This window comes from Ceratotherium simum, chromosome 27, assembly GCF_057802395.1.
Source record: "Ceratotherium simum simum isolate JZ-2026a chromosome 27, ASM5780239v1, whole genome shotgun sequence".
NCBI classification, from domain to species: Eukaryota; Metazoa; Chordata; class Mammalia; order Perissodactyla; family Rhinocerotidae; genus Ceratotherium; species Ceratotherium simum.
In genome coordinates, this window is record NC_141926.1 from 4,166,127 (window position 1) to 4,288,307 (window position 122,181).

The 122,181-nt window shown below is 48.9% G+C and overlaps 2 protein-coding genes across 7 annotated transcripts; one reads left to right on the forward strand and one right to left on the reverse strand.

Annotated features, from left to right (window-relative positions):
• Window positions 1-5,118: 5,118 nt before the first annotated feature.
• Window positions 5,119-71,431, reverse strand: SLC37A1 (solute carrier family 37 member 1). 6 transcript variants are annotated; one of them, XM_087418047.1, is made up of 20 exons: window positions 71,291-71,431; window positions 66,742-66,974; window positions 59,113-59,194; window positions 49,804-49,936; window positions 49,020-49,098; window positions 45,511-45,646; window positions 43,877-43,953; window positions 42,801-42,967; window positions 36,950-36,987; window positions 31,822-31,902; window positions 27,406-27,537; window positions 24,961-25,051; window positions 23,137-23,199; window positions 22,512-22,597; window positions 21,347-21,395; window positions 20,002-20,075; window positions 17,124-17,202; window positions 10,852-10,949; window positions 6,594-6,658; window positions 5,119-6,132 (listed from the first exon to the last, which is right to left on the reverse strand). In XM_087418047.1, the coding sequence occupies exons 2-20, from the start codon at window positions 66,795-66,797 to the stop codon at window positions 6,117-6,119; spliced, it is 1,602 nt and encodes a 533-aa protein (XP_087274173.1). In that variant the 5' UTR covers window positions 66,798-66,974; window positions 71,291-71,431; the 3' UTR covers window positions 5,119-6,116. The 6 variants fall into 6 exon arrangements, with proteins under 6 accessions (XP_087274173.1, XP_087274175.1, XP_087274176.1 ...); XM_087418049.1 differs by lacking the exon at window positions 22,512-22,597; XM_087418048.1 differs by lacking the exons at window positions 5,119-6,132; window positions 6,594-6,658 and adding an exon at window positions 10,630-10,757.
• Window positions 71,432-93,234: 21,803 nt separating this feature from the next.
• Window positions 93,235-106,064, forward strand: RSPH1 (radial spoke head component 1). Its single transcript, XM_087417813.1, has 8 exons — window positions 93,235-93,326; window positions 93,446-93,551; window positions 98,535-98,625; window positions 99,118-99,253; window positions 101,009-101,077; window positions 103,703-103,862; window positions 104,791-104,946; window positions 105,891-106,064. Exons 1-8 carry the CDS (start codon window positions 93,249-93,251, stop codon window positions 105,938-105,940), a joined length of 846 nt encoding a protein of 281 aa, XP_087273939.1. The 5' UTR covers window positions 93,235-93,248; the 3' UTR covers window positions 105,941-106,064.
• Window positions 106,065-122,181: the final 16,117 nt, after the last annotated feature.

The following is a 122,181-nucleotide window of genomic DNA, read 5'->3' on the forward strand; positions in this document are numbered from 1 at the left end:
AGTCAGGGGTGACTCCTCCCATTTGTGAGGTGGGGGGGCACACCTCCCTGGAGAGCCCTGTCCTTCCCACCTGTGCACCAGGTAGCCCTGACGGAGGCTTTGCCGCCAACAGCAAGTGGATGTGGAAGTGGACGTGGGCACGTGGGCACGAGGAAGAAGAAAGCCACAGGGAAGGCTGGTGCACACAGGAAAGAGAAGCCACGCTGACCTCATTGGTGGCCTGCTCAGAACTCAGGTGTGCCTCCTGGGACAGTGACCCCTCAGAGAGGTCTCCAGATGCGCCCTGGGGTCAGCAGGCCCGAGACCACTGTCTCCCAGGAGGCTTCCAGAGGAGTCAGGAAACAATAAGACGCCATATTTTCATTTAAGACATGCGAATCATAGGAATGAGTTCTTTCATAATGTTTGTTTAACAAATCAATGAATGAGCACGTAAATATAAGAAGTCCTATTTTTAAGACATTTAACTCCAGAATTTTAGTGCTAAAAGGTGCCCTGGAGCCAATCTATTTCAAAGCCCTCATTTTAAATAGGAAAGGTTTGGGGGCAGGGGGCTGGGCACCATTACTTAATGCGCATGGGGTGTCCTTCTGGGGTGACGAAAAAGTTTGAACCCAGAGAGAGGTGGCAGTTGGACCACATTGTGGATGCACCAAATGCCACTGAGGTGAACGCTTTAAAGTGGTTAATTGTATGTGCTGTGAATTTCACCTCAATTAAAACAACAATAAAGCGCCTGAGAGCAGGAGCAGTGGAAGCCCTCCCAGAGCCACACAGCTCCTTCTGAGGGACTCAAGGACATTCTGGGGTGAGGCGGCCACATCCAAAGACCCTGAAGCTCTTTGGGCCGTGGGCGCGGTGATTCCATAAAAGCACATCCGATTTCTCTGCTCCTCCACTCAACGCACATCTGCCCACCAGGCATGTAAGGCATGAATTCTAACCAATAACACAATATCCCATCCAGGCCTCACGTTAGAGCTTCAGAAAGGGACAGGGCTGTCTGGGTTACTAACAAGTCAAAGAAGACGGTGACAGAAACTCTGGGTTTGTTACTCCAAGTCAGTTTTCATTAGTAGCCCAAAGAGTCATGACGTCCCACTCAGCGACCCTGTCCTGGCAAACAGGCGATCCCTTTCGAAAACCCCCTGGTGCCTAGGCCGAGGGCGTGACCATTGCAGAGTGTGTCCTGGAGGAGGCTGGGGGCCAATTCCGAAGATCAGGAAATTCTCCATTGGCCCGTGCTCCATTCCCTTCCTACCCTGGAAGGGGTGGTGTCGCCCAGCCCAACCTCATCTCAGGGGAAGACTGTGCCGGCCGCCTGCCCTCACCCTCTGCCCACCTTCTCAGCTGCAGGACGTGGCCCCGCTCTGCCCACGGCAGCTCGCCTACAAGTGGGTCAGCGAGGGTGGAACTGTGACAAAAATTCATGCAGTACCGAGTGGGCTCGCAGCAAGTTCTGAAGGTGACGCTCTTGGCCTGTCGTGGGATCACTCCAGTTGGGCTGTGACTCACCAGTTTCAGAGCCAGGCTTCATGCCTGTCATGCATGCCAGCTCCTCTATTTTGTTTGGGGCATGATGGAATCTGGCTCCGTGGTCTGGAATGCGCTCCCCACTGAAGGTTTCCACCGCTCTCAGAACCTCCGCCCATGAGCACTTGGTAACGTGGTTCTGCCTCACTTAACACCCCCCTGCAGTGGCCGGGAAGGAACAGGCCCAGGGATGGGGACAGGGCCAGCAGCCCTTAACCCACAGAAGCATAGGAGAACCTACGTGCCTTCAGGTGACAACGACACCAAGCTGACTGGTTAACTTAAGGATAACTTAAAGGAACTGAGTCAGAAGCCAGGCCGACCCAGCTCGTGGAAGGCTTTGAAAGATGAGCTCAGAAACCTGCTTTCGTTCTTTAGTGGGCATGACGTTTTGGAACACACAGGAAAAGGAAGCTCATGTGGTGGCACTTAACCTAAACTGGCTGCATAACATCGAGGGGGCACCACCAGGGGAAGAGAGACCAAGTGAACCCCCCTCCTTCCCAACTCTGGCCCCGGGGGATGGTTAGGACCAGTCCCTCTCTGACCTGGTCTTCAGTTCCCGTTCTGTGTCAGGTGGAGCATCATTTTGCTGTGACAGCAAGACTGGCTTCGTGGACACGTGACCCCTGCAGTCACACAGGGACCCCGTGCTTAGGGTTTAACGCCCTGGAGCTGCTGTGCTCAAATTCTGAATAATGTCGTCTCTGCATCTGTGGTTTGTAGGTGAAGTTGGGTGGGACAGTCAAGCAGGTGCTGGGGGCTGGAGCCTCGGGTCCCCCGTGATCCGGCCTCCTATGGTGCGACAAAGGAAAACATTTTATATTTTAGTACCTTGAACAGCACGTTTTTCTGCTTTTTGAACAAGGGGCCCACGTCTACATTTGGCCCTGGGCCCCAGTTGGAGGAAGAGAAGCCTGCCAGCTCGGCCAGCCTGCAGGGGGAGCTGCCTGCACTTCCTGGCCTGGCAGGCCCGGGGGCGCCCTGGGAGTCAGGCTGCAAGGCTCCTTGAGGACACTCCAAGTAACACACCACAGGAGCATTTCACAGCAGCCCCGGCTACCGAGGGCCAGCCTCCAAGCCATCGGGCCCGCAGCAACCCTCCAACCCCACCATCAGCCGGCAGGGCGCGGCCAGGCCACACCGCTCCCCCCATGCGCCTCTCTCTCCTACTCCAAGTGTGGTCCGAGGGTGTCTGTGAACTGGTACGGTTAACCCTAAGATAAGCAGAGACTGGAGTAAGCATTTGCAAACCTCTAAAACAATTTGGCAGGGTGGTTTTACGTCTGTTGACTCTATCAATAAAAAATTAGGACGTGTATTTTTTTCTTGGTTCATTTTTTCTAGAAATTTATTTTTATTGGATTTTACAAGCTGGCGATTGGAGGGGTGGTTCTGGTTTTTGACTTGGAGGGTGCTTTTTATTACGGAGAGCTTCCAGGGACGACCTTTCTCCCCTCTGTGACTGGCGGGCCCCAGATCCCCTTGCTCTTTCACTGCCCCTGTCACAAGCTGGCATTTCAATCGTCCCGGGCATTTTCCGCAGATTTAAATAGGAAAATCTTAGGGACATTTAAATTCATGAAAGGCAAAGCCACATTTCCATATGAATGCCAGCACGCGTGCACCATAACCGGCTATTTGCAGAAGGAAGTCATCTCAGCTACTGCTCAGGATGAAATGAAGACGTATTTTTATATTGAAATCATGTAGTTTTTTCCTTAAAAGTCATGATGAAATCTCCCATTCATGGATTGAGAATGTGTTTCAGCTCAACTGCTTTAAAAAATAGCTATGTGTACTCCTCACTTTCAAAAGTGGTCAACTCTATTTCAGAAGGCGTTATTCGGGTGCCCTCCACGGGCCCAGGAGTGAGCCACTTGTCCTCTGGGGGCTGTGGAGGACTGTCTTTACTACTTTACTCCTTGAGTTGGGGAAAAACAGCCATCACCTCAAGACTGCCTGTTGCTGAACCACAGTAGACAGTGGCGCTTCGGGGAAGGCTCGAACATGAGGTGGGTCTATCCACAACCTTACCTGAGCATGTGACTAGTGCTGGCCTTGGAGAGAGCCGCTCTGCGGAGGCAGGGAGCGGTGGGTTCAGAAGATTTCATTAAAAAGAATTCTCTGGGGGGCGGCCCGGTGGCGCAGTGGTTAAGTTCACGTGCTCTGCTTCGGCGGTCTGGGGTTCGCAGGTTCGGATCCCGGGTGCGGACCAATACACCGCTTATCAAGCCATGCTGTGGCAGCGTCCCATATAAAGTGGAGGAAGATGGGCACGGATGTTAGCCCAGGGCCAATCTTCCTCAAAAAAAAAAACAACAAAGAATTCTCTGTGCATTCTCGAGTGGCACGTTTATATCACTCTCATCCTTCCCTTCGTTTATTCAAGTTAATATTGAAACTGAACACCTAGAAGGCCAGAGGCTGTGTGGTGAGCAAAGGGCTGCAGCCTGCAGGGGCACAGACAAGTACGGGCCACCGTGATCCCTGGGGACCAGGCGGGACGGGGAGGGGCTTACAGCCAGGGGCAGGGAGGGGAGAGGAAAAGAGCAGCCCTCAGCACGCGGCTAAAGGTGGAAGAGGAAACACAGCTGGGAGAGCAGCAGAGGGAAAGAGAAACACGCAAGCTGAGCGAGCTGTGTGTGTGAGCAACGGTACGTAATCCACTTAGCGTTGACAGAAATTTTATTTTTAGAAGGGAACTTTTTAAATGTGTAAGTAACTTTGGTTATTAAAACAACCAAACCTGGGGGCCGGCCGGGTGGCGTAGTGGTTAAGTTTGTGCGCTCCGCTTCAGCAGCCCAGGGTTCGCCAGTTTGGATCCTGCGCACGGACCTACTCACTGCTCATCAAGCCATGCTGAGGCGGCGTCCCACAGAGATGAGCCACAACTCTACAACTATGATACACAACTATGTGCTGGGGCTTTGGGGAGAAAAAACACAAAGAGGAAGATTGGCAACAGATGTTAGCGCAGGGCCACTCTTCCTCAAAAAAAAAAGCAAGCCTACTTGTGAGCACAACTGCCGTCAGAAGACCCTCATCTTGTCTGCCTTCTTGGGAGAGCGAGCCGGAGCCCTCTGTGGGAAGGGCGTGAACTGCGGCCTTGCCCTGACCCCTGCCCTTTGGGCCGAGAAGGGGAAGCATCTGCGTGATCTTCCCGTGCACAGGCACTCGGCACTCCCTCTCTGAGAGAAACGGGCGTCATGCAGACTAGAAGGTGCCTCTTTCTAAGACGGAAGTAGGAGAGCCTGCGCTCCACTGTGCAACTTCCACGTGCAGCCCTGCTCCTCCAGTGTGAGCCATTTCATACTCAAGGACAAATCCTGGGATATTCCTTAAATTGCAGGATCTGCAAAATATCCAGGCCGTGTTTGCTGGGGCCTGGCCTCGGCCTTCTGTGCGCGCCAGGGGCCTGCTCCCAAGCAGGGTGGTCCCTGCTCTGCTGGGCGCCGTCTCAGATTCCAGCTGCAGGACCGCTGAGTCCAACCCTGAGAAAACCGAGAACACGCAGCTCCATTTGGAAATTTTCTTTTTTAACATAATGGAAACGTGCAGAAATAATCAACATTCTGCTTGAGTTTTTTTTAAAAAAACATTTTATTTCAAAGGGCAGATAAGTATCTCGCTAGGTAACAGAGAAAACAAGGGGCCAGAGAACAATCGGAGTCGGTCTAATAAATAACCAAATGCCTTTTACGTTTCTCAAACTTCTATAACATAGCACACATTTTAAATAAATAAATCCACTCTGGTGCTGGGTAGCTGAGACAGTTCTGGTGTCTGGCGTGTTGTGGAGGGAAACAAGTCGCTGGACTGGAGACCCGTCCCCTCCCAGGCTTGGCCGCATCCTCCCAGCAACCATACCGGGGACCAGCAGCGTGGTGGCCCTTGGGACTCAGATGACAGGACTCTCCGGGGTGTCCTGGGACTGGCATTCTGACCCCAGCAGGCTCAGACGGCCTCAGCACTGTTCACTCCTCGACCGTCAGTTCTCAGGCCGGTCCAGGAGAGGACGCATTGGGAAGGTCTTTTGGGGGATGTGATGGTCTAATTCTGTTTGGGTTGGATCCAGCTGCCAGTCTCCTCCGTCCTTTCAGAGGCCGGGCTCTTTGCCAGCTGCCTTCCACGCCCGCAGTGTCCTGATTATCATCCACGCGGCACCTCCAGGTGTCACCAGGCTCCTGCTGGCGCGGAGCCTGCGTCACCCCGCCCTAACATTCCATCTGAAATACCTGAGAGACTGCGGCCCCCGAGTCCCCACACCAGTCCCGGCGTGTCACACGTGATGGCGGCACAGCTGCTGAGCGCCCTGCGAGGGGCCCGCTCATCGGCCGTCTGTTCCGGCTCAGCCTATTGCAGACAGCACTGCTCAAGAACGTCCTCACTGCCGTCCTGAGCGCACGGCTCGTCTAAAGTAGTACCAGGAATTCTCAAGGTGGCTTTTGTGTCTTTTCCAGGTGCGTGTGCAAAAGGCAAGGGTACAGGATTCTTTTCAACACAGGATCCTTTATTGGAACTTTTCCTTGAAGGACAGTGTGTGAAGGATGGGCCAGCCTCCCTCCATGGGACTCGAGTGCTCAGTGTTCCTTAAACCTGAAAGAGGGTCAAACAGCAGCTGGTTACACAGCCAGCGGTCACAGGAGAGATGCTGAATTCACGCCAAGTGTACAGACCCCATGGAGCGCCGGTCCCTCCCCTTCTGCCAGGGTCTTCCCAAAGCGAACTGGATGGTGGACAAGTCTCACCGTCTTACCACATCCCCACAGCCTTGAGGGGACAGAGGAGAGGAGAGGAAGAGAGGAGGTGGGGCAGGAGGCCAGGCTGAGCCCTCATATTTTTCACTGAGATTTTGAGGATTGGCACGATCACATCCACCCCGAGGTGTTTATTGGGAAAGGAAAATGAGCGCAAACGAGACGGGCAATGACAGGGACAGGGATGACTTTTCTTTTCTTTCTTAAGAAAAGCCAGGTGTGGAAGGCAGATGAGCCAGGGTGACATTCTAAAGCTGCGCTTTTATCACATGGGGAGAAGGGTCCCGATGGGGGACTTACGGAACTTGGTCCCCCGTCGCGGACCCCGGGCAGCTCAGCTCCTTGTGTATAAGGCGGATCAGGAACTGCATGTGAAACAAAGACGAGACCCCCGTTACTGCTGGCCGAGACCCTGAGCAGACGGCGGGCGTGCCTGCTGTCACTGCAAAGACGCCAGTGCCAGCCCGCGCCCACGGGAACCCATCCTGCCTGCGGCTCTCCCCCAGCACACACGGGGTCTGCTCCAGAGAGACGGTGCTCCTCAGAACAGAAGGACTGCAGGCCTGACACAGCCGCGGGCAGCCTCCCGCACAGCCAGCCTGAAGGCCTTCCCACGCAGGGCTGCTGCTTACTAAGTCCTGTGAACCACCACTGACGTGCTCCCGGAAATAAGGCTCAGGACACATTTCAGCCAGAATGACTTCCGGGTTCAAGTAAGCTTTAAAATGAAATGAACCCAATCCTAACATGTCCAAATTGGAAAAAGACAGAAAATAAAGACAAGGTGACCCACAATGATGGTGACCCTGGGGAGGACTCTGAGAGCCAGGTGAGCACTCCTCGGCACTGGGAGGCTGAGGGAGCTGTCGCTGGAACAGCCATGTTTCATCCAGAAGCCTCTTGGCGAGCGCCTGGGCCCCCCGACCCAGGACCCCGAGTGCTGCTCACTGGCCCCCTCCTCGAGCGGCTGTCCCTGGGAACCATGGACAGCTCTGCCTTTGTCGGGGGTGGCTCTTTTCCTTCAGGTCCCTTGTCACGCTAGGAGGCTCGGAGTCAATTTACGAATCCACACTTATGACTACGCTTACCCCAAATTTATCTGGTTTTCTTTGTGTTTGAGGCTGTGGATCAGTCTTTCCCCGAGCGTGACATCAGCCCTCAGAAGAGCTCCCCCAAGGGTGTGCAGTGCCCTGGGGCTTAGACACGGGGTCCGGAGGGAAGCCCTGCTTCTAGAGGCCCCCACTTCTCAGAAGGCAGCAGGTGCTCTTGGGCCCAGGGGGACCCCTGGGCCAAGGGGCTCAAGGCAGTGGGGGTGCTGGAGGAGAGTTTTGAGGGGCTCCTTAAAAACCCATGAAGCTACACAGGACTAAGCCTTGGGAGAGAACTCCGGAAGGCAGAAACGTTTATTTTCTTAGACGCTTATGGTTCAAGCGGGAGCTTACACGTCCCTCGTATGATGTGAGTTCAGGCTGAAGAGGACAGGCGTTTCTCCTACAGATACAACGCAACCCAGCTGCCCTGCCTGACGCAGGAGCAGTGTTCATACGGCTGCAGTGGTGAACGTAGCGGGTGGGAACACGTCAGGGGCTTGGCAGCAGCAGTAACAGTTTTGTTACTAAACTGATCACCGTGAATCTGAACCTCTACCTCCAGCTACCAGCATCTGCCTGCTGAGTCTGAGCTGCTGTCTTATCAACATAAAATCTTCCAAGTCCAGAATGTGAAAATTGTTAGTAGGAGGAAGTCTATGATTATAAAAAGCAGATCCTTAAGAGAAAGGAAAAAGAGGAGGAAAATGACAAGTGTTATATGTGGGCATGGAATAAACTGTAAACAGTAGTAACAATTCTGAAGGACAAAGGCCAACTTCTAAAACATGACAGAAGTTCTGGTTTGTGCAGGCAATACCCAATGGGGAGGGCAGCTGCCAGCTCCAGGTGCCTGCCTGGTGGCTGGAGCCTGATGGGACACGAGTTGGGGAGGGTAAGGCCTATAGGTGTGAGAGCACGGCCACCAGGCTTGGATCACATGCCACGGAGAGTCCAGGTCCCCCAGATCCACTCCCTGCAGGGTGACCTGCTGAGATCACTGGGGTTCCCAGCCTCAGACTTTGAAGGAGGGAAACTGGTCTATTGACCAGCAAAGAGAAGAAGACAGGTCTGGTTTTTAAGTCTGAAAAGACTCATCCTTAGTGGAACTGCCCTCCTGCCTTCTCCCACTACGAGATAACCCCCCGCCTCTCCTGACACCTTCTGGCTTTAGGTCTCTTTCATCTATCCTAGCTAGTCCAGCTTCCTTTCAGTTCTTATTTGCCTGTCATGTATTTTTCTATTCTTTCCCTTTTGTTCTGACATTTCTTTCTGTCTGAGGTGTGTTTCTTGAAAATAATTGGAGTCTGGATTTTTAGATCCAACCTGCAAGCTGCTGTTAATGGGGAGACAGTCCTTTGATAACGATGTTTGGATCGGTTCCTCCACGAGCTTGGTGTTTACCGTCCTCTCCACGCTGCAGTGGCTGCTTTTTGACCCCTCGGGTTCTCAGCTGTTTTCTCCTTAAACATTGCTTCTATCCCAGTCCTTCTGGTTTCTTCCTCTTGAATTCCTAGTAGACCGTGTCCGACCATCTCATTTGGTCTTCCATTCTATATTTAATCTCTCTTTAGTATTGTCCATCTCTTCCTCTTTTTGTGCTGCATTCTGGATAATTTCCTTATATGTCTATTCCACCAGCTCTGTCTTGTTCTTTTCTCCCAAATTCTGTTCCTTCTCTGACATTGTTAGTAATGTTAAATATACTTGTTTTTACAGTGTCTCTGATGACCCTTTCATCTGCAGTTTTGGAGGGTCTGATTCTGCTGTTTGTTGTGTCTGTCACCTCCATTCACAGTGGACTGTTTCCTCATCCTGGACCGTGAGCTCATCTTCAGTGGGGTGTGAGCTGTAGGAATCCCATGCAGCTGGGCTGAGGTTTGTCCCTCTCAAATGGTTTTGGCCTTGCTTCTGCCTAACAGATATATCACCGTTCCAGGACAATTTTACTCAATTTTCCTACATATTATATAATATTTACATAATATAAGCTCGAAAATTAAAGCTCATTGTAGGCAGGTCCATGGCTAAAAGTTCTCAGGGAAGATTCCCTCCAGCCTGGTGACAGGCTGAGATGACACGGATGCATGCTGTCTTCTGTACAGCGTGCAAACGTTCACCCTCTCACCGCGAGCACAGCCCTCCTCGGGGCCTGGCTGTACAAGGAAGTCTCCAGTTCCCACTCCCCACCGTGCGCCAGCCCAGTGCCTCGTCTCCTGTTCCTGGTGGGCATAAGCCCCAGCCCTCGAGTCCTGAGCCGGACAGCTCGCCCGGGCCGCTCCAGCATCAGCTGGCGGACTCGTCTGTGCTGCCACCACATTCTTGCGTCCTGGGGACAGCACTCCTTTCTTAGGAGTTCAGCTATGCATTTAAAAGGAAGTTTAATATATATTAGCTGGTATTTCTGAAATAGAAGAGTTTTCAGTCTTTAAACAGCCATAATGACGGAAGTTTCATTACTACTTAGTGGAAATGATCCGAGGACTTAACTAAAACCCTTAGGCATTTAAAAAAACAAATGATCTGAGGAACAGCCTTTTAAAACCTAATAGGTTCCTAAATTGAGAGTTGGTATTTGACTCTGTACGAAATAGGAGGAGCTGTTTTAGGGCTTCCTGGAATTAAAATACAAAACTTTCACTTAATTGATGGAGTTGATATTTCCAAAATCCTCCATTCACTTTACTGGGATCAGAATTTTTCTGGTGAAGCGAGAGGAGACACATGGCCTCAGGTCTGGGGACTTAGTGCACAAGCTGACTCGTAAGGTGACACCGTAGCTACTCTCGCAGGTGTGTGCTGCCTGCCTATGATTTCACAACTGGTCTTCTCTATCCTAAAGAAAACCTCAAATCTTCTCAGCGCAGGAGGGGCCTGGACTCAGGTGCCCAGAGAACAGGGGGCAGAAGCCAGGAGCACCCAGGGCCTGCATTGGCAGCCTCTGCTCCCTCTCTCTCCTCCACCCCTGTGGGTGCAGGGAGTCAAGCTGCTGCCCCCATGTGACTGACAGCAGGAGGAACGCTGGGACAATAATGGCCACCGTCTAGGAGGCCAGTCACTGTGCATCATCTTTAATTCCCACAATAACCCTGTCACTGGGTGCCATTATTCTGCCCATGTGAAAATACGGCAGCTGCAGGACACAGAGGCTAGGCAGCCTGCCCCAGGTGCACATGCGCCTGACAGGTGACAGGCCCAGGATCTGGAGCCAGGGAGCCCTGGCTCTTCGCCCCTCGCCCATCCTGCCTGAAACTACAGAGCAGCAGACCGACCTGCTTCTGCGTCTGGCATCCGTTTAAACCAGAAAGAGAAAGGGCTTGGGCCACGAACATGGAGGGAAGCTGGGATACGTCGCAGGCCTGAACTTCCCTGAGCGCTGCAGGAGTCCACGGGAGAAAGTGTCAGCAGTGTTTGCCTGGCATCCAGAGACGCTCACGAGAGGCTGCTTGATTAGAAGTGACACAACTCACCAGTAAGGCACAGGCGTCCGCAAACATCAACATGTAGAACACGTTGTTCCATCCCGACGGGGAGATGAGCCCCGCCAGCAGGGGGCCCAGGGCTGCTCCTGAAATGACACAAAATGGGTGGGCACAGCGCTGAGAGAGGCCTCCGGAGCGGGGGCGCTGACCACCACCGCCCCACAGACACACAGAGTTATCTCCCTCACGGGTACAGCAACACAGCTCACGCTCACCTACCAGGCTGAGGGGGGGGGGGCAAAAAGCTTAACAACACTCAGCACTGGGGAGCCGTGACTGACACAGCCTTCCTCTGGAAGCAAATCCACAAATACGTATGGACATTAAAATGTTCACTCTTCTGATCCAAAAATCCCATTTAAAAATTTATTATCAATAAATCTGAATCTAATGCACAATATTAGATATTCTTATGCTAAAAATATTATTTGGTAAAATATGAATAAGGTTTGTCGAAACTAATACCGTATCAATGTCAATTTCCTGATTCTGATAATTGTGCTGTGGTTGTATCAGGGAGTCTTTGTTTTTAGGGAATACATACTAAATACAAAGTTATTGGTAAAGGGGCAGCATGTCTGCAATTTACTTTTAATTAGTTTGGGAAAAATACGCATATGTGTATTTACAAGTCTATATGTTATGTGTGTATATGTGTGTTATAAATCTGTGTGAGAAAGAGGAATGGTGAAGCAGATGTAGTAAATGTGAATTCTTCGTACTATTTTTGCAACTTTTCTTAGTCTGAAATTGTCAAAATAATAAAAAAAAAACCTATAAAAACAAAGGAAAGCAAATATTCCTTGAAATATCCAAAGGATTTGTCTGTCTGTCTAGGAGTGTTCACTGCCGCAGTCTGGTCTTTATTTCCCTAGAGCAGACTGGAATAGTTACAACGCACGTGTAGGAGGCTGCTGTTTTGGCATGGGAAGAAGATGAATAATTTACCCCAGGTTATGACTGAGATCTAATCTCTGAGAGGTAGGATTACCAGGTCTTCCCTACATTATACGTCCTGATATTGTTTCAAGCATTTACAAAGAGCACCTACTACTTCTATAATCCGAGGGTGACTGTATGGGTTTTTGTCACAGAAGAACTTCCAGGTAAACAACGCAGACTGCTCATGGGTGCTTATCTCTACCCCTCCCAACACCACAAAACGGACCATAAGTGAATTTTGAAAATTATAAACCCACAGGAAGAAGGACAGATGAGAGAGGGCAGCGTTTCTGGAGGATGGCATTTAAAGGGCATCACGACTGACAACCTCCAGCTCTCCCAGCCCTAGAGAGACTCCAGGGACTCCGTGCTCAGGCGAGGCCCGGCAAAGCGCACGAGGAGGGCGGAAGGGAGGCAGGAGAAGTAAACGGGGGGTTGGTTGAGAACCTTATAAATCACTCGGAGATGTGTCCCTCCCCATCCTCTGGTCCCAGGTCGCTACTCCAGCACCTTAACCTCTGGAGAACTTGAACCAGAGGTTCTGGGCTCGAGGATACCAAGCCCAGCGTAGGGCAGGGAAGAGGCACTGACCCAGCACAGGAGAATGTGGGGAAGGCCACCAGCGTCCACCAAGCAGCGCCTGCCCTCCCACACAACAACGAGAATGCTGGCAGCTAGGTCCACACCCGCCGTGGGACTGGGGGGTCTCCTCCTCCAGGTTCCAGTTGGATCCCAAGACTGTGAAGACCAGCAGTTGGCTCACCCTCCCAGGCAGAAAGGGCTTCCAATAAGTGCTTAGTGGCTCATTCTTAAATATGAACACATAAGGGGACGGCCAAGATTCACCTGTGTCTGAGGAAAGCCTCGATGTGAAAGCAAACCTGCTGGGAGGAGGGAAATCTACAGGAAACAAACAAACTGAGGAGAAGAAAATTCCCAGGAAATTATAATACCCTAGGAGAACTAACAGAAAATTAAAGTTGAACCTCATGAAACTCCCACTTTTCTATCTGAAAGCCAATTAGATATTGGCAATTTCACATGATTCAATCTAACACACACTGCATCCAATAAGAACAGGATGCCCCGAAAGGGCAGAGAAACACCAATGAATATAAACGTTATGACAGCTAAAACACAAAGTTCAATAGAAAGGTTGGAAAGTGAAGTCAAGAACATCTCTGAGAAAGTAGAAGAAAAGAACAAAGACACAGGCAGGAAGGGAAAAAAGAAAGAAAAGAAAATGGAAGGATTAATCCAGAGAGCTCAACATCCGACTAAGAAGTTTCCCAGGAAGAAAAAACAGAGACAATAGCAGGGGGATCTTATCAAAGAAAGCTAGAGCCCAGTTTCCCCGAGATGAAGGGCATGTGTTTCCAGACTGCGTAGCCACCAGGTGCCCAGGGCCCAGGGGAGAAGAAGTGGGGCCGGGGAAAGCAGAGGTCCGACGGGAAGGCCTGGCTGAGGACGACATGGACTTCTCCACGGTGACAGGGAGGCTGCAAGACAACGGAATTCTGAAGAAAAGGACTTTCAACCTAGACTTCTATATCCAGACTGTCCACCAAGTGAGAGAGCAGAATCCTGACACCACAGACTTCCTGGTTCTCCAATCCACCTCCCGTGAACTGCTACTCAGGAAGCTACTAGAAGACATCTTCCACCAAAGAGGAGTAAACACGAGATCTAGAAACAGGGCCTAACGTGGGCAGGAGATGAAAGAGACCTGTAGGATGGTGGGGAAAGCAGCTCTGGGACGAGAGCTGAGCAGCAGGCGGAGAGTGAAGCGAGGGAGGAAGGTGGCCGTGGACGCCCACACAGGCTGATGGTGTGGGAGGCTGCGGAGGGGGAGCAACTGTGACAGAAACTTAAACAAAAGGGAAAAATGAGGCGTTCGTTGGTTTGGGGAAAAACAAAAATGTGCACATTAAGGATGCATAATTAAAGTTTATTTCTCGGCTTGAGAGTGAACACTATTACCACAGCCAGGGTACTTGATGGGGATGAGGGAAATGGAGAACGGGGTGGAAAGAGCCGGGTCCCCATCTTCCTTACTAGGAGGACAGCAGATAGTGTCAAAAACTGATGATTCAAGAAACATGTGGGAGAGACCAGAAGGAACGGTTGATAGTGACTGCGTCTAGAAAGAGGGGCTGAGGGGGCACAGGGCAGGGGACTGTCATTTTGCATTATAATAAGCTTGTAAGACTATCTGGCTTCTAAAGTTACAGTATATTTTACTTTGACAAAATAAAAACTAATGAAAAAATTCAGGGCTCAATTTAATCGCTCTGCATAAAACACATAAAAACAACAAGGCTTTCATCCCACTGGGATGTCCTTCTAAGTGCTGTGGATGCAGCAACGGATACCCTTGCGCCTGGAACCACACGGCTCTTGTGAACTACAAGAAGGCGCTGGCTTACAATTAGTCAAGCTTGTCTCCATCGAAACCAATATTTACAACATTTAACAAGCATCTGAACAACCTTCTCTCTGCCTTCTGTCCCACAGAGGCCTTTGTCTACGAGGGGTAAACTCCCCTGTGAGGGGATTTTCTGCTGATCAGAGTGCATTTCCTCTAGAGCCTGTCTTTGCTTCTGTCTGGCTGGGCAGCACTTATGGAGAGACATAATGATGGAGATGCCGGGTGGACAAGCGTGCGTGCCGTTTCCATGGTGACCATCTCCTCGGGTCCTCGTACCCTGGAGCTGGCAAATCCAAGGCCCCATCAGACCTGAGTGCAGGTGCTGCAGGCACCAGGTGGGTGCCACGGCTCCACCACAGTCAGTACGGCACGCAGACTAGTGAAGAGGTCACAGATGGTCCGAGTCGCCCCCTGCCGCCCCTCCTCGGGGTCAAAGGCGTCTAGAGCTGTGCTGTGGTTCCTCCCTCGTGGCTCAGAGCCTGCCCCCTTTACAGATGCAGATGACCACTAGCCATGGACTTCTGTTTCCCTCTTGTTTTGAAAAGAATATCATAAAAAATGTGTTTTTTCACCTAATTCGTAATTCCCCTCTTTATAAACTCCCATTTTCTGCTTTAACACAGTAATCAGGGATGCCAGCAGAGCTGCAAATTAGCTTTAAGAAAAGGGCTCCACAGTGGGAGCTGGACTGACTCCTAGACAAAGGTCTCTGTGAGACAGAAGGCAGAGAGGAGGCTGTTCAGGCACACAGTTCATTAGACCCGAGCTCAGCCCAGGAGTCTCTCGACTTCCAGCTGAGCGCGTCTTTCAGGCTGTGGAAGTTTCTCGTGTGCTAAGTAAGCCAGGAGAGCAGCAGGCATGCCCCACGCAGGGAGAGCCGTGCTGCCCCGCAGACGCCTGTCACGGGCACAGCACCTGCCTGCCTCTCCCAGACGTGTCCGCAAGCCCCAGGAGGTGCCCGGCAGGGAATGGTCTCACTTTAAAGTCAGCAGGGTGACCACTAGCACTGTCCAGCAGATTCAAAGTCACCCCTGGAACCAGCGAAATGAAGGAACTAATGTCGAGGATGGAAACGGGGCTGCTGTGACTTTGGGGACCATGAGAAGCTTGGGCCCAGCCTTCCGAAGCACAGCGACCTTGCCCGGTGCTGCTCGGAACAAGCAGGACCTACCCATGAAGCAAGCTGTGGAGCCCCCGGAAGGGGCAGCAAGGGCACGGACCCGGGGTTCCCGCGACCCAGAGGCGGGTGGCCCTGTCCTGATGGACTGCACAGGCTGAGGGCAGCCCAGGGCCTCTCTGACCAGCCCCTCCCTGTGAACTCAACAGCCTGATCAGGAGACTGCAGGGCCCGTGTCCAATCCCCCGTGTCTCGGCGCAGCCAGCCATTCCCACCACTTGTTACTGGTGCCTCCTGTGCTCCAGGTCCTGTCTAGGTGCCGAGAATCCAGCAGAGAACAAAACAGGCTCCTGTCCTCGCGAAGCTTCCACGCAGGCAGAGGTTGAGAAGACAACACAAAGCAGACAGGTGGGAAGTGCTGTGGAGGAGAGCAGCCCAGGGCAGAGGGGCCCTGAGTGTGGAGGCTCCACGCCTCCCTGACAGGGTGGGCTGAGAAGGGCTCGCTCAGAGGGTGACATCTGAGCAAGACTCTAAGGGCATGAGGGCATGTGGCATCAGGTCCCCTGTGGGGGGCGCCTCTCAGGTACAGGGCACAGCCTGTGCAAAGGCCCTGCACGGGGACCAGGCTTGGTCTTCTGAGGAGCAGCAGGGAGGTGGTGTGGCTATGAGAGTGAGGAGGGCAGAGTGGCAGGAAGGACTTCGGATTCTGCAGGAAGACGGCAGAGGGTGTCCAGAAACGGACCATGGATGTCTCCCCGCAGCTGGCACAAAGGGCCACGGGAACAGCCACGAGGAAAGCCCCAGCTTCCCAGAGTGGTGGAGAGGGCAGCCCCACATGCCAGGCTCTGGCAAAACTTGTTTTCACTGAGGCGCCTTTGTCTGGCAAGCACTTGGTTTCTCTGCTGTGAGAGTGTCCCAGGCCCCTGGGTGCCCCTCTCCACCTGTCTGCCCTCTCTCACTGTCCCTCTGGGTAGGGAGCCTGGGGCAGCAGGTGACACACCAGATTGCAGCCCAACATTCTTCTGATGAGCCATGGGAGGCACACGAGCCAACCCCCCGAGCTTCAGTCTCCCACATCCAGAGAGGAACAAGCGATGACCGCAGGAGCTGGTGCAGGGCAGGGTCCCACAAGGTAGGAGCGGTCACAGTGCACACGCTCCTTGCACGAAGGCTCGAGAAAGGCCAAGGATGTTGCCATCAGCCTTCTGACTCACTGATAAGAACAGGCTTGGTGGTTTACCAGTTCCCACCTGCCCATCTCTGAGGTGATGAGTGGCTTATTTGCCACCAGTCTTTACTCCAGATTATGCTACTGAATTCTCTCTAAGAATCTGAATGAGGCTGGTGACACTCAGAATCCCGTGTGCTTTGGGACTCATTAGTTTTCCTGTCATTTATATGTAAATAAGATTCTGTCCTTCTGAAATAACAACGATAAATACTCAGTGGACAGCAGGCCAGGGGCTGCAGTTTGCCAGCCGTTGGCTTAGACGAAAACCGGGGTACACACTCTTTCACACGGAGGAAAACTTGTCCCAACCAGCCACATGCCCCCTTGGTCTCTGGAGCCATCTGAGCAGAGCACAGACAGCACCCACATGCCCATTTCCCCTGGGTTTGCACACGCTTGCGAGCTGCTCATATTTTAAGAAGGCCAGTTGATCCTCGCAGTACCAAAGCAGTTGGAATCCTTGGCATCTGTGAATTAGGATGTGCCAATGTGGTTTCCCTATGACCACGATTAACCTCTTAGAGCTAAAAACATCCACGTACCCACAGAGCCGGTACCGTCGATGATGGCAGTCACGGTGGCGAGGGCGTGGGAGTTTCCTTTCAAGCTTTTGTGAGTCCCCTGGAAGAGAGGGAGAAACAAATGTGAAACACGTCCCAGCAGCATGACAGTGAGAAGTAAATCTACGCCTTCCACACAACAATTTACTCAAGTGACTTTGCAGAGCAATTCAAAACGTAGGGTATTTTCCATTAGAAAATGTAAACTCTACTCCATTCCAAACTTACCATGGAAAGGTATGCAAAGTTTCAAGGGTTTTTAATAGTCAAAAATCATCATAAATACTTGTCCAAGCATATTTTAGTTTAAAGAACTATTATAATTCTCTTCAAATAAATAAATATTTATTCGGCATGATCATCCTCTTCACTCAGGCACCACATAAGCCAACAGGGAAGATAAGAAGATGAATGACACTTGCCCCGGCCCTCAGCCGTGCCAGCATTAACGCCCACATTTCTGCGAGGGGCTCTCTGTGACACGTCAGACAGCTCTGCAGCATCTAAAAATCCATGTGATTAATGGAAAATGCCAGGGAGGATGGGGAGGAGGGCAGGACCCAAGAAACCAACGTAGGAGGTGCAAGTCCTAAATGACAAACCAACAGGAGCTCTGGTTTTCAAAAAGCCAGATGTGAGGTTGGGGAAAAAAATGCAAACTAAGCACGATAAAAAGAAAAAACAAATCAGGAAAAAGAGTGCCTGGAAACCTAAAACCATAAAAATAAACTAAAGCTTGTAAAAATAAACGCGTACGTACACAGGTATACAATATAAAATTAAGCATACACACAAAATCATAATCACCCCTAATCCACGTTTTCTGGGGTCTGAAAAAGAAGTGCAAGTCCCTCCTCTGCCCTCTAATCCTATGGAGGCAGACCGCTGTTACTGATCTAGTGTGGGCCTTTCCAGAATTTTCTCTGCCCCAACAGGAGGATGGACACGCTTCATAAATGCAGTCTGAGCACTCTCTCGACACAAAGGTGGGCTGTGCTGTAGGTCGGCAACCTGGCAGAGACAAGACGAGAACAGCCCACCTCGCCAGCCTCTCTACTCCGCTGCTCTCTGCCGACCGGCCTGTGGGGACAGGGCCCCTGGTTCTCTTGGGAGGGAAAAGAGCAGAGATGCTGAGGACAGTGCACGAGAGGGCCGCTGGCTGTGCTAACGGGGATGAGTGTCGGGCAACGCGCCGTCCCCAGCCCTAAGCGAAGGGGGCGAAGGGGGCAGAGGGGCAGGGGCAGGGGCAGGGACTGCGGGCGGGCTTGCTGTGGTTTCTAAACAGGAGAATGAGCTGGGGGCTGGTGAGTGTGATTCTGGAAGAACTTCAGAGAGATCAGAAGAGAGGAGGAGACCACTGGAGCCAAAGGAAAGTTCCAGGGACTCAGGAGTCGGGGAAGTGCTGGCCGAGAAGCCCTGCTATCCTGCCCACCAGTCTATAAACCACTTTTGGGGAACTGCTTTGGCTTCAGATAGGCTTTTAATGTTAGACTAGTCTTAGAGTCACAGAAAATTTGCAAAGATAGTATACGGAGTTGCTGTAGGCCCCGCATCCACTTTCCCCTGTGTTAACATCTTACACTGTTATGCTTTTTTGTCATAATTAATGACCCACATTGATGCATTACTATTAACTAAAGTCTATACTGTATTCAGATTTCCTTGGCTTTTATCTAATGTCTAATTTAATCTTTCTGCTCCAGGATCCCATCCAGAAAGCCACATGACAGTTAGTCGTTGTGTCTCCTTAGGCTCCTCCTGGCTGTGACAGTTCCTCAGACTTCCTGGTTTCTGGTGATCTTGACAGTTTTGAGGAGTCAAATGTCCTTCAACTGGGAACTGTCTGATGTTTTTCTCATGACTAGATAGGGTGTGGACCACATCACACCCAGGGTGCGTGCTGTCCACGTGACCCGTCACTGTGGGTGTGGACGCGACCCCGGTCTCTCCACTCGGCATCACTCTGTCCCTCCCCACACTGTCCTCTGTGGGAGGAGGACGCTGTGCACAGCCCACACCCAAGGAGAGGGGAGTTGTGCTCCCTCCCTGAGGATGGAGTATCTATATAGATTCTTCTATCTGGGAGATCTCTCTTCTCTCCCATTTAATTACGGAAACTACTTTTCAAAGGGCATTTCGTATTTTAGTGCAGTGCTTCCTTCAGATGTCCGCCTGTGACCTCCGTGTGAAATGTCCATCTTTCACGTCAGGTAGAGGAGACGGCCCTGCCTCCTCTGGGTCTCTGTGGTCAGGAGTCGAATGTCACCTTGTCAGAAGCTCCTCCTCCAGGAAGGATTTGGGGGCCCAAGGCCCTGGGTGGTTCCTGCCACGTGGCACTGGCATTTACCATCCTGTGCACTATTTCTTTACCATGCCAGCTGCCTCTGAGGAAAATGTCCTCCCAGGGCCAGGACCCCATCTGGCTTGTCTCTGCAGTCCCCAAGACCAGCAGAGGGCCGGGCACAGAGCGGCACCCAGAGTGGGCCGGACGAAGGGGAGGAGCTGACCTCACCCTGCTGAGGCACCGAGGGCAGGCTCTGGGGTGCACGGCCACCAGCCCCAGGGCCTGAGCAAGGGCAGCTCAGAGGAGCGAGCCAGACTGCTGGCTTCAGACCTGGGCCTCAGATGAGTCCCTTCGTCTCCTCTCAGCCCCCTCGTTTATAGAACAGGGGCTGCCATCTCCCTTTATTTGCTTCAGAAGACTCTTACCGTAGACACTGGTCATCCACAGAAAAGGTGCTTATGTAAACACTCGATTTTACTAATAGAGACCATTGTTGTTGTGAATGGAGGACGTGACCACCAAGGCCAGCATTCGGCCCCCACCCACGGCTCTGCGCTGAGATGTGCGGCCACTCACCAGGTCGGCAGAGACGGCGGTCGTGATCAGCGCGTATGGCCCGCTGACCAGGGCCCCGCTGAGGAGCAGCATGGCTGTGGAAACAGAAACCAGAAGAGGGTTTAGTGAGCAGAACAGGGCCCCCAGGAGGGCTTCCACGGTCTCAGAGACCCTATAGATGGACACCTGGTGTCATGCATGGGTCCTGGCCTGAGCGGGATGCAGGTCGGTGCTGGGACGCCGTCCCCACATCCTGGGGGTGGTAACTGCCAGGGTAAATGTCATAAACGTCTTCTTTTAAACTCGCCCCAGGATGTGTCTTCTAAGTTCACTCACACTTTCCCAGAGTCAGGCTGTGTTCAGAGGACCTGCTACTCTGTTTCCTCAACCCTCAATGGGCAGCAGCGACACAGCGAGAGGGAGCAAGAACCCTGAGGCACCAAGTACGCACGTGACCCGGGTGAGCGAGTGCTTCCTGTTGTGGTGTCAACTGGATGCTAACACCAGCCACAGTCTTCTCTGCAGTCGAGAGGACTTGCTCTCTGAGCCCACAGCTGCTGACGGCAGCCCTCGAGGGAAACCCGGAGACCCAGTGCAGGCGAGCTTCCCGCAGGCAGGACCACTGTGCCTACTTTGGAAACGCACAGGCACTTTCCTACACCATCCTCTAGGCTCACTTTCCCAAACCATCCTCGGGTTCACACTCCTCTGTGCAGAAGCGTCTGGACTGAGGGTCACAGGAAACGCCATGATCCTCTCATATCAGCACCCTGCCTTCTGGATAACTTTTAATGGGATCACACCAACCTACATCCCTTCCAATCCCCACTGCTGGCTTGTTAGGTCAGAAAAAATATTTATGAAGTGTCAGAGCCATAATTTGATAGCGCTGCTTGCAGGAAGTTAAAAATAGTCCCCCAATGTTATGCAACTGCTCCCAGAATGGAGGCTGACAGAAGCCAACTGGGAGGAGACGAGCTGGGAGCTGGACCGACCTTGCCCCAGCTCTGGCCTGCTCTCGCCTGCCAGGGGTACAGGTCTCGGGCTGCTGCGGCCCCTCCTGCTGCCACCAGGTGACATCTGGCTTCTGTGAGTGGCTCCTTGCTTATCACCGTCCCAGACGATGTGGCCTGCATGCTCCCATGCTCACTCTCAAATCTGTAGATGGTCAGGCCTTACATCCAGGAGCAAGCGTCCCCATGGGCCTCCCAACTGCCCCACCCAGGGAGGGACATGGGGATTATTTTAGCCACATTATACGCTCAGTTATACCAGCTGAATGCTTGTTAATTTTTTATTTCATTTCCCCAAACTGTGCAAACAAAAAACATGTGTGAATGAAAAGAAGAAAGGCCCATGGACTCACCTATGGTGGCTTCTAGACCCATTTTGCTGATGGTGGAGAATATATAGAGCTGTGAACAGGGTAAAAACAACGCTTTACTACAAGTAGCCAAAAGATCTCCCAGGAATCTGTATTTCTGAAAAGCCAGGCAGGCAATTCTCAGGCAGCCCACCAGAGAGTGGAAACCCCTGAAAAGGAAGGTAGGCCATGCTGCCCGAGCCAGGCTGTCTGAGGACAGGCATCCGTGCAGTGCTTGGCAAATCAGTCCCCAGCCTTGTTCTGGACGCACGGGTTCTAATCTAGCGCGCGGTGAGCTCCATATCTGGTCTAACCGTTTCCTCCTCAGGCTGCCTGCCCCGAACAGCTGCGGCCAATGAACCGGGAGTCCTCGCAGCAAAGGGCCACCTGCAGCCATCTCTCTAGTAAGGGTTCTTTGAGCATCTGTGTTGGGCAGCGTCCAAGGCCCCAAGATGACTGAAAACTAGGCCTTGTTCTGGGGACAGTCACAGCCCAGTGGAGTGGCAGACGGGCAGATAGTCACAACGCAAGCTGAGGAGTGATAATAGTCCTATAACATAATTGCTGTAAGAACAGAAATGCTATAACATAATTGCTGTAAGAACAGAAATGCTATGATGCTGTTCCGTTTCATCCTCGCCCTCCCACTGTGCTGCAGTGCTGCTGTCATTCTCCTTTTTCAGACGAGGAAGCTGAGGCACGGAGGGAGGCCACCTGCCCACGGCCAGGCGCTCCCAAACGCCTACCAAGCAGCATGACCCTGGCTACGCTGGGCAGGGTCGATGTGCCTGCAGAGGTAGGGAAGGCACTGGGGATCCTAGAGGATGAGCAGGAGCCTGGGGGTGGGAGAGGGAGGGTGTCTCAAGGGGAGCAGTGGCACATGAACGCCAAGCATGAACGAGGCGCAGCACTGTGCGCAGAGGGCGGCTTAGCAGCGTGCAGTGTGGCGGGGAAGCTGAGCGGAGGCGGGCCCGGGGCAGCTGGGGCCCTGCAGGCCCATGGGGCCCACTGAATGGGGTTCTGAGGCGATGGCCAGCACCCAGAAACCATGAGCCACGAACTGAGCTGAGCCTGGCCTGACGGGTGAGTGTCTGCTGGTGCGGAGGACACAGTGTGGCTACTTCCAGAGGCGTCGGGGCCCAGACAAGGCAGGGGAGTGCAGGCTCACCGTCGGGGCTGCGAGCAGCAGCATCAGGCCGCAGGTCGAGGCCCTTTTCCCCAGTCGGTCTGAGATCACACCTGCCAGGATCCCACCTACAATGCAGAGGGGCGGGTTCGGAAGGGGCTCGGGTCCCCAGGGCAAGATGCCAAGGAGAGGAAGCAGGACATAGGCTACAGCAGCAAGAAGAGCGCCCCCCTCCACCTCACCATCAGTAGGAAGCCGGGCCTTTGCGGTGCCTGACCTCTGAGCGGGCCTTACGTGGTGTGGTCAGACGTGAGGGACTGGGGGGCGTCTCCCAGTGAAACTGCGGGGTAGTCTGGGGGTCTGGTTCTGGACTGGCCCCAAGGCCCCTTTTTGGTTAGGGTACTAACCGTCAGTCTGGCCTACTGTGAGGCGTGCTCCTGTTTGAGGGAGCGCTAGTTCAAGCTCAGAGTCAGGGCTCAGGACGTGGAAAGAGGACCTTCCGCAGAGTGACGGCCATGCGCCGCTCAGGTGACACGACCTGAGCGTGTTCTTGGGGAACACATTTTCCACTCAGTAATTCGTGAACTGAAGAAGATCCTGGGCCACAGGTGTGTATATATTATTGTTAAAGTTCCTGTCGAAGCAGAACAAGTGGTCAGGAACTCACCGAAGATTCCACCCACATCAAACAGGGTGGAGAGCTCCCCGGCTTTCTGGGCATCAAGGTGATCTATTAAAATGACAACAGAGCGTCACGTGGGGAAGTCACAGCAGTCTAATAGCCACACCTAACATTCTTTTGCTTCACAAGCATGATTTAAACCAAGTAGCAATTACTAGTTAACTCAGATTAAAAGAAAAAAAGCAGTCCACTACGTGGGTAGACACACAGAAAGGATGAAAACCAGACACTATTAACCGGAAAAGGAGGACCGACCTGGCTCAGTCTAATCATTATCCCACGTGTGGTTCAGTGGTTCAGTGTCCTCTCGGGATGGCTGTAAAGTTAGATGCTGCACAGAAGGACAGAGGTAGGGCCTGGGAAGAGTCCTGTGGTAAAGAGGCTCTGGCACTGTAAGAGTACCCTGTGACACAAGCCATCTGACCGCACGGTTTTCGATCTGGAAGGGACTGGAACCTTCTCATACTACAGATGACGAAACCGAGGCCGCATGACTCTGCACAAGCCCTGAGCTCTAAGGTGGATTCAAGTTGGCCAGGGCAGGAGAAACGAGACTTGGGAAGCCTCTGGGCTGTTGGTCAAGCCCAGCCTTTCCTAGTGTCCTGAACGGCACGCACAGGGAACTTTGCTTTTTTCCAACAATCCCTCAGACTGGAAATGCAGCCATTTGGGACCCGAGTCCTGAAAATGTCACCCCTTTTGCAATCACAGGGGAACAAAGGAAGAAGGTACAGCACCTGTCCATCCAGGGCCCACCTGTCTAGACTGCGTGTGGCTGCCTGCCATAACAGTGGGGGTGGCTAGACAGGGAAGGAAGCTCAGAACCCCTGGGGAGCTCCTTACTGTCTTCCACCCCCTCCCGTCCCTCCCACACCTGCTGTCCCTGATAATGTGGGACAGTCCCCTCGCTGCCTCTTCAACTTCCATCCCTGTGAAATTCAGCCCTCCTGACCTGGGTTCATGTCCATCTCTGCTTGTCCTTACGACACTGCTGGGAATACGTGCTCTGTGTTCTGTGAACACCCACATTCCACATTTCTCCTCTTTGTCACATTCACCAGAGCCTGCATCTCTCAGGGACCCTGGTTTCTCTTCTTTCTCCTTGAAATCCCTGACTCCTGGGCCCAGAGGCCTGGGGCCCTCCCTGACCATCCCCTGTCCTGACCGTCCCGTCCTCCTTCAGTTGCAGTGGCAACCCCTGCACTCAAGGATCTCTTCTCTTAAGAACTGCTGGTCCCTCCTCTCCTCCTTCCTCTTGTGCTCACACACAGTACAGGGAGCACACATTACTATTGACCTGGTACGTCCTGTCAATAATCTACAGCTTCGGCCACTGCTGGACTTCAGAAATGTAAGACAAACTGTTAGCCCTCCCTAAAATGAGAACTCATCCCCAAGAAGCAATTTCCAGGTCAGATTATTAAGCATTTAGTATCTCAGATTCCCAGGGCCTCCATGCCTGCTCACTGGCTAATATGACCCCAAGTTTGATGGAGCCTAAATTTAAATGCAGGCTGCCCCAGATAGGAAGAGCCTGACAGAACTGGTAGCCACAGCTGGGATATAACATGTCAATCCTTTAAACCCCACCAAGGTTATTATTATAGCAATAAAACTTTCATATCCAAATTCTTTTTTATCTATACATTTCTACTAATCATGTTTGATTCTAAAGCATGTCTCTCAAATCATCATGCATCATGCAGGACTTTTTGTTCCAAGCCTAGAGAAACCAGCAGAGGAAAGTGAGTTTGGATCGTAGCCACTGCATATAACTCAACATTTGCGCTTCTAGCAACAGACACTCACCTACATTTGTGATGTACAGCGGAAGCCAAAATAGGAAAGTGTAGCTGACCAACTTCGCAAAGAGCAAACACAGAGAGAACTCAATCACACCCTGAAAGAGAGAGCGAGCAGTGTGTACCCCAAACGTGTACTCAGCAGCTTTATTTAAGTATGCAACAGCATTACAAATTACCTCGTTCCCATAAAAACAGCCCACATCTCTGGTCTGATTCTAGCACCTCCAGCTGTGTGCAGGGAGAGATGATACAGTATTGCTGTATGTACTGTACAGCCCAAGGATGTGAGATCATGGGAGAACTGACCCACACAGACTCCTACAGCACACGACTGCCTTTTAAGATCGAGACCCACTGATCTGATTCTCACAGCACATGGCTCTGAAAACTCAGCTAGCACAGGAGCTCTCAAGGGGCGCGCGCCTGGAGGAGAGTCACCCCATCACTGAGTAGTCAGTGCTGATTTCTTTTTCCCTTGAAACTGAAACCACTGCAAATTATACAGCGACCCAGAAACACACAGAACAAACGACTCTGAGCACTCTGAGACACATAGACCACCGCACCCCGCAGGGACTAAACCACCAGCGGGTGCTGGGGACAACCCTGGGAAGAGAAACACAGATCTTCCCAAGGAAATCGCGGTGAGGAGTCTGATGGCTCCCGTGAGATGCTTGTTTGTGTTTTCTTTTATGTGTACTTTTAGCAAGAGGTAGCACTTGTGAGACAACAATCCCAGACATCTCTTGGGAAATCGGAGTGAGAACCGGATCCCTCCACTTCCCACACTGCATGGGCACAGGAACTCCCAGCAAAGCTAGCGAGGAACACGAGACTCAGTTCACGTGAGGGATATCAGAATTAGAGAGCTCATGTTTCCCAGTCGATACTCCAGCCTGAGGATGTGTGTGATCTACTGCCCGCCTACCCTGGGCCTGCCACTGTGCTCGGTGCTACTACTAAGGGTCTCGTGAGTCCTCAGAATGTGAAGTATTACGCCAGGCATGAGCCAGTATTACAGATGAGGAAACGGAGGCTCAGAGCAGCTGGGACACCCAGCTTGTGTGCGGCAGGGCCAGGCCAGGCCGGGCTCTAAAGCCCGCTCTCTCCACGACCCCACTTGGATTTATTTACCGGAGTGCACCCTACTTTTAGTGCAAGCATTTGAGGCAGCTCCACAAGAAGGTACAATGGAAAGATTACTAGTTGGTATTAATACAAAATTTTAAAAATAACTTTTTATTTAAAACCAGCATCTCCTACGGGCCAGCCCACAGAAATCTTTTTCAGTGACTCGGGGGGGCCAGGCCTGGGCTTCACCCTTCTCCACTGGCCGGAGACCAGCTCCGGGTTTCTCTGCAGACCTAGGGTCAGCTGGGCGCTGGTGGTACTTTGCTCTACAGTGAAAGTTCTTCTATTTCTGTGATGTTATTTTAAGGTTCTAGGTTGTACCATTTATGTTTCTAGCCCCACACTTGCTCCTCTGTCTACTGGTAGCCTAGGGCAGAAGCCCAGACGTTCCTAAGTGTGGTGCGCAGACCCGGCCATCCCAGCCCACGGGGCTGCGTTTGCTCTCTCCCCGCTGCACGTGCTCCTGCTCTTGGTCCTCTGCCTTGGTTGCCCTCCACGGCTCACCATATCGGGGGAACACAGCTTCCAAACATCCTTTTACGTAGCTCCCCAGATGCTCTGCTGAGGGAGCCCATGAATTTGATAAAAGAACATCTAAAGCTCCCCCAACCCCTGTCTGGAATAACCTGCTCCCTGAATCTCCTTCCTGCCCTGATGATATACCACTCCCTCCGACCCCAGCAGGCACTGCGCCTACCAGCCCAGAGTCAGGGGCGGCCGGCCGCCCCACCCACGCACCAGCACACCTGGTTTTTAAACAGAGAACAAGTTCAGATTCCACGGACCATCAGCCTTGCGTCCTGGAGTGGCTTGTCTTTTCTTTGATCTCTGCATACCCCCCTCCCTCCTCCTTCCCTGCTAACAAGCAGGGGTCAATGAGACCAGGTCTGTGCTCCCAAAAGTGCTTTAAAGGGTAAAGAAAACCGAGCTGGCTCCTCCAAGCCACAGAGCAGAAGGCGGTGCCTCCCAGGGGCTCCCACTCAGGGTCTCTGGGCCCGCAGGCAGGGGCGCACCAGGAGGGACGGGGCCACGGGGCTGCAGGCCCAGGGCAGCCAGATTTTCTGGTTTTTTGAGTGAAGCTGGGAAGCTCTATTTGTTTATGAAATTTCTGAATTTCTAGGAGACAACGAATTTCAAAAATTTTTAAACATAGTATGAGGCAAGCAAAACATGGCAGCTTTGTTCATTTCTGAGACTCCAGTTCGAAACGTCTATGGATTTCTAACCCAGGGATCCTAGAATTATCAACAAGCCAGTTTCTTTTCATAGTAAGCACAAACGCCCCTTTTCGAAACTCTCCCCAGGCACGTGTACTCACAGGGATTTTCAAGGCACCTGTGAAGCTGATGGCGGCCACACCGCTCCCGCCGTCGGCTGGGAGGACGACGGTGTGGTTCTGATGGACAGAATGCTTTCCATCCGACAGCAGCAAGCACTGCGTCTCTGGGTCCTGGAGATGAATCCCATTGACAAGAAAAAAGAGAAGAGAAGGTGTCACCCAGTAGTCCACTGGTTGAAGTGAGGCCGGAATTCCTAATAACTGGGCTGCTCCTCTAAAGGTCTTGGGGACGTCTGGATAACATTCTCACTGTAGTCACTGCTTTAAATCATTAGCATTCATGTGTTCTAAGGAAATACTAACTAAAAACATGCAAAATCCTTTGACCCAGCAATTGTAGGACTCTATTTGTGAAAAATAATTTGAAAAGTGAAAAAATACTTATACAATAAAATAGATGTCACATCACCACTGAGAAAAATTGGTAAGGCACATCCATACAAACGACACATCTTGCAGATGTAAAAAAAAATTGTGAGATTTTAATGACATGGGAAAATGCTATGACACATAAATAATAAAACATCATTCAAAACTGCATTTTCATTACGATCTCAAAGAATGCTTAAATATGTACCTGTATAACTAGGTAACGACAGGATCCATTTATAGAAAGAAAGAAGCTAAAGTCTAAACCAACTATGGTTATCACTGAGTGGTGGAATTACATGTAATTTTTATGAAAATGTCAATAAATTCTTTACACGATCCTGTATTTTTTAAGGAGTTCACAATGGACATACACTATCAGAAACTACAACATTATTTTCAAATTGATAAACCAATTCCAATATTTTATAAATTTCGATATTTTGGACACTCCTAAAGGACAAAGTTTGCACTCATGAAAGCCAAGAACAGTGATCCCCAACTCAGGGTGGGGCTTCAGTGAGAGCAAGGATGATCTAACGATGTTCCTCACAAATGAACTATGAAGGTCAAGGATTTAAAAAGAAATGTTTCTGTGTATTTCAGACTTTCCACAAAATCAAATGGGTTTTACTGTATTTATCTCACTACAATCTATGCAAGTTGGATTCAAAATGCAGTTAAATTAAAAAAAAAAAAAAGAAAATGATAATGCACGGCCATATCCCCCTCTCAATATTTAGAATTCTCTTCTAGTGAAAAAGAGAAATTTGGACGGCTGGGTTGTAGGCTACAGCAAGTGCAGTCTGTAGGTGTTAAGCACTCCGCGCCGTGCCTGGGGCAGCAAGAGCCACAGCGCAGAGAAGCCGGCGCCCTGAGCAGAATGTGGGCCTCAAGAGCTGGCCTTCGGAGGAACACATTCACATTTAAGCACACATCTGATGTTCCAGAATGAAGATGACAAACCCCCAGTGTGAAAGCACAGTGTCTTCCTAATGACAACACCATAAAGGTATATGAAAACAAAGAACTACGATTTGAGTTTGAAAATGAACCTTTCTCTTGTGAATTATGCTAGCTGTCCAACAGTTCTCAACCCTGGCTAAACTCCGGAATCTCCCGGGAGCTCTGAGAAATCCCGATGCCCAGGCTGCACCCCGGACCAAGTACAGCAGTCTCTGGGGGCAGGCCTCAGATGAGTCCAACGTGTAGTCAAGGCTAAGAACTGCAGGAGAGAGGTTTTTAAGCACTGCACAGGTTGACCGGTGGATGAAATGCAGCCAAAGAGAAGAAATAAAGTGCAAAGGCCCTGCTTAGCCAGGAGAAGAGTGCTCTGACTTAGAGAGCGGTGATCGCAGTTCCAGCACGGAAACCCACCTCCTCACACCCTGGGTCACCTCCGCGGCCCTTCCTTGCTCTGTAAAGCGCTCCAAGGACCTGCCCTGGGCTGGTTTAAAGCTGCAGACCCAGCCCTCAGCTCTTTATCTAAGCCTGAGGAGCTGCTCAGACAGACAGTCAGAGGGAAGGCCCTGTCTCTGCTGGGACTGGGCCTCCTGCCCACACCTACTCACCTTTTACGTAGTCTCGGGGGCTCCCAGCCACTAAATTCTAGTCCTTTGCAGCGTATGGAGACGGGGAAAGTGTGAAGTCATGGTGGGTTTTCCAGAACAAACCAGGGGAGGATGATGCCTCCTCATTACAGAGGCAACAGAGCCACCAGGTGGGCCAGGACACGAGAAGCTATGTGCTAAGAGCCCCAGGGGGTCTGACAGGACCTGTGAGGGCCTCAGCTGGGCAGGTTTGTTCAGCAGGGCACCCCACTCTTAGGTTTACACTTTCAAAAAGCAAAAGGGCTCCATGCTATTTAAAAGAACACATGGGGGGAGTATGCAATAGTGACTGCTCAAAACTAAAAATGATAAGCCCACACCTCACCCTGATGTGTCTGCGGCGACACTGTGAGAAGGGCTGTCGCAGAGGAGATTTGTGGATTCCCACTTGTATGCAAAGTGGAATAAGCTTTAGCATTAAAACACCCACTCAGCTGATGAAGTGTTTGTTGAGCCACAGCCAATCAGAAAAACCCTCAGAGAAGCCAAGGATGACAAGAAGGACATGTGACTACAAGGGTGACAAATTTCGACCAACCCTAAAAATCATCAAAAAATCCCATGAGGACTAGGAGAGGGTCTACCACATGGCCAAGTGATACCAGAGCCTCCTCTTCATTCGTATTTCTTCCTCACCCACTTCTTTTCTTTATGTATTTTCTTATTACGTCACTAAGAATCATGGCTGGCATACAAGAGAATTAAGCAGTACTGTCTGAAAATGGTAGTGACCAGGGGACTGGGTACTGCTCAACTCCGAGCCCAGTGGATCTGAGCTGGGTCAGTCTGGGAAAGGGGCCACCAGGGTGTCCTGCTGAACTTGTGGGACATCCTGCCTGCTGACCCAAGAGGCACCGCCAGTGCGCGAGTGCTTCCTACTATGTAAGGGCTGGGACCAAAGCCTGGTTAGTGCTCAGAGGCCCTTGCAGGGGCCGGCTGAAAGGCGACACCAATTGACAGGGGCCAACACCTGCCTGGTCACGTCCACATCAAGGTCAGCCTGTGGTGTGGCCGGGCCTGAAACAAGACCTGCCAGGACATGCTGGTAAATAGACTTTCAAAGAAGGAATAGAAAAGGAAAGAGGGAAGTTATACTCGGAAGACAGGGCTAGCTTCACTGGTCAGTAACCGCACCAGGACACAGGGCCTGGGGTCTTGCCTCGAAGGAAAAGCTGTCTTCAATAACAACCAGACAAGAATTATAGCCATTCGGACGTTGATTAAGACCTGATGCTATGGACTGAATATTTGTGTCCCTCCAAAATTTATATGCTGAGCCCCAATCTCTAATGTGATGGTATCTGGAGGGGGGGCCTCTGGTCATGAGGGTGGAGGCCTCATGATGGGATTAGTGAGTGCCCATATAAGAAGAGACCCCAGAGAGCTTGCTTTTCTCCCTGCTCTCCATGTGTGAGGATCCAATTTTAAAGCATTTCAGTTGAATTTCCCTAAAACCCAAGGACCAAGATGTATATCATTTTTCCCTCTTCCATTATTTCAATCACCACAAATAAATTTCCTTAGGCAATAAAGAAAAAAGTAGGAAGCCTGTTTAGTACATTTATCCTTTAAGCTATTTGATTTAAAAAGAAAATAGCTTATAATTTCAATGATTAAAACCAAATCTGAAACGCCCCTGCGGGTCGGTGTGGTCACCTAAGCAGAAGCCACGTGAGGAACTTCTTGGAAGTATCCGGAAAGGGAAGGGGCTGGTGAAGGCCTGGGTGCTGGTGCAAGACTGCTGGGCTGCAGTGCGGCCTCCCCACTTCCAAGGAGGACCAGGCGGGTAACTGAGCACCTCCGTGCCTCCATGTGCTCTTCTATAAACTGTGGAGTGCAAGGGCAGAGGGCTGGAAGACAACTTTTTATGTTACCTTTTGGTCCCATCTCATATTCCCAGCCCACCGGGCGCTCCCTGCACCCGAAAGCCCCTTGGCCCAGGTACGTGCAGACCGGTCCCTCTCCTCTGTCATAGCTCTAGCCAATGCCGCCTGCCTAGGGAAGCTCCCAAGACCAGGCCTCAACTAGTGCCTGCTCACCCCTCTCTTGGCGGGCTCTGTCTTCCTGGCATTTACCTGCTGGAGAAACTGCTGGTTTTCTGTCTGTACCCTGACCCCGTCCCTCGGAGTGTGAGTTCTGCAGGAGCAGGGGGGACACTGTGAATGATGTGCATGGCGTGGCCTCATCTGGGGCCAGTGCCTGTGACACTAAAATGCTGGCAAACATTTGTTGAATGAGTCCCTTTCAAATTTGATTTAAAAACTTAAAATAAGCTTAGCTTGCTATCTAAAGAAATCTAACAAGGGCAAACTCAAATTTTACTGCAGAAATATGAGACCCAATTTTGTTGAGACCCTGGCTGTCACTGAGGCAGCGGCTCTGACTCCCAAATATGTGGCATTCATGCCTGACTCACCAGAGGCTTGCTCTTCTCGTCCGTTACCATGTGCTTCTGCAGCCTCAGTCTGTGCGTGCCGTTCTCGTAGCCCTTCGAGTGCTGGGGGGAAATGATTTAATTAGAGCAATTACTCAGTCAACAGCCAGAAATTACACCTAACTGCACTGTAGCAAGGATACTGACTATCTTCACCAGGGGAAATAAAACAATTGATGACAATAAAACAAAGCGCTAAGCAGTTTAATATTAAGGCTCCAGACCCTCAGATAACAGAAGGTGAAAATACAATCTTTCTGGAATAATCCAAGACTGAGGTACAAAGAAACATAAAAATGCCAATTAAGGCAACTTAACTTTCTTTAATGGCTTTGACATTTTGAAATGACTTTGAAAGAAAAAAGCCTCCAGAAATAATACAGGCCAATGTTTTTCTCTAACAAGCGAGGAACAGAGGCCCTTCCCACATCAGCAGATTAATTTAGAAGGAAGAAAACATCCTCCATTGAGGAGAGCGTGGCCTGTTTGACAACACACAGCTCGAGCACAGGGGCTGTGGTGTAATGATGACCCCAATTGTGTGTGTGTAACGGACATGTTTTCATTTCTCTTGGATGTATACCCAGGAGTGGAATTGCTGGGTCATAGGCTAACTCTATGCTTTTGAGGAACCGCCAGACTGTTTTCCAAAGTGGCTGCACCATTTTTACTTCCTCACCAGTGGTGTACGAGTGTTCCAATGTGTTATTATCTGTCTTTTTGATTACAGTCATCCTAGTGGGTATGAAGTGGTACCCCATTGTGGTTTTGATTACATTTCCCTGATGGTTAATGATATTGAACGGCTCTTCATGCGCTTATTGGCCATTTGTATATCTTCTTTGGAGAAATGTCTCTTCAGAACTTTTGTCCATTTTAAAATTGGGTTGTGCTTTTATTACTGAGTTGTAAGTGTTCTTTACACAGTTGTCCCTCGGCATCTGCAGGAGACTGGTTCCAGGACTCCCATGGATACCAAAATCCATGGATGCTCATGTCTCTCATATAAAATGGCATAGTATTTGCATACGTGGGGGATCAGAATTGGCCACCCCAAAATGTGTCTCTCTGGCATGAGGATTATTTTGGGCCAATGAGAATTATTACTTTTAAAAACTGCAGACATGGGAGAAGCTCTGAAAAGTAGAATTTACCCTTTGTAAGAGACATTTACATTTTAAGGGAAATCTCCATCTATATAGGTATCTCCCTCTCTGTACCAGGAAGAAAGGGGGACAACCTTATCTCTAGAAGCTCTTATCGATGCGGAAGGCAAGGACTTAAATCTGCATAACCTTACTCTTGTTTACTGTGCTTTTCTGGTAATCTCCCATAACTGACTGCCCCCACCCCCAACATCCTCTTTTGTCTTTAACTGAAGATGGATATTTAGGACGAGAGCCCCCGCCATTTTAGTGAGTTACCCAGTTTTTCCTGGGTCTCTCCCATGTATACATGTTATAAAGCTTTGTTGACTTTCTCCTGTTATTCTGTCTCATGTCAATTTAATTCGTACCCCAGCCAGAAGGATCCAGAGGGTAGAGGATTTGTGTTCCTCCCCTACACATATAACCTAGGCACATCCTCCCATATACTTTAAATCATTTCTAGATTACTTATAATACCTAATACAATGTAAATGCTATGAAAATAGTTGTTATACTGTATTCTTTAGGCAATAATGACAAGAAAAAATGTCTGTACATGTTCAGTACAGACACAACCATCATAGGCCTTTTGATCTGTGGCTGGCTGAATCGGTGGATGTGGAACATGTGAATATGGAGGGCCGACTGTATATTCTAGATACAAGTCCCTTCTCAGATGTATAATTTGCAAATATTTTCTCCCATTCTGTGGGTCATCTTTTCACTTTCTTGATGGTGTCCTTTGAAGCATAAAAGTTTTCAATTCAGATAAACTCCAATTCATCTATTTTTTCTTCCACCCCTTGTGCTTTAGGTGTCATATCTAAGAAGGCTCTGCCTAATCCACGGTCATGAAGATTTGCTCCTATGTTTTCTTCTAAGAGTTTTATAGTTTTACCTCTTACATTTAGGTCTTTGATCCACTTAAATTTTGTGTATGGTATGAGGAAGAGTTCCAAATTCATTCTTTGCATGTGGAAATCCCGTTACCCCAGCACGATGTGATGAAAAGATGATCGTTTCCCCACTGAATGGTCTTGGCACCCTTGTTGAAAATCAATTGACCATAAGTGTGAGGGTTTATTTCCGGACTCTCAGTTCTATTCCATTGATCTGTATGTCTACCTTTACTACCACAGAGTCTCAATTACTGTAGCTTTGTATTAAGTTTCGAAACTGTGAAGTGTGAGCGCTCCAACTTTGTTCTTTTTCACGACTGTTTTGGCAACTCTGGATCCCTTGAACTTCCACATTAGTTCACGGATCAGCTTGTCAATTTCTGCCAAGAAGCCAGCTGCAGTTTTGATACAGATTACACTGAATCCGTAGATAATTTTTCGGGAATATTGCTCTCTTAACAATATTAAGTCTTCCTATCAGTGGATATGGGATGTCTTTTCATTTATTTAGGTCTTTCTTAATTTCTTTCAACAATGTTTTGTAGTTGTCAATGTATAAGTCTTGCACTTCTCAGGTTAAATTTATTCTTAAGTATTTTATTATTTTGATGCTATTGTAAATGAAACTGTTTTCTTAATTTCATTTTCAGATTGTTCATTGCTAATATATAGAAAGACAACTGATTTTTGTATACTGATCTTGCATCTGCAACCTTGCTAACTTGTTAATTAGCTCTAACAGTTTTTTGGTGCATTCCTTAAGATTTTCTATATACAAGATCATGTCATCTGCAAATAGAGGTACTTTTACTTCTTCTTGTCCAGTCCGCATGCCTTCACTTCCTTTAGTTCCTTTTGTCCAGTGTGCATGTCAGAATGCTCTGGCTAGAACCTTCCATACACTGTCACATATAAACGGCAAGAGCAGGCATCCTTATCTTGTCCCTGATCTTGGGGGAAAGTATCCGGTCTCTCACCATTGAGCATGAGGTCAGCCGTGGGTGGTACAGCCGCCCTTGACCTGGTGGAGGAAGCTCCCTTCTGCTCCAGTGTGTTGAGCGTTTTATCACGAAGGGGTGCTGGGTTCTGTGAGATGCCTTTCTGCTTCTGTTGAGTTCACCACATGGCTCTAGTCCCGTATTCTATTCATATGCAGCATTAACTGATTTTCAGATGTTAAACCAACTGTATGTTCCTGGGATAATCTCATTTGATCATGGTATATGATCCTTTTGATATGTTGCTGCCTTAGGTTTACCAGTATTTTATTGAGTTTTGCATTTACATTCACAAGAGATATTGATCTATAGTTTTCTTGCCATGTCTTTGTCTTCTTTCGTTATCAGCATAACACCTCATAGAATGGGTGGGAAGTATTCTCTTACAATTCTTGGAAGCGTTCGTGAATAATTGGTATTAATTCTCCTTTAAATGTGTGGTAGAATTCACCAGTGAGGCCATCTGCTCCTGGGCTTTTCTTTGTATTAAATTTTTTAAATTAATAATTCAATTTCTTTCCTTATTAGAGGTCTATTCAGATTTTTAATCTCTTGAGTCAGTTTTGCTAGTTTATGTCTTTCTAGGAATTTTCCCCTTTATTCTAAGTTATCTGATTTGTTAGCATACAGTTGTTCATAGTAGACCTTTATAATTCTTATTTCTGTGAAGTTGATAGTAGTGTCTCTTCTCTCACTTCAGATTTTGGTAATTTGAATCTTCTGTCTTTTTTCTTGGTCAGTCTAAAGGATTGTCAATTTTGTTGATCTTTTCAAAGAACCAATTTTGGTTTACTTGATTTCTCTATTGTTTTTCTATTCTTTACTGTTGTTTTTCAGGTGTCATAATGGTATTGTAGTTAAGTTTTTTTAAAATTTATTAAAAGGGTCCTCATCGTTTAGAAACATACACTGAAGTAGAGACAAAATAATATGACTGGTATTTGCTTACAAAATAAATCCTGAGGAGGAGAGGGAAGAAGTATTAGAAGTATTGCTGAAATAAGATTGGCAGAATAATGGGTACATGGGGTCCATTATACTATTCTTTTTACCTTTTTATATGTTTTCAAATTTCCATAACAAAAACTTTAAAATATTGTAAAAATAAGAACGATCCTGAAAATAACACTTTCAAATGGGAATGTCCTAGAATATGGCTCTACCCAGAACAAGTCAGCACATGTGAAAGGTCCTGCAAATGCATTCTGCTTTGCACAGAAGCTCTGTTTATGACAAGGGGAAGACAGAAAAGGCCAGCGGCAGGTGGGAAATTGGCCAAACTTGCCCTCAGCTCCCCAGGGCTCTGGGGCCCCTTGAGAAGACCCCGTGATAAGGGTTTTCCCAGCATCCTACAGAAAGTGGATAAAGTTTCTGTGGGAAAAAGAACTTTGGGGGCTGTCTGCAGAAGCTGATGACATGTCTCCAGAAATCAAGCCCATCTCTCCCACCGTGGCCAACCTCTGAGAGGAGGACAGAGGAAGAGGAGCCACCCTCCGGGTCACCTCACCCACAGCATCCGGGGGCAGCTGGGCACCTCAGGAGCTCAGTGAGCTCAGGAAGGACTTGAATGGGGGAAAATGACACAGGCTTCTGCCCCAATTCATACACACGAGTGCAGAAACACCACCTGGTGCTCAGGTACGCTCTCTCAGACCCCTCTCATGTACAAGGCTGTACATGAGGAAGATTCACTCCTCTCCTCAAAGTCCCTGCACACTCAGTGCCTACTTCCCGTCCCCAGAAGATGTTCCAGGGTGGAAGGTGAGTGTCAAAACTCCCCCCCATTTCCAGAGGTGGCTGGTGAAATCCTTGGCCAGTCCCCAGCCTCCGGTGCCCCTCTGTGGGAAAGCCCTTAATCCGACTGCATTGGGCTTCCCGTCTGAGTTTCTGTCGTGAGTGCCATTATCAGCCCTTTCCTGAAACTGCCAGCGTTTGGAGGGTGACTCATGTCATGCTTTGTTACCCACTGACACTGCACAGACAGGCCCAGGCTGGAGACAGTCATCAGATGCCTGGCAGACGGCACACCGTGCTAGAGGACAAGAAGCGGAGAGCGAGTCCTTACCGCTGTCGAGGTGGGAGAGCAGGCGATGTCCCTTGGATCTGAAACACCAAATGTGACAACATGAGCCCAGGGCTGGAGTTCCCACCAACCAACAAATTAACCCAAACAAAATGCCATCTGACACTGTTACTAAATTAGCAACAATTCAAGAAGAAAGTCAATGCCTGGGGAGCATGGGGTGGGGTGAGGGCGCAGCTCGGCCACCCCACCAAGGACCCACATGCCCCCTTCCCTCCTTGGACCCCCGTGATTGTTCATCCCTGCACCGAGGCGGGTGCAGCAGTCGCCTCCAACACATGTAATGCGAATACGAAGAGGGCAGGGCAACGTGGAAAGTACTTCACATGTGACAATAAAAATGAGCAGGGTCTATCTATACCATGGTGACAAGCCACAACAGATACATTTAGAGGATAAGTATTGAAGGAAATACAAAAGCATGAAAAGTATATTAGAGTAGTGGGGTCACGAATAACACTTGGGATGAGTTATATAATGTTATGGAATTGATTAGAAATAAAAATTAGTGGGGACAAAACATCTATCTTGATATAGAGCAAAACGCCTTTTATCTAAACGCAAGGAAGGAAGGACACGTGAAAAGCAACAAAACCAGGAGCTGGGCTTTTTTCATTTTCTTAATTGAAAATTAGGCCAGTGGCCTGTGACTGGGTGATGTGGGAACCAAGAGCCAGACTCACAGCCGCGAGGAGCTGGGGGAGCAGACTCTACTTCCTCAGACGCCAGAGAGCCACCTTCTAAACAGCTTTGTTCCTCTGTACCCCCCACCCGGAATCCTGGTCTTTCTCTAACTTTTGGTGAAACAGTTTAACTGCCTGGAAACAAACTGAGCTATAGGGCTTTAAACTTCCCACAGCCGAGTTCCCTCCCTGGTGACACCTGCGGGGTGGCCATGCCAAGCTGAGCACACTTCCTGCTGGACTGGAGGCTCCTCTTTGCCTGCCCTGTGCGGTGGGTGGGCATGGAGAGCACCGGTGGTCTGGATGGCCCACCTGAGATGTGTGGTCACCACTTCAAGTGCCGTCAGTGGCTCACCCATGTGGTTTTCTCCAGCCACACTGGGACACCCTCAAGGGTCAGTCAGGAGCCTCCACTTCTCCCGAGACTTGGCCAGCCCTCATGATATGGCTTTTCCTGGGCTTTCATCTTGCAGGACATTAGCACACGGCACCGTGATGGTGACACGCCCGAGAGTGGCTTCACTGGCGGACCCGGAGAGGCCCACAAGCCGGGTGTCCTGGCCTTTGGGCCTAGCCCTAGGCAGAAAGGAGGAGCAGGAGAGAGCTTGGCCCTCATTATTGGTCATGAGAAGGGCAGACCTGAAGCCTTCACTGCCCACCCCCATGGTCAGTGACTAGGGACGAGGAGGGAGCAGAACTAAACCACCGAGATGCATGTGGAACTTGTCTTTTCTATCTGCAGAGTGTTCTGCTCTCGGGCACAGCATTTGCTTGTCATTACCTACAGCTGGTTTCATCATTCATACACATCACTGCCCCATCACAAGGGGCAAAAATATGTCATCGATTCTCTCGGCAGAAAGGGTATGACAGTCTTATATTTGTTCTAAGGAGGACAGCGAGCAGCCCCCTTTGGATCGACGTGCTTTGTGTCTAGAGTGGACTCGGGCTGACAGATGACCTCTGGACCAGGGAGCCTGCCCCTGTCGGGTCAGAGAGGCCTCCTTTACAAGAGCCCGGGTCGGGCCTGAGCAAGGAGGAGGAAAGAGGGGCTTCAGAGCCTGCAAACCAGGTTCTCCCTGTCCACAGAGACGCTCACGGACCCCAGGCCCTGGAGCCTGAGGTCCCCCCACTGGAGGGCTATGGAAATGCCTGCTCCAACGAGGGCAGCTAGAGGAGCTGCCTCAAAAGCGACGGCTCAGGGGCACCACACACCAGCGAGTGCAAAGGAGTCCTCGTCAAAGCTGTGTGCACAGAGGAGCCCCTCCAGACCTAGGCCCCAGAGACGGGGGTGCATGGAGCTGGGCTCCCCAGACAGTGGGGCAGGTCTGAGCAGATGGGCCCGCTGGGGATCAGGGGCTGTACCGTGGTGATGGGGTCCCCTCCCAAGAGGTACGGAGCAGATATGGGAAGTCTGGCCTGCGTGCCAGATTGATGGGGGCCCCGCTGACCTTCTTTTGATTCCTTGGGCAGGGCAGGGAGCTCGGCAGGAAAGAGAAGGACTTGGAACACAGCAGGTGCATTGACCTCGTCTCCCACGGATGCTCGGACCATGCAGAGGAAGGCGGGCAGGGAGCGAATGCAAGGAGTGGTGGAGGACTTGAGTATAAGGACTGACAAAGACGTGAACGTGGGCTGTGGGTAGGGATAGAGCGCGTCCCATGAGGACTTCCTAATCATCCACTTAATCAGGAGGAAGCAGGGAGGGAAAGGCTCATAAGACAGAACGATGGTGGCTCAGAATACACAATGCATGGTATTTCTCAGATGCTCTTTAAAGAAGAGAGTTCCCATGGTCCGCAAGAATAACCTTTACCTCCCAGCGTTCCAGGGACCCAGGTCTGAGAAATACTGACTTAAGAACCGAAACTTCTGTTGTAGGAAAGTATCTTTCAAATGCATATTATCTTTGTAAGAGAAGACAACATTTATAATCGACAAAGTTTGTTTTTTTAAGATTATTATCTAAATGAAAAGAAAAACTTTAATTGAACCTACAAGAACACATCCCAAGGACCTAAAGGGTCCATGGCCAAAGTCTGAGAAAGGCTGGACAGGTGAGCCGGCACTCAGTACGACTCCAGTGCACCACTTACTGTGTGACCTTGGGCAGGTCAGTTAGTGCCCTGAGACTCAGGCCTTTTCCCTGGAAATCCAGGAAATAATATTCGTATCGAACCTGGCCTGGTGCCTGGAACACAGGACACACTCAATATTTGGTAGCCACCCTGTGCCCCCCAATGAAACGTCCTAATTATGATATGGGAAGAAGAACCACAGAGTGTGTGCTCACTAATTGCTAGGAGAGTCTGGAAGACCAACTCCAATGCAAACACAGTCACGTGTCGCTTAACGACAGGGCTCAGTCATGAGAAAGGCACTGTGAGGTGACTGCGCTGTTGTGCGATCATCACAGAGTGTACTTGCACAAACCTGGATGGCAGAGCCCACTACACACCCAGGCTCTGTGGTCTAATCCTATGGGACCACCACAATGGTCTGTCCCTCGTTGACAGAAACGTCATCATGCGGTGCGTGACTGTAACAAAGTCAACCTCAGATTTTAATACAAGGGTCGATGTGACCTCAGAGGCAGAGCCGGCACCCAGCAGGAGAACATAGCGAAGGATGGGCTCAGAAGGAAGACATTCAGCGGAAAGGTAGAGAAATGCCAGGTCCAGAAGGTGTCCATGGGCTCTGAGCCAGGCCCTGGGGACCAGCCTGAGCAGCAGCTGGGAAAGGAGAGCGACTAGCCAGCGGGGATTGGACGAGGAAGGCCCAGCTGAGCAGTGCAGAGTGAGAGCAGGGATCAGGTGACCAGTGATAAAAACCGGGATGCCCCAGGGCTCTGGCGGGAGACCAGAGTGCACTGAGGATCCTGCCCCAAAACCCATGACAAATGCAGGAGGAGGAGGTCAGGTGTGGGGTGGGTAGGGAAGGAGGGGCAGTGAGAAGAAATTTTTGATGGTCCCAGGAAGAGGAATAGGGAGCTAAACTGAGGATCTTGTATGACCTTGAATATACTTACCAGTAACGGCAAAAGGCTAAGACCGTAGGTAAGAAACCCCCCACTGACCAGAGGAACGTGACGAGTAGAGAGCACGGACCACCTCTGTGGCTGGGCCGACGGTTCTACAGCACCCTCTCCCCGCCTGTGGTGCTTCTAGACTCCCGGTCAGTGCCAGCTTGTCACCCTTCCTTCCCAGAGCCAAGGAGCACCCAAGAGCAGGGGGCACAGCACAGGTCTGATTGCTCATCTGTCCTCCACATCAGCATCGGTAAGATCTCCTAGGAAAACCTTACAGGCAGGGTCTCCCGGCTTCAAAGCCTGGTGGGCCTGGGGGAAGCTGCAGTTCTGTCCCAGAGTGGACCAGGGAGGAGAGCGACAGTGCTCCAAGATCACCCCAGCCTCGGGAGAGGGTGGCCAGCAGGTGGACTCTGGAATAGGAGGGAGGCAGTGACAAGAGGCGATGGGCAGTGATGGGAAGGCAGCTTGGGAGAGCCCTCTGTGCAGACTCTCAGCACAGCCCCCACCCCCTCAGAAGGGAGCAGTGGCTCAGTGGGAAGGAGGCTCTCATTTTATTAGGAAAGACCAAACCACAGCTTCCTCGTTCTTAGAAATCCTGCCCTGGGGGAAACAAGGTCCCGCCCAGGATAACACTGAATGGGTATGGTGCTAGGACCCCCAGCCAGGCCAGCAAACAAGCTCCTATCTCCTGCCGCAAACTCCATTCTTCATCCCAACTCCTCCTTCCCCCACAACCAACTCTTTATGGGTTGAGGAAGAGAATAAAGGCCACCGTGGACTCGAGACCTCCCAGGGGCCCCTGCACACCAGTGAAGAGGAAGGCATTGTTCTCCAGGTGACTCACACGGAAGGAACACCTTGGAGCTCCAGGTGCTGGGGAGGCAGCCTGGAGGAAAACAGGTGACAAGAAGGACCTTTCCTGGAACTCCGGGTACACTCAGGCTACAGTTAAATGCCACAGTTTGGCAGGTTGGTAAGGGAGTCAAAATACCCCTCTCCTGCTTAACAATTCACTTATGTTGGCCATTTTGCAATGTTGCTAAAAGCTGAGACAATGGTGAAAATGTGAGGTGAGCAGCAGCCCTTGCCGCTCACCCTAGTGGGCGTGTCTGAAGTCCTGGTCTGAACGCTGACTCCCATCCTCACTGACAGACAAGGCTGGCCTGGAGCCTCGTATCTGCTCAGCCACATGGTGGTTATTTTAAAACTTAAAAGGTTACCTTCAGCAACAAGAAAAAAGAAGTGAGACACTCAACAGAACATGCCTCACCTTCTTGGACGATGAAGCTGGCAGTTCCGAATGCAAAGGCGAAGCTACAGTCAATGCCCAACACGGATGGAGTAATTTGACCCCTGAGCACCCCTACCCGGGGGTTAACAGCAGGGAGCTGTCTAGTACCACAGGATTTTATTTCGCTTTCAGCCAGATCAAAGAAGTAAATGCCAACCATAACTCACAAGAACAGCTCGTGGGATTAGAACCCCTGACACACAACAGCTAGAGCAGCACGGGCCTCTCTATCACCGGCGTAATTGTTAAGTCTTGTTCTGCTAGATCTCTATTTTAAAAATTAATTTCAAATTCAATTTAACCAAAACTTTGATATCGAGTCTGCAATGGAACAAAGGATTTGATTTTCTGGTGGAACACTTCTCTATGGTCTAAAGTCACGCTACGGTTTTATAACATTACCCAAGATATGGCTAATGAGAAAGCAAACAGGCTGGTGAGATGTATCACAGTTGTGGCAGCAGGACGGGGTGAGCCGGTGCTGCAGCCCTGGAGGGAGCAACGTGGCAGGCCTGAGGAAGCTGTGATCCCCACACGAGGAAAACCACACACACCTGATGGGAGGGGGAGGCTGCGGGGCAGGAGGACAGGGTGGAAGGCATTTCAACATCGGTTACTACAGAAATCCAGAAACAGCCGAAAACCCAGCAAGCCCAGGAGAGAAATGGCTAATTGGGGAAGTCGATACCTGAAGAAGGAAGTCCACCTGGCCAGGGGAGAGCCAGGGTAACCACATGCCTGCCCAGGACTACGCAACAGCTATTCTCTGAACATCTCTCCCCTAGAGCCCTCCTGGGGTGGGCGGTCAGCTCCAGGGCCGTGGGTACTTACGTTCGATGAGAAAGAGAAAGCACACTATCCCCATGGCCGCCACGATGGCCCCAGGCACGACGAAGGACAGGCCCCAGCACGTGGACACCCAGTAGCCGGCAATCAAGGACCCCAAAATGTTGCCCACAGAGGTGTGGGAATTCCAGACCCCCATGATCAAACCTCGCCTGCAACATGACAAAAGATAAGACAGCAAATGATGTCGAGGAGCTTAAATGGGTCAGTGGTGTAGGACACAGGGCCTGCAATGCATAAGAGCTAGTGTAGAAATAAACGGGCAACGCAGCCCTACTCCTGCAAGCGCAGGACTAGAGATGTCCACACGAGAACCATATTTTTATTTTACCTCAGGCCGTGTAATTACACATCGCTCTCAGAGCCCATTTATTCTACAATTAAAAAGAGGAAAGAGGCCTTTTCCTGAAATTCTTGGAAGGCCCCAAATTTAAATTTGTGCCTCCACAATCTCAACACAATCATTGGCTGAACTGCCCATCAATAGAAGTTCCTGCTGACGAACGCCCAGATGCATGGGGGAGGGCATCTAAATAGGGTCCCAGGCGGTAGCTTCCCCATCTTGGTTAGCATCTTCCACCACTTCTCAACCCTGGGCCTGGCCGCACTGCGTGTCACACAGACATTACAGTCAGATCACCAGAGGCTGAGGCAGCTCTGCTACTAGGCGGTGGGTGACCTGGTCAGGACTTGTCACACTTCCATGTGCCTTTGAGTCTTGTGAAAATGTGGCTTTTGCTTCAAAAGACCTGGGTGGGGCCCTGAACTATGCATTTCTCCCAGGTCCCCAGGAGGCCAGGCAACGCTGCTGCTCGGCTGTGTAGAATGACACAGCCTCGACCCGGCCTACAACAGCGAGGGCATCTCCTGGGTCACAGGCCCACCTGAACTTCAGAGCCTCAAGTCCCAGAGGTTTCACCCATCTTATTTCATAGAGTAGACTAGTTAAAGAGTTTTCTTTTTTTCTGCAATAAATCTAAAGAAAAACTAAAAATAAAGTCTGGTTTTCACCAGAATCTTTTAAAAAATAAATGCTGCTGGAAACAGCCACCTTTGCTCACCTTCCTTTTCCAAACCAGTTGCTAAGGCAAGTAACGACGCTGGGCCAGCCAGTGGTCTGCACCAGTCCATTGATGATCTAAGACAGAAGGCACAAGAGAAGACTCACTGTGAGCGGAAAACATGCACGCCAGAGCCTGTCTGAAGGCCAGGCTCACAAGAGCGCCCTCTTCTCTGTTCTTCGGAAGTTCGGGAGCACAGCTGGGACTCTCACAGAGAGAAGAGGGTAAAACCCTACTTGATGTGAGCCTCAACAACCAAAGATGTATTTTAAACAATTTATATATATATATTTATCACAAAAGTAATACAGCCTATTGTGAAAATTTTAGAATAAGTAGAGGAAAGAAAGAAAAGAAAATCTCTTGCTAGGAGATTAACTACTGTTAACAGCTTGGGGCCAAGCTTTCCAGTCTCTTTCTAATTCTAAAACTTTTTATGGAAAAATTTTCTTCTTTTTATGGAACAGTGATTGTACCGTAAATATAGCTTGTAAGTTGCCTGTTTTTACTTCTTATATCATGGAGATATAAGATTTGTTGTTAAGGATCCTCTGCAATGAGCATAACCTTGGTCTAGCACCTGGAAAAAGTATTTCTCCACTTTTCAAGAGCACCCTGAGCTTCCACTGTAAGAGGGGGTTTAGGAAGTCTATTGGCTACTGGGTTTGCTTTAGCGTGGGGAGCATCAGGGGCAACTTTATGAGACGACGTGAAACAAGATCCGCCTCCTACAATGGCCACCGGGACTGACCAGCTCTCAAGGAGTGTCTGGGAGCTGCTGGTCCAGCCCAGGGTCAGCCAGCTTGGCCTTCCCTTCAGGAACAGGCAGGGACTCCGGGAAATTGTTTTTCCCTTCCTTCTAATATTCTATATTACTATAAAGTGTGAATCACTTTTGTAATTAAAACAGCCAAAATTTTTCAAGTCCTATGGCAAAATTTTTAAAAGCAAATTACACGCAATTTGCTTTGATGATTTTATAACACCCCCCCAGGCTATTTGGAGAGCCTCAGAAGCTGAGCACCATTATCTTAGGTCATTTTCCATTTCTAGTCAATATTTATCCACAAGGCTGTTGGGAGGGGCAGAGCCAAGAGTCTTAGGAAGGACTGGACCAGCTGGAAAGGCAAAGATGCACAGCCCGTCTCGGGCTTCACTCCTCTTAGAGCACCATTGGGCTCTCTCCTCTCCTCCCCACTGACTGCCCCCAACCCCATCCTACTGCCAGTGACCTCAAAGTCCTCCCTTCCTCCTGCCCTTGCCACACCCCCAACCCCCCCTCTCCTGAGTGGTGAAATCTGTCACAAGCCAGAACATCTCAAGCTCATGGAAATGTAGGCAGAAGGACTCTTAGAGGCTTCATGCTTTAACCTCCTGCTGGGGCACTGAGAGGACTCTTTAAGAGGCAGCTCCAGAAACTAAGGAAAACTTCACGGCTGCTGGAATTTCAGAGCCAAACAGAGAAGAGGGACTTCACAAGCCAGGGCCGACCCGGACGTCAGACAGGACACAGTTCTGCCCTGCTCCCATCATCTGCCATCTTCTCTCTTGGCAGAGGTAGGGACCTGTCACAAACACCCTGTCCAACTCATCATCGACACCCCGTATGTGGTGAGTAAGGACTCAGACCTTACCTGAGTTACCACGTAGAATCCAAAGCTGTGGATGTTGTAGAAATACCCCAGCCCAAACAGGGCAGTAAAGGCGCCACTGGCCAGCATCCCGAAGGTGAGGTAATACCTAATAGGCAGGCGCTCCCCTATTATGCCACTGGGGATGGAGACAAGAAAGACAAATATGAGAAAACAAACACACCCACAATGTAAATGACCCAGCGATTTCTTTCCAGATGTTTCCATGCTGTTCTCTGAGCTGTTAGAACTTTAAAGCACTACAATTTCCAGGAAGATTTTATCACAACTATTTCCCAATGGAGCATTTATTAACCAGAAATTGGCAACTGACAACAGCTTTTAAGACTTTTTATTTCTAGTAAAAGTACTAACTGTCAAATAATAAATCTCAAACTACGACTTACATATCATGGCTGCCCATTAAAAAAACCAAAAACTTGTCCTGCTAGTTAATCTTGCTTTTATATAAACAATATCCAGTAAATGTATACAGCATTTTAAAATTTCAACAAACTGTAGACGAATGTCAAGAAAAGGGATCACTTGTGACCTTGAATAAGTCTCTCAGCCCTCGAGCTCCTAAGTCACCTGCATTAATGCTCTGGGCTGGATGGGCTCTGCCAACCACCCCTTCCTGCCACAACCACTGTGATCTGCTTTAAAGACAGATTTTCTTTAAGGTAAGGTCTGAAACCCAGAGGCAGAGCCTCCGTGCTCTGTCTGAACAGCAAAGTGACTCCATAGAGAGCCGACCTCTTTGGAGAACTACCTCCCAGAGTTGTCTGGAGCTCAATGTGATAAACTCGGGTTCGTGCCCAGTAGCTGGTGGGTACTCAATGAAATAGCTCCAGGAGTGCTGGTGAGGATGAAAAGGCTCCAGTTTCAAACTAGGGCATGTATTTAACAGGCTTTTACCACCATCAAACCATAGTACCTAATGCCACATGGAATATATTCTTCACTGCCTTACAGGAAATGTCACTATGGAGCAAGATGACATTGTGACTTATTAGGTGAATTAAAAAACTGTAGAATAATCACAAATGATTATAAGACTTGTGTGACCATTACAAACTCTACGGGTCTCATTTTCTCCCACATAATCATTGCAGGAGTCAGAAAAATATGAAGTGTCCCCTGAGAACCATCTCCAAAATTCTGGGCTTTCATCTCAAGAACCAATACACCAGAGAGCTCTTCCTTCTGAATTTACCAAATAAAAAAGATCTGTCTACTATCATGCAAATGACCTTTTAAATAGGAAGTAACTTAAAATTATAAACAACATTCAGGTCAAGTTTTAAGCTGAGTAGAAACTGATTACACACAAATTCAAGAGCATTCTAGAGCAAATCAAGTTATCCACTTCAACTTGCTGACTTCAAAGAAGAGGAAACATGTCCCAGAGGGACTGGCTGGTCTGCCCAAGGTCACAGAATGAGCTGCAGAGGCAGATGGGCCTCAAGAGCTAGGGCCATCAGCTAGGGCTTAGAAAAGCTCTCTTATACATTTCTTGCTTGCTATACAATATTGGGTCCAAATTTATCTCTACTTAAAAGTTTTTAAAGAAAAAGCCTAATGGAATGGACAGCATTCCACATTATACCAGACTCGCATAGGTACCAGAGGCCATTGCACGCCTGCCTGAACCTGCCAGGAGTGACCTGGGCTGATGAAGGTGCCCGCCGGATCTGATTTATCTCACGTACTACACAATCCACTTCACCGGCCACGTGCCATGATGTCTCTAGAAGGCCCTGCAAGGAAGCAGTGTACGCCCTTGTTGTCGTCATGAGTCCACTGTGGATTTCACCTGAGACAGAATTTCGTAATAACCCTCAACGGCGAGTTACATGAAAAATTATCTTTGCCAATAAATAAGCAACAATAAACCCACTTTATTTAAACCAGGTTTCTTAGCCTCAGCAATCTTGACATCTTGAGCTGGGTAACTCTTTGTGGTGAGGGGCTGTCCCGCACGCTTAGCAGCACCCCTGGTCTCTGCCCACTAGTTGCCACTAGCACCCCCTTCTCCAACTGTGACAACCAAAAATGTCTCCAGATATTGCTAAATGTTTCCTAGGGGACAAAAATCACTCCCAGCTGAGAACCACATTTAAACACTGTTTCCTAGTAACTGAGAAAAACACAATCCAACCTTCGGGTCTCTTTATACTACAGATGATTGATGCCCAGCAAGACTGCAGTCTTTAGAATATAAACATTTGCCCTCCAGATGGAATACGGCCCGCGGCCAGGTGCACCCAGGCCCCGAGGAGCCTAAGGCTTACACCATCCTTCTCTTCAACTGGGCTCATGTTCTGCTGTGCACCACAAGCTTCAGGCTCCGTATCCGTTAGTATTCCTTCGTTCATTCTGACAAGTTCTGTAGCACTACGCAAATATGCAAACACAGTAAAGGGGGAACCGGCCACTCCATCAGCAGAAACTGCCTGACGGGGCATCAGCACCCAGCAGGCCCCTGAGCCGGGGAGAGGGCCCAGGTCCTGACGGTGCCACACTCTGCGTTGGTCTCAGGGAAGAAGCTAAACATTTTCAGGGATCCCCGAGATTCTCAAAGCTCTAGAGATCTCTGTCTCTGAACCAAAGCCTCTTGGGCTAAACGCCTTAGTCCCTATCATGCTTCCTTTAAACGTGGCTGGACTGACACGCCGTCAGTTTTTAATCAGGCAACGGCGTGTCCTGTTACACACATAACACTTACTGCCTTCCAAGCTCAGTTCAGACAGGATCACACCCACGTAGAAGAAGGCAGGGAACCTCCATGTGCCAGGCACTGTCCTGAGCCTCCTACATGTTCCCTCATTTACTCCTCACCACAACCCTATGAGGTAAGAACTATTTCCTCCATTTTGCAAAGGAGACACTGAGGACCAAAGAGGCATAGTAACTTGCTCAAAGCCACATGGGCAAGGGGTAGAGCCGGGACTCACATCCCAGCAGTGTCTCTGGAGCCCACGCCCCCAACCGCCGTGGCGCACGGCCTCCATGCACTCAGGTGAGTCACTCCATTTGGGCCGAGCTGTGGGCATCTGGGTGGGCTTGCCCAGAACATTTTGTGTAAACTGCCCTGACACTAGGGGAAATCAGTGACCCGGCACATGAATACAGATGGCGGCCCCTGAAACCAGAGGGGCGGATGCGCTCTGCTGAGCATCACAGGGAGCTGCCAGCATCCTGTTCCTAAGTGACCACATCCCAGCAGGGTCACGGTGTGTCCTAAACCCCAGGCCAGGAAAGGCGTCCACCCTGATCAGCTGAGTACCCGGGATGTCCAAGTGCGCTGCTTCCCGGCCACGCCTGGCCTGACACTGCACCGCATACACATGGGCTCTCTCTTTATCCTCGTCTCTGAGAGGAGACTGGCCGGTAAGCAACCTGTGCTGGGCGGTCTCACGCATTCATGGTACCGCAGCACAGCGGACACGCTCTGCACTGAACGGATCAGCACTGGCCAGGGTCCTGAGAACTCGCCCACCCAGACCTACCTCAGGTACATGCCGATGGCGTACGCGCACAGGAAGGAGTAATCCAGGGCCCCGAGCAGCTGCTGGTAGTTGTCCTGATCTACATGGGTTGAAAATCAACAGGAAAAGGGGAGATTGTTCAGTTTTCACTGAATATCAGTTTATGTTCTGGAACAGGCAATAAAATACAAAACATCTGCTCTCTAAGTCTGGGCGGTGGACTCAGAGGAGAAAGGGGTGGTTTTGAACACAGAAAATATGGCAGCACATCTTCTGCCTGGCTTCTTGTCAAAGAGAAATAAAGTCGCCACATTTTCAAATAATCACTAAATATTCGTTGGATTAGATAAAATGCCCACTGCTCATGGTGAGCATGTGGCTTATTCACTTTGCTTCACACACTACACTGGCTCTGCTAGGCCAGCCCCACACCACACCTCTGGGATTTCTCTCCTTTCACCCACGGTTTACGCTCTGCAAGCCCTAACTTCCCGCTTTGACGACCACAGAATGCAAATTATCCTCAGCAGATTTCCCCACTAAGAGAGCATTTCCTCAGGCGGCAACACCTCCGCACACAGGCCCTGTGGACACAGCGGCAGCTGAAGGAGGGAGAACTGTTAGATGGGGAGAGCTGTCCCCGGAGACACAGTTACATTCGAGAACATCGTCAGTGCCGCTGAAGTCGGCAAGGCTGGAAGTCAGGCCCCAGCAGCCGTGTCTCGGCCCTCGTCGTCTGCACCAGAACCCGCAGGGACGGCCCACCTCAGCAACCGGATAGCACGGTAACCGACGGAGAACTCACCAAACGGGGCCCAGCCGCAGTCAGTCCCGTTGTCTGGGCGCTGGTGAGGGGCGATGTCAGTGGCTTTTTGGCTCTGGCTGTTGAATTCGACCTCACCCTCATTCAAAGCAGCACAGTACCTGTGGAGTGCACCCTAGGACATCCAGGGGAGGACAGAAGCCAGAGAGAGCGTGCTCTCGTGAGGTGCAGCAGGACGCAGCGCAAGAGAGCCGCCCCCTCTCAACAGCCTTCCCGGGGCAACTGCATTCTTGGGGGAAGGAGGCACCATCGGGGGCAGTCTGTCTGCAGGACCCAGGAATGCCTGCCGTGAGTGAGGTTTCTCGGGCTCTCCTGAGCACACACACAGCAAACACAGCACGTAAAGATGACTGCTTAGAGCAGGTGCACAGCCGAAAGCTGACTGCCCCTCATCCTTGGACCCCCTGCTCAGGATGGAAGAATGGATTCATTTTGCTAGATTTATACCACTGAATACTGCCCAGCAATACAAGAAAAAAGTTACAGGTTTACACAACAATGAGGATGAATCTCACAGACAAAATAAGCCAGACACAAAGGAGTACAAACTGTGGGACTCCGTTTATGAAGTTCAAGATCAGGAAATGGGAAAAAAAAAAAAAAAAAAAAAAAGAGGAGGATTGGCATGGATGTTAGCTCAGGGCTGATCTTCCTCACCAAAAAAAAAAAAAAAAAATCAGGAAATGAATCCATGGAGACGCTGGTGAGAATCATGGTTACCTGGAGGAGGGTTAACGACAGGGCACAGGGAGCCTTCTGGGAGCTGGAGTGGGGCCAGACCTTACCCTAGGTGATGATTACCTGGGTGAGGATGTACATATTTGCCAGGGTAGATACTTAAGATCTGTGTACTCTACTATGTGCAAATCATAGCTCAATAAAAATCAAAAGCTGGGGCAGAAGGCCACCCGCTCAGCAAGTTCTCCATGGAACCAGCAAGCAGGCAGGGCCCAGGTGCTCCTCTGAGAGGCTGTGGGCAGCAGGGGAAGTGTAAGGCTTGGGAGCCTGATGACTGATTGTCTGTTAGCCTGAGCAAGGTGCTCCCATCCCTCCTCCATCTCCTCACCTGCAGCCAGGGCTGCTCCCCCTCACTGACAGAACAGCTACTGGGATCCGTGATGCTGAGCACCACGTTTTCAGCATGCTGCTTGGGACCGAGTGGCCCATGAGAAACGGCAGCCATGGCAGTGGGGCCTGGAGGCAAGCTTGTGGCTGGGGGAGACCCACCAGGCATGCCTGGAGGAGTAGGCAAAGGGGACGTGTGCAGGGCTCTTCCTCACCTCAGGGTGCTCCTCAGGAAGAGGAGCTGACACTTCCAGAAAAGTGCCACATGACAGCCGGGGCCCACCTTGTAATGGGGCAACCTGAGTAACAGGTAGCTTGTTCCGTAACACACAGGAGGCCACAGACCAGACTCTACTGTCTGCTGTTCAGCCTGGTGGTCACATGCGTCCCCTCCCCAGGCGGCCTCCCGCTCCCACTTGTCTCCTGCTGTGTGTTTTCTGGTTTTTTTACTATGAGTGGCTCAGATGAACCGAGCCATCAGGTGTAAGCGAGGGTGGAAAGGAGGCATCCTCGAGGTCAGGGAGGTAGCCCTTAGGGGGAGCGGGAGTCCTGAAGGAGGAGGCCTTTAGTGAGCCGGAAGCTGAGAGAGGCCCGGGGCCTGGCGGGCTGGGAGGAAAGCTGGCCCCACACGGGGCATCTACCCAGGGTCAGGACCTGGAGCAGGGGCAAGGAGCTCCAGCCCTGTTCACCCGGTAGGTGGCAACCAGAAGTCCCATCCACCACCTTCGCTTTGTTGGGCACCTCGTCTCTTCAGAAAGGAGTGGCCAAAGAGGCTGGCTACCTCTGAAAGGCTGCCCTTGCCAGGTCCCTGGTCAGCCTGGTCTGGACACAGGCCACTGAGACCTGGCACAGCCCATGGGACCCAGCTGCTCTGTAGTCACGTGGCTTTGTCATCATCACTGGGCTCTTCTGCTATAATTTAAACACTGGTCTAAAATACTAGCCAAGGGCTCTGCTTTACAAATTCAAAGTAGCTATTTGCCAAATAGCTTTCCTCCGGAGGGCTCGTCTTCCCCAGGCCAGCTGGGTTATCCCTGATTACTCAGGGCCCCTTCCCTGCTCCTGCCTGAGCTCAGCACTCACCCAGGTGGATGTGACTATGAACTCGGGAGGGAGCCCAGGGGAGGCCCGCAGCCCTTCCTCTCTGCAAAAAGCTGGCATTTTCAGCATCCCCCATCTTCACCCTCAAGGTCAGGTGTTTCTGCCTGTCTTTCCTGCTGCTCCTCACGAAGTCACGTGGGCCAGACCCTGAGGCTCCACCGATGCCATCCACCTTTCACTGAGAAAGCCTCAAGAGAGCTGGGAGGGAGCCCGTGAGCAGGGCTAGAGTGGGATTTCTCCCACACGCCTTACACGGAAGCAAGGGAAAAGGGGTGCTGTAGACACTGCTTCAGATGGGATTTTCACGTCCTCTTTCATCATTTAACATTCCCAGGGAGGAACCATCCATGGGAAATAGAAAAGATGAGAAATGACTTCTTTTTGTTTCATAAATAAGCAGAAAAGGTTTTCTGTTTTGGTTTGTCCCGTGATGAGAGGTGGCCTAGCATTCTGGCCAGGGACTCAGGCTCTGAGCTGGGACCTGGTGCCACTGCTGGCTTCCGACCGTGGCCAAGTCACGTGAACTTGCTACCTGCAGTTATGAAGCTGGTACAATCCGGCCTGTCCCAGTGCTGCTGTAAAGATGAACTACATGCGGAGAGAGGGGTCCCCAGCCATGGAAAGGGCTCAGTGACAGGCAGCTGTGAGGGCACCTGTGAGTGCAGGAGCCCGCCCGCAGAGCGAGTCCACTTAGCCCCTAACCTCGTTCAGCTCCTCTCCCTCCCCAGCCCCCCTCTTTCATATTTGAAATGCAATTTCCTCCCCCTTACTCTGTTGAAAGGCTGCAACAAAAGCAATAAAAGATTATTACTCCAGCATAAAGGGTTCTGAGGATATTTAAATAACCACGTATTAGTTTTCAACAACACTGTTATATTTTAATATTTCAATGAGTTTTATTCCCCAAACCTGGTGTTTGACAGAAAATTAAGGATTAATTAAGCTAAGATGAACTGATCAGAAAAAACCCTGCAAGAGGAACTAATTCTTACCATGAAAAATCATTCAGGGGGAGCTAGTTCTTTGCTTTCATAAAAGCAGGCTCCTTTGCAAATTTTTTACACAAGTGCCTTTCAACAGATAACATAAAATTAATCAACATGTTACACCAAGCAGTTATTAAAAGTCGATTAATCAAAAGACTATGTGGTGGGGGCCGGCCCGGGGGCGTAGCAGTTAAGTTCGTGTGTTCTGCTTTGGAGGCCCGGGTTTCGCTGGTTCCGATCCTAGGTGCAGACCTGCTCACCGCTCATCAAGCCATGCTAGGGTGGTGTCTCACGTATAGGAGCTACAACTCTACAACCATGCTACACAGCTATGTACTGGGGCTTTGGGGAGAAAAAGGAAAAAAGAGGAATATTGGCAACAGACGTTAGCGCAGGGCCAATCTTCCTCAAAAAAAAAAAAAAAAGACTGTGGTAACTGAGGAATACATTTATGAAACGCCAAAGGAGGAAGAGCAGAATAGAACATTCTAGGTACACGATCCTCACAATTATTTAAAAACGTCTGGGTAACACACAATGGAACAGCAACAACAAAATAAACAGCAAGACGCCAGAGGGCCTGGAAGGTGGGGAGTGGGAGAAGACAGGTGTCATACGTGATGGGAGAAGACAGAAAAGAGCCACAAAGTCGCAGAGCACTGTGCGCAGGGGGAGGGGCGGGGACAACGGTGAGACACGGGGGATTTGCACTCCTCTCTCATCTACATGCTCCCTCCCCCACTCGAACCCCTCCCCCAGCACTGGACAGCAAAAGGGCAGCATGTCCAGGGATGATGGGCAGGCAGCTACAACAGGAACTTTCCTTCCAAAGACGACACTAGAGAAGACCCAACCTCCATGAGTTCTACACTTGCACAGGTCCAGGCAGCCACTTAGGCACAAATATTTTTCATAAGAATGTACATTTAATGAAGACTCTATTCTTTAAACTCTGAACTTGAGCAGCTTCACAGTGAGAAACTCTACTTTCATTCACTCATTCACTCCAAAAATAGGGGCTGGGCACCTCGTGGGGCTCAGCCCTGCCTGGCCCTAATGCTACAGCGACGCTGTTCCTTCTCTGTAACTGAGAGATCCAGGCAGGAATCAGGAAGGGGTACAGAAGATGTGGAGAGGCGACCATGAGAAGGGCAGGATGGTCAGAGCAGGGGATGCAGGCCTCATCAGTGCCCCCAGGAGAGGGATTCTGTCAGTTTCACTCCATCTTCCATGACACCTAGTGAGAGCTGAGTGTGTGCACACATGTGCGTGTGTGTACATGCGTGTATACACAATCTACATGGAGTGGATGTGTTTAGTAAACTTTCTACAGCTCATTAGGTTGTGCTGGTCCACTGATTTTAAATTGTCCTCTACACTCCTTTTATAAGGCTCTGGGTTAAAAAAACTTTCCAAAGCATTATCCAAAAGAAGTCTGAGAAGAGAAATGACAGCTTGCTGCCTGCTATGGTCTAAATGTTTGTGTTTCCCCCAAATTCATATGTTGAAACCTACTCTCAGAGTGATGGCATCAAGAGGTGGGGCCTTTGGGTGAGTGGAATCCTCAGAATGGGCTTAGTGCCCTAATAAAAGGGACTCCAGGGAGCTCCCTCGACCCTTCCACCATGTGAGGATATAAGGCAGCCATCTGCAAGCTGGAAAAGGGTCCTCACCAGAACCCGACCATACTGGCTCCCTAATCTGGGACTTCCAGCCTTCAGAACTGTGAGCAATACGTATCTGCTGTTTATAAGGCACCCAGTCTCTGGTATTTTGTTATAGCAGCGTGAGCAGACTGAGACACACCCCGTGGGAAGATCAGAGAAGCTGTGCCCCATTTACACCAGCACACGAACGTGGTCAGGTCGTCTGAGTCCATCACAAGTGCCACATGAGAATGGACCAAATACACACAGGCATATGCAAACATGTACCCACTCCCACAGGTGCGCTGAAATACACAGGGAAGCTTCCTGGTCGTCGTTTATGTTTGGAATCATTCTACATTGACTTATGTCCACCTTACCCTTCTTACTCAAAATACCTCCTGGAAGTCTTTCTGGATTGGCTCTAATTCTTTTAAGTAGTTGCACATATCACAATATGGATTTGCCATAATTTATTCAAACTTTCACCTGCTGATTAGGTTCACATCATATCCAGTGGTTTTTTTTTATTGCAAACAATGCTACAATGAGGACGCTTATGCAAACACTCCCAAGTACTGGCACTTTTATTTTTATGGGCAAGATTCTCATCGTAGGACTGAAGGACGTGTATTTTTTTATTTCAATGGGTGTTACCAGAATGCTTTCCAAAAGGCTGTAACACACTTCATTGAAAGTCTTTTCTCCCCATCGCTGCCAGCAACAGGGCCTATTACTCTTTTAAATGTTTTGCCGGTTGGTGGATATAAAGAGATCTATTGTTACTTTAACTGCATTTGTGAAGAGTAGCATGCCTGCACACAGTTCATTCAGCTCCCTTGTCTATGAACTGCCTCTTCATCCCCTCTGTTGTTCCTTTGGACCCCTAAGATGGACAAAATTTTGTTCTTGGATTTTTACTTTTTATTTTTTACATTTAAATCTTTAATCCATCTATCTATTTTTTTTTTTTAATTTTATTTATTTATTTTCCCCGAAAGCCCCAGTAGATAGTTGTATGTCATAGCTACATGTCCTTCTAGTTGCTGTATGTGGGACTCAGCTTCAGCATGGCCGGAGAAGCAGTGCGACGGTGCACGCCCGGGATCCGAACCCGAGCCGCTAGCAGCGGATCGCGCTCACTTAACCGCTAAGCCATGGGGCCGGCCCCATCTATCTATTTTTTATAAGACAAGGATTCAACTTTATTTCTTCTAGATGAGTAAACGCTTGTGCCAACAGCATTTATTAAATAAGCTACACTTTTCCCATTGCCTCTGTCGAACATTCCATATTTTCCATTCTATTCTACTGACCTCTTTGTCTATTCTTGTGCAATACCGTAATAATTTGATGACAGTGGCTTTAAAAAATGTTATCTTTTTCACACATTCCTTGGTAATTAATTCTTGGACATTCTTTCATGTAAACTCTGAGGTTATTTTATTCAATTAAAAAAGACACTGCTGGGGCCGGCCCTGTGGCGTAGCGGTTAAGTGCGAGCGCTCCGCTGCTGGCGGCCCAGGTTCGGATCTCGGGCGCGCACCGAGGCACCACTTGTCAAGCCATGCTGTGGCGGCGTCCCACATAAAGTGGAGGAAGATGGGCACAGATGTTAGCCCAGGGCCAGTATTCCTCAGCAAAAAAGAGGAGGAGTGGCATGGATGTTAGCTCAGGGCTGATCTTCCTCACAAAAAAAAAAAAAAAAAAAGACACTGCTGAGATTTTCATTGGAGTTACATTCTATTTAATATTAATACTGGGAACACTGGAACTTTTCAGATAGCAAGTTTCCCACTCAAAGCCGTGGTATGCACTTTCAGCTTTTCCGGCTGTGTTTTCCATCTGCCACAGAGGATTTTATAGCTTTGTTCTCACAGGTCCTGTGTGTGCAGAGAGGGCTGGGCACCCACACTCAGACCAGTCACCGTTACTATCCCCCGGGCACAGGGCTCCCTGCAGCTCCCTGAGAACCTCCCTGCTTTCAGGTGTCTGCTCTGGCTGAGCCTGGGGGGAAGTGCCACCCAAGGTGTCCAGCTGGCATGGTGCAGGCCCACCCGTCTGCTAGCTCAGTGAGGAGGCCGGGCTGGGGCAGGAGCAGAACAGAGAAGGGAGGAGGGGCGCACCTGAACCCCACCTCCCCCCAGCCCTGTTTGCATCATCACTTTTTCTTTCTTTTTGCTATACTAAAATCAGAAAAATAAAATGTATCAGCAGTGATTAAAGGTAAGTCTAAACAGTTATGGTGGCCTAATCTGACACGATATGGCACATCACTCTATAAATGACATTAAAGAATGAATCATTTTATAATTCACAACCCCTGGTGATCAATTCCAGGTATGCAAATATATTTTAATTTTGTCTTGCTTATAATGTGCTAGGAAATACAGGCTATAGATAATTCAAACTGTTCTTTGGGTCAACAGATCATTATTAACTACTTCTAGTTTTATAAATAAGAGGCGCTAAAGCTTGTGAAAACTTTGTAAGGCATTATAAAGTTTAAGTTACCCTTATTTATCTTATGTAGGGTGATATCCTTATCTGTCTTAAAAGATGAAGAAACCCAGGGATTTAGCAGAAGGCCAATCCATATCCAGGCACATCTAAGGTGCTCAGTCAGAACATCTGGGTGTGGTACTGTGAATGTTCTCAGGTCTTCAAACACCCCAGAGACCGCTGGGCAGAGAGGTTAAGAGCTGAGACCTCGGAGTCAGCCCGATCCCTGAGAATTCACCTGAGGTGACACTGGCCTTGCATGAAAGAATTAAGCTCCTGAGTCTCAGGTCCTCATAAGGACACTCACAGGACTGCTGTGGAGTTTGTATTCAATAATGAACGTGTGCACCTGGTCACGCCACGGGGCTCAACAGGCGGCAGCTACGTGACTTGTGAAATACTTAGACAAGAGCTCCTCATGAAACCTCCCCATAAGTAAGCCCACAGCCCCCAACAGGGGAGCTGGAGAGTGACCTGGAACAATGCTACATCCCTTCTTGGCGAAGTGGGGACCCTCATGATCACCAGATGGAACCAAGTGTCCTACCGCAGAAATCCTCCATGGCCAGCTCACCATACTGCCTCTGTCCCAACACAGACCCTCCACCCACAGGCTGGTGGCTTCATGGTGATGCCCTACCCTCCCTCTAGGACTCCAGGCATTGGTCCCATAATCCAAACGCAGCCTTTCCAGATCAATCCTGAAACCCCAGGAAGGCTCCCTGACTACTACTGCTCCTTCAATTCTACAGCACTCACTAAGGCCTCTGCAGTAGTCTCTTCCATTTTATAACTTGCCTTGTTCTTGAGCCATATGTGTATTTCCTCAACTGGGAAGACAAGAAGCAGGAGTATTTAAATTTAGAGTGGCTGATCCTTGGTTCTGATTTTAGAGTCTCTGGTAGAGTGGATTAAGGCCCACCATCTCTCATTCCATCCTTTTCTCTCTTTTGAAAACCACATTTTTAAGGTCTGTAAACATGTCCATAGTCATTAAAACCTGGTATACCAAAAAAGTGAGAATTTTGCAAGCAACTTGAGGGGCATGGAAAATTCCTGCTTACTAAGGGTCAAGGAGGAATTTTAGAATCTTTACAGCAAATGGATGATGATGTTTGACATCCACTGGGAGTTCCTGGGGAACAGGGAACACAGAACTGTCCACAGAAGCATGGCCCCAGTGCTGCCTCTCCCACTGGCCTGCAGACTGGGAGGGCAGCTGTCCAGTGCTCAGCCACCCGGGGGAGTGCAGGAAGCACGAGTACAAAGGTCAACAGAATTACAGTCCTGGATCTGTATGCCAATGACCAGAGAGTTGGGGGCAGGGGGGCCACGGGGCTGTAAATGGGCTATCTTTGGCACTGGCCAATTTCCTTCTTCCTTCTACAAGAGAGAGTCAAGTGCCATTCAAGCCTGTTGACAATCTATAGGCAAAATGATGTAACTGCAAGGAGGGTTGGAAAGGTATCCTGCTTGTTCCCAAGGTATAACTTACGTAGGACTGTCTACTTTAATCTTCTCCACTCAAAGTTTAGTTAAATGCCTGTTTAACAACTTTCTGCCACTCATCACCAAACAGAAACCCAGTGTTCTAAGAATAATGGAGAGCCACCACAGCCAGACTTAGGGTCCAAAGGTAATGATCACAGAAGCGCTGTGGGAACGATTTACGATTGGATATATTTGGAGAGAAAATTCATACGAGATAGAACAAATATTGAACTAAGCTTTAGAACTCTGGAACTGTCAGCTAACGTAACAAAGTACACTACTTCTGAAATCACAAATCCTAAAATCATTTTAAAGATGTTAATTTCAGAAAAGAGAATCTAAAAACCACAGCAGCAAAACAACTGACTTCTAAACAGTCCATTTTCTCCGCTTAGCTCACCCGCCCCCCGCCCTCCCCTCCCATTGGCTCTTAACGTGACTAGTTCCCTACAGAGATCACAGGCGGGGGATGAAACTGAGGGCTCTTTATGATTTCTTACCTTAACTATGCTGATAGGCTTTCGAGATAAGTGGAAACTTGCATACAGCAAAAATGTCAAAATAAAAATGAAGGCTCGGTACCTGAAACACAAAACAGTGGCAGGAGATGACATAAAATAACATGAGATGCATTAAGAATACGTTATAACTGTATCCTTAAATTTTCTTATGCTGTATGTTATTCAGTCTCATATCAATTATCAATCCTATTTATAATGTCACTACAATATTACATCTAAAAAAATTGCCACTTTTGCTTTGTCCACATTGAAACTATTTAAACATTTATTAAAAAAAGAACTATAATCAAAGAGAAATTTGAGACTCAGAAGATGAACACATGTTTACAGAGCAGACAAAAAGGAATGATTATTTAGTTTGTAACAAAATTAACTCCAAGTACCTTGTAAGCCTGCTATCCTGGGATTTGAGATCACACTTTTTACTTTTTAGCTTCTATGCAACTTTTTAGAAGGACACAAGTGAGGCCGAAATATAAAGATTTCACTGACCTCAGTGAGAACAACTCAGTGATGCTGACAAGCTATGAATAAGGCTGATGACACTAAAAATATTGGCCCACAGCCCTGCTGCTCTTTCTGGTTTATGAGGAAAGCAGTTCAAGAGGAAATACTGAAACATATGGGAGACTACAGAAAAGAAGTTACTTTCGTAAGAAGGCCAAAGTTCATTCCAGTCTAAAAGTTTGAACCACTCTATAAAAAAACATTTCGTAGGGGAAGAAAACAGGTCAAGAGGAAAAATTATTGGGCAAGAGATGAAGACAGGGCCCCCCGCCAGGAAGTCACCCTCTGTGTGCTGAGGCCTCGCCCCTGACCCTGAAGGGCTGGTCCCATTCTGGTCTGGAAAAGCCAATGACTGTCAAATTGTGTGCCGGCTGGAATCAGTCATCACCCAAGGCGGAGGGAGGCACGGAGACAGAACAGAGAGAGGCACTGCTCCACCTCTGCAGAGGGCCATGTCCCCTGGGGAAGGCCTGCCATGCCAAGGCCCTGGAGGATGCCGAGAGCCCTCCTCCGAGAGCCCTCCTCCGGTCTCACGCCACGTTTTCAACGTTACCATTTACTCCTTAAGGGCAGCTTTCCGTGAATAACAGAAAGACTCCTGGGGGGCCTGCCTCTCTGGCCATCAGAAAAGGTAGGGGTCAAATAAATATTTCCAGATTTTTTTTTAAAATAAAGATACTTCAGGTGAGAAAAAAGCGTTGGTAGTACTGTGGGACTCAGACGGACAGCTCTAGAATACCTGCACCTCAGCGAAAGGGAACACCAAACGGCCTTGCCAGGCGCTCATCAATACTTGCTAACTGAATCCAGAAAGGCCCCACACTCTCTTCTTCATCAAGGAAACACACACTGACAGGTTTTCTAGGATTCTTTGCTCTCAAGCCCATGCCAATGACCAGACAGGAGAAAAATGAAACTATAAAAAATGAGTCTACAATTTATCCCAAAGAACAAAGACCACGCAGGTACAGTGGACTTGTTACAGAAGTCCAGGCTTTGTCCTTGTGTTTCTGAAAGTCACCCATTTTGGTAGGGAAGGGAGGTCTCTCAATTCCTTGCTTGAAGCTCTCTGTTGTCCCATGCACTGCTCCTATGCACTAGCAAGGAAGATTCTAGGCCACTGGAACTTGATGAGCCTTCAATACCCAAATTTTCAGACCATGGCTAGACTCGCTGTCACTTATATCCCCACTGGCTATAATTTGGGCTATAATGGGGTGAGTGTAGCCTAGCAGGGACCCTGCTCTGCCCCTATTTGATACAGGGTTCCCTTCTCCAATCTCCACAAGGAGTATGAAAAAGTTCTCAGACAGTTACCTCCAGCACCTCCCAAATTGAGCCTGAGAGAATTCCCAAATTGAGCCTGAGAGAAGAATTCGGAGCCCTCAAGGATGCCACATACCACTAGCTTACAGGTGTGTTATCAACCAGGAGGATCTGAATTTCATGCTCACTCAGCTGAGAAGGATTTTGAGAGAGCAGCTTTACTTAAATGGACCTTGGGTTCATGCTCTCCACTCTCTACCCAGACATAAATAGAATATTCTATTTATAAATATTCTATTTTTATTGTGTATTAATATATTTATTAAATGGAATAAATAAGCCCAGAAATAAAGAGCTCCTCTGTATGTCCAGATAAGGTCTGAAGAGCCCTGGGGCCCTGATACACATGCATTCCAAGGCTGTCATGGTGCCCAGGTTATCAGAACCTAGCGGCCAACCCTGGGCCAAGGCCCTCCATCTGCAGGCCTCTCTGCCTTCCATCCCTGGGCCTCTGCCCTCCATCCCTGGGCCAACGCCCTCCATCTGTGGGCCTCTGACCTCTGTCCTTGGGACTCTGCCCTCCATCCCTGGGCTGCTGCCTCCATCCCTGGGCCTCTGCCTCCATCCCCGGTCTGTTCCCCACCCCCAACTGGCGGTTCTGCTTGTAGTGCTCACCAGCCCAGACCTGGCGGGGCGAAGGCAGTTCCCATGACTGCCTCTGCTGGGGGGATGCTGAGCTGGAGCACACGCCCTGGGATGTCCCATGAACACTGAGCCACAGAGCTGAGCAGCATTTGCCTGCAGACATTTTCAGTTGAGTTTTGTGTGGAAACAAAACACTGTGATGAGTCAGCCCCTTTGGGAGGGTAACTGCCTGCAGGTTAGCAGGGTTATCTGAGACAAGCTGTCCTGCAGAATCAGGGCAAAGGGTCAACCTATACTGCACACTGGAATTTTCCTAGACAGAACGTATGTCTCCCTAAGAGAAGCCCCTATCTTTTATTTAGCCAGTATGAGGCCAGCTCTACTTCCTGTATTTCCAAATCCGTCCTTCCTTCCTCACTCTCCTCATCTCATCTATGTAGCACTTGGGGAGGGGGAAGAGCCAGCAGCCCGAGATTGGGTTTCCCCTTCCAGAAGGTCTGACCACAGCCCCCAGTGCTCACTTTTAAACCACAGCAGCTGCCTCTGGGGATGGTGCCTTCCTAGTGGCCACCTCGAAGTGCCTGTCCTGGAGAATGAATAGACATTTCACTTCTGCAGGATTGTCCTGGGTTATGGGATTAAAGTCCTAAATAACCCTCCCGAGATCCTTTCCTATTCTGGAATTCTATCCTCACTTTCTTCTCTTATCATTCACGAAGCAAGGATTCTGGATGATATTTGTTTCCTTTTATCCATCTTGTACTGGATGGATAAATTCATGTCTACCCAAAACCTCAGAATGTGACCTTGTTTGGAAATAGAGTCTTGCAGATGAATTAGTTGAGGTCACACTTAACTCATGTATGACCTCAAATCCAATGAGAGCCTAGATGCAATTACATGTCCTGATAAAAAGCCATGTGAAGACTCAGAGACAGACAGGGAGGAAGGACACGTGATGATGGAGGCAGAGCAAGACAAAGAACGCCGAGGAATGCCAGCAACCACCAGAAGCCGGAAGAGGCAGGAAGGATCCTTCCCAGAGCCTTCACTGGAGCACGCCCCTGCTGACACCTTGGTCTCAGACTTCTGGCCTCCAGCACCATGAGAGAATAAATTTCTGTGGTTTTAAGCCACCCAGTTTGTGGTACTTTGTTACAGTAGCCCCAGGAAATGAATATAATCCAATACTTGTATTTTTGTTTTGTGTTACATTTAGGCTTGTGAATATTAAACAAATACAACTAAAAATGAATTAGCTGATCCTTTCATTCATCAGTGTTCCACTCACTTTTTGTAGTTATGTCTAACTGCAGCATTCTTTGCAACAACGCTACAAGAACAGTGTTTGGGTTAACCCCAAGTTTCTAGCAAAAGAAGCCTATCTCAGCAATGACAGCACAGGACAGGTGTCACCTTCAAAGCTTCCTTAGAAATGTTCTTGAATATCACATATGTTCCCAGATGAACAGCAGCCGGCTCCCAGTTAGAGACTCAAGGCGGCATATCTGTTTCCTGTTTGAGTGCTATTTATCTCAGTCATATGCAAATAAGGAATAAACAAATGCTTTAGATGAGCGTTACCGAGCAGTATGATTTGGCATAGAAATTAGTCCAAAAACATCCTTAATTTAGCAACAATGAACCGACACACAGCTGTGATGAGAGTTCTTTTCAGAGCATCCTAGGGGAGGCACACAATGTTGGTGATATTAGCGCTGGTAACTTGGTTAATGTGCTGTCTGCCAGGTCTGCCCCTCAGTGAAGCTACAATTTTTCCCTCTAAGTAACCACTCAGGAATCTGTGGGAACATACTTGGAGATTATGTAGATATCCTCCAAGATTCCTCCCCACACTGTGTGTCCATTGACCATCCTCTCCTGAACTAAGCATCCCCCTGATGGTTACATCACAGCCATGCTCCAGCTGAGTACTCCTGCTCTTCTTAGCAGCTGGCATTCTACTGTGGGGAGGAGCTTTCCTTCCTCCCACTTGTGCATTTATTTAATTATAGCAGCATGGACTCACTAGATTCTTATTTTGTTTAATGGGCTATAATTTATTTCTGGTATTGTTTATTTTAAATCTTGAATCATCCCAGACGTGGCCAGTGAGAGTGCCTTCACTTTTAAGCACTTCCTTATTTTCTGGCACAAGATATTCCAGGCTCATCTCACTTTCCCTGCCCCAGTCCTGACAGGAGCCCAGTCTCCAAGGATGCCTGGCTCCTGAAGTGGGAAATGGCACACAGAAACCAAGATCCCACACCAGGTGTGCTCACCGCTGCTGGGGTGCTGCTGCTCCCAGGGCCTCTCAGTGCGCAGGGATAGGGCATTTTACACACGTCATACACACACATACATACACAACCATATATATCTATTCCCCGTTTCTCTCCAGTTTTTCCTGATATCTTTAATTCTAATCTAACACCATATGATTCATTCAGTCTCTCCTCTGCCCATATTTGTAATTCCTTCACTGTCAGTGAGAAGCCGTCTCCTTTCTGTGGTAATCCTAACAAAAATGCATAATCTGAATTTAATCATAAGGAAATACCAGACACACCCAAAACAAGGGACAGTCTATAAAAGAAATGGCTTGTACCCTTCAAAAATGTCAAGGTCATGAGAGACAAAGAAAGGTCAAGAAATAGCTCCAGATTAAAGGAGACTAAACCCACAGGACACCCAAATGCAACGTGTAACCCTGGACTGGATCCTGGGTCAGGAAACGGAGCTAGGAAAGACATTATTGGACATTTGATATAATTTTGAATATAGACTGTGAATTAGATAATAGTATTGTATTGGTGTTAAATTTCCTGATTTTGATCTTTGTGCATAATTATATGAGAATGTCTTGTTCACAAGAAATATACGCTCAAGTATTTAGAAATAAAAGGGCCTAATGTCTGCAACTTACTATCAAAAGGTTCAGAAAAAACTGTGTGTGTGTATACATACATACATCTACACATACACACACAGATGAGAGAGGGTGGAGGGAAAAGCAAATGAGGCAAAACGCTAAGAATTTGTCTGCCAGTTGAGCCTGGGCCCCACAGCTCGATTAGACTCACTTCAACCGTTCCTCTGCCCCAGGTTCACTCTACTCAAAACTCCAAGTCCCAGGAGAGGGACCAGTAGCCCGCCCACCTGAGGTCATTGCCTGCCTCCTGTTGGACCTGCGCCGTACAAGGAAGGTCACGGGGATGGAGCCTCGAGGGCCTCTGTCGGCTGCCATATTGGGACGGAAAGTCCTGAGACTCGCCCAGCTATCACACTGCACACAGGGGAGGAAGTCGACTCCCCAAAGGAAATCAGCATGCTGCGAGGAAGGGGCAGTGCATGCTGGGTAGGAAAACCTAAAAAATGTCCTTCCCAGGAATGTTAAAGCCAACTCTCTTCTTTTACAGCTAAGGAAGCTGAGATCTAGAAAGGTTAAATAACTTTTAAAGGTTGAAGAGCAAGTCTGAGGCAGAGATGGAACAGCAATTAAGACAAATACTCTATATCCTTGCTACCCAAAGTGTGGTCTACGGACCCACGGCACCACATCTCCTGGGAGATGCAGATTCTCAGGCACCACCCCAGAGTGAGAACCTGCATTTTAACAAGTTCTCAGGGCGATTCACAAGCACATGAAAGGTTGAGAAGAATGGCTCTATCTTTGCAGGTCTCAGACCAAAAAAAAAAAAAAAAAAGAATTGGTGATATACAGGAGTTCTTTGTAACATTCTTATAATTTTCTTCCTTGAGTATGAAAATTGTATCAAAATAAAGTTACACTGAATCCTTTAACCACGCCTATAGGAGTAAACGTTCCTAATGCAGAATAACAAAGGCAAAAGTCAAAGAATAAATTGCATATCATTATGTAGTAAAAAAAAAAATAAATAAATAAAGTTACAAAACAGACAAAGAAGCTAAACTCCCTCTAAATAAAAGGTAAGTGTTTAACCACTTGTGGCTAGTTTGGCAGTAGACATGAGATGAGTCAACAAGGGAACTGCTCTGGAAAGCAGATGTCTGAGGCCACACCTGAGACCCTGTGGGGGCTCTAGCAACCTGCAGGGGCCTGAGAAGGTGCAAAGGGCGTGCAGGCCATGAGGGGTTCTTGTGATGGAGATGACGGGGTCCAGAATATGCCACTATGGCATACAGATTTATTTTGAGCAGAAAGCATGTGAGTTCCTGAAATCTCTTATCTGCCTAAAAGCAGAGCCTCCTGAAAGAACTCAGTTGTCATAACTTCCTCCCTGGGAGCAATCAGGGGAGATGCCTCTTAACACCAGAAATGAGAAGCACGCATACCGCATTACAGAGACATTGTCAAACACTATCAAATCTCCCATCTACTCTCCGAAGGGCCCTTCTAACTTACCAAAAACTCATTGTTTTCCCATAAGCACCCTTCTCTTCCCCTTTATAATGGTATATAAGCTCCAAATTCTAACAGTCCATGTGAGTCACATTTTTCTGTGAACTCCCATACAAACATGATTAAATCTGTCTCTTCTCTTGTGAATCTATTTTTTGTCAGTTTAATTTGCATGCTCCCAATGATCGAACCTAAGAGTGTCAAGGAAAACCTTATCCTTCCCCAAAGAGATCAGCTGGGGAGAGAAACCATTGCGAGTGTGGGTTAGAGGCTAGAGATCCCAGCCATAGCCTCTACCCTTGTCACCCGCTTCCTCCAAGAAGTATGGGATTCATGAACCCACCATGAGAAGGATTCTCAGAGCATGTAAGGAACAGTGCTCTTGGAACAGAAACTGGTGTTCTGGTCTGCATCTAACTTGTTTAGATTTCATTTTCTCTCTGAAAGTTCTGCCCCTGCAAGGCCACTCATTGAGTTCAGAATTAATATACTTATTTCACCCACAGCCATGTTATAATCCTGCCAGTAGTCAGTGGTCATTTTTCTGTGGGGAACCATGATTATTACAGAAACCACTGAAGACCACAAAGGAGTCCAAATGCTATCTGTCACCGCCAGAAACAAAGATGGACAACTCAGCAGTGTTCCTGGTCACAGCTTCCACCACCGATAGGCAATTCAACAGTTACGAGGAGGCCCGCCATCCATGTGCGTTTTATAATGAAACCGGGGGAGGAAAGCCAGCTACACGGCGGCCCTCACCCATACACAGCACCACGCCAAAGGACGGACCTGCCAGGACTCACCACTGATCTCGGGAGAATGAGATGATGAAGCGAATGCCAGCGGGCAGTCGAGCCATTTACGTCGCTCTGACCACGGAGCTTCCGTCATGAAATAGGATGCTTCATAAATAGGCTACTAATCCTGGCTCCAAGTGTGTCTCTCTTGCCCCTGCAGCTCACACAGGCTGGAAAGCACGTAGAGAAGTCCTGTTGGGTCTCACCTCCCCTCTTCCTTCTGGCAGAGGCTCAGCTCTCTACAAGGAGAAGGAAGAGTTGAAGAGTCAGGTGTTCTGACAGTGGCACTGTTGATGGCCCTGGCAGAAGTAACTCCCTGTATGGTTGTTACCCAGCACAAATCCAAGCTGCACTTCCAGGGCAACAGGGAGCTCCCACCCCGAGAGCTCTCAGGTGGAAGCAGAGTGTCTGCCGTTGGGGGCGGCTGAAAGATCACTGAAACGAATTTCACATGATGTTCTGATGATGCATGAGAACACTGATTTCATGTCCAGCTGGAAGGAATCTAGAGATCAACCATTCACTCTTAACCACAATATTCTGCAGAACTAATATTAATATTCACATGAAACCAAGTATGTGTCCCGTGGTTACACCATGTGCTCAATTACCAGAGCATGCCAGGGAACCGGACATGCTCAGCCCCACCCACTGTGGACCAGACCACGTTTGAGCCACAGTAACAGAAAGGAACTGGCCGGGACAAGATGGCAGGTCATCAAACCAATCATTTAACTGCGGCTTTGCAATTGAATCGAAATGCATCTAATGCTGTGGGAATGAACTTCATCTCCTATCTGCCTCTTCGTGTCTCATCTCCTGTGGTTACCTCAGAGGTCATGGAAAATGACCCCAGTCTAAAGCCAGGGCTGAAGGCAGAGCAAGACAGGAAGGAATGGGTGAGGAGGCCTTAGAGCCAATGAGGGGCCCCCGCACACCAGGCAGGCCTGGTCTTCTGTCCCAAAGTCAACCTTGTGTTATTGTGTTATTTTTCAGTTTCTTGTGAAAAAACACTTTTGTTATTTTTGTATTTCTCTTTTATGCTTGGCGACAAGAAATATTTTGGACCAATGCATTAAATAATGCAGTACCCAGTGCATGCAGAAGCATGAATTGTTTATCTTAATACTTATAGAAAATTCCAGGTTATGTAATTTTTTAAAGAAATCTACTTTTGAGAAGACAATCTCTAAAGAAGCTAAAGTTTATTTAATGTCTTCAAACAACTTCCTTGGGATAAGTAATAGACAAGTAATAGCAAATAGTCCAGATCTGGAGGAATTAAACTATATTCCCAATTGCCCGTGTCTTCCTAGTTAGAACAGGTTCCCCACGTTCATTCCTGTCCTCCCTCTAGAGTGAGCTTTCAAAAAATGCTCCTTCTTCAATACTAACTTTTAGAAAACAATTCCAGATTCTCGCCAAGCTTCCATCCCCCCCATCTCCTCTCAGGGAGGCAGTGAGGCCCCCTCTGCTCCAGCCGGAACCACATCTGTGCTCCTGCCACAGCTGTTCACTCCACCTGGAGTGCCACCTGCCCCCACGGCTGACCTCGGGCTGGGTAATCCTGGGCACGTCACTGAAACTTGCTGCTCCCTCACCTTCCCTGGCTAAAAAACAGGGACGATGGCCCCTATCTTTCAGGGTTGTCATAAAGAGGAAATGAGATAACCCAAGGAAAGCCCTTAGCACTGAGCCAGGCACGTAGAGACGCTCAATAGGCAGCAGCTGGTGTCACTCTTCTTGCGAACTCAGGAGAGGAAGGCCCAGGACTACAGGTGACCGCCCCATTCCCATCACCGAGTTCAGAACCTAGCACAGAGCAAGTGCTCAAGACATGTGCTGAAGGAATTTCCACAAATTCATGCTTCAAAACTGATTTTGCTCAAATCTTTAGATTTAAAAAATATTTTACTAAAACTCTGCTCAAAATGAGTGGGCTCCTGTTTGGGCCTAAACATACTTTAAGAAACAATTTCGTGATGATGACTTCAAAGTAAAAGATTTGGTTTAAATTTTACGATGCCTGAAAATGGATAGTCAGAATCCAAATTTCTTCCTCTGTCCAAACACTGCTTCTCTAGGCACAACTTGTCTGGAAATATTCTATTGCCATCTACTGAATCAATTAATCAACAAACTTCAAGTCAATTCTGGCAAAATCTGTAACTAAAAAAAAAAAGAAAAAAATCCAGGAGACACTGGAAAATCAGCTGAGAAAAAAATCTCGATTTCCTTTTAAAACAATGCAGGTTCTTCCCCCTGTAAAACGGGTGAAGGTAAGTGCTATAAATTCTACAGTAGGTGCAATTAAAATGGATCAAGACAGTGATTCTACATGTAAGGTATTAAGAGCTCCATTTAACAAGGCCCCTTCCTCCAAAGCCTGGGCAGTGCCCACTGACAACCATTCCACTGACAGCTGGTCCAGACCTCTGGGTCATCAGTAACGACTTAACGAGCTCTCCTGTGAGCCCCGTGACCCGCCTGGGGAAGAGGCAGCACGCTCACTTCAGAGAACAATGAGGTAGGCGGCTTGCCCGGGTCAGCTCCACTCTGTGGGGCAAATTCAGGTTGGTCCAGTTTCCCTCAGTCCCCTCCTCCCTCTCACCTCTCTTCCTCCAGCCCATTCTCTCCAAAGAGAGAGCAGCAGAACAGCAGCAAATCACTTGGTTTAAACCCTGGTTTTGGCACACAGCCCAAGTACATAAAAAGAAAACACACTTTAAAAAAAAAATCGATCTTTATAGGCACTCCTGGAACTCACCACCCCAGTAGGGAAGTGTCAGAATATCTGGTTTCATTATACTGTCAAAGATAGCAACTTCAGAGACACCCCCTCACAGCATCTCCATTAAATCTGTGAAATGCATGTTTTTACACCCATCTTACCCAAAAGCACAACCTCGTCATCTAGGAGGGCAATATGCACCATCGAGCCCCACCCTCATACCCACCACTTGGTGGTTTATCAGCCTCCAACAGTTCGGTGTACTCTTCGGAGATGAAAATAATGAGACTTGAAAGCTGGCAAAAGTACCACGGAAAGGGTCTTTCCAGAACTGAAGCGCTGTCGTGAACGAGCCAAGCAGCCCCCTGCGTATTTTAAACAACCTACTTAAAGACAAAGTTTTTAAAGTAGATCTTACTTTAAGGCAAAGATGGGTGGTAAATGCATGTCCCCCCAAAAGTTTTCAAACTTTTTTTTTTGGCTGAGAGGGAATACTTTGGCTGACAGTGAAAATACTTTCTCTGGCTTGTGCTTTAGAGGCTCTACCCAATATTGAAGATTAATAGCAATGGCCACTATCTCTTTCCTGTGGCTTAAATAGGAAGAGGAATCCTCTATCTGTACCACTGTCCTTTCCCCACTAACAAACAACATCACAGATGGTCTGCACAAAACAGAACCTGCAAATGCAGTTCCAAAACTGCACGGTGAAACATGGAGGTCTAGAGCTGGGGTTTCAAGCTTCACCTAGAAGGAGATTAACGAAGGAGCAATGAGGGAAAATCTAATATAGTTACCGACTCGAGCAACTTCCCACAACCTAAGTTCAAGGGCAGGCGGGCACTTCCAGGCAGTGAGCTCTGGGAGACTACAGGAAAGGCAGGCTTTGGAATTCCACCTTTAGAAATTCAAACCTGGGCGTGGGGTAAGGGACCTTCCCGAATCCTCCGTTCAAATGCAAATCCTGACCACACCGCCTCGGTCACCGGGTCACCAGGATCTGCAGCATGGCCGCAGCGGTTGGGAGGGCAGGAAAGTGGGAGAAGGAGGGAAGAAGAGCCCGGTGGTTGGTGGCGGGTGGCTGGGGGACTCTCCGGCGCTTTAAGCCCTATACATCCAGAAAGTCGCTGTCACTCGTGTTGCCCGGGAGGCTCACGGGCTCCGGGAACCAGCTGCTCAACAAACAACCCAAAGGCCCAGGGTGCTGGCGCTCCGAGCCTCCCGGGTGGCTTTTCGCGCCGCCTCCTCCCCAGCGGCTGGTCCCCGGAGGAGGCGGACCCCGCGGGCACACCCACGTCCCCCGAGCGGCGGACAACACGCGGGGCTCCTCCTGCCGGGTCTCTAGACCCCCCGCTGTCACCGCGGCCCGGGAGGGGGCGGGGCAGGACAGCTCAGCTCGCCCCTCCCGGGGCTCCGGTGGGCGGCGGCCGGCCCAGCACCGGCTCCCCTGCCTCCACATGCCCGGGATCCCCGCGCCGCCCGGGTCCGGGGCCGCCGGCGGGGGCGCCCGGCCGCTCCTCTAGTCCCCTCATTCCAAAGACTTCCCGAAGGCACGGAGAGCTCGATACCGCCCGGCCCCGGCCAAGGACCAGCACAAAGACGCGCGGAGGCGGAGCAGCCGGCAGAGCGCAGGCACCCGGCCCCGCGGGCGCGGCGCCCCTCCAGCGCGGGGCAGCGGGCGCCCCCCGGCGTCCCCTCTCGTCGCCCGCGGTGGCAGGTGCTGCGCGGCCGCGGCGCCCGCGTCCGGCGGCCCCACAGGTGGGGGCGGGGGGGAGGGGTCCCCGCGCCGCTTCCCCCCGCCCTGTCCCCGTCCCCGCGCCTCACCTGCGCCGCCCAGGCCCGCGCACCGCAGCCGAGCCCGGCCGCCGCGGGCGCTTCCTGCTCGCGACTTCCTGGGGCGGCGCGCGGAGGCCCCGCCGGCCCCGCCGCCCCTTTCACTTTCCCGTGGCCCGCGGGGCGGCGGCGGGCGCCTCGGCCCCTCCCCCTCCCGCTCATCCCCTCCGCCGTCCTCCCGCGTCTTCCTGCGGTCCTCCCCGGGCCCCGGAGCGCCCGCAGGGTCCTCAACAGCCCTGGGGACGCCGGACAGGGGCGCCCCCACGCGGAGTGGCGCTGCTCGCCTGCCAGCTATTGGGGCCCCCAGGCCATCACCCGCTCAGAATTCTTCTGGGCGGTCCTGTGTCCTTGCACCTGCCGGCGGGCGCACGGGCTTTTACTGGCATGTTCTCCATTGGCCAACAGGGAGCTCCACTGTTGAGGACCCTTTGTCCTCAAGGTAGGTCTTACCCAACAGCAGCAAAGTGATGCGGCCCCCAGGAAGGACCAGCGCTAAAGAGGGCCTTTATTCCTATCACTCCTCGAGGGTCAGGATCATGAAACCAGCATTCTCTTAAGTGAAAATGGGGCCCACAGACAGGCTGTGTGGAACCATCTTTTATCACACCTGTAAGCGTGTGAGGATGCAGCTCACATAGATAGGCTAGAGAAGCCCAGCCTGGCCAGGTCACCTGCATTGAAGGCACTCCTGCTGGTGCCACCACAGAGTTCTCATTTTACCCCAGGAATAATCCACCACTGAATCGCACTCCCACTTTTTGCCAAAAATTGACCTTGGGCAGCCCCTGAAAAGGGCCTGATTATTTTCCTAAGGGTACCCCCAGAGCACCCACAGTAGACACTCAGCATCCAACCCCAGCCGGGTGCCCCGCTCCCAGAAGAGCACCTCCCCGGAAGGGCGGAGTGAGGCAGAAAACACATTATGAAAGGAAACTCCAGGAAGAAGCCTGCCCTGGTTGAAACGATGCTTGAGGCTAAAACCAGAAAGGAAACTCCAGGAAGAAGCCTGCCCTGGTTGAAACGATGCTTGAGGCTAAAACCAATCAAAGGCCGGGCTGTAAATGCCCGAAGAGGTCTGTATGCGCAGCACCCCTCAGGCCAGCCTGGAGAAGGCTTCCTCCTCCCCTGCCTGGCCTCACAGTCTCCCCCTGGGGCCTGTCCTCTTCTGTTTCTGGAACACCCTGATGTCCTTTTCTGTTTGCTGAGTGGTAGTGTCAAATGCACCACTTCCACAGGCTTTTGAGAAGCGTTCTCCATGCAGAAAGGACACCTGCCAGCCTCACTGTGGCCCTAAGTTTCAGCCACAGGACGTCAGCTGGGCCTCCTCATCCTGCAAGTGAGGTGGCCTCGGGCCTCCTCACTTCTCTCTCCCTCGGCCAGGTCTTCTTCCGCGGACTCCTCTTCCTCGGCCAGTTCCTTCTCCCTTTCCTCGCTTTCCATTCCCAGCGATCCCCAACCAGCCTAGTCTGGCTCCCATCTCTCTCCAAGTCGCCGACCTCCTCTGGCACTCAGTCTCCCCACTTCCAAGCTCTCCCTCACACAACCCGTTCTTCCGGCTGCCTCAAGCTGCTCTCCTAAGGCAGATCGGATCCTGTCATTCTTGATGAAAACCCTTCAAGATCCCCCACCGGATCAGGAATGAGACCCATCCCCTCAATAGCTGGAAAACAAGGCCTGACCCACCTTGCAGCTTCACGCCCTAAGCTTCAGGACTGCTCTGTAGTTTCCAAGACGTGTGCTTCCTCACACATTGGTATTTCCTCCTTGGCTCTCCTGACCCTGGCTTTTCCTAGTGAGACCAGGTCCAGTTTTCCTTTCTCTCAGGCAATCTTCACTGCGTTTCCGGGGCACTGCAGAAACCTCTTTATCTTGTCTTACCACAGGAATTGGTCCTAGTGATTTGTAACTCCATCTCCTGGCCCCCAGAGGGATCGTGCCCTGTCTCAGAGGCACTCATCCATGTTTTCCAACTGCATGCACGAATGCGGGAGGACAAGGTACAGGGTCTCCCAACGTTTTTCACAACATTTTCTCACACAGAAAATGATAATATTTGCTGAAAATATTTATCTTTTAAGTTTATAAAGATTAAAATATGAATCTTTTTATATTAATCTTTTATATGATTATAAGAAACATTTTAAAAACATATTAGAGAGACAGCAAATATGTGAAACTTCCAAATAAAACAGTTCACATTTTGAAATGAAAATGTGATTGCACTGATGAACATACCAGGTTTTATGCTTGAAACGGCTGCACACAGGCTCGGGACAGAGGGGACAACTGGGACGTCACCATCGAGACACTGTCTTTGTGCAAGTAGATAACTTAAAGCCGTTTTTTACAATCACAAATTTTACAACAGTTGAAATTATATTTAAAGAATTTAACAACTCTTCCTTTTCTTTCATTGACATGTAATGTTAAAATTTCTTGTGAGAATCGAATGAGTTTCCAATCCAGTTGAACTTTTCATATCCAGTTTCAAAGTCTTGACGAAGTAGGCCAGGACGGTGGAGGTGTGCCCTTGGGCTGCCGCTGACACAGCTGATGGCCAGGGGTCCAGAGAGATGAGCCCACGGGGCCCAGACTTGCGGCTGCCAGCTGAGCGTACCTGCCTGGGTGGGCCTCTGCTTTACCCTGAAACTTCCATGCTTGCTTTGAATCTGTTTTGATTTTATTTCAGTAAAAGAGGAACAGACCAAATAAGAGGGACATTCCCTCTTATCCAACGGATGTTTACTGGGTGCCTGTTGGGGGCCAGCCCTGTGCTGGGCACCAAGGCCTCAAAGTCAACAGGGTGCCCCGGTCTTTGAAGAGTTCACAGAGCAGAAGGCGTGGCGGGGCCAGCCCGGTGGTGTAATGGTTAACTTTGCGCCTTCTGTTTCGGCGCCCCAGGGTTCGTCGGTTCGGATCCTGGGCGCAGACCTACTCACCGCTCATCAAGCCATGCTGAGGCGGTGTCCCACATAGAAGAACTACAAGGACCTACAACTAGGATATACGACTATGTACTGGGGGCTTTGGGGAGAAAAAAGGAGAAAAGAGGAAGATTGGCAACAGATGTTAGCTCTGAGCCAATCTTCCTCAAAGAAAAAAAAAGAAGGTGTATGGCAAGAACAGGCCAGTCCCCTCAAAGGGACACTGAAGTGAGCATGAGGAAGGGGCTTATATTCATTTCCTGGGGCTGCCATGACAAAGTACCTCAAACTGGGTAGCTGAAAACAATGGAAATTTATGGTCTCACAGTTCTGGAGGCCAGAAGTCTGAGATCAAGGTGCTGGCAGGGTATGTGCCTCTGAAGGCTCCAGGGAAGAATCTGTTCATGCCTTTCTCTTAGCCTCTGGGGTTGCTGGCAATCCTTGGTGTTTCTTAGCTTGTAGCCGCATCGCTCTTATCTGCTTCTGTCATCACATGGCATCTCCATGCGTGTCTGCATTCACATTGGCTTCCCTCTGTGCCTGTGTCTCCCCTCTTACAAGGATACCAGTCATGCTGGACTTAGGGTGCATCCTACTTCAGCAGGACTTCCACATAACTCATTACATCTGCAACGACCCTATTCCAAATAAGGCAGCTCACATTCTGAGGTTCTGGGAAGGGCATGAATTTGGGGAGGGAACACTCTTTAACCCACTGCAGGGGTAGGACATAAGTTCGAGCAGGTCATAGGGAACTTAATAAGGGGATGCAGCTGCAGGCTAGCAACATCAGGGAATTGTTAGCACCCTAGGCCTGAAGAGGCCAGGGGAGCGCACAGTTGGCAGGACTTGGAGAGCTGAGGCTGGAGGAGGAGGTGCTGGACAGGAGGAGGGCTTTGGTAGACGAGCAGGTGCTGCCAAATTACCCCAAATTACGGCCCAGCAGGGAAGGGGCGGGGAGTAAACAGCCTGACCTCTCCTCCTGCCCTCCCACTGACCCAACCCACCAGGGAGGGGGAGGCTGAGGGAGCCCCACTGACGCACTGCAGCACAGGGGACCACAGGGACAGAGGCGGTGAGGCGGTCCCTCCCCTCAAAGAGCTTCGGGCTACTGAAGATGTCAGACGGTAACCAGTGATCACAACACAGGGATACACATCACAATGGGAGACACACAGGTGCAAGAGAGGGACACCTAACCCAGACTGGATGGTGCTGGAGGTGACATCTCAGGAGCACACAAGGCACTGGCCAAGAACACGGGGAAGAGAAGGGACTCGGTCCCTGCAGTGGGAGCACAGTGTGTCCAAAGGCCCCCAAGGCATGCTGCAGGCTGGGCTGGGGAGGGGTGAGGGTGCAGGGAAGGTGGAGAGAGGAGGGCCCACAGGGGCTGAGAGCTCCTGCAGCAATCCAGGCCCCAGGAGATGACGGTTGTTGGGGAGCACAGATCTGACAAAGGTCTAGGAGGTGAGAGAAAGCAGGCAAGGGAGAGGGAGAAGCCAGGGATGACACCCAGGTGTCCGACTGGGGCAGCCGAGAGGATGGTGGAGTACTCTTTGAGAGAGAGGGAACATATGAAGCACAAACAGACTTGGGGGCGGGGCTGGGGCAAGGCATTTATTTGTACCTGTTGAGTGTTTGGTTCCTGGGGGACCTCTCAGTGGAGGTGTGGGTCTGGAGTCTCTGGAAGAATCCTGGGCTGGCCAGGGAGGCCTGGTACAGACAGCAATTGACAGCAGGGGAGTAGAAAGCTTGCCCAGGCAGGACTAAGACTGAAGCCCCAGGGGTGTCAACATTTAAGGGCCAGGCAGGGAGGAGGGGCTAGAAGCTGTGGAGGGAGTAGTGGGAAAACCCACAAGAGTGGATGTCCAAGAAACGCAGGGAAGGCAGCCATTCCAGAAGGGGAGGGAGTGGGCAGCAGAGTCAATGCTGCAAAGAAGTCAAGGTCTCCTGGCTTCACCCAGAAGATCACGGCAGAAGCTTCCACAAGGGTGGGGCGGGGTGGGTGGGCTGTGGGTCGAAGATTGAGTGGGGAGTGAGGAAGAGGAGGCAGCATGGAGCAGACAGCCACTTCAAGAAGGCTGGCTGTGCCTGGGGGGGAGGGAGAAGGGCCCAAAGCTGGAGAGGGACTCAGGGAGGAAGAAGGGTATTTTTTAACTTACGGACATTTTCAAGCGAATACACAAGTCCAGAGAACACTATAATGAAGCCCCGTGTACCCATCGCCCAGCTTCATCAGTTATCAATACATCGCCAATTCTGTTTCCTCTCTGTTTCGACCCACTTCCTGCCTCAGGATTATTTTGCAGCAAATCCCAGACATTATAATATTTCATCTGTAAAGTTCAGTATGTATCTCTAAAAGATACGGTTTTAAACGTAACCACAATATCATCATCATGGCTCCCCCAAAGGAGAATCATTCCATAATAGCATCAGCTATCCAGCCCGTGTTCTCACTTCCCTGACCTATAAATGTTCTCGCTCTCTCAGTTTTGTTTGTTTTTAAATGGGGATCCAAACAGTCCACACACGTGTTGCTGGATGTGTCTTCTAGGTCTCTCCATCTGAGATTTTCCCTGCATCTCTCTCTCTCTGCCCTGAGCAATCTGTTGTTGTCGTGTGGCTGCAGAGACCAGGCTGTTTGTCTTGCAGAGCTTCCTACACTCTGCATGGTGCTGACTCCCTCTTTACGACATGGTCTAACATGTTCTTTTGCCCCCGTAGTTCCTGAAATTGGCAGTGAGGTCAGGTCAGGGCTTGATGAGATTCGGGTAGATTCAAGGTTGCGAGGCACACAGTGTCTGGCCATCTCTTTCTGCGGTATGAGATACTCCTTGCCTAAGTTCAGTAATTCATTAGAAGTATGATTCACAGAAGTTGTAAGATGGTGATATCCCAATTTCATGCTTTCTTTTTGTTTATTTGCGAGTAGACTTCTATAGAGAGAAACCTCCCCTCACCAGTCAGTTAACTCTCAGGTGAGTTCAGATAGGGGAGGCAGGATAATGCGGAGTTCCTTCTTTTATTTACCACTTTTCAGATAATGAGTTGGTTTCCTAGTATTCTTCCAAAGTTGTCAGTGAGTTTTCTTTTGTTTTTCTTTTTTATCACATGCACCAGTGGACGGAGTCACAGCTGATGTGTTTGGCTCCACCGCCGTTACTCTCCTTACTGAATCTCATCGGCCCATCTTTGGCCAGTGGGAGCCTCTTCTAATTGGCTCCTGAGTCCTTCTGATCTGAGCCTGGGACCTTTGAGAGTGTCCTTGCTGTCTAGTGTGACAAGATGTTCTGAGCTCATCTCACACCTCCCTCCTCCCAGACCTGGAATCAGCCATTTCTCCAAGGAGGCCCAGGTCCCACAGAAGTCAGGAGAGAGGACGGGAGTGGGCCTGCATAGGATAGGGGTCTATGTGCTTACAGGATACACATCCCTTCAGAGGCAGAAAGACATGGAATCCAAAACATGTGAGGAAGAATGAGCCCTAGGATGGAGGAGGGACATGGAAAAGGGCCGGTGTAGACAGAGATAACTTACAGGTGGGAAGGCATGAGGTGAGAGTTCCTGTCTATTTTCCTTCTGTTGCAGAAGGTAAAGTCAGTTGCTGAAAGGGTGGAGGTGGCCTCTGGCATTTGAGGAAAATCAAGAGGATTTAGGGTAGCCACTGAGAACACTAACTAGAGGACAGCAGGTGTTGCAGGCGATGACGGAAGGTCATGAGAGAAAGAACTTCTCTCGGTGCCGATCTGTGCCATTGATGGTGTGTGTGTCTGCCAGCTAAGTGGGCGCTGAGAGAGGACACACAGGTGGACAGATCCAAGGTGAAGGGTCAGATTTTGGCATCCCCTCAACTTGCAGTGGAGTCACCCCTTTTCCCTGGTCTAAGAGTGACAGCCTCTGGGCTGTGAGGTGAGGAGAAGAAGGGACAACTCTGACACCTACTGGGAGGTTTGGTCCTTCATGCGAGAGAGGCACTAAGAATGACAACCTGCTATGTGCAGAATAAGCCCTGTGCTAGGAGCTGGGGCTGCAACGAGAAATCAGATTTTAAACAAACGACCTTCTGTCCAGGAGCTCTGTGTCTCCATGGAAACCACGAGGGGTGGCGAGTGTGCCATCTAGGTGAGGAGCGGACCTTCCCTGGGGAGGTGCTGGGGTGCTGAGGTCTCCCTGAAGAGAGCTTTGAGGATACTGGGCTTCAGAGCTCGAGAAAATGCCTCAAGCTAAGAAAGCATAAAAGCATTAAACATTATGAGAGAGATAAGGGAAGGTAAAATCAGAATCTGTTTACTTAACGTGGAGAGAGAAGCTTCACTTTACCTCTACTGATCAGAAAGCAAGAATTCCAGCAGCTAACCAGTGAGCGAGGGTGATTTTTGTTCAATCACGAATGTTGTTGATAACGAATAGAATAGCCTCCCACTATTAAGCACGTCCTATACTCCAGGCAGACAAGAGTCCCTACGCCAAGCAGCCGTAGCCTGATCAAGTGTGGAGGAGCAGGCCTGCCGGACCCCACAGGAGCCCAGAGAGGAGACGCCCAGGCCCCCGGCCCCGCCTCAGGTGGCAGGACTCTTGATTTGACCCTCGTTGATTCACGTATGAAAGCTCCGTCTCCCTCAGAGGTTCTCCTCCTGGGTGGGAAGGGCCCAAGCGAGAGCCTTGAAAAACGTTTACAGAGTTATCCTCAGGGGGTGACTGATACCCTGAGGGGTATCCATTGGTCCTACTGGGTCAGGGGAAGTGGCAGGGGATGTCAGAGAGCTAGATCTCATCTCCAAAACAACAGGGCATAGAAGAGGTCCAAACTGGACAGAAAAATTGCAGCGTATGCGCAATCTTTAGAACCACGGTGAGGCGACCAGGAGAGAAGGCTAAGAGTGACAGTAGTCGCCTCTGGGCTGTGAGGTGAGGAGTACAAGGGACAAGGCCTGGCCTTTCGGTACTATTGGATTTTAAAACTATAGGCGTGTATTTTCAAATAAAATAAAAATAAACATTAATGTAATAAAAAAAACAGATAGAAGGCTGTGCTTTGTGTAGGTAATGGCTGGTCAGTGGTAGGATTTTAGAGCCTATGATCTGTGACTTTGGGGCACGTTCTGGGGAGAGGAGCTTTGCCAGTGTCCTGAAATAATACGGAGGAAACTGTGTATTTACAAGGGCGGCCGTCGGCAAACTACCCGTGTAAGACAGGTGGGCAAATTTCCTGCTTCTAGCCCCCAGGCAACGTTTCCCAGGAGAGATCTTTCTTCTGTACCTGTGGTAAGGAGAGTGGTTGCTGAGGAGACGCCGAGTGCCTGTGGGGAGTAACAGCATCCTAACCAAAGTGCGACTGGTAGAGAGGCTGCACTGAATGCACTGAACACTTCCCTCGGCCAAGAGTTCCATCCTGGCAGCCGAGCTCACCCTCCCCTCGGGCTCCCTTGTTGCCTGAGCAATGAAGAGAGGGTACTTTTATCTTAAACAATATGCTAACAGCCTGATGGGAGAAGGCAACTACTCTTGTTCTCTTCACCAAACCTTAGCGGTCTTGCTTACCAGGGGTGTCCGTCTTTTCCCAGCCAACACGGAGCCTGGGAAGGTCTGGCCTTGCACGGGGAGGCTCTGTGCACAGTCAGCTGAATCTACCCTACTCACCAGGGGTGACACTGCCCGAAGCCAGCTCCCTGTCATGGTCTGCTCTAATGACCTCGGCACGCACCATGGTCCGAGGAAGGCTTGGCCCTGGGCTCCGTTTTCTAGTTCACTTATTGTTTAACTCCTGCGCTTGACACCACTCATTTTGAATCCTTATCATTGAAATCCTTTCTAAAAATAGACTTGTGTAATTCAAGAATAAATGCAGTTTACTGGCCATGATATTTTTTTGCTACTGTCATTCAGATGATCTTTTTGAACACCACTTGTGATCCCGCAGTGTTTAGCGGCCTAGCAGGAAGGGCTGGGGACCTGGAATCTGAAGATGCGGGTGCACATCTTGACCCACACTGACTGTTGGGAACCCTGTGAATGTCACTTTATTCCCCTGCGTGCCAGTTTTCCTACTGTGACTTCCTGGGCTGTCGTGAGGGTGAGGAGGTCAGGTGTTAGGATTCAGGCCCCACAAGGGCACGGGCTTTTTTACCTGTCTTGTCCATCAATGAATCCTCATCGCCTGGGATCACACCTGGCACACCGGAGACACTCTGTGAATCTTTCTTGCTGAATGACTCATCGACGAGTGTCCTTCAGAACTGTGAGTCAGTGCACAGATGCTTGTGGCTACGCCGACTACTGGCGAGCACAGCAAATCTGTACGAGTATGTAACGATTCTAGGACATATACTAGGAGCTGGGGTAATAGAGAACTATGAAGGCCCTTTCATCAGCTTATTTTGTTGATTTGCCATTTTCTTCTAAAAATGGAGTTTTATCCTTGCCTCTCATATCCATCCTGGTAAGGTTTGGTTATATGGCATAAAGTTCATAGAGGTTTTAAAACAAAATATACTTACAAAGTTCCTATGAATTATTTCACAGCTATCCTTCTGCTGGCAAAGGGAGGAGCATCTGTGAGAGGACACAGCAGTGCCGCTTTAATTGAGGAGCATCAGAGTGGAGCCTGTCCACATTCTCCCCGCAAGTGTACAGCAGAGTCCTCTTACTGCCCACAGCCCCTGCTGTCCTGACACTAGCACTTAACTACACGTGTAACGTTGGGAACGTCCCTTAACCTCCTTGTACCTCGGTTTCTTCTCCTCTAATGTAGGGTCACTGAGCACTTCAATCTGTAAGACACTGTCCCTGTCACAAAGATGACTAGGACAGGTGCCATTTGCAGGGAGCTCACCATCTAGCTGGTACAAAATACAGAGAACCTCAAGCCACATAACCTAAAAAGGCCCCAAATCCTTAATATGTTACAGATTTTCCAGTTTTAACTTAAACAATTTTAAAACTCTTTTAGAAAAAAAATCATGCATTTTTTGGGGGCCGGCCCCGTGGAGCAAGCGGTTAAGTGCACGCGCTCTGCTGCGGTGGCCCGGGGTTCGCCGGTTTGGATCCCAGGTGCGCACCAACGAGCTTGTCGAGCCATGCTGTGGCAGCGTCCCATATAAAGCGGAGGAAGATGGGCACGGGTGTTAGCCCAGGGCCAGTCTTCCTCAGCAAAAAGGGGAGGATTGGCAGATGTTAGCTCAGGGCTGATCTTCCTCACAAAAAAAAAAAACAAAAAAATCATGCATTTTTTTGATATTGTAATTCAATGAATCAAACAATATTCAGAACACGCTAAGGGAAATAATCAAAGCAAAGGAATGCACTGGTGACATGAAATTCTCTTCGCCTAACTAAGCTTGCTTAATAGATGTTTGTACATTTCCATTCTTGTTCAGTGGGGAAACGTTTAGGGTCCCTGCACTGAGACCCTGTCCCAGTGCCACAGATAAACAGCGCTAAGCCAATGAGTTCCAGCACTGCCGGAGGTGGTTGCCAGGGGCCTAGTGTGGTCGGTTCTTTTCAGTGCCAGATCTCAGTGCTCAGAGGACACGATGCCAGTCCTAGGAAACCTGAAACTACCAGCCTGGTTTAAAACCTTCCCGGCTCTCCTCTCTGTAGGTGGCGGGCGGCGGGGGGTGGGGGTGGGGGGATTGATTCGTTCAGCTCTCCGGACCACTGTGTTTAGTCCACAACAGCTTAGAGGCTTGTCCTAGCAGCTAGGTCATTAAAAACCAGGTGTGGGGAGGGGAGAAAGACACACAAACAAGCAGGTGTGCCACTGGAGCCATAAGAGGAGAGGCCAGTGCCCAGAGCAGAGGACGGCTTCTAGCGGTCATCGCAGAGTAGGGGTGAATGAGGCTCCCAGAAAACACACCTGAAACAATATTTTCCTAATAACACATGAGGTACAGTTTCCTTCAGTAACGTCCCTACCTCCTTCAAATGTGTACTAAACATTTCCATTCACTCTTTTATCAAACTTGACTGAGTCAAGATAACTTTGGTCTATCCTTAAGGTGAAATACTACTCAGTCTTTCAAAATGCTTTTGAAGAAGTTTTGACATGTTCGTCATATAATGGTACCTGATAATGGCCAGTGATAAATGAAATGACTCCGATTAAGTACAAACACATATGCATTTAAAAAGCCTGGAAGGATTCACACCAAAATGCTGGTAGTGGCTACCTCTGGGAGGTGCGGTTATTGATCACCTTTACCTTCTTCTTTACACTTTACTGTATTTTCCCAACTTGCCAGGCATTTAGTGATATTTAATAATCTGAGCCTCAACTATGTGTCAGGCTCTGTGCTAGACCGTGGGGGTCAAGGCCCTGGGGCACTTACGGAGGCTGACCCAGAAACACAAGTCACCCCTGTGCAGGGAGAGCAAGAGAGGCACTGCCAGAGGGATGGCAAGAAGGGGCTTGAAGCAGTGAGGAAAGGTGGCCTGAGGAGGTTACACCCGAGGAAGGTATTAAAGAACTGTTCACCAGGTAGAGAAACATGGGAATCGCATTTCAGAAAGAGGGAACAGCATACACAGTTAAATGAGGTTGTCTTGTAGAAAAACGATCTAAATAATTAACAATAGTCAATGAAGATGAAGAATAAGCCTTTGGGGAAAAGTGCTTATTCTCAGAAATAATCAAGGAAATACAAAGTCAAGTCACCGTGAGATGGTATTTTGCCCATCAAATTAGCAAAGAAGAAAATTGACTTACAGTAGGTGAGGGAGCAGCAGGTTTCACTCACTCTGCTGGAGACGGTGGGGCCGGGCCGGCATTCTAGGAGGCAATGTAGTAGTATGCATTTAGTTGTAATGTTGCTCCCCACTGGCCCAGTAACTCCTAACTCTATATAACTGAATTCTATGAGCTGGATTTGAGATGTGGACAGAGATCTATGCACTCACATGGTCGCAGTGATTCTATTCATTTATTCACTCATTTCTTTATTTTGGGAATGGGTTCACAAGTGTTCACTGCGTTACTTTGCTACATCACAGACATATGTGAACATATGTACTTCTGTATGCATCAAATATTATATAATCAATGATTTAAAAATCTGGGTTAAATATACACATTACATTTCTACAGCATCTGGCATTTCCAGAGCATTTTCACCCTCATTATCTTTTTTGACCTTCATGACCTTCCTGCAAGTTGGGCAGGGCGAGCCTTACTCTGGGAAAAGAGTGGACATGCCACTCAGCTTGCAGCCTCCTCCCCTGCCCCTTCCTTAGAGAACCTGATCCATCCTCAGGACAGAATGTGCAGCCCCTTGTACCATGGGATCTCCCCCCACGACCACTGGCCATAGCAAGGTCATCTGTGATATGAAAAGTAGAACCAACCTCATATACCCACCAGTAGGGAAGAGTGATGTCCATTTTAGAATGAGGGACTAACAAGTAGTCAATAAGGTAATCAGAGTTTTTTCTGTTTGTTTTGTTTTTGCTGAGGAAGATTTGCCCTGAGCCGACATCCGCTGCCAGTCTTCCTCTACTCTGCATGTGGGTCGCTGCCACAGCATAGCCACCGACGAGCGGTATAGGGTCTGCACCCGGAACCAAACTGGGGCCGCTGAAGTGGAATGCACCAAACCCAACCACTAGGCCACCGGGCCAGCCCCAAGGTATCATAGTTTTGGTAACTTTTTTAACAGCATGGATTAATGTTGAATTTTCCCCAAATGGGTCTGTAATTTTTTTCTCACTTCTGCATAGCCCCCTAGTATACGACTGAGGGACCCAGCACACACTCCGCTGTAGTTATTTAACTGATGTACTGAGACAGCCTTTGGAAAATGGAATCTAAGAAGGATAAAAAAACAAGACAATAAACCAGAAGAATAAAAAATTGATAAACTTGACTTTCTTCTTCTTTCTCAAATGTTGTATAAAGTACAGCTCTGCTGCAAAATGACATCTAACACTACGTTTGATAAGCATGCGCTGATTGAGCACTTACTGTGTGCTGGGCTCTGTGCTGTGTGGGGGAAGGGAGCATGGATGAACCACAGTCTCTATCCTTGAGTTGCTGCCCAACGTGAAATGCGGGTCTGCCCAATTTCCTGCCTTTTTGTCTCCACCCCGGCTGACTGTCTGTCCCACTGGTCCTGATGCATCACTGAAAAATCTCACCTCCTGGGTAGAAAAGAATGTGCTTTCCTCTCTGATGACATCATTCTCAACATCCTTCCATTCAACTGCATAACTCAGGTAGGTGTGTGTGTATCTGGTTATTTCCTCCTTGTTGGTTGCCATTTTTATGAAAGGTAACCTCAAATAGTTAAAATGCCTACTTACATTTAAGAATCTACATGTCTATATACTTCTAGGAACTTCAGTCTCTTCCCACCCTCATGTATTTTAGTGCTAATGAATATAAGCATTAAACGTAATCTGTTCATCGCAGACAAACTTCTGATTGTCACAAACAATTACCTGGCTGAACCCTCTTTGGCAGTTTGATCCTCTTCAGGAAAACACAACGATTGAAAATGACTAAGGTTAACTGGATTTAAAACTTCCCGAAAGACCTATTGATAGACAAAAGGTGCTTAGCTCACTGTATGAGTAACAGTATAATTATTAATAATAATAGCGAACATTTACCGAGAGCGTTACTGTGTGCTAAGCTCCTTATAAACATCTCATTTAGACCTCACAACAGCTCTAAGAGGGCGGTTAACTGTCACCTCCACTTTACAGATGGGTAAATCGACTTCAGAAAGAAGTAAACAGGGCTAGGATTCCAACTCGGGTCTGACTCCTACCTACTAAATGCCATAAAAACTCTATTTTTAAAAAAGAAGTTGCAATTCCTGTATTATTCATATCTATCTATCTATACACCTATATCTATACGTGTACGTTTATATGTGTGCAGATACATAATACTTCAATTTGCAAGAATACAAGTATTTTAATAAACAACCTCACATTTCCAAAGTTAGGATGGGCCTAAATTCATTTTGTTGCAAGTCCCTGCTTATCTGAGCAGTTGCTACAAACTTAAAAAACAACAACCCTGTTGTTTCCCCATGCCTCTCAGTTCTTAAGGCCTTTTCTCTGTTGTCCTGGATAGTTCAGAAGGGACAGCCCAGGGACTCAGCCGGTCGCCATGGCAACTGCCTGGCTGACCCGGCGCCCAGCTTGCAGGTGGGTGAGAAAGGCGTGGAGGACAGGAGCGGACCTGCAGGAGGGCTTCCCAGACGCGTTCCGTCCCCGGGGCAACCCCATTGCAGAAGGTACCCTCACCAGCCCCTCTGCGCAGACCAACCATGGCCAGCCAGGGACCGAGGTGTCTTCAGTCATTGTTTTTTTTGGGGGAGTGGGGGGCAGGTAGGTAGAGACAGGTGAGTCTCTCTCTTTTATATTTAAGAAAGGCGAGAAGAGAATTTCTCACTGGGGAAATGGAGCTCGGAGGAACCGTGGGCCCTCACCCTCTCCACTTACCGAGGCCCTGCCGCCTCGGCCCTCCCTTCTCCATGAGCTCCCATGCGCGAGCTCCCTGCTGGGGGATGATGGGAAATGGCTCGCGGGGAGTGATAGGAAGCTCCTCCTGGCGGGTGACAGGAAGCACCTCCTGGTGAATGATGGGAAGGGCTGGCTGGGGGATGATGGGAAACCACTGCCAGTGGATTATGGGAAGTGCCTCCCTGACAAGGTTAAGAGGTAGGAGAAGATTTCTTCGTTTTTTCTGGTGAAGAAACCTGTCTTCACCAGGGTCCTCACCTTTTTGCCTCTCATGCCCTGGCAGAAAGGAGGAGGATGAGCTAAGTGAGCGTTTTGAGGGCATTCAGAGTTTGAAAGCGCTGCTTCTGTGATCAGCAAGCACTTCCGGGTCACCCAGGGGTTGGGGGTCAGGGAGTCTGGTGCTGTCAGGCATCAGCTTGGAGGGAGAAAGTCTAACTAGGACTCCCCAGGTCTGTCACAGGGAGAGTGCAGATGAGGCTCTCTGCCTGACCTGAGCCAGGGAGCAACCACTTTCTGGAAGGAAGAGTTTGGAATCTGGTCCAGTTGCTGCTGCAGGAGTGTGGTCCTGTTGTTTCTGCCATCTCGCCTTATTTGGACAATTGCTAAACCAGCAGTGTAGTGAAATTACTGTAGATTGACTGAAAGATTTTTGCACGGGTCAATCAAATTGTAAATTTTGGGATACAATTGTGCAATAGCTAGGCACCGTGCTGCTAACGATGTGATCCAGACCAGGGTTTGTTTAAGCCACTTTCTGGGTTTTTCAGCCTGAGGCTCTTTGGGCCAGTGGTTCTCTGCTTGATAGATGGTTTAAAGTCACTCCCAGAAAAACCATAGTTATTCTTTTAAATCACAAATCTGGGAGGCAGTAGAGTATATTGATTAACAGCAATAGCTCTTGAGTCTGACAGCTTGGTTTGAATCCCATTGACTTTAGGGTCGTGAGCAATGACTTTACCTCTCTGTGGCTGCCTTTCCTGAGCTGTTCCAAGGGAAAATGATAGTGAGGATTTAATAAGATCATTCATACAAAACCCTTAAAACACTGCCAGCACAGAGTCAGAACTTAGCACACATTAGTCACTGTCATCGTCAGAGCAAATTTGAAAGTTGAATTTCTGACATTTATTTTTATATGCAAAAAAGCTAACATTTATTTGCATATTCTTGTTTACCATTCCAGATTTCTAACATTTAAACTATTTTTGACATTTTATTATAAAAAGACATGCTCAATTGTAGTAAATGTGGCAACTGCTAAGTATAAAGAATAATGATCATCTATTATTCCAATCTCCTCACTTTCCCCACAAGAAAAGCTTAAATTTTGGTGTTTATAATCTTTTTATCTTTACAACTAGAAACAATATAGTGTCTTGTGTGTTAATTTGCTTGCAAATTGTTCCTTTTTTCTGTAAGTGATGTGTTTGGACCTGAGACTTGGTTAAGATTGCAACCTGCTATTATGTCATTATTTCTGAGGGAAAGTTCTGTGGGGTATGTGTGCTCTGGAAGATCTGTGGATTGTTCACGTCGCGGCTGCCAGCAAGATCAAACTCTGTGTTTACTCAGTCATTCCTCCCCCACCTCCTCCAGCCACAACAAACAACACACCTTGTGGTAGGTGTGAGGGGAACTTCCTATTAATGATATGTGATATTTCTGTAATATCTTCATTGTTAACATTATGTAGCTATCATAATAAATAACAATACATTAATAAAATAGCATCTTTGATGCCCACAGCAGCACTTTGAGATCAAAAGAGTTTATTCTCCCTAGTTAACAGAATAGGAACACAAGGCTTAGAGGGCAGGTGAGTTGCCTGAGGTCACCAAAGCTAATAAGCCATGGGAACCCAGAATTAGAACTTGGGCACCCTGGCTTTGGATGTGTAATGTTTTCACCAAACAATGATGACTTAAGACCTGTTTTCCCTCCATGTAGATCAATTTTTTTGAATACTTAGATGTTAGATTTGAAGAAATAAAATGATTGGGTTATTATTACTGTTGAAGGTGTTAAATCTCAAAAGTAACTAAGAGCACCATTCCATATTTACATTTAGAATGAAACACAGTTATTTCTATAATTTGCAAAAACACACTAGAAATTGGATATACAAATGTACAATGGCCAAACCATATATGAAAATAGAACTCTGACCCACAGCATGCAGCAACCAGCCCAGGAAACCAACCATTATCTACAGTCACCATCCCAGGAAGCCAGCTGGCTGTAAGTCAGACTTATAGGAAGTCAGTCTGCTATTTCTACTAACTGATCCAGGAACAAACAATAACCCCTGTAACAGTTGGCCCCAAATGGCCAGGACTTGATTAAAAACAGAGTTTTCCTAATTTTTGTCCCCACTTCCAACTTAGGACCAACCAGAGAAAGCTGAATTTGCACCCGACCAATCACATAGGATGCCCCGCTTCCAGTTAGCCCACCTAGAGCACCCCCAGGCCAACAGCCTCCAATCAGGGCATCCCTTTTCTCCAATATAAAGCTTTCCCACTCCTCTTCCTGCCTGTGAGTCTCTGCCAAAATGCAAGTAATGGTGGCTGACTTCCTTCCTAGAGCCAGCTCTGAACTGATAACTTTGCTTGTTCTCATTTGGGTGGTCTTCATTTATTTTCACACACAAAATAGAGATTCTTTTAAGTAAAACTGATAAATGCAGAAAGACCTCAACCATATTTCCATCTCACCAGGGATCTGAAAACCCATATGGACTGGATTTCACTGTCTTCGTTGAGCACCTACTATATGCAAAACACTTTTTTAGGTGCTGGGGGGAGACAAAGATGGTACGGCATGGCCCCTGAGTCTCTGGAAATCGGACAACCACCCACATGACTAAAACACGAGACAGAACTTGTCGCATGCATTTGATAAAGATGGTTCAAGGTACTATGGGAGTTGAGAGAGAGATATTGAGCACATCTAGCTTGAGGGATCAATAGAAGCTGCAGGAAGGAATGTCAAATATTTAGAGTAAAAAAAATACAGAGAAATATGGTTATTACATACTAATAAAACTAACCACTTAAAATTAAATTTACATTTTGTCATACTCAGATCCTTAAAATAGGTGGATAGATGGATGGATGGTAGATAGATGATGCACAGAGTTGAAGTCCCTTCCTCCTTCTCCAAGCCCCATTCCCCTCTCCCTCCCCAGTGGCATGCTTATGAATTCGGAGCTTTTTCAGGAAGTGGCCCCTTAGCCAGTCTTTGAAGAATGGTTATGATTTTGCATAGGCAGAGCTGGGGGAAGGAAGGCGTTCCAGGGAGAGAGTACGGAAGGCGTTCCAGGGAGAGAGTATGGCATGGACAAAGGCATAGAGGTGGGGAGGTGAGGGCTGTATTTGGGGGAAGTGCCTATGGTTTGATTTTGTCTGAAGCATGAGGCAGGTATAGGAAGGAGATGGTGGGCCATGAGGTTGAGATGGCTTGGGCCAAGAGCATGGAGAAATTGAGTGTCAGCAAATGAGACTGCTCTGCATTTGGGCTTCTTAGTAGAGGAGGGGTGTGAGGTGGCTCAGAGGGCCAGAGGCTGGAGGCAGAGAGGCTAAACTAGAGGCTATTGCCAGAGTTTACTGGAGGGTAAGAATGATACCAATTCAAGATAAGGTTGACATAAAGGAAGCCATATTGTAGAAAAGAAACCCTATTGTAACTTTGAATGACCTCTGACTAACTAGCCCAGCTGGATCTGCACCCTCCAGGAGATCTACCTGCTCTGTAGATTTTACGACCCCTGCTTGTGCATGTACCTGCCAGCTGCGATAAGATGATAACTTTGTTCTTTTGAGTTCCTTAGGAATATGATGACCCCCGAACAGAGAGTCTATGCTGATAGCCATCATCAGTGAAAACTGAAAGATCTGGTGTGGCACTCCCAGTCTGTAATACCTGAGGGTCAACATTACTAACCCCCGCCCCTATAGCCCACAGGCCTATATAACTGCTGTAAGATTTTGTGCCCCTTTAGGATAGTTCTTTTGGACATTCATCGGCCATCTTCCCTCTTGCTAGCAAGCTGTAATAAAATGCCCTTTCTTTGCCACTGTCTTGCCTCTTGAAGGTTGGCTTTTGTCTCTCAGTGAGCAGATCGTGCCCTTTGTGCGGTAACAAGAAGGCCTGAATCTGGGGTGATGACAGAGGAAATGGGAAGGAGATCTTGAGGGGCCCTGGGCAGGCGAAGTGTCAGGTGACTGGAGGGAAGCCAGGAGGAGGGTCCTGTTAGCAAGCGGGAATGAGTGTGAATGTTCATGTGTCTGTGTGTGTGCACGTGTGACTGGGTGGGTGGGTGTGTGGGAGCAGATCTCCGTATGGGACCCCAGAGCAGGCTGGACTCATGCTTGGGGTTGAGGAGGGATGTCAAACCCCGATGGGCATCAGTGTGGATGAGCATCTGCTAAGAGGTCAGAGCTGACTCTGAATCAGGAGGAGATGTTTACAAACCGAGAAGAGATGTTGGTGGACACACCTAGGTGTGTGCCAACACCAAAGGGTCAGAAGAGCCCAGAAGGGTGAGGAGGAGCGGACAGGGCCTCCGGAAAAAACCAAGAAGCCGAGGGGCGAGGTCGGAAGAGGTAGTGCCCAGCACCAGGCAGGGTTGAAACTCTCTCAAGAGCTGCCCTGAGGCGCCTTCTCTGCCCCTCCTCTTTAGGGCCCTGTTCCAGAGGTGGCTGCTCGTGGTAGCATCACCCCGCAGCCGACTAAAGGGATTCTAGGGACCGGCCACGTGGCGTCCCAGGTTGGAGAACTGGTGGGTACAGGTCAGCCCCAGGCCCCGCCCCCTCCCTCTTCCCGGGCGGCGATTGGTCGAGGCGCCGCTTCCCGTTGCTATGACAATATCTTCTGGCTGCCAGTGGCTCCTCTCCGCGCCTTCCGCCCCGCCCCTTCCCGCCCCAGGCCACGCCCACTCTCTTCCCGAGCGGCGATTGGCGGATACGTCCCGTTGCTGTAACAGCATCCCATGGCTGCCAGTGACTCCTCTCGGCCTGTTCCCGCGCCTCTGCCTGCGCCGGGAGGGGGGCGGGGCCGCCCGCGTCTCCATGGAGACGGCGGACGCGGCGGTGCTGGTGGCTGGTACCTACCGACTAGAGGAGCGCCGGGGGTCGAGGCTGGGGCGAGGCCATGTCGGACCTGGGCTCGGAGGAGTTGGAGGAGGAGGGAGAGAATGATATTGGGGTGAGAGCTCCGGGTGAGGGAGGGTCTTCCGCGGTGCGCGGCGGGGAGCGGACCCCCGGAGGCAGAGTTCGGAGAGTAGGGAGGCCTGGAGGCCAGCCACAGTACTCCCCGGCAGGCCGGCCAGGGAGGAGGACCACGGCGGCCACAGCAGGCGCTGCGTCCTGGAAGTTGGTGGTGAAAGGTGAAACATGACGTCTGCTTGCCACATCCCTTCTCGCTCTCCTCCCTCTCCATCCCGCCTCCCATTAAAGGCAAAGAGTTCTAAGTCGAAGGCTTTGGAAGCGCCCTCCTCCCTGCTGTTACCCTCTATTCAGGCAGTTTCCTTTGGTGGCCAGGTCATCCCAAGCTGCCATACTATCCTTGAATAAGTCATTTCTATAGTGGAGCTTGGCTCCTCAGGATTAAGGTGGATGAAGAAAAACTCCTTCCTGGCAGCCTTCGAGAAATGCAAAGGAGGTCTCAGGCTCAGCGAAGGCTTCCTGAGGATATTACCACATAGGCCCGCGATCACGTGCTTTCTTCACTCTTGTCGGAACTGACCCAGGTCGTTGGGATTATTCCCTGGTTTAGGCAGCAGAGAGGAGGTAAGAGATGCATATCCAGTGATGTGAGCTGGGTTCTGTGTGGGCATATTTGTATTGCCCAGAGATTAGCCTCCCTAAAACAGAGGGTGACCGTTTCCTGGCTGACAGGTTGGGAGCCTCAGATGCTGTGTGTGTGCAGGGTTCAGAGTTGAGATGGTTTCAGAATTAACTGAAAAACCTAGCACCTCTGCTGTGATAGATGCTGCTGGTGCCTGCTCAGACCTTTTTGCTAGCTCTGTGCACCCATCTCCCAGCTTCTGCCTGATTTGCTGCTCAAGACTAGCACCTCTATGCACTGGAGCCACCTGGCCAGTAGGGGGAGCCAGAAGTGCTTGGGACCCACGTGCCGCGCCCCCCCCCCCCGCCAAGCCAGTGCTTAAAAAGCAGGATAAACTGGAGTGATGTACACTCTAGAGTTCCCTGTGTGATGAGGCTGAGTCAGGGACATCACCTGGAATCAGCCATGCTTGGCAGTCTCCTCTTTCACATCTGTTTCCCCGCCCCCTTTTCTGGTTTCTCCAGGGAGCACTTTTTTTTTAAAAGAAAATCACTTGCTCAGAGTCTGCTTTTGGGGGAACCCAACCTGCAACACCTGCCCAGTAGGCTTTCTAGTTTGTCTCCTCAAATGGCCCTACTGATTTGTAACTTTTTAGTGCCCGTAATTGTTAGGTTCAATCCCAGTTGAGGATTCAGCCGCCCTAGCAGCTCAGTGTTGGGTGCATTGGGAGGCCTTTGGGGCAGGAGGAGGGGTCTTTTGTACATTTTGATTTAGACTAACCCTGAAACAAATCCGTAAGGTCGCAGAGTTTTACCTTATATCCTGGGCAAGAATTTCTGAGCCAAACAGTGCTAGAAAAAGGCAAGAACTGCACAAATGTTTGTTTCTGAAGTCCTCAATTTCGTGTGTCTGAACTTGCGTTGTAACAGGTCTCTACAGATCCAACTCCATCAATCATTGCTCTGTGCCTTAGCCATTATTTATTAAGTGCACTGTACACGCATCTATTAGATGCTTGAGGAATGTTTATTTTATGAAGGATATGGAAAAATAGGTAAATTACAAATTACAAGCTTGTGTTACATTTTTTATTGATTTACTTTTAAGATAGATACATAATTATTTCCATATTGGGCTATGCGGTTTGAACCTTAAGTCTTTTGATAGGGAGTTTAAAGATGAGATAAACTAAGTTGAGTTAGGAGATTCTTGTGACAATGGAGCCCCGTTTACTCCTCGCTCCCTCCTGTCCCTCTCACTCCCATCAGAACTTCCTGGAAGGTCAAAACTGTCTTCAATCCCCACGGATCATTTGAAGGAAGAGCTACTTTTCTTAGGGCTTTTGCATTTTAAGTCCTGGATTATTGGAGGAAGCAAATGGGGAGATATTTTCATGGTTCAAGACCTGTTCCACCCGCATATGCTATTTCAAACTTGTTCCTACAAGGAACACCATTTGGAGTACTTCATATATTTCACAAGTGGGCTGATGTTGTTTATAGTATAAAGGGTTATCATAACAAATTGCAAGCTCAGATGTTGGAGGGAGAGAGCGAGCCTCTGCCAGGGACAGGTACTGGCTATGTGACCTTGGACCAATGTTCCCTGTTGCCCAGGCTGGTTACCTACCTCACCTGTAGATGGGGCCGAGGACTGGGAGCATTCAGTGGAATACTATTTACACAATGCTTAACATATGGTTAGAGCTTAATAAGTGGGAGCTGTAATTATCCTGATTTCTTTTGCCCAGGAATATGAAGGGAGTCGGAATGAGGCAGGCGAGCGGCACGGCCATGGGAAAGCAAGGCTGCCCAATGGTGACACGTATGAAGGGAACTATGAGCACGGTAAAAGGCATGGCCAGGTCAGAGCCGCTGACCTGAATGGGTGGTTTTCCCTGTTTAGTATTCTATTAGCAAGTACTCGATTCAGGAATGATATGGATTATATAATTAATGTGTTTCAGGGGATCTACAAATTTAAAAATGGTGCTCGATACATTGGAGAATATGTTAAAAATAAAAAGCATGGTCAAGGCACGTTTATATATCCAGACGGATCAAGATATGAAGGTAAAATGTTCTCACAAAGCAGATTTACGTGTGGCAGAGGTCTTTTGGGATTGAACTTGTCTGTGGACCTGGAAGTATAGGAGAAAGCTTAAAGTTCTCCAGACTAGTCAGTCATTCAACAAACACAAACCATATTCCTACCTTCACAGGGTTGGCCCAGAAACCAGAAAGCCTTATAATTAGTGAATTGATCGACAGTGGGAAATGTGACTGTCCCCGTGACCATCCCGTTCTTTCCTGTGAGCCCACGTGCTGAGGAGCTCATGCGAGGGGGGCAGCTGGAGAGCACAGACCACGGGCTGTTGGCGGGACCCATGACTTTCCACGCTCGGTAGCAATCGTCTCCTTGGAGTTTCCATTTCCGACAACCCCTCTTCTGATGAGCACTGTTTCTTTAGACCTTGTCGTTCCTTCACGGAGGGCTTCTGGTCTGGGAGGCATTCTGCCTCGTTAAGCTGGCATTCCTATCTCTGCCACGATTCCTTACAGGCCAATCTTGTGTCTCAGGAAGATCCTTGTTCCCTTATTTCCAAGAACCTCACTGCTGCCCATGCGCCATTGTCACCTGGCGAGACTACACTATGAGCCTAATCCCAACAAGGCACGAAGGCAGTTCTGAACCTGGAGAGAGGCAAGTTTGTGAGCCTTTGGAAACTGGGCAAAATTCTATGTTCTGGGAAGAAGTTTCCTATTTTCATCAGATTTCCAAAAAGATCTGTGACCCCAACCCTGGGACTGTGGTGAGAATAGGTGAGACCTTGTACAGGGCACTCCCTCCCTCCTTGCCTCAGCTTTCCCATCTGCAGTGTGAGGATTAAATGAATGAATACACGTGAAACGCTCAGAGCCATGCCTGACTGATGGTGAGCGCTCAATAAATGTGGGCTGGGCAACCATGTACCTGGTGGTCACATGGCTTCTTAGTGAGCAGGACGCATCCTTCGGGTGCAAGCTGGAACTGCCTGTCTTGTTGCCACATAAAAGCAGAACCAAGGACTGTTGTAGAACAGGGGATCTGCCAGGATCTGAGACCGAGGTGGAGAGTGTTAACGCTTTCCTATTAGAGATGGAATTTCTGTTTTGTTTGTTTCATAAATCTTAGAAGGCTTGCTCCAGAAAAAGCACCATCTGCTTTTTAAATCAACCTTAAATAATTTAATTTAGGGCTTAATTGAATTCTTTCCAAATCCTTATGAACCTAATCTCATTGTTGTCATTTTTTATCTCAGTGTAGATGTTAATACAATTTGAACAACACGTGTATATATTTATATAAAAAGATACTCAGAATAAGGGATTGAAAGAGTTTTTAGTACAAAGGTTAGCTAACTTATAAAACTTCTTTAGAAACAGTTGGAAATTTTTGTTTCTCTGTATGGTTTCGTGTCTTAAAGGGCGCAAGGGGCAGTCAGTACTCAGAGATCTCTTCTCTGAGGTCAGAAGCCACAGTATTAATTTTAGCTCAGTAGGTGAACAATCTTCTGATCGTAAAGTCTAAGTTCACACATGGCTGAATTCTTCATAGCTGTGTTTTGGCCGACTGCCAACATGAGGGGCACGGAATGGTTTCCAGCAGAACTGTGTGCTCAGCCTCAGCCTGAGGGCCCCCAGCTGCTGAGCCAGGCCTGATTAGGGAGCCCAGGAATGGGCAGAGGCTTCCTGCTCCGAGAGGAGAGGAGCTGGAAGCCATTCCTGGGTTGGCGGGTGACTTGGCCAGTGGCAGGGAAGCAGGGTGCTTAGGGGAGTGGGCGATGAGGTTGGAGGGGTGAGTGGGTGCCAGATTGAAGAGGCATTTGGACCACCTCTACAGAGCTTGCCTTTGGGGATGGAGGGGCAATGAGGGCTCTGCAGTTGGGAAAGGAGAGGAAGCACCACTATCAGTGCTGGTCCTGTTGCCCGCCAAACAGAACTAAGAAAAACGAAGGTGTTTAATTATGAAATTGTGAAGAAACAAAACGATGTGATGACTTGAAGCTGGCTTTTCTGGAAGCTCTCAGAGGGCAGGCGCTGGAAGAAGAAATGAACTCTTGGCTATTGGGCTGCTTGCAGAGAAGGGAGCATGGTGTTGGAACAGACAAACCTGGATTTTTGCTTCAGTCCGGCTGTGTGACCTTGGGCAATGTGCACGATCTTTCTGGTTTTCGGGTGCTGCGTCTGTAAAAATATGTTTCGGTTATTACACATCCCAAATGAAGTGGCAAGTGCAAAAAACCTAGCGAGTATCTGGCACAGAGCGGCTCCTCACAAATGCCAGCTCCCTTCTCTTCCGTATTTCACTGAGCCAGCAGCATAGGGAGCCAGCATGGCAAACCAGTGACTGACCCACAGTTTAGAAGGGGGAGAGCTTCTTGTGAAGGTTTTTTATTTTAAATCGTCTTTAATCCCCAGATCGCCGACCTGGGAGCCACGGGGATGATGGCAGGCGTGGATGACTATGGAGAGCTTTGTAACAGATACGATGCTCTCCTGGAGGAAAACCCAACCCCAAACCACCAAGCAACCAACCAACTCTAGGGGTTTCTCCTGAAAAGAAACGTAGCTGGAAAACACTTCAGTTGATAAGATCAAGAATGATGAGAAAGTATAAGATTAGGGGTAGAAAGACTTAAAAAGTTAAGTGCAAATTTAAAGCAACAGTAATAAAGTTTCTAAATGGCATTCACTTAAAAAAAGAGAAACCTGACTCATGGCTGTTGAAGACCTGCTCCAGAAGGCGACCTTCCGCTCAGTTACCCTCCTCAGTTCTGCATGGTTTACTGTGGTTGGATGATAATCTGCTGGGGAGAGTCTCTAACAAGTTGTTTGTTAAGTAAACCGGGACTTTTAAAAAAGTTTGCTCAACAGTCCTCACTGGCTTGGAATTCAGTGTCCTTCACAATTTAATCTTTCACTTTTGAAAATTTTCTGCAAAATACTTAATATATTTTTCTTACCACACTACCCTGGAGACCAGCTCACGTGCTCAAGAGAAGAGGATGTAATAGTTTCGTCATGGTCTTTTGTGGGAAGAAACCAAATGATGCAAGTGTTTCAGCCGAGGTCTCTTTGCCCCGGGGCTGTGCTGGAGTCGGCTCATGAGAGCTCACAAAAGCCAATTCTGCACTTCTTTTTCCCAACTCCATACTTAGCTTGAAATTGGCCGTGGTGGGAATATTTACACCACAGAAATTGGCAAATGCTACCAGTCAGGGCTTCTTCTTCTTTGTTGTTGTTTTTTCAACTGGTAATTTACCAGGACACCACTGCCCCTTAAGATTCAGGGAAATCCTCCAAGATTTCTGCACACTTTGCATGTTGTCATGGCTACTTTAGGTTCAAGCCCTTGCTTTCACTGAATTATCTCAGTTTGGGGATTCTCCATCTCTCTTGCTCACGTCATCCCTGTCACATATCACATCGTGGAACCCCGTCCTCTTAATTGCTACCAATTGCCGCCTCCTTCTCTTCATGCGTTTTCGGTAAACCTGCCCTTTCTGAACTGTATTCCACTCTGAAAGCAGACAGTGTGGCTCTTTTTGTTGGCTTACACTGAGCTCTGCAGATGTGTGCATGTATACTCGTGTCTGCCTCCCACCCCAAACTGAGGGCAAGCTCCTCCAGGATGGCTGTGTTATCTGTACAGCTGCTCATCTGTCTCACAGAGTGCTCAGGACCTTGTAGGATTGATGGAGGAAATTCCCTTTTGTAGGTAAACTTTGGGGTTTGTTCATGTAAACACATATTTCTTGGATAATTAGCCTATTCTTAACATGCTGTGTATTCTTGATCTTCATGCTGAAGTGGATCTGGTTTTTGTATAAACCAGAAGCTTATACAAGTTTTGGGGCACTCTTTAAGAAAAGAACATCAAGTTAGTATAAAAGTGAATTTTTATCTGTAACGAGAAATCAAAATGAATAAAAATTTAAAAATACCACAAACATCACATAATCTGAAGAAATAACATGAATTTTAAAAATTCATGCCTGACACACCTCCAGCATGCCTTTCCCTTTGTTAGCTAATAATGGAACATCTATTTGACAACAATTTTGTAATATTTTCTATAGAGAAAATAGAGAATTCCATCTTTTCTCTTTGATCAACAAGTTGATCAAAATTCATTTTTTTTATTATTCATAGTCTAGAAAAGTATCATTCAGTGTAACTTGTTATTGGCAATGCATGTTCAATTTTAGGATAGTTTGGCGACTTTGGAAACCTATATTAAGTTTTTTTCATATGGGGGGTGTAAGATTTGAGGACATTCTGAGTTTCCTGGTGCAGGAATTAATCTTCAAGAATTGATGACATTCACGAGTGCGTTAGCTGTTGTCCTTACCATAGAGGTGAGTTATAAATGTGATGGAATCTTTGCCAGTTTCTTTATTTCCTATCATGTCCGAGAGAAATGAGCAGGAACGTGCACGGAGGTGAGTGGGCAGGGACACTCAGGTGAGGGAAGAGTCCACATAGAGGCCTGGGGTTGGCAAAAGTGCGAGTCAGAGTGGACGGAGTGTGCAGGTGGGGCGGCCCTGGCGACTAGGCTGGAAAGGTGCATTGGAGCCAGGTGGCGAGGCAGGAAATGGAGTGAAATGCTGGCAAGTGGCTGAGGATAGACCACCCAGTCTTGACGTTGTTGCTGGATCACTAAATGTTGGAAGGCAAACGGAGTGTGGTGTTGGGACCGTTGGCAATGGGGCAGATAGCCTGGTTTGAATCCTCGCTCTGCCCCCACAACTGTGACACCTGCTGTCAGCACATGCAGGTGACTGTGGCCCACATCCATACACCTGCCAAGATCTGTAGCCAGCAAACCCTCAACTCAGCCTCCCTTAGCCAGCTCCCCACATGGTCAGCCACTCCACGCCATCTGGCTGGTCAGCCACTCCACGCCATCTGGCTGAGAGGCAGAGGGACAGAGGGAAGTCAGAGGGGAAAGAGACAGCATGAAGGGCGTCACGCCCTTCTTCTCACCGGGTGTGATTTGTGTCGTCCTTTCAGGGGAGTGGGCTGATGACCAGAGGCATGGCTATGGCGTGTACTACTACGTCAACAACGATACCTACACCGGAGAGTGGTTCGCTCATCAAAGGTGTGCGTTCACTCTTCAGTCCTACAGCTGAATTCCTGTAGCGGGAACACGGTGACATCTTATTGAGAAACAGAATCATGACAGAAGCCCATTAACCCACTGCCAGGCAGTTCAAACCCTCCATGGCTTTATGGCGAGCAGCCAGATGATGCCCTACTGGGCAGGTGCAGCCTCGCGGAGAAGAACACTTGGGTCCTTCACCCAGGAGCCCCGGGGCGTGGAGGGCACGGAAGAACCTTCTAGGGGACTGAGCCACAGGTCCCAGGAGTGCTGCCTCTTCCCCACGCGAACCAGCTGATACACAGGAAGGTTGTCCAGCATACGATGCCCGTCCCAGGCTGGGGCACATGGAACAGAAGGCATCCTTTGAATGGGCACAGATATAGAAGGCTGCGTCAGCCTAGGCCACCCTCAATTTAAAGGTCTGTCTTATAGTGCTGGAAGGGTCTCACTCTGCGGAACAAAATGCACTGTGCTCCTTGTCTTATGCAGGCATGGGCAAGGCACCTATTTCTACGCGGAGACCGGCAGTAAGTACGTCGGTACCTGGGTGAACGGACAGCAGGAGGGCGCGGCCGAGCTCATCCACCTGAACCACAGGTACCAGGGCAAGTTCTTGAATAAAAATGTAAGTCAATGGGAAGCAACATTTGCCAATGAAATACTCTCCTCCCCCAGCCTATGTAAATGTGTGACCGGAAAAACTAAGTAAAACTCAGGGAAACCCTCCGCCCCTCTGAAGACGGGAAACAAGGCAGTTGTACGTCTCCCAGGCTCTCTGATACCCACAGAGGGCAGAGTGGGGTGGACGCTTGGCCTGTTTCTGCATCTCAGTCAATTCTCACTGTCTTCCAACACTGGTCTGTCACATCATTGTAACACAGGGATGGGCATCTTGACCTCTTGTATGTGCTCCCTCTCATGGGTAAATCAGATATGAAATATTTGTTTGCCTGGAGTGACTGACCATTTCCTGCAGTTGAGCATGTGGGTGTTTGGAGTTTCTTTCCTCTGGAGGTGCGGAGCTGGAGCCGTAGGGGGCAAGACCCACAAGCCCTTTCCTCGTGCTGCAGGCCGGCCGCCCTGCTCTAGGTTGTGGTGGGATTGGATGGCTGCCCAGAGTCCCTGGTCTTGGGTCTGAAGGTTTCCAGTGTTCGGTGCCCACAATCAGTCCTTTCTGTTTGGAGGACTCTGTGGCTTTGTCTCCCTTCTTGTCCAAGCCCTAGTGGGATCACACAAACCCTGGATGATTCAGAACCTACCACACTGGTATTTGTCGTAGCTTTGATCAGGGGCAGCAGAAACTTCCTCTGAAGAAAGAGTTTGCTGAGCAAATTAAAGGCGTTAGAAGTCGACATAGAGAACATTTAGCTGATTTAATGAAGTCATCTCAGAGTCTCTTAAAACTCAGTTTTCATTTACATATAATGAGGATAAGGGGCTTTCAAGTGCTGTCGTGGGAATGGAAATTATTAAAGCTTCATTCTGGTCAAAAAATATATATAGATATACTTTTGTCCAGAAATTCTACTTCTGAAAACGTACCCTAAGGAAAGTATCAAGAGTGTACATAAAGATGTAACTCAGAATATGTTTCCTGTGGCAGTCTTTGTCAAAGAAAAGTATCCACACACCAAATATCAACAACAGTAAATGGGTAGAATAGATTATAATTCACAGATGAAATACAATATCAGGTTGACAACTGGTGTTGTGGAAGAATATTTGTAAATAGGGGAAGTTGTGCACGCCATATTTCTAAATAAAAATAGAGAACACGTCAGTCTGTGTAATTATGATCAGATTTTTTTTTTTTGGTGAGGGAGATTGGCCATGAGCTAACATCCATTGCCAGTCTTCCTCTATTTTATATATGGGACTCTGCCGCAGCATGGCTTGTTGAGCAGTGCGTAGGTCCATGCCCGGGATCCGAACCTGCGAACTCCGGGCCCCTGAAGCAGAGCATGTGAACTTAACCACTACACCACTGGGCCAGTCCCATGATCAGATTTTTATTAAAAAAAAAAAAAAGTCTATGTACTAGAAACAAAGTTACAGAGACTACATCAAAATTTTATTTGTTCTACCTCTAGCTAGTTTTACTGTGGGTGTCAGCTTAGTAAAATTTTTGTGATAAATGCATTACTTTTATAAAGAGATAGAATGTAGTTGAAGTTTTTAAAAACAAACAAAACAGGCCCTATACTTAGCATTTCCGTTAGCCATTAGTTCATAAAAACATTCTTTAATCCATATTGGACTTCACCCAATTACACGATTTTGGTTAAGTTTTATGGAAGTAACATTTATAAAGCATTTTATACTTTCTATGGGATGTTAACACTTAAGAGTGAAGTACCTCTCAATTTCTCTTTGCTTGTAGCCCATTGGCCCTGGAAAGTATGTGTTCGATATTGGATGTGAGCAGCATGGGGAATATCGCTTAACAGAAGTAAGTGGCAGAGTGTATATCGTTTCCTACATTCATAGGCGGAAGAGCTGCTCAATGATATTGATCCTATAGATCCAATAAGACTAGAAGTTATGCCAACTCGTGGGCACTTTCACTTTTTCATTTTCCTTCTTTATTCACATGTGTTGGTCTAGACCAAATTGCCAGAATTAAAGAATACCGTTTCATAGTTATTGCTGAAGTCTAGACCTAGTTTTTGTCTGGGGGAACCAGCCAATCCTGAGTCGGAGAGCTCTAGACAGTGTTAGGTCCCAGAATTGACAACTGAAATCTGTAACCATGGTGTCACCAAATTCGTCCAATAACTCAGTGTTTCAGGTTTGTGACTTGCACCGCTTATAATTTTCTCTTTTTGTTCCTTGCCAATACTTACCATTCATATAATTCTAAGTTAATATTCCCTGGTTAATGTTAAAATTAGCCAGCTAAGATTGTTATTATTAGGCATGCAAATATGTGTGTGTGTGTGTGTGTGTGTGTGTGTGTATGTTGGGGGGAGGGATGTCTGCCTTTGTATTCCTGTCATTATTGTGTGACTAAGTCCTGTAGATAATTGGCAATTTAGGAAAATATCTTGAGCACACCCCCCTCCCCAGGCCCCCCCCCCTTACCCAATCAGGGCATCTCCCCCCAGGAAACTCCCAGGGAGCTCCCCCCCAGGCACCCTCCAGGAGCCCCCCCCCACTGTCTTGTCTCTGTGTCTCTTCACATTGTCTCCCTCTGTTCATGTCTCTGTGTCTAAATATCCCCTTTTACAAGGACACGAGTCGTGTTGGATCATGATCCACTCTAATGACCTCATTTTAACTTGATCACCTCTAGTAAAGAGCCTATCTCCAAGTAAAGTCACACTTTGAGGTGTATTGGAGTTTAGGACTCCAACATATCTTTTTTGGGGGACACAATTCAACCCATAGCATTGGGAAAACAGACTCCCAGACTCTAAGGTGTGCAGGCAAGCTTTCCTGGGGAGTGTGTTGGCATCAGGAGCTGTAAGGGAGTGAAGGAAACCGGATTTGGCAGGAGCGGAAGTTGAGCTGTGATGGGACCCCATGGGAGCTCTGCATGGATGGCCTTTCAAAGTTTCCTGAATGGAGGCAAAGACCTTTGACCCCCAAGTGGACCAGTCATTGGGTATAGGCTGCCCATGGATGGGACGTGACACCTGGGCTATGCCACTTCCTTTGGTGGAGGACGATTCCTTGGGAGGGACTTCATTATGAGCAATCAGCTGCCAACACTCCCAGCGGCTGGAGGAATGAGCACCTGATCCTGGAGGAAGATCTGCTGATGTGTCACGGTGTGCAGGAGACAACAGATACTGCTGGGGGTAGTTCTCAAAGGGTAGTCCCTGGGCCTGCATCATCAGCATCACTAGGAATCTGTTAGAAATGCAGATTATTGAGGCTAGCCCGGTAGTGTAGCAGTTAAGTTCGTGTGTTCCGCTTCGGTGGCCCAGGGTTTGCCAGTTCGGATCCTGGGTGCGGACCTACTCACCGCTCATCAAGCCATGCTGAGGTGGCGTCCCACATAGAAGAGCTACAACTCTACAACTATGATACACTACTATATACTGGGCTTTTGGGGAGAAAAAAGAAAAAATAGGAAGATTGGCAACAGATGTTAGCGCAGGGCCAGTCTTCCTCAAAAGAAAAAAAAAGCAATGCAGATTATTGGGATCCACCCCAGACCTGCTGAATCAGAAACTCTGGGAGTGGGGCCAGCGATCTGTATTTTAACAAGCCTTCCGGGTGATTCTGCTGCAGTTCAAGTTTGAGCACCACAGTCCTGGAGTGTTGGCATCACCCTTCATGGGAGACAAAACTCAGAAACTTTGAAACCAAGTAGAGTAATTTATTTCTGAGTGACTCAATGGAAGTAATAGGCAAGTGTCTGTCACTCTTTGTCTTAGGTATTATCACCTATGTGACAGTGAAGTTTTCCATATTTACAGAGTTGATGTTCAGATCTTTGGAATTTTGTGCTGGTTACAAAACTGAAGTACGCTTGGCAAGATTGACATATGTTGGCTGTGAACTATTGTTGGAATTATCCGTTATTATAAAATATCCCACATTTAGAAATGATACACTCTCACTCAGCTTTCACTGAATTTTATTTTTCCGTCCATAATCCTTGAGATTAGAGCTTTAGTGTTTGTGCCTTTCAGTATCATTCTACCGTCATCTGAGGATATTTCTAGGCCTTTTCGTGCAGTGATGTTAGTTTTTATTGTACATAAAGAACCTTAGAGCTGGAAAATGTGGCTGAGCAGTTGCAAAGGGCATTTAGTCCTTAACTGCTCCAGACTGCTGGGAAGTGTTACCTCTGAAAGCCTCTCTTATTGAAGCCTCTCGTGGCATCAGTAGAAAGAGTGCAGGCCCAGTGCTGCACTGGGCTTTCATTGCTCATCCTAGTTCTTTCGAGATCCATTTTCAACCCTTAGATTATACTATGAATAGTTGGCAATTGGTCTGATCACTCAATCATGTTATAAAAATGCTCAAATGCAATTTAAAACCTGTCCCTTCTCCCCTCACTTGAAATATCCCACACCAAGTTTATATATACGTTGGTAAATTTACATTTTTAAACTTAAAATAGGAAAGAGGAGAAGAGGAAGAGGAAGAGGAGACCGTGGTATCTGTCGTTCCAAAATGGAAAGCTACCAAAATCACAGAATTGGCCCTGTGGACACCGACCCTGCCTGGGGAGCAGCCCCCTGTGGGTGGACCTGGCCAGGAAGAGGCCCCAGGAGCCGAGGGTATGGGCGCCTCCAGGGTGCCAGAGCTGTGCACATCCTCTTCGCAGGCCGGTTGTAGGTTGGGCTCTCTGGGAAGCAGACTCTGGGTCCGTTTTGTGTGCGGGATGTTCTTAGGGAGAGCCGTTGGGATCAGACCCTCCCAGGGAGTGGAGAGGAGGGGAGAGCAATCGGACTGATTGGATAGAGGGAGGAGTGAAGCCATGACGCTCAGCAACCTTCGGTGATTCCACGGGAAGCCCATTGTGTCCTGTGGGATCTTTACCCCCTCACCTTGGTCAGTGACTGGCCGTGGGCGTGACCTGGGCAGGGCAGTTGACAGCACCTGGAGTGACAAGTCCTTCCTGAAGAGGCTCTGGGCAGCACTTCTCCGTGGCCATCACAGTAGTCTTTTCGGAGAAAGTAGGCAAGGTGCCATGGAATGGTGGTTACTCTGGATAGGAGTTCTTCTGTTGCAAGTGATTGAAAGCCAACTCAAATTGGCCTAAGTGAGATAATACAAATACTAATTTATTGATTCTTACAATTGGAGAGTCGGGAGATGGAGACAGCCTCAGGCATGGCTGGATCAGGCTTCTGCTCTCTGGTCTCAGCTCTCCAGGGCATTGGCTCTGCTGTCTTCCCTTTGGAGACAGATGCTCATCGACTTTATCAGATTGTCACCCAATCAGCTCAAGAACCCTGGGGAACAGAGAGCTTCTCATTCTCAAGATGGTCATCAAAACCTTTGGGAACTAGAGTTTTCAGACCAGTGGTGCCCATCCCTGAACCAGCCACTGTGAGGGGGGACGGGATGCTCCGTGGGCCAGGCCTGCGTGACTTCAAGTGGGGAGGGGTGGTCCCCTGAGGGAGAAGCTGCACCTGCTCTCAGCAGGAGAGAGAGTGGCCGCCCCCTACACACTTGATACCAGTTTCCTTTGCTTCATCTCAGGTAGGGGAGAGCCTGTGGAGGAGGCCCAGGCACTGACGGACATTTCAGAGGGGGAGACTGATTGGATGAAGCCTGGAGAGGAAGACGGAGATGCCGCCAGGGAGGAGGGCCGTGAGGATGGCCAAGAGGAGTTCCGAGATGACAACTTAGACCTGGGTGAGCATGCTCTGGCAGAATGAGGAGAGCAGGAGGGAAGTAGGGGCGCACACACACTGGGACAAGCTGGAGGGTTCTCAGCCCTTCAGCCAAGGCCATCCCTGGGCCAGGCCTGAGGGACTGGGAGGAGGTCTCCAAGGACCCACTATGAACTCACGCCGGACCCATAAGAATGCTGCTCCCTCTTAGGTCCTCCTGCAAACCTCTTGGCTGCAGCAGGGACAGCTGGGTGCTGTGTGTGTTCTCTTCCTCTCCATCACTTGCTGATCTCCATTTTTACCAAGAGAGCAGGCTTTAGGCTGCAGAGTCCCATTAGAAATTCATAACATATCTTTATTTTATTACATGATTTTTACCATGGCTGAGTCACAGGACTATGATTAGAGGCTAGGGTTTTGGGAACCAGCTCTTTTTAAGTGGGTTTGAATGTACCATTAATCTAGAAGCTTCCGCCTCTGCAGATCCTGGAACAGGGATTTGACCTAATTTCTTCTCTAATTAGCCAGTAGTGAGAGTTATAGATCCTACTTAACAGTAAAGAATAATTCCAAATTTCATGAAACATTTAAAATAGCACATTATAAGAATGTAGCAAATTCCTGCTTTTCTTTTTATTAACACAAGGGCTAAACAGTGAAGTATTTCATTCATAAAGCTGGTTGTACTTGGACAGTGTATGGGGGCAAAAGATAATTATTGAACCTGCTCTCACTTACATGAATATTCTTGTCTTACTTTGAAAATATCTTTTGCTTAGTTTATTATTAGTACCAAAAGAAAAACTATAAAAGTATGTAGAAGATAAAATTTAACATTCCATTTTTTGCCTGATAACTGCTTAATATTTATAATATCATTTATTGCAAAAGATCTGTTAGCAAATAAAGAATTTTAAAATAGAAAAAAGTTAATATGAAATATACTCGTTTCTCTCTTCTTCCCAGGAAATATGGATTTTGAAGAAGAAGAGATTAGACAAGATCAACCAGAGTAAGATGAAGCCCAAAGCATAGGACTATATCATAAAAGTGCTCTGTTACTCGGGCATTAATTAATACTAATCAATCATTAATCTTTTTTACTTAGTTGTTTGTTAAAATGGTTTACAATTGCAAATAAATTTCTCCATTATCTTTTGTTTATGAAATAGCCTCTGTTGCCAGTTCCTTAAACTGAAAGTTACCAGGTTGTTTTGACATAGATTTTTAGCCGTGTTTTTTTTTTTTTAGCGGCGTTCTCCTATTCGAGGAGAAACAAGATAAAGAAAAATGTTACACAGCTGTAACTCTGCAAAAGACGGTCAATGCAAGTGGACTTCTGGCTGAGCTAATAGAGGAATTATACACTAAAGCTCCTCTCAGATTTCCCTCAAGAGAGCTAGAAAAACACCTAGAAAATAAGAATTCCTGTGTGAAATTCCCATAAAACAGCACAGAGTAAATATACTTCAAGCTTGGGGAAGAAACCATCAGCTGCCATTGGAGGGGGCGCTCGTGCTCATTCCATGCCTTCAGCATCTCAGTGTGGATTTTGGCTCCCTGACGGAGGCGCCCACAGATAGCCAAGGGGCAAGGCTGCCCACAAGCATGCCTTTGGCCTATTGTGTACACTCTTCAGGTCTCCTAGAGGGAGGGCAAACACCATCCTGGCCCCTCCTTTCTCTCTCCAGATCACTGCAGGCCCTGCTCTTGTAAAGTCATGAACTCCCATCTTGCCTGTTCCACTCCATCCATCCTCCTCTGTCCCCAGAGTCACTCAGGGAGCAAGAGTCTTCAACTTGCCCCAAAATGTCCTTCACAGTTGGTCTGCCCAACCTTGATCCCCCAACCCCCGCCCATCTTTCACCTAGCCACCTGTGTTAGGAAAAAGTCAGTCTACCTCCTGTGTTTCTCCTTTACCTTCACACTACTGCCACACTCACAACACTTCTGACACAGATATGTGGGCTTTTTTTCTCCCACACCAAGCAATTCTGTGACACCAGCTACGCGTCCTACAATTTATCTCAATTCTGACACTGTCTACTTGGAGTTGGTGTCAGATCTCACAGGGTAAGGGCTCAGTCCCACAAAAATGCTCCCACCACATTCAGATGCAATTGCAAGTAGTGGGTCCCCAGGTGCCCCACAACTTCTGTCAACTTGGCTACAAATGGGAGGTTCCCATGAACTCCTCCCCCTTGGATGCAATTATTTGCTGGAACAGCTCACAGAACTCAGGAAACACTGACTCACGTTGACCAGTTTATTAAGGGATATGATAAAGTGTACAGATAAGCAGCCAGGTGAAGAGACACATAGGGCGAGGTCTGGGAGGGTCCCGAGCACAGAAGCTTCTGTGTCCGTGGAGCTGGAGGGCGTCACCCTCCCAATACTTGGATGTGTTCACAGCCTGGAAGCTCTCTGAACTCCATACTACTGGGATTTTATGGAGGCTTCCTCATGTAGGCATGATCAATCATTAACTCCATTTCCAGTCCCTCTGCCCTCTCTGGAGAAGTTGTGGGGCGGGGCTGAAAGTTCCAAGCTTCTAATCATAGCTTGTGTTTTCTGGTGACCAGCCCCCATCAAGAGCCATTCAGGAGCCCACCCAGAGTCACCTCATTAGAACAAAAGACACTCCTGTCACCCAGGAATTTCCAAGGCATTTAGGAGCCCTGTGTCAGGGATAGGGTCAAAGACCAAATATTAGAACAAGAGATGCTCCTGTGCTCGTAACACTTAGGAAATTACCAGCGTTTTAGGAGCCCTGTGCCAGGAACCGGGGGCACAGACCAATATATATATTTTCTATGATTTCACATCACCCCTACAATTTCACCCCTTCACAAAGGTCTTCCCCGACACAGGCTGTCTTTGGTTTTTCTTTATGCCATTTGCCATAACTTGCAATCCGTTCATTCAATGACCATTTCCGACAGGCGACTACGTGCCAGTGTGCTTGGGGCCGGGGTTAGAGCAGGGACACTCTTCAGGTATTGATGACTCGACCCCCGTTATGAAGTCAGTAGTGAAGCAAAAGTGGTCAGACTTCCTTGAACATATTGCCAGTGAACTGACCGCTTAAAGAACGCATCCTCACTCAACACCCATTCCTGTTCAGCACCAACATCTTTCTGCCCCTGACCATCACGCCCACACTTTTGGCAATCAGTTTTTCTGATTGTCAAATTTTCTGCATTATGGTACAAGCAAAATACCAGCGAATGGTAAGGGGAAACTCTGAATCTTGAAAAACGGTGTAGGAGTTCATGGAATTGATTAAAGGTATGTTGGAGGATGGTTCAGATCATACACAAAGCTACCGACGAAGAGGTTCTGGAGAAGTTAGACAAAAGAACAATAGTGTATGAGCAAGTCAACAAAGGAGACAAAACAAATCTTTCGAAACACGGTACTTTAATTCAAAGGATTATGAAGAGCTCTTGGGAAAATTAAAGGCCGTAAGTATTTTTGTAAAAATGACCCTCTTGATGCAGGTACTGTGTAAGTCAAACGTGAAGTCAAAGATGTTGTATTATGCTCTCATAAAACTCTGTCAGGAAAATTATAAGCCCTCCACTGCCACCATTAACATTGATTTACTACTTACTTATTCCAAGAATTGGAGCAGAGTTGCAATTTTGCATAATTTACCTTTTGGTAAATACAAGGTAAAACTAACCCATGTTCATAATTTTTAGTTTATCAAGACAGAGTCTAAACCAAACCCTATTTTTCACTATTTCCTTTGAGTTTTGGTTTCTGTTGTAACTGGATTCTCTTTGGGTGCCTTTTCTTTGTACCAGTCATCTCTGGTGAGGAGAACTTCCTGATGTATTTATTTTTACAATTGCGTCTGTAATGACCATCACCCCACTGAAACGGAAGGCCCATGAAGGCGTTACCCTCGCAGATGAGGATCCCAGGAGGAAACAGATGGCACTCTCATAAGCGGGTCATTCAAAATAAAGGAACTATCCAGAAAGGTGTGTCCTGGGTGTAGAGAACTGGCTTAGGTCTGGGAACTGGGAAGCAGCCGCCAGTCGGGTTCCTTCTTAGCAGACCTAGGATCTTCACACCTACGTATGCCAAGCAGCACTTGAGTAGGCATCTCCTTCATGCCCAGGGACCCCCTGAGCAAGGAGCCAGCAACACAGATGACGAGGGGTCCAGACCCTGCTGCTGTGCATTCTGTGTTCCTCGCTGAGGCATCAGGCCTGCCCTTTCCTGCTGGCTGAGGGCTGCTCCCACTCTGCTCTGGGATCCCCTTATTCCTACTGAGATCGGGAATTCAGCGCCAGTGCTGTGCTCCCCAGCGTTACTCCAGCCTGCAGAGGACAATCCTGAGAGCTCTTTAAGGACTCACCAATGCAATTCTTCTGGTCCTCTGGATCCCCTCAGGGGAGAGGATTATGATTAGGGAGTGGCTGAGTCAAATGCAAACAACTGATCCGTTTCTACTGTTCTATTTCCCTGAGCCTTTGACCTCTGTCCTATACAGCAGGCCAGGGATTTCATGCAGTTTTGACCTCATTAATTCCAAACCATCCTTGTTCAGGATTCAATTAGTCGACCTGGAAGATTATTAACCACACTCTCAGGGCTTAAGCCAACATGTAAATCCCGGGCGAGGGCACTTGTGTCAAAGATTTCAGCCTAATCTCGACTGATTCCACCCCGTGTGGTCCAGGACTCTTAGATTCCGCTCCCTTGCTTGCTCCCAGGCCTCTGCTGACGCCGGCTGGAGCCGACCTGTGATTCTCTCCCCGTGTGTGCCATCCCCTCCCACGGCGATCTGGTGCCTTATCTCCTGGGCTCCGTTGCTCTCAACTGGTTTCTGGGGCTGGAGAACTGAGAGGTGGTGGGTGGGTCTTCCGGAGAACCGGCAGCAGATGATGAGGCAACTTCCCTGGGAGCAGGTGTTGAAAGGCTTTTATAACAGAGAAAGCTTGGTTTCCTTGGGGGAGGGCGGGGGGGAGAAGGGAGGAGAGGGGAGGAGAGAAGGGGAGGGGAAGGAAGATGCTGCCTCATAGAGCATGGGAGCTCCGGGGAATTTGCAACTCCAAATTTTCAGCCTCTCCCCATTTCTGCCCACATGTCTCCACTGTATACATCCACTTTCTACTCCTTCCTCGCTGGCACCCTCTCCTTGAAGACCTTTGATGGGGTTGAGCATTTAATTGGCACTTCAGCTCTGCCCTCCTTACAATCAGAGCCCATTCTTGGTCCTCAGTTGATCTGCCCCGGGACAGCAGAGATGAGCGACTCCTTCAAGCTGCCCTGGAAGCTGCAGACCCCCCACATTTGTTCTTATTTGTATGTTCACAGGTTTTCATCCCTCTTTTCCCCAGTGTCTGCTCTCTGGGACCGCAAGAAGCAGCCAGGAGGCTGTGCAGTCTATATAATCACTAGTTGCCACAGTAACTAAGAGCCACGGCTGGCCTCATCTGTTGCTGTCACCAATAATAATTTGAGTAATAGTGACACTGCTGCATGCCGTGGGGGACCTACGCCCCGTTTCCAACCAGCCCAGAGGTGACCCACACACTCGGTGCGTATGTGGGTAATAGGGAATCTGACTGTGGGAGGAGCTGTTTCTGAGCCACTCTGTACCAATTACTTCATTAGCCAAGGCTGCAGCAGGAAAGAGGACACACGGATAAGGATAGTCTGAAAGGAGCTATTTACGACAGCAAGGGAAACCTCAAAAGAGAGGGAGCTGTGGAAACAAATTCCCTGCCTCACTCTCCTCCTTCAGGCCAGTCTCCCTGGGATCCCCATTGACCAGAGGGTGAAGGAGCCTGGGTGATGTGGTCCATCAGTTTGGGGACAGAGGGGCAGTCAGAAGACATCCAGGTCAACCACTGCATACCAGCCCTCAGCACAGAGCCTGGCACAGCGTAGACACTCAACAGTGAACGTTAAAAGAACACTTCTGGAAGTGAAGCCTGGGCAAGAGTTGCCAGTTTTGTGAGCCCCACCATGTACATGCTACACTCAGGCCAACCCCAACGCTGCCCTGTGCACTCATTCTCAGGGCACCTCTCTGTTACTGGAGCCCTGTCCCTGAATGGACATCCGTCTTGTGGTCTTCTGGCCATCTGGAGGAAGATAAAAACATGACCATTAGTTGAAATACCTTCTGTGCCTCTAGCTTTCTGACAGTTCAGGGTCTAATTTTGCTGAGAGTTAAAAAAAAAAAAAAGAATAAGGTGGTTTGCTCAGAATCCCACCCAGGCAGTCCCACTTTCCGTTGCACTGCTGCGGGGGTCACATCCGGGAGCAGAAGGCTCTGTATCCTTCCCCTCCGCGGGTGAACCATCCCCGTGGGGCATGCTGCCAAGACCTTGACCGCATGCCAGTCACGGTCATGTGAAAGCAGAGTGGCCACCCGTGGGCAGAGAGGCACAACAAATACTGGTTTCACAACCCCAGAGAGCCTGGGGGGAAATTGTGTGGTTTTCTTCCACAGCGGAATTTTGGCAGCAAGAATGTAATGCCCAGAGCTCTTAGTGAGCGCCTCGGCAAAGGCCTGAAACGCTCAGGAAGCCCATCAAGGATGGGTCCCAGAGGCTGCTGAGGGAGAGGGCCGCTGCTCTGCAGAACCTCAGACCACAAACGGTGTGTGAATTTCTGTGTGGTGAAGAACCTGCTATTTCTTCAACAAAATTGTAAGAAGAAAAAAATATATACATACCCACGCACCTGCACGAATGCGTACGTATATGTACGTAGACATCTAGTTATGAAGTTGTGGAACCATCTTCCTCTCCTTTAGGGGGTCTTGCCTTTGAGCAAACCCAATGTGAACATCTGACATCCGCTTCAAAGGGCCATTCTTTGTAACGGATTTGCAATGGGATTCCTTGACAAAGCCAAGCTCCCTTACAGCAGTGGCTCTCAAACTTGAGCAGGCACTGGTATCACCTGGTGGGCTTGTTAAAATGCAGATTACTGGGCCCTGCCCCAGAGTTTCTGAGTCAGTGAGTCTGGGGAGAACACAGAGTGTGCATTTGTGACAAGTTCCCTGGGGCTGCAGGTGCTGCTGGTCTAGGGACCCCATTTGGAGAACCACTGGCTGAGAATACTTATAACATGACTCAGAGGCACGGCGGTCAGGACCCCCAAGCTGACGCGACCAGGTGCCGGGATTCAGGCATCAGCTTCGCAGCCAGCTAGCTTTGTGATCTCTGCATGTTACGTAATTTCCTCATTGTAGATCTCAGAGCTGCCTTGAGGATCGCACGAGATAATGTAGGGATGCTCTTATCACAACACCTCCAGGCAGTAAACCTTTACACAGTAGCTACAGCTGCTGTATGATTAAGTCCACTCCAATTCATTTCATACACCAGCAATCCAGAACGCATCTGCTGAATGATATAGATTTATTTAAAAACAGTTTTCTAAAATTTAGAGTGTGTAAAACGGATTACACCAAATTACTGGATTTTATTGCCTTTGCAAATGCAATATAAATATGTTTTTCATAAGTGCCACAAGGTTATGGGCTTGGGCAGGAGTGCGAGTGGGTGGCTGGAAGCAGCGCAGAATAGCTAACTCGTGTCCCCTCCCTGCAATGTTCCGGCGAGGTGTACACCTGTGGAAATAACCCTAAAGCGCAGAGTGAAGGAGGTGTGTGGAAGTGGGGTTGGAGAGGAAAGGGTGGGGGGATGGAGGATGTTCCCTGCTTCCATGGTTCCTGTGAACCCGCTCTGGCTTGCACAACCCAGCGACGTTCTTTGCCATCCAGTGGTCTGCAAATACTGTCTCCAACGAGGTCTGAATCCCAGCCGTGGGGAGGAAGCCCTCCTTCCAAGATTATCTTTTCTTGGGTATTCTCCCTCAGCCTTCTAGAGTTCTCTTTACATCTTTATGGTTACCCACCTGTTATAGTTTATAATTCTTTATTATTAACTTTCCTGTTCAAACTACTGGGTGGTTTGTGTCTCTTGATTAGACTGTAACTGGTACGTTCTTGGTTCTTCTCAGGCTCTGTTGAATGCCTATGTATTCACTGAGGTCTCTGCGCTCCGGCTCGTGGGGGCTTGAATGCTTCCTGGGGTGTGTACAGCTCTGGGGAGTGTTCTGCTCGCAGCTCTGTGGTCATTGTTCACCTGCTCTGGGGGAGTTTCATGCTGCTCATGCTCCGGTTGGTATTCAGCCAGAGACGCAGGGGACCTCCATGCAGGCTTCTAGACTCCTCTCTCTCTGTGACTCCTTCCTCTTGGGGACACTGTCTTGCAATTTCCAGCTGCCTCACTCTCCCCAAACTTCAATTTTTGTCTCCTCGACTCCCAAGATCTCCTGACTCTTTACGCTTCCTCTCCCTGCGCTGTGGTTGGAAGTTACTTCTAGGTAGAAAGCTGCAATAATCTCACGGCTCATTTCCTTTTTTCCCTTCTTTCAACCTCACAGTCTTTGCTGCCCATTGTCCAATGTCTGAAAAAACCTCGTTTCATATATTTTTGTCCAGTTTTCTAGTAGTTTATAGTGGGAAGGCAAGTCCCATAGCAATTGCTTCTAAGACCCAATTTCACTTTTGACACTAGATCTATATTTTTTTCTCTGAAACTAAGTCTCTCCCCACCTGGACTCCTTCTCTTACAAGGTGTGTGACTCAGGAGGCCACATCTTTTCACCTGCCCCACTCTCATACTGAGATAAGGTCAAGTGCTCTTCTTATCTTAGGAAGTGTTAAATGCATAAAATGAGAGAATAGAAAATGATTTGAGAAAATAATGAAGCATTCTGTAAAAGCTACTATTATTTAGCATCTGACTCCTTTCAGGAACCATTTTTTGAATTGCTTTTCTCTTCTAAAATACTCTGAATTTCCAGTTACAACAAAATTACTATTCTTCCTTTTGTATTTATTCTTTGACATCCAAGTGCATAAAAAAATAGATTCTAATCGATTTTCTCAACTTCCGGGTCCTGTTGCCTTCTCCCTTCACAAGAAGTAATACTGCGTGGAGATATCTAGTAAACACTTCACATCTGTACTCACAAGGGCCGAGGTGGAGGAGAGAATCTAGAAAAAACTTGGGTTTTCCTGGTAATCCCAGCTAGGACATAAAGAATAACAGAGCTGCTAACCCAAACTGAGATTACTGTGTTCTAGGCACTGTGCTAAATACTTTACATAAACAATGTTGGCTAATCTTCACCTTACAAAAGTCCTATGAAGAAGGTACTAATATATGTCCATTTTATAGATGAGAAAATAGAGGTTTAGAGAATTAAAGAAACTTACATTTGGTCACAAAGTAGATGAGTGTCAGAGTCTGGGCTTAACTCAGAGTTTTCTGACTTTAAAACACGTGCTCTTTTTAGCAACGCTATGCCGCGATGACCACAATGACCAGATCTGGCCACTTCACATGCTCTGAGGTCACCTTTAGGCAGGTGCATCACCCATCCCAATCCTGGCTGCAGACAGCCCACAGAGGTTTCCCCAACACCACGTCCTGGTCTACGTTCTATATATGCCAGATGGAATGGAAAATAAAGAAGCATCAAGATAGCAAAACGATTTATGTACTCAGTTGAGTTTACAGCCCGACTGGACCACAGCTCTGCTCTCTCCCTTACTCCTCTGGGCCTGCCTGGGCAGGAGGATTGGTGACATGCATCATCGGGGGATGAGAGCCTGGGGTGAGCGCTCTGGCCTCTGAGCAGGCGTTGCCCAGTTTGTCCACCCACACAGCCCACAGTTTCCAGCATGTTCTTCATTAGCCTCCTCAGGCCTCGTTAGTCCCGGGAAGACAATTGTCAGACATCACAGACCTTCCCCACTGCTCCTGGCATGTGGGCCCATCCACCCAACAGGGCCCAGGACCAGGCGGGATTTACAACCCGAGCAGAGGACCGGTCTGGTCTGAACAAGGAGTAGTTGGCGCATTTTTCTCTCTTAATAACCCCCCAGGATGTACCGCCTCTCCTCACTCACTTCACTGGAGTTGTTTGGGGGCCGATTCTGTTTTTGATCTCTGGCTCAGATGAAGGGGTGAGTGTTTTCTCCCAGGTCTCATCGTTGGTTGTCTTCCCACACCTGCTTGTGCCTCCTTCTCTGTGGGGCTGGGCTGTGGTGCCGGAGGACACAACTGGGGTGACTTTCACGTATGGTGAATAGGGATGAGAGATGAAAGCCAGACTTGACTGGGTGAGGCGGTCTCCTCAGGGATCCCTAGACCCCTGCGCGCCCCATTATGTCTCATCACTCACTGTTCCTTCATCTGCACGTGGCGGGATCTTCTCCAGGGAAGGATCCCAGTCTCAGGTTCCACCTCCAGGGCCTCATGCGGGGCTGCTCAGGTAGAAGACACTCCAGGTTTGTCTCACGTAAACTCTGGCTTCCTGTGAGGTCTTAGGGCTGAGGACAACTTTCCCTCTAGTGGTAAAAATGCGAGTTCACTTATCTTAAGAAATAAACAAAGCCAGAGGAAGAGTTAGGAAGATGCTAGAGTAATCAACCACGACCTCAGAGGGTCAGGGCCTGGGGATGCTAGCAGATTGCTGTCACGAAGCAGGGTCCCTCATCATCTCTCTGTGCCCTCTCTGATTTCTTCTTCTCATCTCCTTGTGCACGTGACACTATATATTTACTTCCAGGCAAACGGCCCTTCTCCATGTTCACGTGGACACAAACCCTCTGGGGACTGTACTAAAATGCAGCTTCTGACCCAGCAGGTCGGGGAGGGGCCTGAGACTCTGCATTTCTAACAAGCTCCCAGGAGATGCCCATCGGGCCACATGTTTGAGAAGCAAGATGGTAAATGACTTATTCAGGTTCCTTGCCTTTCCTCAATGGTTGGTTATGTTTCTCCAGACAATAAGCTCTGGGTTCCCCCAGTTTTTGACAATGTTGCAGTGAGCCAGGGCGCAGAGTCAGCCCTTTCTACCAGGACCCAGAGCAAGGGGAAGAAAATGGTTCAATGGATGACTGAGGGCAAATAAAACCTGTAATTTTCCAGAAATCAATCACTGAAATAAACTGTGCTGCCTTTCTGGGAGGCGTTTGTGGGGAGGGTCCACCTGCCGCCAGCTCATTCACAGGCATTCCTCCTCTGGTATTCACGTTGCTTTTGTGCTGTAGCTTCTTTGGAAAATACTTTGGCTTATTGCGTTAGCAGATTTTCATCTCATTATGAATGGGACATGAAGGATAATGAGTTAATAGTGGAAAGAAATATACTTTCTGAGAGAGAAGGAGAAATCTGACATGTCCAGATCATTTATTTTTTGAATAGCATCTTGGAGACCCTCTTTGCCTGCAAACTTCCCTAAGAAGATTGTGTGTGTGTGTGTGGCTGATTCTTAGTTTATTTTTGTGGGCTCCAGGCCTAGGATCAAATGGTACTCAACAGCTTGGAGTGGCATTTGCTTGGAACCAAACAGGGATGAAAAGCTAATGAGTCTGGAAATTTTCTGTGGCAACTTGCAAAGACCTTTCAACACAGCTGGATTCCTACTCCACTTTGTGATGGAGCATCCTGTAAAATCCATTAAGTCTCTAAAAATCAAGTTCAACTTGGTACTTTGCCCCCCTCCCCAAACATTACTCTCAGAGTGTAGAGTGTGCTGGCTTTGTCTTGCTTGGCGGAAGTGTGTGGCTTCCCAGTGTGGCTGAGGCAATGGGGCTGGGAAAGGGCAGAAGGGGAGGCATCCAGTTGAACAGGGAGGCTGGGTAGTGCAAGGAGTGGGGCTCCCTCCAGGCATAGTCTAGGCACCAGAGTCACTGGGTGGACTGGGAACCCAGAGGAGACACAATCTTGGAGGGATCCGAGGACCCAACTGTCTGTCCAGTGCCCAGCTGGGCAGCACACAGCATTTTATGCAATACTTGCTGGCTCAGCTCTTCTTCCAAGTCTTCCCTCCCAGCTCCTGACCCAGCCCAAGCACAGATCTCAGCCCCTCCACCTCCTCTCCCCTTTTTGTTGGAGACACTGTTGTTTTCTTTGGCAGGAAGTGGACACCAGCCTGGAGTGCATGGCTGTGATGATCCCCAATGGGCCTATTGACACATCTTCTCACTAGAGCTGACTTCTGCCCGCTAAGCAGTGCTCATGCCCACTGCCAGTAGTGGGCTGAAGCTAGCTCATACCAGCTTATCTTAAAGTTTATTTTTAAACTTTCATTTTGTAAATCATTGTTAAAACATCGGTGACTCAGAATCAGCCATGATGGGATCATTTACACCACGGAAATTGGCAAACCCCACAAACACTCTAGATCAACCCACCACTGGTCACCATGAAGAAGATAACCCTTTAGAATGGAGGGGTAGGATGCCACAACGGACTCGCCCTGCTGACAGTCTGCACCATGTTGCAGAGGTGAGCCCAAGATACACAGAGGTCCTTTCTGAGGTCAACTCAAGGCACTGTAACAAGGTCAAAATTGAGGCTCAAACTCAGGTCTCCTGAATCTTAACTTAATTCTTTTGAACAATGCTGTTGTTGTTGTTCATATATGTTGAATAATTAACGTCTCCTTCATTACTGGGAACTATTTCCTGGAATCCCATGAATTTGTGTGCACCCACTGTCTGCTGGTTCTTGGGAACATGGGCGGGGGAAGTGTGGGATGGGGATTGAAGAGAAGATTCCTCTGCTGTAGTATTATATGGTCCTGGGATCATGCACTGGGTCCAAGGACTCTACAGTGTTCACAGCACACGTTCACATTCTAGAACTTGGGCGAGGGGCTCAGTCAAATGGACTAAAAGACCAGAAACGAGGCTCGATGGTCCTCAGGACCCAGCCCCCATGCCACAATGGCCTCCTTCACAGAGCCTGTCAGAGCTGCCCTTGTCGCTTTGCATGCAGCTCCCCCATCCGGGCTCACACGTCTTCACAGGCATGTTCCCACAAGTTCCGGCTCATTCCTGGACTCCCTCTGTCCTCTCACTCACAGAACCTGCCCTTCAGCATCACAGCCTGCTCAGCTCCAGATAGGGACAGACTGTCTTCTGACATTCGTCTGCATAGTAGTATGTGTCCTCAGCAGGGGTGTGAAATAGTTACTCAAGGTTCACGGGCACACCTGTGCCGGTCGTGGTGTGCGGAGTGCCCCGACATGTCACCTGGGGCCAGGGCTCTCGGCATCTCTATGATGGGAATACACCAGTGGTTCTCAACTGGGGGCTATTTTGCCCGCCCCGAGCACACTGGCAGTGTCTGGAGGCATCTTTTGTTATCGTTACTGTCGAGGAGATGAGCTGCTGGCGTCTCATTGAGTCCAGGCCAGGGATGCTGCTGAGCGTCCCACAGTGCACAGGACAGCCCCACAACAAAGTGTTATTCATCCCCAAATGTCAGCAGTGCGAGGCTGAGAAACCTGGACCACACGAATGGAGCAGGTGTGCAGGCGGATCACTACCATCGATCTTACTGGTCCCGGGGCTCCCAGTGAACATGGCACACAGTCATTATCACAACCCATTGAAAGAAGTGACAGCAAACAGCAGAACAAGGCAGAACGTGGCTAATGGCACCGGGGTCCTGCAGACGCCTGCCCTGGGGGCTCAGAAGAGACGGCTCCATGGGCTGGACAGCCGGCCAGGAGAGCTTCCCGGAGGAGGCGGGCTGGACTGGGTGGAGGAGTGGCACAGAGCTTTTCCAGCTCACCTTTACTTTTTAATTTTGTTTATGGTGCTTTTTTAAAAGTGACAAAATTTTTATTAGTTGAATTTATCTATTTTTCCATTTATAGTTCTGAATTTTTTTTCATGCTTACAAAAGCCTTACCCCTACTCTAAGATAATTTTTTGAAATTCTCACATTGTGTCTTCTAGTAGTTTCACAATTTCATTTTTCACATTTAAATCTTTGATTTTTTTTTTTTTTTTGTGAGAAAGATTGGCCCTGAGCTAACATCTGTGCCAATCTTCCTCTATTTTTTTTGTATGTGGGACACCGCCACAGGATGGCTTGATGAGCAGTGCATAGGTGCGTACCTGGGATCTGAACCCATGAACCCCAGGTGCGTGAACTTAACCACTACACCACTGGGCTGGCCCCTGATGTTTGTGTGTGTGTGTGCGCGTGTGCGTGCACGCACAATGATTCCAATCTTCTTTTCCCCAGACGGTGTCCCAACATTGTTGACATAACCTTCCAACTGCCCCAGTCATTCCATCACCCGCTTTCCCATATGTAAGCACCCAGACTTGTTAGGGCTGATTCCTAGTCTTACCATTTACACTTTCAATCTCTGTCTAAAATCCCGTGCTGCCACCTCTCTGTTTTCGTGATGGTAGCTCTCTAATAGGTTACAATCCCATTACTCTTTTTGGATTTTGTTAGTTATTCCTGAATGTTTGTTTTTTCTCATGAATTTTAGAATTCACTCACCTTTCCCTAAACAAGCCTTTTCATGATTTTAATGAGACTGTGATCACTTTGTGGATTAATTTAGGGGTGTTGGCATCTTCCCGACATTGACTCTTTCCACGCAAGGATATGGCTCTTCTTTCCACCCCTTCCAGCCTCCTTCAGTGCCCATCGACCGTGTGGTCAAGTTCTCGTGAGTGAATTCCGGGGCGTTTTATGTTTTGTCCTCATTGCCTTGGAAATGGGACATTTCCTGTCACCATAGCTCAGTGATGTCGGCAAAAACGAAAGCAACTGATGGCTGAACTTTGTCCTTGAGCTCAGCCACTTTGCTGAATCCCGTTCTTGTGGTACTAGGCTTTCGACTGAGTTTCTTGGGGTTCCAGGTTTGTGGTCCTAGCATCTGCAAATACTGATGACAGGCTTTTGGTGTTGGGCTTGAGGCAGAGGAGTGAGTGTGGGTGGGAAGGGGTGCCTCTATGCCCCACCTCTGTCTTCCACAGCTCCTTGGGCTGATTTGGGGACCTGAAGGAGGAGGAGGGAGCAGTTAGGGCTGTTTGTCGGACTTTGTGAGCCCCCAAGACCAGGTGACAGAGTGGCTCAGAGTGCAGAAGACCCCCCAGCCTGGCTCTGCGTTGGGAGCACTAGAGGCTCTGGGAGCACTGCTCAGTGACCCCAGGTGGGTGCCTGGCTTTCCTCCTGATGGCAGATTGGCAAAGCCACCAATCTGTGGGTGTGAAGGGCAGTGGCTCTGCGAGGAAGCTCGGTGGCTTTGCCGAGAGACTCCTTCTGGAGCACCTGGAGCTCCCCCGGGACTCCCCGAATACCGGGAGGAGGGGAGAGAGGAGCTCGGCAGTCCAGCAGTGGACGTCAGCGGACCTCGCTCCTCACTGGGGCGGGGAGCCACCTGTGTTCTTCCCTCCACTCCTCACACAAACCTGCATGCAGGGAGTCGGAATTTCACGTTTAACATTTGAAAGTAAGCAGAAAAAACCTCAGGAGAGGTCGTGGGGAGATGTGGGCCCTTTTTACAGCCTCAGTTGATGGTGACACTTATTGAGAGTCTTGTACTGAGCTGCACGACCTCACCAATATTCAGCCTTGCAGAGGGATGCATTTCTTGGTGTTTGTATCAATGTTTTTTTATGCACTGCCTTAGTGTCCTGTGGCTGCTGTGACAAAGTACCCCACACACAGTGGCGTAAACAACAGAAATCGATTCTCTCACTATCTGGAGGCTGGGAGTCCATGATCCAGGTGTCAGCAGGTTTGGTTCCTCTGAAGCCTCTCTCCTTGGCTTGTAGACGCAGTCTTCTCCCTGTGTCCTCACCTGGCCATCCCTCTGTGTCTGTGTCCCAATCTCTTCTTATAAGGACATCAGTCCTTATAAGGACTGGAGATTGGAGTAGGACCCACTCATATGACCTCATTTTACCTCAATCATCTCTTTAAAGACTCTGTCTCCAAATAGGGCCACATTCTGAGGTGCTGGGCATTAGGACTTCAACATATGAATTTTGGGGAGACACAATTCAGCCCATAAAATTCGTCAACATGACTCATACCTAAAATATCTCAAATTTGGTTCTAAAATAAGATTTGCTTCAGTGAACAATTACGATGGCTCCTTCTTCTCAGATAAACATAGCAGAGTGTTTACCGGGGATTGGTGGCCCCAGACCTGTTGCTAAGCACTTCCCCATCAGAGGCTGCAAGCTGAGACCAAGTGCCACTCAGGCTCCTCAATTCCTTTGCTGCCCAGCCCGGAGACCAGCTCCCCTTCCCCGTTGTCACCACCTTCCATCTTCAGACAGAGCCAAGGACAGGGAGGGAAGAATGCCAGTCCATCATTGTGCCACAGGATCATGGACAACATTGACTTCTGCCATGTCAGGGGGATACAAACAGAATACGGTGGAGAGTTCCTTTCCAGGTTTGTTTTTTCCAGCCCACAAGTGAGGAAAGCAAACAGACGATGTAGGTGGAGTGGAAGTCCATGGAACAGGACGTCCATTTCCAGATGACATCAGCAGGGGTCAGCCTAGGCTCATAAACGCCCAGGGACTCGCACAGGGACAGGAAAGAAGAGAGAGGAGCGTGCTCAGGAATCTTTCTTTCTTTCTTTTTTGGTTTCTTATTAGTTCGTAGAGCTGAAAACTTACACCAAATAATGATAAACTTCCAGAAGGCGTTTCCATCTCTGCCCTTCTCCAGCACAATTCTGTTCCCCACGACTCAGTCCTTATAATGAGGTTCATTCTGGAAGCTAAAAATGACAGAACTGGACTTTTCTGCCATTGCAGCAGAATGGGGGTCTAGTCAGAACCAGAATTATAGAATATAAAGAAGATGGTGTTTCTTGCACACTTGACCTTGAGATCTGAGAGTCAAACCCATCTCAGTGTCCCTTGCAGACCTCCATCAGCAGCCTAGTAAGGAGGAAGGTCATTATCTGCCCCCTCATCACCCAGGGGCATCAGACCCAGAAGCCTCACCCCCGAGAGGGTGAATCCAGACTTCTTGTGGACCACCCTAAAAAGGTGACCACTCTTTAAATTCCATTTGATTTGCAAAGTTTTTATTCATCACCGTGGTTAATAAGGTCATTGTGGCGCCAGGGTATTCAGGAGAGAAAACAGAGGGAAGACCTCTGTCCAACCAGGTACTTGCTGAAGAGAAAGAAAAAGTCATCCAAGTGCTCAGGGGTAGGGCACGGTCACCGTTGGAGGTGCTGCCTGCCCCCTAATCCCAATGGATCCATTTGTTTTCTAGTCAGTAACTGTTGGGATGCAGGTAGGATTATTTCCCTAAAGATTTCATTGTGATGCAGACCAGATATAGGAACAGGCTGAGAGTGGGCTGTGCTCTCCGCTCTGTTGCTGTGTCAACTTTAAACTTCTTTATGTTTGGAGAGAGGA

Excerpts from the sequence above, each read along its gene's own strand:
- SLC37A1 (XM_087418045.1), bottom strand. The coding sequence starts at position 66,797 with ATGGCTCGACTGCCCGCTGGCATTCGCTTCATCATCTCATTCTCCCGA. Across the intron at positions 59,195-66,741 it reads TCATTCTCCCGAGATCAGTG|GTACCGAGCCTTCATTTTTA; the intron begins GTGAGTCCTGGC and ends TTTGTGTTTCAG. Across the intron at positions 10,758-10,851 it reads CGGACGCCTGTGCCTTACTG|CGCTCAGGGAAGTTCAGGCC; the intron begins GTGAGTTGTGTC and ends GGACTCCTGCAG.
- RSPH1 (XM_087417813.1), top strand. The coding sequence starts at position 93,249 with ATGAGGCAGGCGAGCGGCACGGCCATGGGAAAGCAAGGCTGCCCAATG. Across the intron at positions 98,626-99,117 it reads GAGTGGTTCGCTCATCAAAG|GCATGGGCAAGGCACCTATT; the intron begins GTGTGCGTTCAC and ends TGTCTTATGCAG. Across the intron at positions 104,947-105,890 it reads AGATGACAACTTAGACCTGG|GAAATATGGATTTTGAAGAA; the intron begins GTGAGCATGCTC and ends TCTTCTTCCCAG.